Source organism: Myzus persicae, unplaced genomic scaffold (assembly GCF_001856785.1).
Source record: "Myzus persicae strain clone G006 unplaced genomic scaffold, MPER_G0061.0, whole genome shotgun sequence".
Taxonomy (NCBI): Eukaryota; Metazoa; Arthropoda; class Insecta; order Hemiptera; family Aphididae; genus Myzus; species Myzus persicae.
The window spans coordinates 1,675,879-1,820,057 of NW_019102619.1; the positions used below are offsets into that span (position 1 = coordinate 1,675,879).

The 144,179-nt window shown below is 30.8% G+C and overlaps 1 protein-coding gene across 1 annotated transcript; it reads right to left on the reverse strand.

Moving 5' to 3' along the window:
- Positions 1 to 6,794: 6,794 nt before the first annotated feature.
- LOC111032662 (zwei Ig domain protein zig-8-like) lies at positions 6,795 to 116,369 on the reverse strand (the record flags this gene model as incomplete). Its single annotated transcript, XM_022313064.1, has 6 exons — positions 6,795 to 8,943; positions 10,512 to 10,680; positions 26,229 to 26,356; positions 39,821 to 39,895; positions 41,651 to 41,864; positions 116,173 to 116,369. Coding segments are annotated over 6 exons (902 nt in total), but the record flags the coding sequence as incomplete, so codon positions are not given.
- Positions 116,370 to 144,179: the final 27,810 nt, after the last annotated feature.

Sequence of the window (144,179 nt, forward strand, 5' to 3'; positions counted from 1 at the left end):
AAAGCTAAAATGTTCAAGTCTTCTAGCTTCCAAACCCAATATCATATTATCCTCATTACACAAATTTAATTAACTCGAAAACTACTCAAATGAATTTGGATTTAGATAAAAAATGTCCACTTATAGTGAAAAAAGGGTGTTGTCATATGAAAAATAAATGTTATTATCTTCGTAGGATACTTTTTAAACAGTATAGAAATCTTAACAATTCGAAAATGTAGTCTATATGATATTTATTTATTTATATCATTAAAAATAATAAAATCAGATTTAGAAAAACTAGATTAATGAAGAAGAAATTGTGGGTGAGCATGCTGGGTGAATTACCTTGTATGTAATACTAATACGTTATATTGTTCTTGTTCGAATCAGCATAAAAATATAAATAAAAACTTGATTGAGAATAAAAATATATTATACATTTTGTGTAGGTAGTTAGTTGCTGTATACAGTGCAACGGAGAGGTAAGTTTCGGTCACTCGTCCCTAAATAATTGATCGGAATAGATGGGGTAACGATTTGGCCGCGATTCGAAAGTAGCAGTTGCGGGTAAATATGTGTGTGTGTGTGTGTGTGTGTGTGTGTGTGTGTAAATATATATATGGGCGAACAATGCGCTGGAACGAATTCTTCAACGTTTAATTTTTAATAGCACTCAATCGTATACGATGTACCCATATATATATATATATATATATATATAAGCTATACGACTTTGCAGGACGATGGAGTAAAATCATGTCCGCTTAAGTCGTCCAACGCGGTGGCAGGTCTGAGAGTTTACCGATCGATCGCCGATATATTGTGAGCCAAAACCCATTGCTGCAAGGTTAACACGGAATCGCTTAATAAAGTACGTATGCGTTACGGAAAAACAAACCCCGTACTCGCGTCTGTCCGAGACAATGAAACACAATGATAATATTGTAGGTAAAATAAAAATAAAAAATGGTAAAATACGAAAATGACTTTCCGATGATAATATAATCATATTATTATAATATATTATCATATAACTACCTAATGTCCACTTTTCTCGACATTTCATTTGGGGAATTTGATTATAGTCTAAAATCAAGATTTTGTGTTTTTAAGCAAAAAACTGAATTTTGAAAAATATAATAGTTAGGAGACATTTACAGCAATATTACCTGTGCGTTTTAAAATAAATCTAAGTTTTCGCCATTTTGTTTAAGTTAGTATCCTTTAGGATTTTTAAATAATTTCAATTTTATCTTCGGAAGCAGAACACTTCTGAAAATTTTGATTGGATGTTGAATAAAAAAAATAGTATTTTTTCATATTAATTAATATTTTAAGTTTTGAAGATTCGGGTGGAATACCACGACTTTGATGTAGTTCCCTTACCATTTTACTCCACTTATATGACTTTAAATGCTTATTAATAAAAAATAAAATAATTATTTATACTATTAATTTCGACAGTACATTTTTTATTCATAAACATTGTATTATAAATAATTGTAAATTTTTGAATGAATTTGGGGATGTGTTAAAAATAAACAAATATATAATGATAATAGTAATAATAATTAATAACAATATGTATAATGTATATAATATGTACATGTCTTTATTCACAATATGTTTACACAGATAATAACCGTATTATATTATATATAATTTATTATATTATGTTGTTGTTTATAATATTATAATATAAAATACACACGGAAAAATGTAATAGTTATCCAAAATAATACGTGTGTATTATAAATCTAAGCATTTTACATAATTTTTTTTTTTAAATATCATATTGTAATTAGTGTATTAGGTATGAATAATAGTATATTGAACATAATTATTTAATAACATTTCATTCATACGAGTTTGCTAAATAGTACATAAAATCAATTTATATCATATGTTTTAATTTATGTATAGTAATAATAATAATAATAATAATAATAATAATAATAATAATAAATATTATATTATACACAAATCGTATAATATATTAATATAATATATAGTGTAAATTTAATATATATTACAAAACAGTATAATAATAATAATAATAATAATAATAAACCATTGAATTCGAAAACGATAAAATTTTGATTTTCTAAACGAGGAAACAAACACTATAATAATATTCTACTAGAGCTGCTGCTGGTACACAACAAACATTCAGACTTATACGTCGTAAATAAAATATAGGAAACGAATTTCGAAATAAAATTTGAAATTTAAAAAGAAAAAACAGTAAACAATATTTACATACCTGCCTAATAACATTGGTAGAATATTATGGACCGACATTTAGTGCCCGAGCGGGGGAGAGCGGTAAAGTTTTAAAATATGTTGACTATAATAGGAGATATTTGTTGATGAATTTTTTAACTATTGGAGTTTGAGGACTACATTTCAAGTATAATATCAGAAATGTTAACAATACATGCCACCGTTATGCGTGGGCGAAACGGAATAACGACGATGGGAGTTCCGTGGTCATTCGGACCGTAATACTACGCATGTGGTACGTGTGTTTTGTATAATTTTTACACAAACTAGTTAAGTTCAGACGTTATGAATTGTAAGACTGCATTTTGAATTTTTTTTCTCGTCGGGTCTCGAGCCTCGCGAGCAACACAATACATAATTACAGCGGATAAGAGATAATCAGGGATAGTTTCTTTGGTGCTAAGGGGGTGAGGTGCAGGCTATCTCATTTCACGTCACAACCTGTTTTTTAAACCATTCTCCAGTAGCCGGGCGAATTCACTCAAATGTAATTTTCGCTTTTTATCTGGACTTGCCATCCCGGCGGAAAGCGGGATCAAAAAAAAAAAAAGTAATTGCCAGTGACAAAAAAAAAAAATTATTTTAATATACCCTTAGAAAGATGGACGAAGATGACGACGTTATTTTGTGATGCTGTTTTTTTACTGTTGTCCCCGAGTCTGCAGATTAATATTATGTTAAGACATTAATAAAATATCAACTCATACTCGTACATGCACGCTATATAAAATTACACAAACTTTGCTGCAGAGATATCACAGTTATACAGGGTGATTCTCCATCAAATTTTAGCCTGAGCCAATTATTTTTATTTTTCGATTTCATATTTTTATCCAGTTTAGGAAAATTATTATCGTTAAAGATCTTCGATGTTATTAAAACGTATACAATTGTTTAGTTTGCCTGGTTGACTTGAAATCAAAAGTAGGTAGCTGACATTGTTGTTTGTTAGCATATTTAGAAAAGCAGGTAACTTTATGTAATGCCGTTTTTTTTACCGCTCCCGAGTCTGCAGAGATTAATATTATGTGAATATAAACATTGTTAACGCGTACATGTATGCTATATACGAGAAATATCATAGCTGCAAAATGTTTAGATTCAGGGCGTTTCACGGAATCCACTTTCCGGTCAATTATTTTTATTTATCAATTTCATAATAATGAGTTTGAATGGTTAGAAAAATGATTATATTCTAATTCAGATCCGCTTGGTCATTAAAACGCATACAACTGTTTGGTGGGAACTGGATATAAATGTATTTATACGTACACCGAGTTCTTTGTTAGAGGTGGCCTATATTAATATTAATTCATTGATTTTATTCATAAATATTTCAAAATTATAACTATAGTGAAAAATCAATAATATTGCGTTTTCGTGAGGTTCGGAAATACATTGCGAGCTTGTAAACGTCGATGGACCGAAGTTATCTCCTTTCGGTGGGTTCGTCTCGGAGACGCGATGCGACGGTTCTCGGCGCGGTCGACTGGAATAAATACGGAAACGGGTTTGTCGCGGCGAAAACGATAGAAGAGTGCTGCTGTAAAAGCGTGCCTAGAATCGAGGAAAAAAGAAAATCCGTTGTACAGCATGTAGTAATAGTATGACAGTTTTTCTTTAAGACGTATTATACGACTAAACGCGTTCCGGACAAGCCGCCACATAACGTTATATTTAATTGCACGGCTGCTCGCCTCGTCGTCTTCATCCGTCACCGTTCGTTTTCCGACTACGAAGGGGCTACATTTTTTCAACATAAACGAATCTTCGAAACACTATAAAATAGGATAGCAACGTTTATCTATCGGCGACAACACTGAACACTTATTTTTTTTTAATACCCGGACGTTTGAAATATTGTATAAATATCGATAAAAAATCGGTAGCCTTTATAAGCTACGTTCTCCGCAGACGCTTCACAGTTTTTAATAGCCACATGATAAATACATGTCTTGTCGTATATTATCACCTTTCGACTCTTCAGAACTAATCTAATCTTGGAAATGTGATTAGAGATGTTTACTCGTATTTTGTACCATCCAACAAATTCACAACGAATCATACAAGAACAATTTATGAGAAAAAAACCAAATTTTTTTTCAACGATTACTCAGTGGTTTCTCAAGTAACATCAGTTGGAGTGTTTTTACGCACCATTCATGATGTGTCGGCTACAAAAAACTTTTGACAATATACCATGAGATTTTCTTGAAACCATGTTCTGAATACAAAATTATAAAATAATATATGAATTGTAGATGAAAAAATATTCACTATAAGAAATAGTAAAAATGAGGTATATTATCTTTTGCTCGAAGAGTAACAATTAATATGCGCTTAGACATCAATATAAAAATATTATGTTTTACTTTCGAAATCACTGCAGACCGAGAAAACGAACCCATTTGACGGATCACGGATGACAAATAAAATATGATTTGTTTCCCAAACAAATGTACGAGTATTACTATAACCAAGGTAATATTATTATGGTGGATACATTTATTATTGTTTAGCAATTTATTACGATTTATGACGAAGCAATGCATATTGTTGCATAAGCAGCTATAAGATCTATTTATTGGTCGAATGAGAGAACAAAATAAATGTTTACCCATCGACGCGGTTACTGCGTTGGTAAAATTTACTGTTCGGGTCATAAGTAATCGCAAAAATGTGTACAATCAAATTGGTTGACTCAAACTTTTTTAACTCGAAATCGTTGATACCTGTAACTTTTTCCTATTATTGCATTATCGTTTGGTAACTTCAACGTTTTGGTGGGTCCCTTCAACTTCGAGTTGATCAAGTCTGAATGTATAATATAGGTAGGTTAGACTAACCTAACGTAACCTATTCATAACGGGATGGAGCCGTATATTAATATTGTAAAAAAATTAATTTATGACGTATGCACTTTATAATAAGAGGTAAATAAATGACAATAATTAATAATTACAATAGTATTGTATATTGTTATTATAACATAATATATATATATATATATTATGGTTAGAAGGTCGTTTTTTTTTTTTTAAATCTCACAACGTCTAATGATGGACACACTTTAGTTGCATTTAGTTGTTTCCAAGTTTATAACGATTTATGATAAAGCTCTGCACATAGTTGCATAGATGCACCATGGCTAAATAGTAACATAATAGCTGCTAAAAAATAAATTCATCTCAAATGGAATGGGAGAACAGAATGTATTGAATTTACACAATATTTTTAATCATCGATGCTATTAATTATCGAGTTGATAAATTGTTCGGATCTTTATAGTAGTAACCGCGAGTCGTTTTGTAAATCACCTCCGTATATTACATATATTTATATATAGGTACCTAACCATAAAGGAATTGAGTCGCATATTAATTGTAAACAAAATTACTGCATGTATGTACTTTATTCGTATATTGCTATTATAGTGTAATATATATGGCGTAAATGGACATTTTTATAAAGGTCATAACGTCTAATGGGGATTTAATCGATTATAAAATTATTTATCTACGCAGCGTTATGGTTGATTTAACTTATTCAATTTTCCGGTGTGTAGATTTTTTTTTAGTGTAATTTTGAGCATTAAATTTTCTCAAGCGTTATTATCACCGTGGTGTTTACTGCTGGTATATACAGATTCTCATAAAATAAAACAAAAATAAATATGATACGTCATATAAATAATATTTTCAGGGGTGTACTTTTTTTAAAACTCATAAAGTTATTAATATTGAAATGGTTTGTTTTAATGTTTAATCGTTGACGTTAAAGTCAAAATTAAAAGAGCGATTTTGGCATACAAATGTAATAAATTAAAATGTATTCATTAATAAAAGGCTATACTTGGGAGTTTTCCCTTTGAAATATTTTTGTGATAGAATATAATTTTTTAATTATTTATTTATCTTATGTATAAACTTGAATATATTAATCGAGTTGCGAAAAAAAGTACGCTTTTATAGCCTAGAATGGTAAAAATCGATAAGAAAAAAAAATGGAGTTACAAATTCAAATTTATAAATATTTAAGACAGAGCTTTTTACGATTTTAAATCAAGGTATAATAATATGAGTTGTAGGTAAGAGGTGTATACTCAGACACCATCATATTATTATAATATTATACATTGTGTAAAAATCGTGCCACGAAAGTTTTTAGACATTTTAAAACCATAATGATTAGAGATAAAAGCGAATCGATCTAACTATGCATAATGTTTAATAAACACGTAAACGCGATTTGAGGAAAAAAAAGTCCTATAAATACCAGCTGTTCGCAATACACATATAATACATTATAATATTATATTATGTACCTATAGAACAATGACGTAGACTAAACGTGCCTGTTTCAAAATGATTTTTTTTTTACTAAAGTTTAGACGGCGGTGGTTCACATCGGGTTTGGGAGGTAAGTCTAAAAAAACTGGTGTGCTGCGATAGTAAATAAACGGTATCGTTTGTGTTTTTTAGCTATCACGCATAACGTAATCAATGTCGTTCTTTATCGTCGTATTAATTTTACTGTCGACAACTAAACGAAAACGTATTACGATGATAGTATTATTACTATAACTATTTTCGTATATACATCGCGTGAAGTATGTACACATGACGTTATAATAATAATAATAATAATATTCGTTACACACTTTTCGAATCCCATCCGACACGGTGCGCGTATAGTATTATAATATTAATATATGTATTACGCAGTATCGTTAATTTATCGGTTTCGAACCGTCACGAATGGTTAATTTTTTACCCTCCCCACCGACCGTGTTTCACCCAACCTTTACGTGTATACATCATTATACATTGTGTAAAATGTCCCGAGCGTAACGTAATCTGTATACGCTCGCAAACAAGCGTCGATAATAATTATAATAACATCACCATTGTCCGGTGTGTAATTCGGTGCGGGCACGCGCATCGCGGAAAATGTGTTGAAAATAAATGTAGAGGGAAAAAATTACGGGCAAGTTTGACTGGCGTACAATTTACGCCGTCGCTGCAGTGTTCCATAATAATATGTCGATAAAGTTTTAATAACTAATATAACATTTGTGTGTGCAAGCGAGTCGTATTGTACACAAAATCACGAGATTATCATATTATTGTTATTATCATAATGTTGCGATTATTTTCTCTTAATATCTCTATCTCTCTCTCTTTTTTTCCCTCTCACCCTCTCTCTTGTTCGAGGTTTCTTTCGCCTGCACCTGTTGTATAATATGTTTTGCTTTAAACATTTTCACTATACTCGGTCGAGTGTCCCGAGATTACCTAAAACGATTTTTCCGTTTTCAAATATTGCCATATGATATAATGCAAAAATTGTCAGTTATGAAATATCACAGACTATCCGGGCGACTGTGTCCAGGATCGGTATTAGACTTCACGGGAATACGCTCCCGGTGTGTAGAGAAATCTATACTCGGTACCTATGATATCGTATAGCATTTCAAACACGAACACGGAAGTCTGCCCCTTCAACCTCCCCCCTGCCCGAAGTGCACTCGCTATTGGCAGTGTTTGACGACCGCCCACAATTATTTATAACAACATTACACTTTGTGCAGCGTAATACATCTGTATGGGTAAACTGAAGCCGGTGAGATTACCACTTTTCGATTTTCGTTCGTTTTTGTGTGGTGTAGGTATGACATAGTGTTTCCGCCCGGGCATGTTTATCCGGCAATACGACGCGTACGAAAAATAAAACATTTAATTTTTTTTTATGTACAACAAACGACCGGACATTATATAATTACTATTAAACTATTTACGGGGACCCGATAACAAAACGAGTACTCGACGAACATGGGGGTGTGCATATTATCGTACGAGAACTTGGGGATGGTTATATATTATATATATATATATACTATGTACAGACCAACAATTCGTAAAAAATAAACGAAACAAAAACACGAGTTTTCCACTGCTAAGGTTGACAACGATGTCGTTTTCGAGGGAAACAGACCCCAGCTTGTCGCACGCGTGAGCAACATTTATTGTATAATAATATAACAATAATAATATAATTATCATTATAATTATATCCATGTGCCGAACGTGCGATTGACGACGATGGAGTGTGGGTATATAGACAAATTCTGTACAACGTATGTAATAATATTTACACATTAATTTCTAGAAAAAAAAGAGAAAATAACACGAGCATGTCTCTTACGACATATAACGGTCGGTTACCGAAGTCATAATATTGAATATTGTTAAAATAATATCTTAATTGAATAAATCCGATGTTATAACTATGTGATTCAATATCGCATAATATATCGTAGTATACTCTTGGTTACTCAAAACTAGAGTATACACATCATTTCAGGCCCTTTATTTTTTTTCTCGCACTCGCGTTGTTTCCATTTTTGTATTTTTTTGTAATTTTTTTTTTTAAGTTTCTTATCATTATGGCGTGTAATTAAATGTAAATTGTATATTATAATAATATAATATATATTATAAAAGTATAATGGTAGCTGGAGAGGAGCGAAAACGGGCGGCTGGCGGCGGGAGCGCATCTATTATCTCAGCTGATCGTCAGTCCTGGTGAACGTCCAGCTCAGGATCATCACGCACAATATCGTGATGGAACTGTTGGATAAGCCAGCCGAACCTGTCTGCATGGCCGCAGGACTCTCACCTGTAAGAGAAAATGAAAAGAAAAAAATTTTCATCCGTTGAATTAATATGATAACTAATTAACAATGATATATAATAATGTTATTTAATTGAAAAACGATTTTAAATGCTTCATAATATTATTATTATTATTATTATTATGTAGAGTTCAGACGTTGTAGCTTTATAACAATATTGTGCAGAGCAATTAAAATAAGATAGCAGAAAATATTAAAAACCCTAAAAAATTCATTGAAAAAGTTTTTGAAAAATGTAACAAGTAAACAAATTTATTGTTAGCTTAATTTATAGTTTGAAATTATTTATGTAAAAAAATAAAAAATGAGGGTATATACAAAAGTTAATTAAAAAAAAATGTATGTAGTATTTATAATATTTTGAATATTTTGATCTAGAACATACTGATGTGAAATCAATTTTTTAAAAAATACATTACTTACTGTTGAGACAGATATTGTAATATAAAAATGAATATTACCTTTAAAACAAAAAGTACTACATATTTTATTGGTGATATTATTGAGGTATTCAAAAAGCTTGGGATTAAAAAAGTAGCTAAAACTCAAAATTCAATTTCGTGAATTTATATTAATGTATAACAATAATATTTTATACTTGAAAACGGTTATACATAATTTATTAAACTAAAATTATTAGAAAAAAAATACCCTCAAAATCCAAACTCCATGGTCATATTATAAGATATATTAATATTCAGAGTCAACATCAATGCGAAAAACGTCTAGGCTGACATAGGGGATGATGTTTAGCGAACGATTTTACTATTATACCGATTATACCATACAACGCAAGTACCTAACTTATATAAATAATATCTTTGACGTGTCTGGAAAAATCTAAATGGAGGGTAACAAAAAAATGGTTGGTATGTACCTATATAATTTGTATGAGTCAACTGCAATATTATTAAAGTTAAACCAAAACTTAAATCTAAATCCATAAGTACTTAACAACACTATGTCACAATAATTGTCTATTATAGCATGACGATGAAACAATAATTGCACAAATAATAGATGTCAAGAAAGTTGGAAACGTACAGCTAATTTATCGTTACCTATTTGAAATCACTCGTGCTAATGCGAATATGTCTTAGTAATAATGACACAAAATTTTATGGAAACAAAACTGAAGGAAAACAACCAACTTAAATACAATAATTCTATCCTTGACATAAAAAGGTCACGTTTGTTCGATTAAAATTAATGGAATTGTTTATTAAAACTGCAAGTTGACATAGTCATAAGAAGTATAATTCAGCACGAATTTAAGTTTAATATAGTTTCGCGGGTATAACGTAACAATATTAAAATATTAAAACACACTTTCTGTAGTTGTTCAGTTACAACACTATGTACGTCGGTTCTTGCAGTAGACTTTAAATTTTACTAATTAAAACCACCGATTAAATTATTTTTTGTGATCGAGATCCAAGGTGGAAAATGCTGGTTATTCGGTCATCTCGTTAAAAACCACACATTTTGTCTAGCTTGTAAATTAAAATCGCACATATTATTATTTACTATCCTAACCGCGTCTTACACTTACCGTTTAAGACGTGTACGACCACGCTGGATAAGTCCGCGTTTGACGGGTTGCAAGTGTACTTGCCAGAATCCGCTTGCACCGCATCTTGTATGAGCAGGTAACTGACCGTCACGTCTCCCTTTTCTGTGACCACGCTCACACCACCGCGAACCGAATCGTAGCTGATCACCTGAAACATACAAATAATCAAATATTATAGATCAAATAAGGGTCAAGTGTTCGAATGGTGTATCTGAAGTTAAATGTTATTCAAGGTGGTTTGCACGTAAACATTTTCATATAGTAAACTCACGTTATCTATGTCAAAACTCAGAAAGGAACAGAAAATAGTTCGAGATAGGTACCTAGTTCTTTTGTAATTGTTTTGATAATTGCAAGGGGATTTCAATTGTGTTCGAGATACGAAAAATTCGAGATATTGAAATTCGGGAGCATACTACTTGCGTCCGAAATTATTATCAGTAGGTGAGTTGCGTCCCGCAAAAAAAAGATCATAGCATATTTGCGTCCCGGTATACCTTTTGCTATGACCTAATTGCGTCCCGAAAATATCGATATAAATATGTACATTGATGATACAAATTTAATTTATAATGATAACAATGTAAAAATTCATTTTATACATTTCGTCATAATAAATATACCTAGTATAATAGTATAATAAAAAAAAATAAAAAAAATGCATGTTAAACATTTTGTCATAATAAATCATTACCGAATCATACTGAATTTACAATTTATGAACTATCGGTTTTAGTGACACGATACTGTCGATACTATTGATTTTAATGATTTTTGAAGATAATATCGATAATAATAATATGGCTGACTTGCGTCCCCCAAAACGGGACGCAACTTACCGGTCAAATTTACCACCTGAAAAATATATTTTTTTTTGGGACGCAAGTAACATGCAGCCTGAAATTCGTCATAATAAGAATCAACTGTTTATTATGATATCATATCTGTAGCAGAGCTGAGAATTTAATGCATCAACCCCCCCCCCCCACAAAAAAAAATCCTCGAAACCTAGCAATTCAATAAATTAGGCAACATAGTTTTTGAAACAGCTTGTATAATGTTATATAAATGGGTATAATTGAAAAACATAGACTTAACTAAAATAACTAAATATTAAACTATAACTCAATAACGTCATGTTCGTTTTCAATCTTACCGAAATAAGCTAACTGCACATTAAAATATTTAAAAAGCCATAAAGTAGGTACCGCTTTGATTAACAGTACAGGTGTCGACTATTCCTCGTCATTGAGTGTGCACTGTAGTGGAGGATTTGTTAAATGTGAATTCGTTGATTTGATCAAAAAAACAATTTTAAGCGAAGATGGTCTAGCTTTTTGGTGATTATCTATGGTTACCGAGTAATTATTTTAATAAGTAAATCACAATTTTAACAAATATTCGTATTTTTTCTTTCTCAATTATTTTAGAAAACATTGAGGATTTTCAATTTCGACTTTTTAAAAGTACCAGGATCTACTACATCCAATTTCCTAAAAGAAATTTCCTTTGAAGTTGATGATCAGCGCAGACAAAAAAATAAAAATTGTTTGTCATTGTAAAATCAACCCAAACCATATTTAATTTATTCTCCATTATATCGCACGTAAAACAAATGTTTATCAAATTGAATACTTTCAGTACAAAGTTTACCAAAACAAAAAAAAAAAAAAAATTACAAACGAGAATTAAATTCACTTCAGCTCTGCGGGATTATTAAAATATTCTGGTAGTATATCGTGGGCGAGTTTGGTTGTTTTATCACCGGAGTATCCTACGGTCACACTTTCGAAACTTCCAACACTTGTACCGTTTTGCATCGATCCCTCGAAAATCAGTCACTCTGGAAAACCACCACCGAATATAATATCATAATAAACTAGGAATATTCGGTTGCCCGCAAGACGCGATGATGAGTTAAATGTTTGATTTCGAATTTTGCAGCTCAGCTGTTCGGAAATTCGGAGAAAAATTACCTGGTGACTATAAATAGACATCATAAAAAATATCATCCCCGAGTTGATACATATACCGTATTTGAGATGTTATATTTATTTAACAGACTAGTACGATTTTAATATTTTACATGAAACACGTTAAACAAAATATTTTACAGCAGATCTTTCGCTTCAGCATAGTTATTAATATTGCCGGCCTATGTTTTCAATTGTTTTTTTTTTATTGTATGAAAATTCTCAGTAAAAGTAAATGGATTGTCCATATACAAAATAGTTATGTTTTATTGTGGTATGTATTATTTTCCAAAAGATAATAGTAAAATTAAACAAAATTCGTATGTGATCTAGGGCAGGAGATGAGCTGAAGCAGAACAAATATAAAATATATTTAATTAAACATCGATATTTGTCACAATGTTTAATAACAATATTATTGTATTTTTGAGTTAAAATTATGACAAATATTTTTGTAGATATAGAAAATTTACCATAGACGAAAAAATTAAATATATTATGCAAAAATAATAAATATGAATTGTACCAGCAAATGGCCATCGCTTCCCAGGTTTTTTTTCTAATACAAAAAAAAGGATTTTTGTACATAATATCATTTATTTTTTGTGTTAGTAGCCACTAGCCACACTACTTAACTGCATACATTGAATCCATTCTGTGGCCATCTAACTCATGGATTCTGTTGCTTTATTCATTTTACTGAACAAACAATTTTTATTGTAATGGACAGCATATTTATCGCAATTGCGTAGCCGACAACTCGACGACAGTGACTGCACAGCATGATCACATTATGTATTACGAATGATTAGATACCTACAGGTGTATTAATAACAATATAAGGTACGTGGTAACAGATTCGTTGAAGATTAAAGGCCTAAAAAGTGAAGGTAGTCTTATCGACTTTTGAGGGACTATACAACTGTGTACCCGGTTAATTTATTGTATCTTAGCCACTCAAGTGTTGCAGATAAAGAAGTCGAATATTACCGAAAGGAACTTTATAGAAATATCATAAATAATACATATTCTATGCCTTTACACAGAGATTTCAGTACTCTTAACACACAGTTAGAACAAAAACCTATCACATTACACAGATATTGAATTTAAAATGGCACAATAATATGATAGCACACGGTGGTGGATCTAGGGGAAGCTGGCAGAGGGTGCTCCTTGATATTATTTATATTAACTCTAAAAATAAAATATTAAACTTAAACCATTTTCAAGCAATGACACGCGGTACAGTTGGCACGCCGTAAAACATATTTGGAAAAATGCTTTTAATTTTAATATGAATAAAATTGTATCTTAAATTGAAAGTTTGTCAAAAGACCAATAAACCTACCCTTGGAGAATTTCTGGATCTGCTCCTGATAGCCGAAAATCAAACTTAATAAGTAGTTCCTAGGTAATAATCATAATAGACAGTTATTAAAAAGATGTTCTCAAATTATTAAATACCTAGTTGTTGAAACATAATAATGTTATAAAAATTTATTTGAGTACCTAGTTTAAACAGTGTTCTCAAAAAACCCAAATAATACTCAAAAACCTGCAATGTACAATAATATATCAAAGAAAACGATTTAATAACTTTAATAACTACGATTTTGGTATTAATAATTATTATGATATTTCAAAGGAACTTATAGACGTCATGTCGTTTGAATAACGCGTATAGGTACGCTAAGGCACAGTCGTGCTCAAAACAATACGACAAACACGTAAGTATGATTTCCCTTGTATAAGTTATAGTTAATGTTTTGGTTTATTATAGGTCCTAAAATAATATATATTATTTAGTCATAGTGTCGATTGTCCTAACACAAAGAATACCAAACAGAATATGTTATATACCGTCGTTAAATCATAAACTGTTATATTTATATAATATATAACAACGTCGTTTTGACGCCTCGAAATAGAACAGTAAATAATTTAGTTTTAGCATTAATTTTTAGTAAAAATCACTGCCTATACTGGTTCTAATTCCAAAATTAAATCACAACTCCTGTGATTTTAATTTTGAAAAAATATTCAACCTCTCCGTAACGTCGTGCAGCGGAAATGGAAGAGCCCTTTAAATGAATATTAATGTGGCTTAAAAATATAACAGAAACGAAGTATTTTTTATTTTTGAGAGAAACAAGAAGTATATCGGTTTTAGAAGTTTTACAGTGATTTTTTTTCTCAATTTTTTGCAGGAACAATTTTTGTCTTCATAAAATACTTTAAGTACTACATTTATAAAATGGTCTGTATTATTCCTAGTATGAGTAAAGCATAATAATTTAAACGTTTCGACTACCAGGTAAAATATGAACTTACATGTATATTTTATATTAAATCGTTTTTTTTTTTTTTAATTTAAGGCTGTTGATAGTTTTTGAATGGCCGATTTATAGGAATATAATATCCGTAATAAAGATAAGATCACACGAACAGAAGATATCATATCATATTATATAATATGCATGGTGATTTTGTTTGACGTAAGACGATCATTATTTTGAAAACTAAACTCAAAATTAATATTTTAAAATATTTATTTTCCCAATTTAAAATAAATAAAAAATAAATACATTTTTTCTATCAATATAATTGTTGTAAGTTATTTAGTTTTTTGAATAAAGCTTTTTACGTTTTAATTTTATATTTCAAAAATAATATATTATTTGGAGCACTTCATAATATATTTAATTTCAATCCAGAAGTTAATTTAATATTAAAATATGGGCAATTTCTAATTGAAACATAAAAATAGGCTAATCTATATACATAAAAATGGAGCCAAAAATGTATAACAATTCATCAATTGAGAACGGCTGGACCGATTTGGCTCAATTTTTTTTAATTGTTCGTAATTACCAGGATAATTTTTTTGATGATTTATGTTTTGAGTTCCGGAATGTTTTTTCGAATTGAAAAAGCTACAGCAAGCTTTAGCTTATAAAAAATTGTTCTGAGTTGCGCTTACAGCCGCTCATCGGCGCATCCGCAATCAAAATAAATATGAAACATATTATTTCAATAAAACACAGCAGGTAAGCATAATATATTGCTCAAGTCATCACCATCGAGTCTCATATAGAGTTGGCATTTTTAACGGGCAACAAAATGCTCGAGATCAGCTAGTCGATCCTAATTATTTTCAAATAGGACTATTAGAAGTATGTATATTTCTCTCCGGCTTATCGCAATGCTTAAGGGCATGAAAAATCCAGAACTCCCTTGAGATGTATTGCTTTGTAAACGTTTTTCAAATGTTGGTACGTCTCCGCTGATCACACTGTCGTAGAGACTATAGCGGTATATAATATAGTTATCTACAATCATAGAAGTGTTGCGGGAAAACTCGAAATCAAACAAAAGTGCGTGTCTACAATATATTATTTTATTGAAAATTCAACGACTATGATATTATAAATCCCATCATATTTACATATTTTATATTATATTATTTTGTATTATACAAAAGCTTTGCATCAGTTCGGTTGCGTTCGTTTCGATTATATTCTTTTACCTCCCCCTCCCCGCGAAACGCAAAGTCAGTAAACAATATTATAATTTATATCGAATTTGCATAAAACGTGAGTCGATACACGCGGGTCGTTATATATGTATGAGACAACTTTTGTATTAGCCGTACATACATACATACATGCATAATATGTGCACCGTAGCCATGAATTCCGTTTGAAAATAGTTGCCGGAGAAAAGTTTACGGCTCGGTGTACAATAATATCGACAATAACTTCGGTGAATCTTGAATATACGCGCCATAAGCGGCTTATTGGGTTGTCCGCGTAGCGTGGAGCGTAGTTCACAGCATAAAATATATATTTCAATGTTTTTTACCCCTCCCATCGACGTTATATTTTCGTAAGTAAGTATATTCATTCTTAACTCCCATTCTACTATTTCTACATATTATTGTTATTATACGGCCAACCTGACCGGCAACGGCTTACACAATAATAATAATAATAATAATAATTCATGTCAGACTTTTTTATATTATCATGATGTATATATATTTATATTATTTAGTGTATTTATACTTCTCTTTTTTTAAAAAAAAAAGAATACATCTCGCAGAATCGAGTCCGGAGAACGTCGATACACCGTCCGTTGAAAATGAATAATTAAAAATGTATAATATCACAATAAAATATACAATATATACTGCAGTTGTATTGAAATAGTATACGCGCAGAACACATACAAGTATTAATTATATGTAATATTATGCCAAGTGATATATGCAACTTAAGACTACATTTTTATTTCAAAAACTAAGCTTAAAATTTTGAAAATACTTAAGTTTTTTTCACAGTAAAAAACAACAGTTTTCTACGAAATTCACATTGTAAACTGTTTTTTTTAAGCTTGTTAAATATTAACATGCATTTTTAAATTCTTATTCAAAGGCGAAATATTTTTTGCAGTACTTTAATACCTACATAAATATAAAATTTTTATGAGTACTTACTTAGTTTGTCAGTTATACTTAACTTATAAGAATTGAAAGCTTAGTGGAGTGCAGGGGTACCCCAGAAAATGTCGGATATTTGAGCCTAACCTAACCTGATCCACTTCTTCCGATCATCTAAACTTTTAGGTACTTGAAAGTTATAATTGCTACTTGTAAACATTTCTTATAATCGAAATTCATCTAACAATATTGTGATTAGAAAAATAAAATTTTAAATAAACGTTTCCAAAATATAATTTTAAGAAATAATGTTGTTAAATACCTAAATAAATAGCATCATTTTTGAGAAAAGTATTTTTTTTAACGACTTACCGCAATAAATAATTTTGTAAAAGAAATATTTTAGAAAATGTTAGTGTTTTCTGAACTAATTAAAGTCATAATAGTTTAATGGATCAAACCGTAATGTGTACATCATATTATAAAATAATGTATTTTTTCTTTGGAAATGTATGATCTTCATTATGTATAAAATATAACTATATAAGTATCTCCCAACGAGCTCTCTTGAACGTACCTACGCCACACTAGCCTCCGACCCATTTAATATTTTGGATTCTATTTTAAGAAATATTAAAAGTTTATTTTCAGCCATTTTATTATTTCACTGTGAAATATCCACACAAAACGATTTTAGTTTATTTATTTCATAAGTGATTTCTCGAAAACGTTATTTTCAGAAAAAATACTCAAAATTTTTTTATTCCTACCAAGTATTACACGTGTTATATCGCAAATTCTAGGTACGCACATGTAGACTACTTAAATATTGTTGTATCCTCATAAATATAGTGGGAAAAAATGGGAGCCTTATATCATTTTCTCTTATAAATGGAAGAAAAACCCTTAAAACGACAAGTTTTCGTTTGGTAACCCTACCTAACTGGATTCGATGAAAGTGGGTAAGTTGAACTCCGACTTACCCACATGCGTGAAAACTGGCCACTAGGTAGTAGGTAGGTATTTTCTTCAACGGTCAGTAGAGTATAGTTATTTAATTCCATACTATATTATATTCAAAGTTATGAATTAAATTAACTACAAATCAATGAAAATACTTGAAATAATATGCGTTCGACAATTTAGGAAGAAAATTATAATATGAAGGTATTAAAAATTCTAATATATGTGTAATTATTGGCAAAGTAATGAATTAATGTAGTAAAACAATTTACAATAATATAAAGGAATATATTATATGACAAGTAGTGTTCAAAGACAATAAACAGTTTGATTAAAATATTCAAAGAATTGTCAATAAATCAATAAAGGTATTATTATGAAAATAAACAAATAAATAAATACATTTTTTGAAGAATTTATGCCAAGCAAATTTTATTTATTTTAATTTTGATATTCAAATACCTATTAATGGGCAGAATTTTTCAAATTCCAACATTTTACTAACGTTTTTTGTGCAATAAAAATATGAAAAAAATAGTTATAATATTCATTTATATAAAATGACATCAAACAATTAATATGCAAAATAACTTTTTTCACTAAGTTATATACTAAAAAAAAAAATTGTATTTCAATAATCTAGTTGGTACTTATTAAAAGGTCAAAATTAAAATTTCTCAGTAATTTTCTTAATGGTTGAGAAAAACGAAAAATAAAATAAAAATGTTAATTTTTACGCAATACTAGTTTTGAATAAAAACGATTTTCTTATTTCGTTGTGATTCAAAAACGAAAACCGTAGATACATTAAATTTTCACCATAATAATATTATGTTTACATAATTATTTTATACACATATTATAATATATTTATAAAATATTATTTTGATAATTTTTTTGTTACCTACCTATTTATGTACATATACAATGTTCTCTTTTTATTTTTAGTTATTTTTTCTATAAATGTGGATAATACATGTTTTTCTGGTTGAAAAGCTTGAAAATATAATGAGTTCAATGTTCCACATAAGCTGTTATTTAAGCTTTTTAAAAAATGTATTGATACATTATATTTCTTTTTAAAAATTGCTATCTCAATACTGAACGAAATTTTATATTTTAAACAAAGAATAGAAATTTAAATGTATTTTCTTGTACTTACCTAATGGTTAATTCAAAATTTTTATTCGTGGGGATACCAGAAAAATGTAAGTGCCTTATGATATTTTTATACACAGTGGCATTTTCAAAACAATAAAACTAATTTTAACATATTGCCAATTTGTACTGCTAACCTATTCACATATTTCTACGTTAAAGATGTATTAATAATTAACTCAATAGTTAATAACAGTAATTAATTAAATAAAAAATAAATACATATACGGGAACTATAAGAATAATCAAACATTATCTAATACAACAATAAATAAAATATGTTCGTAAAAGTATAAATCAACCTACTTTCGAAATATGTACTAATAGTAAAACGAATTATTACTCTAAAAATATCAAAAAAACATATTATCATGAAATATATTTAGTAATATTACTATAGGGCAGATCATCTTCGAGCAGAATGGTTACTTGCATGCAATGATTTATTATTGAATTTAAATGTCATGTTATAGTGACTTATTCAAATGAGGTACACTCAACACCTACTGTAGAGTAGAATATTGTTACCTGTTTACTCACTTTTTTCTTTCTTGCATTATTACTACTCATAAGGCATCAAGTCTTTTATGACAATTATATGTCTTTAAATTTTAAAATATTTTAAAAGAAGTCACATAAGGAAGCGAGAGAATTTAATTTGAAAAATGATAACAGTGATACTGGCAGTGGAACGAGCACTTAAAAGAAATTTAATATTAGGGAAGCGATAATCTAAGAAGTCAAACGAGGGAAGAGGACAATTTCAACGAAATTATAGTGTTGGGCAATGAAAAAGAATATATTATATTATGTACAAATCACAAATAGCTTTCTTTTGAAAGAATTTCTCAAGAAATTGAAATGGAAGAATTGAGTGAAAAAATTAAGGATAATGGATGAATACGCGGGGATGAATGTTTAAGACTTGTGGTGACAGTAGTTAGTGTTTGGTTGAAAAAATATATTTAAAATGGAAGGTAATATGCCTCAAGTCAAATTTGTATCTCACTTCTTCTCAGAGATTAGGATGAAATTCATCGATACTATGTAAAATCATTAAATCCACAGACTTATAGCCCAAGTGCAATACACACGCAGTGGAAAAATCGCGAGATAAAAACATCGCGATGTCCTAAATCTTATATCGGCGATTTCTGTTAATATCACGACCGTGAGATTTGTCAAATAAACGTACCTCGGGGTTGTATTACCGTTAATATTGTTTACAGTTATTATAAAAAAAGTGAACTGCTGTTTTTTACTCTCAGTTTTTTAGCCTTTTCGTACAGCGAAACCACCGACCACCAATCTTCGGTCACGGTTAGGTTAGGTTATCACTATCCCCTCATAGCCATCGTTTATCCATCGGTTTTTCGGACGGCCCGCGTGTCCCGTCGCGTCTCGTTTTGATATAGTACTGCTCGCACACCGAAACTAACTGGGTCATCCGAAGATTAAACTCTTGTTATTGCTAAGTTTCGCATGAAATACTACGCAGTCGTTTTTATGTGTCCGGAGGATCTAACCGTCAAATAGTTTACGTACATACACACAATGTTATATGCGTGGATTAACTGTCAGCTTTCACACCCCACCATATAATATAATACCCTATATTATATTATAACATCATACATCGAAGAACGGCCGACTAGAATCCGAATATCCGAAGCGAAATAATTATAATATATTCTAAGAGTTGATGATTAACATCATTCCCGCGGGTCTTAGTATTCACAGGTACTTAGCTTCAATGCGCATTGGCGTCATCGAAAATTTGAATTTGTGGTGGGCGGGACGAGTTTTTTTTTTTATAGGTAATAATACAATGAGGACTTTTTGATGTTTATAACAAAATATTAATAGGAAAAAAAATATATAAAACAAATTTTTGTTAGTAATGCCGATGGAGGACGAGTGACTCCAATGTGACTTAATTTATAAACAGAATACCGATTAATCCTACTCTTGTTCATTAATCGATCAAGAAATGTGTAAAAACCGCAAACAAAACTCGTATTTTATTTTATATAGAACAATTTTTAATTTTTTGTCGAGAAAACTTCACATTGGAGAACTATTTTACAGATCGTGTAGGCATTTCATCGTACGAAGGGTAGGGGTTATACCCTATAATCCCACCACTCCTCACAGTGGCGAACGGTGGTGTCACTGTCGGCTGTCATGGCAAGTCATGAATATATTATATATAACAGAACAAAAGTCATTTTATATGAAATGTTTTTTTTAATCGGTTCCGACGGGAAAAGAATAAAACGATTCAAGCATAGAATATTAAGTACAACTAGTATTAAGTACTTAATTAGTCACTCAATTTTTTTTAACAAAAATACCCTTTCCCTTCCCCCCTCAAAAAAAAAAAATATAATCTTATATTACTATCACAATCATTGGTTATATAATACACAGACAAGCAATGCCAATGGAATATATTTAGTTGTTGATCGCTGATTGATAAATGTACCGCATTTGATTGTGTAAGGTTCTGTGGAGGTGACACTTGTTGAGTTGCCCAACACCAGCACGAGTATAACGGTATTTAGTTGGGTTTTCCGGCTATACTCCGGGGAGCACCACTTAACTTGTTAGCAGGATATGTGGTGAAACTTGCACGACGCCTATCGACCACGGATAGGTCAACTCCTACTGCTCCAGCCTGTCAAAGATAGCTACGAGAGATTTCAATAGAAACGGATCCTGGATTGCGTTGATTGAAAAATCAATACTACTCCAATGGCCTAGTGGACCCTGCAGTAGCGCAGGGACCGACCAACGTCCCCAGCCCACAGTCGAAGATTCCACAGGATCGACTCGAAGGACTTTCGGAAAACAACCAGGTGCTTTGTATTAGCAAGGCCACGGAGCACATAGACGTTCGCATTATATATATAATTTTTGAAATTACAGACAATAAAAAACTTTCTAATAACACAATTAAGTTTATTTTCTGACAGATAGTCTGCCTCGGATGGTACCGTTTTAACAGATATTTGACAATCTGTAGTGATTACTGACAACAGAATAAAGTGGAGTCGTTGAAGATTTTCATTGATCTATCAGAAATCAAAAAATTGAAAAAAAACTCGTACTTATTTTATTTTATATAAAACATATAAAATTTTTTTATCGAGGAATAACTCTGCACACAAGGGAACTATTTTACAGATAGTGCAAGAATTTCATCGATCGAAGGGGAGGGGTCGAACCCCATCATATTTTTACCACTCTCCACCGTAACGCCGGTGTCGCGGTTGGCTGTCATAGCAAGTCATGTACCTACATAGAAATAAAAGAACAAAAGCCATTTATGAAATGTTTTTTTCATCGGTTTCGACAGAAGGAGAATAAAAGGATTCGAGTATAAAATATTATAATATACTAGTTGTAAGTATACAATTATTCATTCATTTTTTAAACTCGAGCGCGAAACGCTAAACAATCAAAACGAGACCATTGGGTTGTTTTTAATGTCTGTGAAACTAGTATATAACTACTTTATATATACAACGTTATGGCGTTGCTGCACAATAGGGCTGAAGATCCCGTAAACGATATTACCTATATAATTATAATATATTGGAGTAGTGCTAGAAAGCGGCCTGCTTTTAAATGCGATAATAATATAATTTAACTCGAAAACACTTCACATTTTATTAATTGTTATTAGGGCTGTTCGGAAGTTGTAGGAGTTGCATATTTTTCTATATTATTATACTATACTCTTGATTTATAGCAGACCTAGCTAGAAAATATTCATTAAATACAATGAAAAATTAAAAACGAAAAGCAATTAAAATGCATATTTTTGCATATTTTTTAATTTTTAATTTTTTGAGAATATTCAATTTTTTAAAAAATATTTCTCTTTTTTTATCATCTTCAATATATTTTGAACTCAATTTATTGTTCAACGTAAATATTTAATTATTTTAAAAATCAGTGCAAAATAGCTAAAAGCCAACTTTTGAGCTACAGGTATTTTGTCTATAACAAAACTTTTAGATAATACCTAGCTTGTTATGGCCTTGACGATGATACACGCCACGAAAACTACAACGTATCATTTTTTATATCCAACCAGTTTCGGCTTTCCACCATATTTCGCACTTATATTGTATGGGTATGTATTCTAATAATTAAATATATTTAATATACTACAAGTATTTTTATTTTTAATGATAACGTTCTAACTATAAACTATTATATAATATCTTTATACCATTATGTATAACTATACTTCATTAAAAATATGCATTTTTTTTGCACCAACTATGAGTGCTTATTTTAGATTTTCATGACGAGCACATGTTATCAATTTTAAATTGTATACACATAGTAACTTTCGAGAGCACACTAATAATAATTATTTAACAACTTTGGTCGCTTTCGGACATCGTGCCTCGTATTTTATTATCATTAAGGTCTTAAAGAAATGTTATACTCTGCAATTAAAAATTAACTACACGCTGCTATTATTTATTACCGTTCAGGTAAGCGTGCGCATCCATATAACTATATAGGTATATACCCAAAAACATGGCGAGTAACGCCAATCTATATCTATATACAGCTATTATAGAGGTGGGTATATTTTTCACGTGTTCATTAATTACGAAAATTAAAGCATAATCCTAATATGATATTGTTGCACCGTACGTATTACGCTTACTTATTTGAATATTATAATAATATATGGGATGCGATACCCCACCGAGGAGAATAATTAAAATCCTAAAACTTTTATTTTTTGTTCCCATTCCAACAATAATCCAGAGCTTAAGCTCGAGGAACCACCCCACACTCACACACAACGAGCAGACTTTCGAAATGGCTCTTGTGTACGTAGAATATTGTGCAATATAAACGTATTATAATAATTACCAGCAATCGCATTTTTCCCTCTCGCTAACGCCCTTAGCGTTATCATACGTTTTTATTTAACCACAGTCTACACCGCACAATTTTTATACGTCGAACGACCTTGCGGTTACTATAATATGTCTGTGTACACACATATTTATAAGTGCAACGGACGATTATTGGATTAAAAGGATCGTAAAAACCATATTATTATATTGTTATTAAATCGAAGGAGACACAATAAAGGTACAACGCCTGCACAGTCATTACTTATTATACGCCTTACTCGCGAGATCGTGACGATAATGCGAATGAATTTAATGGCGCTTAATATTACGAGTGTTCGAAAACTCAAGAACGGTTCATACCAATCGTATGTTGGCATATTGTTATTTTAATATTATTTATTTATGATAAACACGCATATCGGCAGCAAGATGGCCATTAGTATCTCGGAAGTGCAAAGCTTATATCATGAGACATTATATTCAATTATATGATTAAGATTATTTTAGAAATTAAATTAAGTTTTTAATGTCTTAATGATGGGTTCGTAATACTTGACTAATCTGCTCGAAGACGTTGAATCGATTTCATTAAATTTTAAATTTCTGACGTTCTGTAAATATGTGCTTTATTATAAGAATTACAAAGCATTCGTCATCACGTCATGTTGGAGATTCGTTTTTGGTAATGAAATAACCAGGTGAATTAGGACTTTTAGGAGATTGTGACCTGTTCGAAGTCGGTTAATCGCCGTTCCTTCTTTTCCGCTGAGCCTGAGGTTTTGTCATGCATAGGTTTATATTGTTCTTTTATCCTGACGAGTTCAGTACTAATAGATTATTTTACCAGTACCCATTAGTGCCATATTTTGTTTATTGTATTTGAATTTATTTCGCCATTTATACCTGAGACCTGCAGAGTAGAGATGATTAGAAAATGTGGTGATGTTTGAAGTACGATGAGCAACGAAGGTCGCTTTAAGTGCTTCTTTGTACGACTATTATAATATTCCAGTTAATCCATATGCAATGAATCTGTTTCTCTTTATTAATAGCTCTATTATTTGGAGTATACTGTTATTGTTATAAACTTATAAATGAAACGGGTGATTTAAGGATTAAAAAAAAAAAAAATCGTAGAACCATACCAACGTTTTGTTAAATCACGGTAAACGTGTAATGATATAGGTACGCCTGCACAGTTATTATTATACTTGCACGACCGAGACAAGAATTATGTATAGATGATAATATCGTTTAATATGAATTCGAAAACTCAAGTACCCTTTACTCATACTTAACCAAACCAACCTTATTGTTGTTTTGCTTACATATATCATACCGTATGATAATAAAGTGTTTGTATTTCAGGGCAGGGGGTGGGTGGGCGTGGGAGCGAGATGGTCGAAATATATTTGCATTTTGAGCTAGACTTAACCTCGAAATTAGAAGCAGTTCACAGGGAGAGTATACGTGCACACTTGCGTGTGTTTGTAGTGGGGGTGAAGGTGAGGTGAAAACTCAGTAAGGAGGCAATTCAGTTTGTCTTTTGGCCAAAGTTGGCCTCGACGTTTGCATATATATATATATATATATATATATTATATATATATATATAATATTACCAATACACGAGTTTAATGCGTATACTATTACATGAAATCTACTCTCTGGGAATAGGTAGTGTAGGGACGTCTTATTCCCGAGTTCTTTGATAATATATAATTATTACTATTGTTTACTTGTCTATTATATTATTGTGTGGTAGTTACGCGTTCTCGAATAATGATTGTTATTACAATATTATCAGAATACATTATATTCTAAACAGAAAAATTCTTTGAGTTATTCGTTCTGCTGCATCGAGTATACCTCATCATTGAAAGTGTATAAAAAGTGTTGTATTTGAGTCCAAAGAACATTAAAATTTTAACAAATGTTCTCAAAAAATTTATAAATTTGGACTATTTTCAAAATTACTATATTTTTTTTATTACCCCTAAAAAACCAACAAAATCCAATTTACCACTAGAAAGCTCCTATTTTTGCATACAAGTGGATGATCTGAGCATTTTTTTTACTAAAAATATGTCTCAGCAGACACTAAAGAAATACAAATAAAACATACATCATCGTGATAGCAATAATACATTCTTCGCTCATCTCATCAATAATGTCAGAACTATTTTGACGGTTATATAGTCATTTTATATTACATTATGTCAGCTGATTCTAGCGTTTAAGAACTATATATGTAATCTCATAATTTACATACCTCGTCGTAATGGTACCAGAAGATGTAAGACGGAGGCTCAGGGCTGAACTTCACGATGCACGTCAGATTAATAGTGCTCCCTTCGTTCACGTGAATGTCCGGACCACCGGAAATCGAAGCAGACGGCACTGTGGAAATTCATACAACGAGATTATTATTCAGTTACGATTGATATATATTGTTATAATAAGGTTAGAGGGTATAGCAATAAATAAATTAGTATTTAATAATGATCCTGATGTGTACTTAAATTGCGTTAAAATGCAGTTTCAGCCTAAACTTCATATAGTTGGATCAGCAAAACACACACAAGCTTATAGCTTTATTAATACGACACCCGTGGTATTTTATTATCATAATAATATTAGACCATCATAACAAAAAAGTGTCTGGAAAACAAATGTTTTTGTATTCAGTGGAAACCCATAAGTTTGAGTTTTTTTTTAATACAAACACATACACACAATATTCGATACAAGCAGGGCGCCCGCGCCCACATGTTCACAAACTGTTTGACGTTTCACTCGGGTGAGGACCATCCAGTTATTACTCCTAGTCCATAAAATCTAAATTTTAACCGTAAAAGTAGAACTATGACCATGGATTATGTTTTATATTTTTTCGATATCACTTTTACAAAGAAAGTTATTATTATTTTAAAACCAGTTATTTTTATATTTTTTAGACTTGATTCAATCGAAAGAATAAAAGTTATACTTCACTGGAAAAGTTTTCTCCATCTTATGAAAAACATTTTGTTACTTATCAGTTATCTAATAATTGTAGGCTTCTCGATTTTTTCCTACGTTAAACGGTTGTATAATATAAATTCATAAATTAGACAACAACTATAAACGGTAATGACATACGGGACCACTTATAAGTTACTATATACGAATACAACTTATAAGTATTTAAATATATTTCAAGTTTAGATTTTTCTTGAGAGGACGCCACACCCGCATGTGATATCTCAGTCTTACAAAAGTGCAGCACAGCAAAACTGTTTTGATCGGAATAGAATCACTCAAGTGATAGTTCAAGCTAAGCAACCTAATTTTCACACTGTAAATAAGAGAACATTTACTGTGCAACATCGTTTTTATTTTTTCGATGTCACGAATATGTACAAGAAAAGTTCTTATTGTTTAAAAATTCACTATTTCAAACTTGAATAACTTTTTTTGTATTTGTGATATCGAAAAAAAAACGAATTTGCACAGTGAATGTTCTCTTCTTAATAGGATGAAAATTTGGTTGCTTAGCTTGAACTACAACTTGAGTAGTTCTGTTTTGCGCAAAACAGTTTTTGCTATGTTGTGCGTTTATAAGACGGAGACAACACATGCGGGTGTGGCGTCCTCTTAACATTTTATCTAAAATAACACATTTATTATACTAAATCTCGCAATCATGAAAACTAAAATATATTTATTCTCTGAATGTATTAGATAACACAGCATAATAGGGAGGAAGTGTTTTCTACAAATATCATGGTACAATTCTAATATTAATGTACTATCATTATACAATGAACAATACAGATTATAATAATTTACACAAAAAAAAAAATGAGTTTTTCTTTTGGATATTGAGCATTAAATATTTATGGGCAGTAGTAAATGCGTTCACAATTAATAAAATATACATTTATATGTATAAAAAGCAATCAAAATCTTTCATATTTAACTAACTATTGTTTTAGTATTTCGAGCGCGTTTCAATATATATATATGCATGTATATTATAATAATAAGTATACAATATACATATACTACACACACACGCACACACATACACACCCAGAGATACACACACACACACTGACTCACAAGCAGCTGAATGGATAATTGAAAAACGTGACTAAAATGCATTAAATTCGCTGTAGGACATTTTGTTGTTAAACGTAAGTCTTGTTCATACATTTGTGAACAACTAAAGTACAAGAAGGTTAAGTAAACACTTTAAACCATTATGTGTATATTGGTATATAATATTGTGCTTGTGTGGTAAAAATGTTTGTTCGTTGTTTATATTTGTAACAAACGTATACGCCTGCTTTCAATAACTCAATACATTAAATCCAAATATTGAATAATAATGTACAAAGTGCATACTTATGCAGAAGGTCTGAAAAAGTTTACTGGGAATTTATTGAAAAAGACGGATTTGAGTTTGCTAGACTTTTGCGCCAACTGAAACACCATATAATAAAGTGGCGAATCTCTGATTCCATTAAATTCTTATAGATGTTCATAACAATATGTGTCTATAAATACCGGTGCGGAAATAAATAAAGGAATAATCAAGATTATGTTTTCTTGCGGTTTGAAATCAAACAAGAAAACGTAACCATTGTATACCACGTTTATTGACATACGACACCATGTCCCACCCAGGTTCTGACGTATAGAATACGACACTGAGGCACAACGATGTTGCTCCATCTACGTTTTCTTCGAACATACGAGTATATTCCCGTTTTCACTTTCGAATTCCCTGCACCGTTCTTATCAAGTTTGGTTTTTCCAACAGGTTTTCATGCGTATTATATTTTAATAAGGGATGGGTCGAACCTATGATTTCGTGAACTCGAATCCGAACTCAAACAGAATTTTTTTTTCAAACTTGATGCTTCTTCGAACTATACGGACTATTCTAGATGATCAAGTTTGAATTCGAACTTACATATTTCTCAAACTTCAAACTGTTCAAATTTCTTAAAGTTCGAGGTGTTCTAGAACCCATCCTTAATTATACAGTAATATATGTTCTAGCAGATCCTGCACAGATTTAATGCCCATGAACTTACCCCGTATCAGTTGTCACTCCTTCTACTCGCAATCATAAGTCGTGTGATTGTTACTCAGAATGTTTAGTATCAAAGCTATGCCATAGTTTTGGTTTTACTTTGATTGCCAGTCTTTAATCTGCACAGATACTTTAATAATATGAGATCTACATTTTTGATACCAAGTTTTCGGTTTCAAAAAAGTTGAACACGACCAAACCAAACAGCCCTCTGCACAAGTGTACATTTTTTCCGCACTCGTATCTACTTGTGACTGTTGCTCAGAATATATAGGTACGTCATTACAACAGTATTATATGTACTGGAAATGGTTGCAACCGCAGAGTTCCGAACTCCTGAATACACCTTGGAAAAGCGCCATGGTGCCAATATTAGTTTTCTCGATTCCAACGAAACGTTGTGGGAGCATAAAATAACGTCTTATTTTTATAATGGCGTGTACATTTATATAGATTTAGAAAAACTTGGTTGTGTCATCCCTTGCGCACACACACATTTTGTCTTCGATTTACTAATAGGTATAGTAGTGCATAGATACATCGATTTATAGACATGTGTATACGCTTGTTTATTGTAATATTTGTATACTTTGTGCCCTTATCAACCAAAACGTGTAGTTGTATGTAACTACGATACTACAATCACACGTCATCTTATTATAGATGTAAGTCTGCAGCCAAGAAGAAAATAAAAGTAGAACGACGTCAGGTGCGCGTTTATGAGCTGGATATTATGCTCTTGAATAATTGACTAGGTCTCGCGGTGTTGGCAGGGAAGAGATGCGAAACATTTATATCAATATGTTTATATCTTTCTCGGGACATATATTTATTTTTTTTAAATATTTATAGCGCATCACGCGCCACTCTAGGTTTTTTTTCTCTTTCGTTCTCGGTCTGCAGCTAACCGTGACTTAAGCCCGTGTTTTATACTCGTGACTCTGGAGTTTTAAAACTCATCGGCGGAACGTAACGTACCTACCCCTACGACTGTATAAGTTGGCGGACGCTTTTATTTTATTACTTTTCAAGGTCACGCTCGTCGTCGCCGCCGCATACGTGTACATATATTTACTATACACATGTACATACATATATATATATATATACATACGATACGTCTTCTTGACAAAAGCAGAAAATACTAACGAGCGGCGTACACGTCGGAGTGCGCACACGTTACACACACTGACACACGCGAAGAGTTTACGCCCGTCTGGAAGATTAAACGCGTCGTGAAAATAGTTGTTCGTGAAATATTTGAGAAGAACATTTAGATAATTTCGGCGATTGTACGTCAAAAAACTTAACGTCTCCGGCAAAGTTTGGTTGTATATAAAACTCCAAGCAGTATATGTATACAACGTACGGAGAAAACTACTGCAAAGTTTGGCACATTGTCGTCGTGATTCGTCTAATACGTCGTCATATATTATTATAATATGCATTATATTTTGTTAGACGCGCACGCCAGTCATCCAGCTAGCCGTGACAGACGCGGATTCTATCGTCGTACATAAATATTATGTGTTATAATAATATATTTTGTGCACACACGTATACAGGGTGATTCGCTCCAAGCATGCTCACCCCTATTTTTTTCTTTTCCTCTTAATAATGAATTTATTAGAATATTCTGATTTTTGGAACCCTTTTTATAATTATAATAAGAGATCATTATATTGCCAAATTCTTAAAAACTACTTTGCAGACAATTTGAAAATGTTAGTAATTAGGTAATATTATTAACAGGTATATCAACGCATATATTGTGATTTGTAAAAATGGTCCAATATTGGCACTTATTAAGATATCAAAGAAATAAAAACGTTTTTAGGGTTTATTATTCTTTGAATAATTTTTTTAGGGACAGGGAAACTAGGTAGGTACTCGTTCAAATTTCGAATTTGGTATAACAACACTTTCAAAAAAATGATCAATTACGTAATTTACAGTAGAACGGGGTTACTATTTGAAAAAAAGAAGATTTCATTTACACAGGGCACTCATTAAATAGCACAAAAATCTCAACGATTCGAAAATATTACGGTCATTGTGTATATTTAAAATATCAAAAATCTGATTTGGAACTACTGTATTTTACTGGAGAAAAAAAAGTGAGGCGAGAGTCTTCGACAAATCACCCTGTATAATGTATATATTATTTTATGGTTATTATTTTATGGCATTGCCATGTCATGAATTAATTATTATTATTATAAATATTATTGTTACGCGTTTGGACGAGTTTTCGGAAAACATGTCGCCGAAATGGCAGAGGTAACATACGTCGGATTCGTCAGACGACGCACGACAGACGTAATAACAGAGACGACGACGGTGATAAAATAATAATAATAATAATAAACGAAACTTCGGCGACGAAGGTGTGTCCGTAAATCACGACGTATATATTATATATCTATATATCCGTGACTGCGGTTGTGGTGATGACGGTAAGGGTGGCAAAGAGCTACTAATTAGTCGACGCGACCCTTCTCTTCGGGACGCACAGGACGCGCATGCGTCGTCAAAAAAGGGCCAAAGGTCCGAAAAATAAACAACTCCTTTTCTGGGAGCACTTTTAGCCGCGACGTTATCGTTGTCGTCATCGACCTAACACTTGCGCGCCCGAAGCGATACATTTTTTTTTTCGCAAAAGCGCAAAACGTTTTATTCCGCGTGAACGGAAATAATGCTGAAGCGATTTCTCCGTAGAATAAAAATAAAATTATGATATTCTATACGAATGACACGGTTGGTCTGCACGGTAAGTCATTTTATCATGGCGCACAAAATAATATAATATAATAATATTATAACTCAATTCGTGTCTCGTTCTATTATATTCCGTCGTTTATACGAACGCGATGTCTCTCCGTAGATGTATAAAATATTATATTGTTAAACAGAGCAGCGTGCAATTTACAAGGCCATACTAATTTTACGTACAAACCAATTTTCGAGTATTTGAAGAAAAAAATTATTCTTATACAGTTTGGTGTATTTCTATTAATTATTAGCACAATCCGTCGAGCGTCCTTTCATTTTTTTCTTACAAAAAATATATTAAATTGTTAGGTAATTTCTTATGACCAAATATATTTTTTTATGTCATACTCAGTAGCAGGATACCTATTTTTAAAATAAAACATTAAATATATAAATATTATTTACATGCATACCGATTCTGAAAGAAAAGTTTTTTTTAAGTTAATAACTAATTGAAAATTAGTTTTTAGATAAGCGGAATATTATAAAAAGAGGTATACAAATAATACATACATTCAGTGAAAGTTTCGTGTATCTACGATCATTAGTGTTAGAGATACACCAAAAATCAAAATCGATTTTGTCAAATACCGATTTCGCGTAAAATTCCCATCGCTTATTAATGGTTTGTTTGTTTTTCCCGGCTTTTGTGAAAACAACTGGGAAATTTAAAATTTGACCTCTTGAATGCGCCAACCAGATTCACTAACCCACCGAAAAAGATACTGAAGTTGAAAATCAAAACATTATTTTGACTACTTATAGTTTACAAAGACATAAAAAAAATAAACGCGCGTTATTGTAAAATTTATACTTTCAACGTTCCACTCAGAATCTAAAATCACCTGTTTAAATAAACAATAGGTTCTTATTTGAAAAAAAAATAGTTTGTATAGTCACAAAATACTTCCAAATTGGTATACAATTTCGAGAATTTGAAAATATATTCTTCTGTTATATACTTAAGAACTCCTGTAACTATTCGAATTCGAATAAATGCACTAGGTAGTGTTAAAAGAAAAATATGGGTTTGCTTGCTTGGCGAACCGCTGTGCTTATAATATTATGGATATGATAATATAGTTGTATATAAAAGTTTATTTTAAAAACAAAAAAAAAACTATATTTTAATAATATATTTTACAAAATGGATATTATACCAATAATATAATGTGAAGTTTGAAATTCAATTATTGTTGCAGAAAACAAATACGCTTGCAATTAGCGACACGCGCTCCGAACGCATAATACTTGTTTTTGTATAATATTAAATTATAAACTTATAAACATCGGACTAGAACGTGCTGAGAAATTACTCAGCTCTTAAAATTCGAAAATTGAATTGCTTTCGACCTATATTTTCGGGGTTTCCCTTCCCTCCATCCTAAGAACGATCCTCCGGTATATCCGCTCGATTTGATTGGTGATGGCCACGTGGGTACTCCCTTACGAAATAATTCTGTAACGCGTTGTTATTACGTATTCACTAGTCGTCTCTCGTTATTTGGGTCGTACTACGCAAAAAAAAAATAATATCAAATACGAATTATTGCCACACACACGTCCGAAAAGTCGATTTGTCGCATGTGGATGAGACGATATGTTATTATAATATTATTATTATTGGTACCAATATTAATAATAATAATAATAACCCTATTTATGCTAATCACGCCATCGTCGTTCAGCCTCTGAAATCCGAGATTTTCATTTTTTAGTATTTTTTTGTCCATTCCACGCGTGGATAATAATAATTTAGACTTTGCTCGGGATGAATTTTAATAATTTCTATACTTGTCCCCTCAAGCTTGCGACGCCGAAAAAACTTAACCGACCCAATGTCATTATAATAATAATTATACTGAAACGTGCTACATTATAACTTGGTTCATATTATTCTGTGTACATTTGTATGTAACTCCTAGTATTATAACAATAGGTACCTATAGGTTTAAAATATTATTATTGTACAATAAAAACGACACTATTAAATATAGTATTTTTTTTTGGGAGACGAGTGTAAGATTATGTGTACATTTTATTGAAGCGAGATTATTCAGTTTTAGGTACTGTCGAAACACTTTAAAATAAACTTCAATATATTATATAAAATTATACAAATTATACCTTATAGGTATCTCATATAGTATATTATTGAATATTTTACAAACATAAGTTTAGAACATTTAATATCCCCGCTGTGTTCGTCCATAGTTACCAGTACTTACCCACATAGTTACAACATTTATGAGCCTCCCAAAGACGGCCTTCTTAGATTCCTTCATAACGATTTTTTTTTTATTCATAATAAGCTAATATAAGCTATTCGAATTCAAATGAGTAATTTTCATTTTTATATTAAAATTCTTAGTTAAAAATAAAAAAAAACTAGAAATACATTAAACCACAGTCTCATTGGTATAAATATTTTAATTCTACGTTTGATAAAATGTATCATTTTTATAGCGGTCCTGTTCAAAGTGAATTCATACTAGCATACCTATACTAACCAGTATTAAATTTTGATATCAAAATATTAGTACCATAACCTAAACATTCTCGCGAAAAGTATTAACAAATGATAATAACGAGGATACCGATTACCGCAGTAAACGTTCAAACGAAAATAGTTTATCACAATGTGCTGTAGCGAGAAGTCGCTTGTTGTCATAACGATCCCAAAGCGCACACCAGGCGATTGCATAATTATCCGAAGTTAGCGGAACTGATTTTACAATGTTTAAGGCCGAACCTGATAAGCAAGACACCAAATAATGAAAGCGCTCTATATCCGTTATTGACCGATTTTCATGCACTAGTGACGTAAACATATCGCGAAACGCGCACCAATTGATAAGGCTACCGTCGAATTTTGGAAGCTCAATCTTCGGCAATGACAGCGACGCACGAGAATTATGCGTATTTTTGGGTTCTTCGAATGCACTTTGTTGTGTATTCGAAGGATATCCACGTATTTTCGAAAACACTACCTGAATCTCTCCACACATTTCTTCCATAATCTCGGTAATTTCCAAGTCTAAGCTTGTAAATTCTTCAGACCTGTTTAACTCAACCAGTGACGAAAGAACATTTCCTTGCTCCGCTTCAAACGACTTTACCACACGTTCTAATGTCCCGTGACGTGCGATAAATATCGGTCGTTTGTGCTCGTCCATGTTCGCTTCCAATGCCAATGCATGTATTTTCCGTATTGAATTTAACGCCGCGTCCCTTGCGACGCGAGCTCGCGTTAATTCTTGTTTCGAAAATTTTGATGGGGCCATATTGATAACAAAAGATCCGGCCCGAAGGACCAAACAATGTAAGCGAGGTCTCGAGCAATTCGTTGTTCGGGGTAACCACGCTTTAAGTGTATATTTTGACTAAGATAAGTGGACTGTATTATGTGTATAATGAAATAATATGATGTATTGAAAAATTATAAGAAAGTCAATGTAACTTATAATACATCAAAGAATATAATTGTACGAAATTACAATACAATATTTGGATATTTTAACAAAACTATAGCAAATAATAATACAAAATTATAACAGACAATTGCTAAATTATTATTACAATAAAACAAATTCTTACCGCGTACTGCGCCACTGCAACAGCCGATAGTAAGCTTTACGCGGCAACCACCAACGTAAAATATATGTCACGATCACGAAATAATTACGCGGAAATTACCAACGCAATAAAAACCGTGACTAGCCACTGCCCACTAGACAGACGCGGTAGCCTGTATATATAGGGACCGTCGTGGATAGATCACCAGAGGGGAGGGGGGTGCCGCGTCTAGAATATTCGTGCGCTGTCGCGGTGACACAGGCGCAACTATAGAATGATCGAGAACAGTTTCGATCATTCCAGAGCTGTACCCAACAACGGTTGTAGGTCGAATTCACATAAGTAATTGAATCTTAAGATCAGTATTCATAATTCAAAACAAAAAACTAGAATTACATTTTAATAGAATCTCATTAGTATAAATATTTTAATACTATACGGTTGAATAAATCGATAATTGTATGACAGTTGTATTCAAAGTAAATTCATACAGCTAGTATTAAAAAAAATATCAAAATATGATGTACATAATATTTAATATAGATGTATTAGTACTAGCCGATATCAAAAAATAGGTACCAAAATACTAAATCTAGTTGCCAAATTATTTTTAAATTGTGTACCTGGAACTATAATTTATTGTGTTATAATATTATTGTACATCATTCAGCAATAATTGCAATAAATAATTTAACTTATTACAATAATGAATAATCAACCGAAAATGGCGACATCACCACTAGCACACATAAGTAGTGTGACAAGATTATGAAGACAAATATATGAGCATAATTGCGAAATCGATACACTAATTATAGGCATGCTAAAAACACACAGGATACTTATTTCTTAGACCTCAGTGCGGGAGTAGTAAATGAATTCCAGGAGAATACCGTCTTTTGTGGAGTGGTGTTCCTGTATACGTAAGCATAGTATCTTTTTTTACGTATTATTATTACCTATTAAAATAATTTGGTTTAATTGTTATTTTAAATTTATAAAAAAGTGTAGACGCCCAATAAAACCCGATATTTTTTCTATCGAAAATTTTTTTAAGATTTATTTATTAGGAAATGTTTACACGAATAATCCCACAATAGAATCGGGTTTTATAGAAATTAATAAAGTAACAGAATTATTTGTTCATTAAAGAAATATAATTCGTTAGAGTAATATGAGAAGAAAGGAAATTGAAAACTTAAGAAAAAGTATCCGAGTTAAGAGCTAGATTAGTATAAGATTGAAAATTTTAAAATTGAAAATGCCCGTAAACAGCTCAAAACGAGTCATAATATTTTGTCAAATTTAACATGTGGTGTAAATTTCAATTATCTACAGTTATTCATTTTTGAATTTCAAAAAAATAAGAAAATACATGCATGGTACTACTACATGAGAATTAGAGTGAATATCCAATGTAGTAAAAATATCAACTTCAAACACTTCAAACACTCATATAAATTTGATTTGACTTTCTGATAGTATTTTTTTTTTTTGATTAAGGTAGAAAAACTTATAAGGAATCTTGTACTCAATGTTAAAATTTTAGATATGAGATATTATTATCAAAATAATTTGAAATTTTTATTGATTTTAATGTGACAGAAAATGACATGTACATCATATGCTTATAAAAGATTGCATCTGGAAGTAACTAGAAATTATAAGCTATTGCAACTTTTAAATTATAAAATTGCGTTTATAGAAAACTCGAATTTAGCGCGCTCGTAGAATGTACTTTTCTAACTTATTTTTACATTAAAAAACTATGGCATACTATATATATATATTCTGGAGTTTTCGTTATACACAGCAAAACACGAGTCAATTGCAAAAAAAAAAACAGCAAAGTTTCCTGTCGGACCATATATATATATACACAGTATAATTACACGGTTGACTTTCTTCGAATCACCGGAGCGGAAAGAACCTACGTATTTAGGATTTCAAGTACAGAGGATGTCGACTTATTGAATTTGAAACATCAAGGAACTTGGTCATTTTCGAATAATATACTTAACGTCACGTTGTTTGTAGTATATGCAGTCGGTGGAATGACCATATACGTAGTATGCATTTTGGATTATTCTCATGATATAATATATGTAGGTATAGTTTAATAACAGCTATTTCAAAACTTTGCGTATAGCTAGTTATTATTTATAATTTTGAAAAAATATATTTTTTTATTATTATTTATTTATCCGCCTGAACTGCTAAGGTTATTACAGTTATGTAATGTGTTAATTTAATTACATGCGATTAATCTATACGTAAGTACATCGTACATGTTATATTTTCTGGAGCAGGTTCAACTAAAAATATTTTATTTTACCACTACACTGTTTGTATATTTTCAAATATTTTCAAATATTTATAATTATATTTAATTTTGTTTACTCTGACTTGCCATCAATATATAATATATAATATATAAGCTCGTACACATTTTTTTGTGATTAGTCTCAATAGCCACCTGTATTGGCTCGACAGTCGACAATTATCTTCGGTATTTTCTATCTACAACTTACTGACAAGTTATATCAAAGTCCGACTGACCTGCATATTGCTGCAAAATAAGTAGCAAACGCCAAAACGTAATGATTAGGATTTGTTGGTCGTTCAAATAGTTTCAACTGTCTGCAGAGTTCGATATTGGTCTACACGTTATGGGATTTCTGTGAAATCTTTACCGTATTTTCCTTTAGTTTTGAAAGGATTTTCACTGAACATTATTTCTGGATTCTTCGAATCACTAAAAGGTCATGATTATACGAGCTTTAAACGTTTTGAAATCAGCTCCTTCTTAAACGGTCCTTGCGAAATCAGAACTGTTTTCCAACATTTACGTTTTAGTTAGAATAATAAAATAATAATATAACTTTCACGAAAAGCAAATACTATATAATGTGAACGCTTGCCAAGTGTATATTATTGTTTATTACAAATTGTTTATAAGCGTTTAGGATTTATCGATGCGTAAGACGTGTAATAATATCATGAAGTATTTGGCCAACGAAGCTATGGAAATTTATAGTGTTTTGGTTACACATAGACGCAATAATTGTTATTCAAAATTATGCAAACAAATTTCAAGAAAATATTCATACGAATTTATGTTGTTATTAATATAATAATTATAACGAAACGTTATTGTACACAAAGTTGTAGTTCATGCGTGCAAAACGGCAAAATACAAATATTTGATGCGTATAATGCAACGTTCATTTCAATGAACTGTGCACATTGTGTATTTGATATAACAACGCGTTTAATTGCAGTGGCATATATTAATATTATTTTAGATTTCTGGCCGAGCGGTCTGATAATTGAATTGTACCTTATATATATTTCTAACGCCTTTTGGTTACAAAATACAATTATACGTAATGTTGTTACGCAATATTAATATATTACACATATTTTGAATTTGGCTAAAATACATGAGCGATTTTTAAAAACCATAGGCCCGGAGACCATGTGTCTGGTGTCTGCAAAATCATGTGTGTGATGACGTGTCAAAATATTAAATAGTGATTTCGTGTGAAGTTTATGATTTGCGTGTTGTCTAATGGTATACGGTTTAAGTAACTATTTTAAAACGATTTAAAATCAAATGTGTTCATCGTAAATCAAAAAAAAAAAAACTTTAAAATCCTGAGTTTGCAAAACAAAAATTAATAGAGTTTCATTTCCACGCTAGCTGACATGAGTTCATTTTAAAAGTTAAACGGTAAACGCAAATAAACTTAATTTATATTGTATGGCACACTACGACGTATCGTACGTGGACTTAAGAGTTTTAATTGTACAGCTAATGTTGTTGTTTTTGTAGCGTTTTTGTTTTTTTTAGAAAATTTTGATTATTTTTCTCCAAAATCTCGCCATCTGCTAGAAATCGTTTGGTGAATAATGTAAACCGAAATGTTTATACGAATCGCGTGGTGCGTTCAAATTCCAAATAATAATACATTAGGTACTCTGAGGGGGTTCGGTGATCGGTTCCTTTATAAAATAATAATAGATATTCGAAATCGATTTGTTTTTAATGCGCGTCGTCTGTATGCTAATTTTTGGTATAAATAAGTGCCGCGGTCGACAGTGACCCCCGAGTAGGTTTTGTCTTTTGCATTGGTTTGATAATAAGAATAATAATCATGATAATGTAGTTTTTAATCTTTTTACGCGCTGCGCATAACGTTGGTAGGTTGTATTTAGGTAGGAACATAGTTTTTTTTTCAGCATTCAACAATGCATATTATTATACCTAATTATAGTGCGGTAAAATCACTGAAAACAAATTACTTTCAAACGGCCGTTCCGAGCAGGTTTACACGAAACGTTTTGTATAATAATAATAATAGTGTTATTAGCGTTAATTCGGCAAACGTTTGTTAACATCAAACCACACGCAAACACGTTTGTATAAAAACCTTTTGTAAAGTCTCCATCTCTTATCATCATGTCTAGTAAACTATCGTCGCTGTCCGAGGGCGGCGGTTTATCGTCTGAAATGTAGGTATAGGTAGATAATATATATTATGCATATATCGACATCGCCAAAGTGTTGAAACAACAAAGATAATAATAATAATAATAATAATAATAATAATAATAGTAATAATAATCATAATATAACAACAGCCGTGTTTCACACGCCATGTAATGCGGCGAGGAAGTGGACGTCTATCGATTATTATCATCGAAACGACTATGCAAAAGAGAAATAGGTACCTAGCTATACTATAATATACTATGTACGTTACGTATATGTTACGGTCAGTGGGGAATGTTACAAATTTACACATCAGGTGTATTATAATTACCAATAGTTTTAAATACGATCCGAAATATTATAATACATAGGTAGGTAGCTAGTAGGTAATACAATTATAATAAATGCTAAACTAATTAATTTTGTTTGTTCTCCCATTAATATTATATAATATAATAAATTGAATAGAAAATGTTGCACAAAAAATAATGTTTGTATTTGAAGTTCAAATTGCATAGGAATTACTAAATTGGCCGAACGGTGTGGACATTTCCCATAACATATTACTCACAACTAAACAATAAAAATAAATAATGAATTTGTTATGCATATTATGATGCCTATGTTTATGTATAAATATGTATACCCGAGGTCATTTGTTTATCACCAACAGTCAATATCTCGGTAAGCTATTTATAAAATGCATTAATCAAAACATTTTTTTTTATATTCACACAATCAAGAGATGATTACATTTTTTTTATTTTTTTACCCGTTCTTTTCTCTGAAATCGAACATTTGCTGTTCGACGAGGCAACTAAAAAGGAATAATCTTCCTACTACCCTGCCTTCTCTGTTAGTGTTCTCCGAAAAAGTGACTTTTAACCTGATTTATTCAATATACAATATACGTAGGTGATAAGATATTCCTAAGACAGCAAACACGACTATGGTAAAGTATGCTGAAGATAGCTTTACCGTTCTCCACAACTCAGACCCTTTTCAAGCTTCAGTCGATCCCCTAAAATCATCTCGAATTAATAACCTAACCTGGGCAACTAAGCGGACAATTATAATTAACCCTGAAATTCTTTACATTTATACTTCGACAAAAATATAATCTTCCTTAAATTCAATTTCGAGGAGTTGAGATACCTACTATAGATTCAGCTCAGATATCTGAAGTGAATTATACAGGACACACGATTAATTTGGAGTTCTGTGTTCAAAAGAAAGTGTCATAATAACCCATGCATCACTTCGTACTATATTAATTAAATCCAAACCATCAATTCACACAAAATTTACACCTCGAACCATGCTACTACAGTAGGAAATTGTTTTATAATTTAGTGTTTAAAGTTTAGATGTGCGTGGAGTAGCATACCTGCAACATATTTTTATGAGGACAGTATTGGCCACTATACTCGGCTCTTCAGCCTTAAGTTAAATGTTACCATAAATTAGTAACAATAAATGAATGGAGTGCAGTTCGATATTCAATTTAAGTCGTTGATTAAGTAAACACACAGAATAGCGATAAAACAAAATAGTAAAAATACTTTTTTTCTTTAAAAACATATCGTAGCTATAAAAGACTTGAATTTACATGCGTAAATAACCTACATTGAGAAAATGACTGTTGAAATGATAAATGTGATACGAACTCTGCAATATCCCAGAGTGCAGTATATACACTTCGTATATTACGTATATAACGAAGTCAAACTTTAAAAAATATGCAAATAAAAATGATGGGGATACTTACCGACGACGTTTAGCGTGACGAATATGCTCCTCACCGGTTGCGTGCTCACCTGGCACTCATAAATTCCAGCGTCTCTCTTCTGAGCCCATTTGATGTGCAACGTCCATTGGTCCGAGTGTGACCTATGGTGAATGGCCTGGAACCGCTGGTCACTGGTGTATGTGTAAGCGCCCACCGTCAGTATGTGTATATCCCTATGCCTTATCCATGACACCTGCAACGTAACAACGATTAATAACATTATTATTTTTAATATTTATTTTGAATTTATCGTCATATGTGCATAATTAACCACTTTATATAATCAAAGCTGCACAGTTCGACAGTCGTCAGATAATAACAATACAGTAATATATTATGATAATTTTGTTCGGACCATAGGCAATTATTTCGCGGCGGACGTTATTGTTTAAAACGGTCATATAATATTATTTAAGTCCAACATTTTAGAGCAGAGCCCCAAAAGAGTTATTAGTTATGAAATTCTGTTATTTTTTTTTTCATTTCAACCAAAAAATATTTAATCTGAAGAAAACGTCGAATCGAGTTTAAAAACTAATTTAAAGTTTTCAACAAAATTAGGTTTTTGACTAGGTGTTGGTGAAGTTTTACGAGCAAAACAATTAAGACGTGCAAATCGTTTTGTTATTTCAGCCTGCTTTGTATAATAAATTTATATATATACTGGTAGGTACTTCAGTTTAATATTATAATGACGTGCCGTAAGGCCATGGAGTGCGAAGATGGACTGAATGTTATTATTATAAATTGAAAACATCTAAACTTAAAAAGACGTTCGTTAAACATGGGAGGTGGATGTCGTCGTTTTGACTATATAATTATATTATTAAGACTAATTTACCCATTTTTTAGTTTTTATAATATGATCATCATAATATGTGTATTAATATGTTTTTAGCACATACAATTCCAAAGTTATGAGCTGCAGGTATCGAAAACAATTTTGGCATAGGTTCCATTTTAACTGTATAATATTATTAGCAATAACTACGACTGGTTTAAAAAAAAAATTATAATTAATACTTGATAATTGTATTGGAACTCTATATAATTCATGCTGAGAAAAAATATTGTTTAAACACAAAATGATAAGTTGTATGCAGAACTATCATATTTGAAACAAAAACATTTTATTCTCAAATCAAATTTGCCAATCGCAATAATAATTATTGTTGTTAACATTGTAAATAGTACCGTGTTGTTAATTTTTATCATATTGACAAAAAATCTATAATAACGTTGGCTAATAACCCTAGATGTTGAAGTCGTAAAAAAAAAATAAACCAAAAAAAAATTTAAAAAGGTATTATTATTACTATTGAAATAATGTTAATTATTGATATTACTGATATTATTAAGAGTACCGTTCGATGTATCTGATCATACCCAGACCGCAAAATTATAACATAACGTCGTTATATCATCATAATGAAGTTATTTACAAAACACCTTCTACCTAAATGACGAGCGACGATTCTGCGTTGTTACTGCAGAGTGGAGTGGACCGCGAAATAATTGGCGGAGACTACGGCGCAAAACGCGACCCTATTAGGTACATTATATACGCTGCACCAGAGGTGTAGGTAAGTACAAGGACACTTTGATAGCCGTTATATACGTATATGTAACATATACTGTACTATGTATGTTTATGTATATGTGTGTACGTATGTTTTTATGTGTGCGTGTATATATATATATGTATATATGTATGTATTATGATGCGCGCGTATATTATAGGTATGCGTTTTCGAGCAATTAAAATCGTTTTCCGACCCCTTTATTTTTTTTTAATTATTTTTTTTCCGGAATCCTTATAGAACAGTTTAAAACGAGTGGCGACGACGATAATAACAACAGCGGAGAGAAAAAAAAATACAAACGCGTAGTGTCAAAGGACAAGCATTATTTTTCTCGTCTTTATATACATACTATGAAGCGTCCTGCGTGTATGACCTCTATATCTATACATAACGATAAATATATAGTTACATATTTATAAAATATATACATAGTGATTCAACAAACATGTTCAACTGCTCCTTTTCCCTATTTTGCTTGAATAGTGAATTTATAGGAATGCTGGTTTTTTAATTTTTTGAATATATTATACTTAAAAATCACATTTTAAAATTCTTGACATTTTTCGTACTACTTTAAAAATGTACTGTGGTGATGTAAACTTCTGTTTTCAAATGGTAACTCCTCTTTTTTATTTTAAATTATATATTGGATTATTTTGTTGAACATTGTTATGTGCTTTGTTTAAAATTTGAGCGAGAATTTTCTGACTTTGGTATTAAAATTGTTTGTAATAAAGATAATATGCTTCAAAATGGTTTTACATGTAAATATAATAGGTCATATTGGATATAATATTTATTATACCTATTTATACCTACTTGGCCCAATATAAAAAATATGTTATTATTATAATTATTATATTCAAATCACAATTGCTCCTAATCTTTCAAATCAATTGGCATGGACCTATTTTAGTCGGAACACAACTTTGAATTATTCAAAAACTAGTTTTTCGAATTTAGATTTGGATACATCGTGGTTTTTAGAAAAATTTTCCACTAATAACTTACAATAGACTAGTGGGGGCAGGGTGTAATGATCGTTTTAAAAACAGAAGATTTGACACTCATTTTAGTCCCAAGAAAATGTCTTAAGCATTTGAATATAATATGGGTTTCAGATAGGTAGGTGGTATATTATATTTCAAAATTCCAATAATTCGATTTTAAACAAATGCATCATTTTTCGAAAAAGGGGGGATGACAGTGCTTGGCGAAACACTCGGTATAAACGACATTTTGAGATGTAATTATAAACACACGTCCAAGCGCACTACGAACGTTCATCGCTGCCTAAGACATGACATTTTCATATGTTTTACTCGAATATAACTTAAATAATTTGAACTAAATTAGTCACTATGTACAGTGATTATAACTGTCGGGTTGAGGTTCATAGTAATACAATATTATTATTAAACGACCGAAAATAAATACAATTACACTGCAGGTATTTGATACCAATGTAAGGGAAAATTATAATCGCTGTTTAAAATGTACATTGGAATCCACTTCAATAATAAACTTATCGTTGTCCATTGTACAGCGTGATCAAACCATGAAAATATTATCTATCATTATTATTATTATTATAAGGAAACTATTATTCATCGAAACCCGTCAACGTAAAAAGACCAAGAGCCCGGGCGTTGGCGTTAACCCCCCATACCGACCCTGCTGCGGTTTCGCACCGAAATTGTATTATTAATTTAATAGTAGTGAACGTGTATGATTAAAAACATTATAACGTTATATATTGTACATAATAGTAATACATAGTGAGCGTACAATATTGAGTACTTCCTTATTTCAATTATAATGTTTGATCAAATAATAATGATATACTACTAATAAACATTTTGTTTCTAATGTAGAACGGCGGTTGGTCACAGTCACTAACGTGTTCTGAGATCAAGCATTGGCCAGCATCTCCAGCTCTCAGATGGGTGACCACCCCAGATTTTAATGACGACTCGTCCCATATACAGGTGTTCCAAATCTACCTTACCCTTCTCCACAATAAAAACCTTCTTCAGACTAATGATCTAAGATGTTGAAGCCTTATCTCTCTCTCTCTCTCTCTCTCTCTCTCTTAAAAAAAAAATATAATCATGTTATATTATATAGTATTAAGTAACATTAACCCCGACAAGTAAACACATTATTAAATTATAGTTTGTTTATACGATTTTATCGTATTATATAGGTATTATTATTATTATCAACTAACGTAATATGATCAACGTTAATGTAACAAATAATAATAGTATGAATTGATTCTCGGTAATAATATATGATATACATTGACTAGACAGTAGAATATAATACATTATTGTGTTTGAAGTATTTTCACGATTTTCACGTCAAGTTTCAATTCGATGAATTTTGTCTCACGAGTTATAAATAATATAAAATTAATTATTGACATTCAAAGAAACAATGTTGTCAGTTTCCGATTAAATTAATTTATTACACATATCTACCTAGTACCTATACTACATGCCTTGTAGTGTAATGCAAGTCTATGTTGTCGTAAAAAATGCAATACATGTTTGTATGCAAAAGCCATGAGTATCTATAGGTATATTGAAGTAATACAAATAACGATAAAACAATGTATCTACCTACCAATAAAATATTTTAATGAGATTATGCGATTAGCAACATTCATCCCCATTCCGTTCTACATATCGTGATTTTAGTCATTGGATTTAATTCATAGCATTTATTACACATTATACTATCGACTATAACGATTAAAAATAAAATTGTTCACTGATTATTACATTCTCAACTATTTAAAACTAGATGAAGCTGTTATGGACCGCTGATTTTAATGCTCAATAACACCAAATTCATCGTGCACAGATCTTATCCTACTTTAATGAAGTTGCGATGAAAACCCGGGGAACAGATGCACGAGCACGCAATAGGCGGTACTTTGTTACGTAGGTAAATACATCAATTTGAAAACCTCAATGTGAGAAATTCTAGTACGATCATAGAAGATCAAAATTTGTGTGACAATGTGCACCGTTAAAAATGCCATACATCGGTGTAATATTTATAATATACTTTTGAGATAACTTTGTAAGACTGATAATAACAATATAATACTTACAGCAGGTACCTACTCCATAGTCTATAGACATTTTTCTCTACGAACAACGTTTTTCGTAGAATTTGCTTACACGTTGGCGCATATTAAAGATACTGCTCGTATATTATTATAATAAGTATTATAACTTTTATCATTAAATGTTGGATAGGTATGGGCGTACGGCACAACAACGGTCATTATCCACGTCGACAGTATAATAATAACAAAAAAATCGTAGTTTTCACTGCGGGGAAGGATTTTCATATTATTTCCACAGCAATCCAACGTTTGAGTTATATTATTCCTTCTTAAATGTGTTGTAAATCCCGAGGCAGTACCTGCCTACCTGCCTATTCACTAAGTGTTGGAAACTATTTTTTTCCACATAGAAGAGCATCGGTTGTGAAGTGTATATGGATTTATGATGTGAGCTCTAGGTAAAAAATTCACGTACACATACACTCGTGTATATGTACGCGTGAAAGTCGAGTGCTACTATGATTAATGTGTTTTAGCTTTTAGTTGTAAACTTGTATATAAAGTGTAAATTTTATAAAATAATAAAAATCACTCAACAGAGTTTTGAAAAAAAAATCTGTACTATAATAGACTTGAACATAAAATACTATATAATAATAATAATAATTATAACTAAAAATAATGTAGTACAATATATTAGCCTGATATATTATGAAGTTATGACTAGATTAAAGCTCATATCGTATATATAGTAAATACCTATTTAGGTATACTGTACATATTTAATTAACGGGACGATCGTATCAACAGTAAACGCTCATACTATTACTACCTTAAAAAAAAATAATTTTTAGAAAAAATATATATTTCCTATCGTGTAATAGGAATTAGGAATAATAACAAGACAACCGTTAATGAAATATGCACATTTTTTTATCTCTTTAATGTTTTTTTGTGAGAAATTTAATGTATTGCTTTGTAAGTATTTCAAGTTACGACGAGTGGGTGAAATGGCATTTTGACACTGAAAAATGTTTGTCCACCCATCTATAAGCCTTAAAATCTTTGTACGTATATGCGTTTTTTACTTTATTTTGAGTTCAATCTATGTACAAAAAATATTTTAAAAATCGTTAGTTATTTTCACGATACTAACTAATAATTTTTAACAGCTGAATTAATCACTCTGCCACAAGAGTAAACAATTCTATCAAATTAATGCATTAAAATTGTTTCCTTTCTGCAATTGATTTTTATAAATGTTTAAAATGATTAACAATATATGAAAATACTTTGAAAACTATGATATGAGTGTGACTTATATGAAGATATATGTAATATAGATATATATTGGAGTATGAAAAATTAAGAGGTGTTTTTAAATGTTTATATTAATATTTATACATGGAATGAAAAAAAATATAGGTTATTCATTATCAAATTGATATCACTACATGACGAAATGACGTGCAAGTGTATCTTAACTCTTAAGTCATACAACAGATTGAAAATTTGAATGCTCAAATAGTCACTTATAGAATAGTTTATTAAACTTAAATTCAATAAAAAGACCACCAAAATGAATAACATAATAAAAAATAAAACTTGTAGCACTTTATTGTGAGGAATTTTACGAAGAAAACTTTTCTCTACCTATAGGTACATACAATCCGCTTACACTTGCGAATTCAAGGAAAACCATAAATAATAATTAATCAAATATGAATAATTCTAAAAAGTTAGAACCAAGGTTATCATTCGACAAGCGTTCGTTCACAAAATGCTGATAGCACAATAATTAATAAATATAAAATGCCGATTTAGACAGAATTGTTTTCTGATGTCGATTTCGTAAGATATCGCATAGTGTTATTTCACTTCTACAGTATAATAATAATATTATGTAATCCCGCATCACCATTAACATTTAATATATTTTGGGGAAAATGCATCCGACTTTTTTTTTAAGCCTGTGCTTTCAATAAGTTATAATATAGAGTGTTAGATTTTATTCAATATCTTATATATTAGCAACTTAACTGCTTACTTTAGGATATTCTATGAGCTAGTCTGCTCATAATACTATGTTGAGTTGGTACGAATTATACTCGTATTTCTCTTGCTTCACACTTATAATTATTTTAACAATTTAAATAAACAATAATATTAGCTAAAATTGTAAATGGCTTTCATTTAGTTTGAACGGTGTAATATTCACGAAAATTATAAAATGATAATATATTTTGAATCATATTTCTATATCATAATAATATGTTATTTATTTATGTCATTCACGCGTCCAGAGAATTTAAAACGCCTTTATTTTTATGTTTATCTATTTTTTTCAAGTATATAATATAATATATTATCTTTTATATAAGTATTATATAATATATACTGCTCGCGTACACAACAATTTATTTCATGACGCGTATTTGGTACACTTATCCAAAACGGTATTTTTTCTTCCAAAATCTCACAGCAGCAGCTAGTTGCAATATCGCATTCATAATCGCATTTATCATCGTCTCTCTCTCGCGTCCACGACACTCATTCACGAAACATATATAAAATAGAAAAACAGTCACCGTCACAATTGGTGAGTTACTTCCTAGAAGAACTCCCCTTCACCTACCCTCCATCAAACTTGTCGCTGATCGACTATTTTAGCAAACAAGACGATCGTCGACGAAGAAATATCTAATAATACTGGGGGATTCATTATTTCAAAAACTTTAACATTTTTGAACATTTTTTTATCATGATTCGATACCTTCACAAAACAACATTTAAAAAATATATTTTTTACTATTTCATATGGCTATACATTTTAAAATATTAATAATTTTTTTTAGAGTACTTTGATACATAACAATCGAATTGTGGACGAGCAGCTTATGAACTGTATAAGTTATTTTTTTATAAAGTAGAGTGGAGCGATGAATATTGGTCTACTATTTCACTAACGAACATTTTAAATAGGCACTATAACTAGTAAACAATAAGTCTGAAATTTAATTTTTATAGATCGAAATAAATCTAAACATTATTCGGCTTCGCTATATGAATTTAAAAACGTGTGCTGTCATTCAGAAGAATAAACAACTTAAAAAGAAAAAATTATCATTTTTTCTCCAAATAATGTTTTATAACGACTTAAAATTATTTAAAATAATAAACGTTAGTATTTTATGTAATTGTGTTAAAATGATCACTTTTTATTGTAATATGTTACCCCGTCACTAGCTCGGCCGTTCGAAGCCATTTCTTCGATCTTATGCTTATAAGTCTCTTATAAGACTCTCTCGTTAGGCGTCTAGACGATTTAAAAATCTCAACGTTTCATTTATTATTTTATTGTATATTATTAAGCGATATAATATTATATTTTCGAGACGTGAACAAGATTTCTATATCGTTGAAGACCGGTCGCCGTTCTCGTCACAGGTAAGGTTTCCATAATAAGTGATTTGATTTTTCACATTCTAATCATGTCTCATGTGTAATGCGGATATATCATCACGCCTATCGAGTGGAGTGAGTGACATAATATTATAACGATGGTACTATTATTACGTTGAGCTTTTTTATTTTCAGTCATCTTGAGTAAGAAACGGAGAAACGATAACTGTAAAATATTATTAAAATATAAAACGTGATTTGTGGTTGATGGAACAATTTATAATATTTTTTTTTATTTTACTCATATATTTTATGGCCGGAAATAATTTGTCTTGTAAACTTAATGTTCTTTAGAATCGTTAACCGTACACTGGATGCTGTACAGAAAATATACGCAATAATACGAATTGAATACATTTTCGACGTATACGGGTTTTTTCTAAAATCAACACCCCAGTTACTGTTGAAATTATTTTCTAAAGGTTATGCCTGCATATTATATAACCTAAAAGCAAAACGGAAAACATGCTTACATATATAATACAATGGCAATGGTCGAAATAATTTTGAAAACTATATGAAATTAGTTTTTATGAAATGGGTCAGTGGTCTAATTCGATTTCTAATAGGTGACATTTTGTCGTTTATACTACTATAGGAGCTGATGGATGGCGTTAAGGTTTCTTCACGACAGACATAACATTTTGTCTCTCCTCATTCCATCATATTACTATATTTTGAGACAACCGAAACGAATTATATGTTTTTCCCCACTTCACTAAGCGTCGTGTTGTCTGGTTCTTCGATTATAATGCGTGGTGCTGTCCAACAAATTCAAAATTTAACAAACAAGTAAATTGGGACATTTTACGATAATATTATTGTTGTATGTTAATTATGGAGCACATTGTGTGATAAGCATAGGATATTCAAATACATTTTCCATATCAATATATTTTTACAACTCATGGTGTCCAAATCTCAGAATCATCTGCCGAGTGGCCGCTGTATTGTATACGTATTTACTAACCATACTATTATTATAATACTGGTATAATATCTACCAACTATATGCGCGTTACCTATACAATAACATTGCTCTTTTAAAAATGCACACAAAATAGGTCGGTGATAACCATGTTATATTATTATTATGTTGTGTAGTTGAATTGAAAACCGTATTACGTAGAAAAGAGATTCTTGGTTTTCCGTTATGGGACTCCAATATTTACGGAGGTTTCCGTCGAAATTTAATAAATAAATGCAAGAAAAAAATCCAAATTACTTTTCCTTCGTCAATATTCTGAATACTAATATTACATTATAACATCGACGATGACATTCCTCCCCTGGCCCTAAAATATAATATTGTCGGTACCGTAATGGGGTCCGATTCGGCAGTTACACGGGACCGACGAACGTTAAATGCATTATATACGACGAGAATATTATATATATGCGGGTGGGTAATAATAATAACGATAACTCTAATAGGAACTGTGGTTCGGTTCCAAAGCGGGAGGTTAACAATAAGACGGAAGTACGGAAATACGTTTCGATCAAAAGTTTGCTTTATTTGCATTAATAATAATAACCACACGATTTTAATATTTTAACATAATATAATAGGTATTAGGTACCTTCTATCTGTAGCTATGGCTATCTCCACCGTTCGGTGCTCAAAGCCAAACATGAATTTATTGAAACAATAATCTGTGTAATATAATAATAATATACATCCGGTTAATACTGAGATGAATATCATATTATATACGTTTTGAAATAATAATTATTATATGAAACGCTATTATATTAATACTGTGAATCCGCGGACCGCTACTACCAAGTAGTACCTATTACCGCAAAGCTGGTAGGTACCTACGGGGAAAATGGAAATTTCTGAAATCAAAAATTGTTTGCGACATTTCATGTATAATATATCGAGTGGTATCGTGTTACAGTCTGCCAGATACAAAAACGACGTGTACATAATATAATATTTCATATTTTCATGTATCATGTTTTTGTAGTTATATTATCGTAAGCAGACGTATAGATCCTGATTAACTCGACACGTCGTTTTTGGATTCCATTAATATAGTATTACGGTTATATATACTTATATTATATGTGTTTAATTAATAGTTGTATCATGTCAAACAGCACAAAACGACGTAATTATTTCAATCGGATAATTAAGCGGGTGCGGTGGACTGAACTACTTATATATATATATATTATAATAATAATGAATTATTCTATTCCTAATAAATTGTTCAAAATAAATAATTTATGATCTCGTTATTTTTATTTTAGTTGATATGGAAAAAACTATTAAACTCAACAGTTATACAACATTGTCTTAATATATTTTTGGTTGGCGTGTTCTTGCCGTATCTGTTCTGTTGATGACAGTGCATTTTAAAACGCTAACAGGAACTTCGTGTATCAACTATATCAAAAGGCCATAAAACAAGTAAGTATCAAATGTTTGATAATGTCGTGTGCAAAAAATTGAGTTTAAGAGATGCATGTTTGGCGTGAAAGACTGCGTCAAATGTTTAATTTAAATGTTCTTGTGGCTATTCGGGTTAATGTTATTTATACTAAAAAAGTTGGTAAGGCACTGGTTGAAATATCTAAATTGGTAAGTTTAATAATAATTATTAGTATACCTATCGGATTTGTGTTTAAAGTGTTTGAGATGTCGAACGCAACTTATGTTTTGTTGGGTTAATATCATGTGGGATGGATACGAAAGGTGTTTTTTATAACGTTCATTAGGTTTTTTATGATTGCTAATTACGTTATTATTATCAAAGATGCTATTGTACGAGTATTGCTGTGTACCGTTCGAGTTGGTAATCATACCGTTATAGTACGTGAAATGATTTTCGAAATTCATATTAAGTCGAGTAGAATGATTATCAATATTTTATTATGGTAAGATTGGATTTCTGGGTTTGTTGGATGTATTTGAAGTTGAATACTTACGCGGTTCCCCCCATCTTTAACTAATTGAAACTCAGGATCTGTGCTGTGAGTTGAAGAGAGCGTATACATATATTTGATTTTACAGGTCTCGCGTTTTTGCACGAGAAGGCTAACCTCCAAAGGCATATTTAGATAACTTTTAATTAAATAATAAAACGTAACAACTTTGGTGCGATTAATTGGCGGTAAGATGACCGTTACCGACGAGAGGAAGGTGCGACTGAATGGTCACAGTTAACTGATCGACAGATTTTAAATCATTAATTCAATAAGCCAATAATAATTTTTTTTATATAAAATTACTCCTTATAGTTGACGATGGAAAATATCTGAAATCAAAGGTAAAACTCGTGTTATCAGTCGATTACAAAATGTTATTTTATTCGACAATCTGTTTCTTATTTTTCATAATAATATAATGTTATAGTGATGCACAATCACAGTATTATACGTTTATTATTTCGTGTCATTGAGACAGAATATCATTGTAATTTGTAACTAAATACTTAATATGATTTGTATGTACAAATACCCTGCAACTTCACTCTACTTATATCTGTATAATATATTAATTATATTATTTTATTAAAATATTTGATTCTCAAGTATCACGACCGAAATAGTAACAATAATGAAAATATAATATTATTTGTGTCAGCGTTCAAACCAACCGACGTAATATGACTTACCCTTGTATATTATGTAACGATTAAAACGACAGCATTGCTATGACGTTAAAATAAAATTGTATGGAATATTTGAAAGATAATAATAAGGAATGTACGGATGGCGTTAAACATCAGATTTCCAGGATAATATCACACCAAATCCTTTATATGTTTAATTTTGTAAAATAATAATATGGTCTGCAGTTAAGTGGCATAATTATAAGCACCTAGGAAAAAATCGTATTCTAAATTCCAACCATGAGTTGATGCAGAGTGTCTGTACTCTGTATAAATATATATAGTACAATACATTCTTAAAAAATTATAATTAAATAACGGAACATCCTAAATTATATTATATAATCTAGAAACTCATGTTGGCCCGATTACACTATTTTAAAATTACTATTTCTTAATAATTATACAACATTTTTTTTTTTAACTTATATTATTTTGACTCATTCGAAGAACGTACCGAATAAGTAGGTATGCGAGTAAAAAAAATAAAATACTTGTGATAAAAATATATTAGTTATTTACAAAATACGCTGCAGTGTTCTTCGTTCCCCAAGTTGAAATTGGCCCTTGTTTTATAAATATTTTAATTGCTAGACATATTATATAATTAGTATGCTCAAGGATTGAGATCGTTTATTATTCAAATAATTTGAAAGAGCTGTTATCATTCAACAAAGCTCGACAATAAGTTATAACAAAGTAGTAACAATTCAAATACAATATAATTGTAAACACAATACATTTACACATTACACGCTGCAGATAACATTAAATTATAAATTTTTCATTGTGTTTTAATTTTTTTTTTATTCAGATCGTTAAGATAACTAAATGGCTTTTGGATCGGATTATAAGTTTGAATAATATTTACTATTTTGCTATATTTTGCAGCCACGACGGACTACATTCAAAATGAATTTCCAGGATATATTTTGATGCGATTGTATTGGCGATTGCGACCTATATCATAATATTAATGCTATTATACCGCATATACCTAGTGTAAACTCATTTTTTTTTTAGACCTTCACAGCATGCAATTGGACTAAAAAACTATTTATGACGCGTACCTATAAATGGATAGATACTTATATAATATAATATCGTGGATCGAGCAAATTTATAAACATCAAATATTTTCCACCGTCGATTTTTTTATAATATGATGTAAGCTAGAATTTCTTTTATAATATTAAACGACGATATGCACAACGACAAACAAAATGACGATACGCACTTATCTATATATAATATTATATGAATAAATTATTCTTACATATATATATTATTATATACACCCCTGGAGCGCCGAGTGATCGACGTGGAAGGGTCGTGGATGGAGTTAGGTTATTGAAAACCATCCACGTTATTGATTTTGGAAATTTGACGGAAAAAAACCTATCGCAGTTCCTGGCCATGAACTGTGAAGATTTGGTGGAGATTTTTGATAGCACGAGCGGATTTGTAACCGATTAAGTGGAACAAAGACAGTGGTAAAACGCTATGAAACATCTATATATACAATATATATCGTTTTATATTTCCCCCGAATCATGCCACATGCAATTGCTCGCCAATCACTGCTGTCACATACAGGGTGATTCATTAATCGTAAACCACTATTAATATAATAGAAAACATAGTTTTATTTCAAGTAGGTACTATTATAGTTTGTATAGAAGTTATTTAAAATGTAATTTTACTCAACGCATTAAAAAATTCGAAATCACTTATATTTACCGATATTTAATTCAAAAAAATAATACCACACTGTGTTCTGCGTACAACGTTTACGTAGGTATAATGTACACACCATATATATCATGTACACGGGGCACACGCAAGCACTACTAAATGTCTCGACTTTACAGGGTGATTCGTGTAAAAGTATGTTTTACATATAATACTGATATACTGTAAGACCATATTTTCAATATTTTAGATTTTTTTGTACTCATCGAAGAGTTTTGAGCACACAAACAACAGTTTATACCCCGTTTTGTGTAAATTATTTAGCGGATAAATTGGCTTCAATTTGCATACATATCGAAATCAAATTTTAAAAGAATATGTCTTGAGTTATTTAATTTTGTGTACTAAGAATAATATATACGTCTACGGTTTAATGGCGTCAGAAAATTTTAGTGATTATAATATATTTATCTATCGACATTTATAAATTTTTAAAAACGGTACAATAGTGTTATGATATTGTACACTAAATTATCCAATATTTATTTTATAATCTTGTAAAACCATTTTTAAGGACTATTATGCTTGTGGGAGAGGGTTCTAACTTTGACGTTTGTATTGCCACAGGACATTATACTTAAGCAGTACAAAAATATCTAGAATATGAAAAATGGTGGTGAGCATGCTCGATGAATCGCCCTGTATATATTATATTACGTATATGTACGTAGTACGCCTTTGGCACAAAGGTACCAGCTAGCTACATAACGGTGTATGTACCTATATATAAAATTCACATAATATATATTATCCTTTATGTATATATATACACACACATGTATAAACGAGCGGATATATATAATATACGTTCGCCTATAATGCCGCCGCCGTTTCGAGACCGTCCGGGCGCACTCCATCAATCGTGACGGCAAACGCTTTTTCAAATCAACATCAAATCGGCGGAGCGAACAACAAATGGCCTCCTATATGTACCTATACTCGTCGTCGTCGGCGGAGGTCCTGGACCGAATTACGCTCCGGAAACATTTATCACGCCCTGCGGGACCCACGGGGACGACTACCGAGGCCGACCTGCTCACTCTTGACTCTCTCTCTCTCTCTCTCTCTCTCTCTCTCTCTCTCTCTCACTCTCGTCTTCCTCTGTCACAGCGGCGTCCTCTGGAAGCACCTGAGACACGCCGTATTATACCTGCAGATCACATACTTCGCGAGCGCCACTTACGTTTACGCGACCATAAAGGGAATTGCGAGCACACTATTTTCTTAATTGAACGACCCCCCCCTCCTCTCATATACACACACACACACACACGCTCATCACACTGACTGTGAGTGACTGTACATCGTACATCGGATAGTATAGTCGTTTCGACGACGAATAGGCTTACGCCTGACCCTACCTATATTATATACGAAGAGTAAAAATATTATCAAGTGAGTATTTTATAAATATATAATGATACGATGACGACATACACCGAGGGTAATATTGATACTGCGTGCTGAACCGCAGATTTTTTAAGGGTCGTTTAATAGACGATATGTAATACGTTTTTAATAACGGAAAAATAATAGTTGAAAGGTCAAGAAAGATTAACGAGGTTTGTACGAATATAGGCGTTAATTCATAAATTCCGGAGAATGTTATTGGATACAAAAATGATAATTAGGTATCATACCTTCCCCTAGAATCTAGATATTTGGATGGCTCTTAAGGTTTCATGTATTCAAGAATTATTCAATGAATAGGTACATAGTAGTACAATTGTATGTTATGTAAAAACATAATATGCGTTTTACCTGGCTCGTAGCTACCAAATATTAGACTTCGGTTTAGTAGGATTACAGGTGATACAAAATACTTACTCGATGTGGTACGAGAGTGAAATAAAAAAGGCCCTGACCAATGGTGGGTTCTAAAAAAGAACAAAAACCATACGTCGCCTCGTAGTACTCTGTATACTTTGAGACGCAGGTTGTTATTGAGATCGTAGGTGAGCTCGGACGGATGATAAAAACGACACAGTGAGTACGCACAGAAATTGGCAGACATTGCTTTATCGGCTATATTATAGTATATTGAAATTATAAGTACATACCTAAAATATCAGACATTTATTGACATTTATCAAAAACTAAATTTCCGAAGTTGATCAAACCTATTCTCCATATTAAGGGTGTAGAAAGTCTGATATGCGTGTACTGGTTGACTCTGACAACTAACTAACAGTGCACTAACAGCAATATTTATTCGTTTTCAAGTAGTTCAGCTGTGACGGTTGTATTTACAAAATCTTCAGACGGCTAAAGCGATTTAGAAACAAGTATAAGAGTTAACAAAAAATATCGTCAAGCCCAAAAGTTTAAATTGCAACCGATTGATCGTCTACAAAAACATGGTCCGGCTCGATAAAAACTTATATTTTCGTTATGCGATGCAAGTGATTCAACTCCTGTATCAAAAAATTGTCATGAAATTTGTAAGTAAACTATTTGACCGTTATTAAAAAATGTATGCTCTCGAATGTTACGTTGTTTGGCTAACACAATATCATGACTCAAACTTTATTGTACTTGTCATGGTTTTTTGGCATTTTAGATTTTTTTTCTAGGTAAGCTATAAATTCATTTCATGACTTTGTTGTAATAATATGCGATTGAAGTACTCAACGTTTTTAGTGCATAATTTTGCATATTTCGAGATGTTTTACATTTTAAGAGCATATTTATTCCTTGGCTTTACGACTTTTTAGCGCATTCAATGATTTTTATCTCGTACTTGATGATTATTAATAGATATGAACTATAGTAAGTGCGCTGCAGTGGCTTAGACTTTGCGTCTGATTGCAGGCCACGCCATAGTGTTCAAGTGAAATAATGTTATGATTAAAAAGTGTGTTGATTAAAAATGAAGACATTAATTTAAGATCTTAATCTTGTGGTCGTGTCTAGAGTTTTATGATCAACAAAAATATTTATGCACCGAAATCCGTATTTATTTTATAATACTCGACTACTACATCACCTATAATTATATTATAATACATTATTGGGTATAAAATTTATGATTGCAGTAGATATGTGAAAAGTATATATGGATAGACTCATAATATTATATTAATAGTTCGTATAATTTAAAATAAACTTAATATAATTTTAAAATTATTAAACACGCTCAAATCCAACCATAAACAAAATCTGGAAGTTAATTTTATTATAATAATTTTTAAACTCCGGCAACGCCACTGGGTGTGCTCGAGGTTTGTGACGGATCTCCAACAGCAAAATTACAATGTTTACACTGTATATTATATTTTATACACACCGACGCTCAGCATACACACCAAGGTATATAGTATATAATTATACGCGTGTATATAGTTTGAAAGTTTAATTTTGCCAGTTTCGAAATAATATACTCTACCCCCTAAAAACTTAGGTCTATATGTATAAAGCGTGTGCCCGGTGTATACCATATGTATAATAATAATATCATATAGTACAACATGCCATTGTACCTATACACCGTATAGAGGCGGGTGCAAGGGAGCTCAACTCAAAAACTTTGGCGGGCTTAAAATACGTATGAGCGTTGTAGTACAATGAAAGTTAGCGGGGGTATTACACAGCTATTTTTACAGGGGAGCGCGGCAAGAATTGTTATAATATATACGTAGTACGCACTCAATAATAACCAGGAACTTATTGTAAAAAAAAAAATAAAATATTATGATAAAATCCTAAATTCGCTACAACCGTCACAGCTGAGACTCTGTGGATCATTAATTACATTATATTATTATTACTATTATATTACCGTCGTGGGTAGCTCGAGAGGTATTTTTACCTTTCGCAAATACAACCGCATACGGGCATATAATGTTATTATTATTTCAATTTCAATATTACGAATCGTGCGGAGTGTACATCGATCACACACACTTTTCTATCGGGAACCAGGTGATCGGTGCGGTTTTAATTCGAAGCGACCGCGGTATCGCTGAAAAGACGTGGAGCCATAAATAAACGATAAATCGGATTGAGCGACTGCAGAGTCGGCGGCGGCGGCGGCGGCGGTGGTGGCGGAAACGATTTATACATGCATATAAATATGTATAAAATAATAACAATAATACGAACCGGAACAACAATGCTGGAAACGTCGACGGGCGAAAACCGCGAGCGCGCTGTGCATAACAATAATAATATTTTAGCCACCCTTTCCGGCGGCGCGCGTGCGATAACTGATGTATTGCCAGGATGAATATATATATATATACACTATTATTACAGTTCATGCATACGCACACAAACCCACACACACCCATACACACCTACACTCACCCACACCCTAGACCCACACACACATCGAGCTGAACCTCTCTGCAAGCTGATGTACGAGAACTCGTTTTTTATTTCCGCTTCTCTTATCAATGTTATAATCATATTATATGATAATATTGTAATATTATATATTATATACGATAAACACGCGGATATATAGGTCCACAGCATCCTTGGATGGAGCTAGGGGTGCAGGGGTGTCGACGGACAGAAAAACCCTTCGTCACTGTTTTTTTTCACGTTTTTCGGTTTTTTTTTTCTATAGAAATAATAACCCCTAACCGACCCGTTGAAATATGTACTGCCATTTCGACTCGGACCGAAACCGCCGCCACGTATGTCTATATAATAATAATATGTACCAGTGCTCCACGCTATAATAAAGTACGTTAGTCCGGTGAGAGTGTGGGGGAGGGGGGGAGGTGGCGAAACAACAATATAAAACCAACTGCAGCACAGCTGCGCACGCCACTATATAGTGTGTTGGTGGTGGTGATGGTGACTTGGACGACTTGGACGACTATATACCTCGATGACAATAATGATAATCGTTACGGGGGGTGAAAAAAATCGAACCCAAACAACAAAGCGTAATAACAGATGAAAAAAAAAAGTTAAATAAAAAACCGTCTGATCCAATCTACGACCAAGTATAATAGCGTCGTATGATAATATTTCATTAATATACTAAACACTTTAATACCACGTGATTAATGTCGCATATTGAGACGATTTGCATTTATTTTTGTCAAAGGCCTGTTATTGACTCTACCCTCTGAAATCGACTCAAATACTGATTATTAAATTATAAGTACAATAATATAATTATATGATATATATTAGGTACATACAGTGAATTTCACTTAGTTATGTGATCATCACTTTGGTGCACCATATATTGTAGATCTCATGAAATAATCAATATTATATTTTAATATATTACAGTGTTTCACTACCTATCAAATTGAATATAATAAATATAAAACAAATAAAAATATCATCATCAAAACAAACTAAATACCTATAGGTAGTTGATTGCACGCTTGGACAATGCAAAATTTATTTTACATGTGACCCATAATTGTACACTATTTAAAAGCCGTAAAAGTGTTTCAATTTTCCGGCATTATTTAGGACAGAGGTTCTAATATAAAAGGTCAATTAAACATTAACAGCGTAAGCGACTGTGATTTTGTTTAATTTTTGATAACAATAAACGGTTGGTTCTACAAACAACAAATGTAACCAGTGATCAAATTAAGCAAAATTTTTAATCGTTCATTTGTAAGTACTTATGAGATGGCTGCAGCTGCAGTACCTGAATTGAGTTTCCGAAAACGTTTCTATAGTGATTTTTTTCTTTCGACGATTTCGTTTCTTTAGAACTTGGGCCGTCGTACTATGTTTATATATTAATATAGGTATATACATAAAATTAGTACAGAACTTTTTAAACTATATAAATACATAGTGAGCTAGTATAGGAGAGAGAGAGAGAGAGAGCCAGAGAATGAGAGGAAGAGGCAAGCAGAGACAGACAGTGATTGGATGGCAGGTAAAATTAATTTGCAAATAGACTCCCCCCACCAATTGTCCTACTTCGCCAACTGACTGACTCTTAATGAAATTATAACTACTTACTGTTTTTCTTGTTATTTTGTTTACCCGAACCTAAAGTTTTATACACGGAATTGATTTTATTTACAGTAAAAATCGTCTTCCGCGTGTTCCGTAAAGTAAATTCAAAACAAACGTCCGTCGAATTACAAGTTACAACAGGAGCGCACGCTATACTGAAGTTATTGTACCTACATAAATGCATGGTTGGTATATGTGAGATAAGTAGGTTTTGCGGTATATTGATATGTCAATACTAGTACTGCGATATTAACCTTAATACTGCGGGTATCAAACAGTGTATGGCCGGTATTTCAATATTTTAAAACATTTAGGTGTTAGGTTTTTCGTTATAATATCGATTTCTGGTTTTTTTTTTTGGTGTTTCATATACATTTTTATATCGAAGGTCAACCATGATTTTCATTTTAGACTCCTAGCTGGAACAAATACATTTTTTTTCAACCCAAATATGTTCAATCGTTTGGTATTTCCATTTTCAATTTTCCTATATTATACATTATTATGATATTTTGAATTTTCTAAACGATACATTTTTTTTAGGATACCACCAAGGTTTTAAGATAACTTGGCCTCTTGCTCACCAAAATACATCTACCACCCCCACTAATAAGTGATCTCATATCTTATAGTCTTATAGCGATCAGTCCTTTATTATTGCTAATATATTATGAATCATGTGTTTATGTTTATTATAAATTATAGAAAACCACCATAATATAAGCAATATAATTTTATAATAATTATTGAATTTCGCAATTTTATGAATTCGCTTTTAGCATTAAAATGAAAATATTGGAACAGGAAAATCAAGTTCATTACCAATATTAGTAGGTATCATGCGGAAACGACTAATGAAAAAATAAGGTATCCAAATAACAGCTGATAGTCTTAGGCCAGTTATTGAAAACTTTCAACTTGAGTTTGTTAATATCTGTATGCCCTATTTGATTTTTGTTATCATATGTTCATTATTTCGTAAAACAAAAACAACTATAAATATGCAATATTATGTAAGAATGTGAGCCAAGTAACGTTGAAAACGTCAAGAAAATTGACGAAACGTATGAAAACTATATTAGTCGGTTACGACGTTATGCAATACAATATACATACCTAGTGCCACAGGATGCGGCGTACGCTATACATAATGGCAGCAAAGTAATTGTTCGGAATTTGCAGTAATTATGGTACAGTGTGTGGTTATTAACATACCAGTGAGTGGTTGTTAGTGATCCGGGGTTGGATGGATTAAAATACTTAAATTGTCCTAAATTAAGAGGATTTTACCGCACACTAGAGTTGAATACCCAAGTTCAAAATGGAATCAGGAGTAGCTTATACCACGTTGTATATTATATGCATATATTCCATTGTTTCGACTAATTTTGATTTAAACAAAGGTCGCGGCAGACGGTGTAAGCTCGAGTGCTTTATACATTTTGTTTCTTCGCAGTGTATATACACATGAAAGTCCACGATATAATCTTTGAAAGTTCAAAGAGTAATATTGAAGATATTCAGTAAGTTCTCAATGCTCTGAAATACTTTTGCATTTTTACGAAAGAAATAATATTATACTTACTAGTTTTCAATAATAATAATAATATCTATTTATTATTATTTACTTTTGTACTACCGTTACGATTATTATTTTGAAATCAAATCAATATTAGTACCAATATATCAGTAAATTGAGGTCCGCGCACATTTTAATAAAATAATAATAATTCTGATATAAATGTCAAAACGCACAAAACGCACTCTATCATATTTTTTATGTACACTCTATGCATGGTAAACTACGATAACTGATTATTATGATATTATTATTCGAATCGATTTTCAATTTGCTTAAAGAGTATCGTGTAAATCAAATAAATAACTATAAATAATTATTAGGCATACAAGGCGATTATTTTAAAGGAAAAAACTATGTTTTCATAAAGTATGAACGTTATTGGAAATAATATACGTATTATATATTATGTTTATAAAAAAAATATTTGTTTATTAATTATTACTGTTATTTGATCGTAATTATTTTTTATGACTTGAGTTTTTAATATTTTGAACACCCTTTTAAAATATGCTTTACATCATATACTGTTATTATTATAGATATTGATGTACAGTAATATATTATATTTGATATCATTGTGTAAGTGCGGATAAGTGCCGATTTTGTGTCACGACATTATAACGAAACCCAGTACTCAGCTTATGTAGAGGAACAAAAAAAATTCTTTTATTACGCAGTACCTATGATTGGATATAAATAACAAATATTTGTACTCAGTACAACGGTCCAAATAAATTATTCGCACACGGCACAGCACGCGTTTGTTTGTCTTGTTCGGGACGACTAATTCATTCCGCGTAAACGAGATGGATACAAAATCAATTATCGTAGCTGTAGTATTTACGGGATTGGTTACACGAAGATCGGTTTGAGTAAATAATAATATATAAAATAGTAGATGTAATGTGAATTTCGTTTTCGTTCCGAGAAGTCGTGCTGTGATTGGTCATGTCGACTTGTCGTGCACATGCTAGTATTCATTTCAAACGCATATTTCGATATAATAATAACAATATTATATTATATTGTAAACATCGATGCTAGAACGCTAGATCAAAGTAAATAATAGCTTCAATATTATGTTAGAAGCATACATTTTCTAGTTGACATTATTTTTCGATTTATACTTATTATTTTTATTAAATGAAATCACTTCCGCATTTTTTTTTAATGAAAAAATCAATACATCGTTATATTAATAGGATTGAAAAATTAACAAATCCCTTGAAACCGCTTTGCGTCACACGTAGTAAAGCATAATGGTATAATGGCTAATGAGTAATGATGTATAATAATTAATAATATTATATCAGCTGACTGGCGCATTGTATAGGCAATTTTGGTACATTGGTGGCTACGAACGGTATCCCTCGCGCTGTAATCGGCACAAACGAATTGGAATAATGTAATGTAATATTATTATTAATTCGCTACGACGACTGTAGTAATGACATGTCAATTATCCATGTGAGCTCACCAACGATAGCAGTTTCATGGAATTCAAATTGTGTGACAACGTTGGGTGAATATTAAAGCAATACCTCAGTTGTAGCTGTAACCTATAAGTTTGCATACGTAATGAACCAATTGTCAAGTTGTTATAGACCCACTTATTGTAAACTATTTGACACCTACATTTACGTTGAAGGGAAATAAAAACTAAACGGGACACAATAAAGCATAATTTAATAGTGACATTTTTTTTTTTAACGGAATGAGATAATGATAAATCAGTCATTTTATAATCGTTTAACGATAGGTCCAGTTGTTGATAATAAAAGTTTTGATTGTGGGCGGTGTGAGGAATATCAAGTGCATAGATAAAAATATTCTTTTCATGGTTATTGTTTTGTTTAATTATTTTATACGACAAGCAGTGATTCAAAAATAGTTACAATAGAAACTCAGTGTTACCATTTGGATATCCAGTTTTACTGGTTTCTCGAGGAGAATATTGTTCAAAATTTCACAGCATTTTTTCGTTAGTCAAATAAGTTGTACAAAAAAACTACAGAAAAGTGTTGAACAAATTAAGATATATAATAATTATAAGAAAAAGGTTTTAACCGAGTACCGCTAGTCGCTAAGCATCGTTTTTCGAATGCTAAGATTTATCATTGCACTCAAATTTAATATAACATGTAATATATACCCGTTGCAGCTCTATTATTTTTATTTTTAAGAAGGAATATTTTTAAAATATTTAAGCCACTATTTTAGGATAAAAAATAAATAAAGAATTATACATAAACAAATAACGTTGAAAAATGTGTTTAAGTCCACCACAAGTGTTTCAAACGAAGATTAAATACATAGGTACCTAGTACGAATAAATTACTAACGTTTAAAATATATAATGTTAATTTGTTATTGTTATTACTATTTTTATTCACAAGCTTGAATAAATTGCAAGTTATAACGAACTAAATATATATACTATAGGTATATAAATAGGTACTTTTTTTTTTAAAATAGGCACTTTTATTAATATTGCATAATATTTTAGTATTTAATTTAATGAAAACTGAAAAATAATATTAAATTCATGGTTCAGTAAGAAATTCGGAACAGACCCACCTACTCAAATGTACTTTACTGTATTTTGAATTAAAATAATATTAATAATAACGATAATGCACAAAAGAACGTTTATATTAAATACGAATAAAACATGAAGAAACAAGGAATTATTTAAACAACGCGTTATAGAAAAAAATAAAAATACTACATCAAAGAGTAATATTAATATATTATAGTATTATATGTATAAATATATACAGGAAAGGAATAATCCAGATATGACAAACTATATATATATAAAGAATATACACTGAACAGTCTTTATAAACATAAATTGCGAAACGAAATGTTATCATAACATAATAATCGTAATAATAACGGCTGCAGTCTGGTATAGTGGTATGGAATGAAAATTAGCCTTCAGCGTGTACGAAACAGAAAAATATGTATACATATATATAGGTACTCAAAAACGAAGAAAAAACCACAAAACAAATAGAACGAATAAAATAAAAGATTACGATTTATGATGTTTTTACAAGTTTTGTTCAGTCAATCTTTTGTGTATTATAATAAACGAGCGGCTGGAAGAAAAAAAATCGTGTAACTGTGTGAAGTACAATGTTTTCGACGCGGGAGGGGAGAAAAATGAATACGATTACAACGCGGTAGGGGTCGGGTGACAGTGGTAAGGACACAAGAAGAGGATAGGGTGGACAGCGCTGTGTTTCTCCTCTTTTAAATAAACAACTTGGCAGCGTTAAAAAAATACACGAATACACACACATAACGGTACATATACGATTTAAAAACAATGTTTAGTTACTAACAATGTTTACTTCACGCGATACGCGGCGTTAAGGTATTTCAGCAGTCCTCCACACCTGAGGGAGTCGAGCTCGATACATTAGGTATGAAGGACGAATGATGAAAAAATAGCCACCAGTTACCGAGGCACAGAGCGTTAATCGGGATGGAGCCCACCTGCAGCCTTCACACCGCGGTCGAAGAGGTTAGGTCAGATACTGTTACCTACTGTTACAAATTTACAATATTTGATATTCCAAATAATCATACATGATGTGTATGTGTGTGTGTGTGTGTGTGTGTGTGTGAGTGTGTGTGTGTTTGTGAGCGGACAGCAAATGTCGAGGAGCGGGCTCCGCAATCGCTTGTGTTAGGTCTCTTAGGCGTACCGTTCGCGACGGAGGACTTGCATTATGTAATAATAGTATATATTATTATTGTGCAAACAAACTCTGTCCTTTAACACAAACACGTATAATATATATATATATATATATATATATATATATATTATATATGAGTATATTTACACATTCAAACTGAAATATATCTATATCTATGTATATTTTTGGGAGTCGAATGACATTTTATGCGGCTGATACGGGTTTGGCAGCAGGGTTAATGTGTATGTCAACGGATCGTCGTCGCGTGTCTAGAGCACACTCTGCACTTTGGAGAAGAATCGCCGATAAGTGATCGGGGAACGATTGGCTCGAGTACGGGTGGGGTGGGGTAGTGGGTTTTTGGCCGCACGCTCCACTTGTGCTCATACGCGGAGGTTGTATATTGTATATACGCTGCAGGGACGGGTTTCCGATCCACTGATATAGTTTTCCACAAAGTCACACCCTCCCCCTAACCGCCCTGAACCTCGCTACCCCCTCGCCGTCACCGGAAAAACTATAACCTAAAACGTTCCACTCGCGGCTTTTACGACCACCCAACTCCACCGCCACCGCCGGAATTACCTTTTAAACCGTGGTCGCCGTCGTTCATGCATATTCATGTGTAATAATAATATTAGATCTGCGCCCACGATCGTTTTAGGATTACCGCGTGTTTTATCCGCCGCCGTTATTGCAAATATCACGGGCGTGCGACGTGGCCGTCCCGAGGGCGAGTGGTGGTTGTCGGGTTGGTAATGGTCATTGGCGTGGTAGGGGGGGGGGGTAACCGCGCCTTCATTTTATATATTATTATACACTCTGCAGCAAAGGTAGGGTTGCACAAAGCGATGTACGTATAATACAGAGTGATGGGGAATCAGGCGGTTTCATATTATATTATGTTTTGACAACGAGGACGACGCGGAAAAACACGATCACTCTGTGCGCCACTCTATAATAATTTATAGGTACCATGATGGTGTCGTGTCAAATGGATGCGGTCATTTCAACGCACAAAAATATTGGACGCACACGCAAATCAATTTAATACTCAAATTTTGATGTCTAATTCGTATTTAAAAAATGCTTTAAATGCATTTAAGTAAATTATAAATTTACTGACGGTAACAATGGGCGGGAGGAGGGGAGATATTGGGGTGACTAGGTTATATAATATACACACCATAATATTATCATATATCATTTATTTCATCAATTTTAATATTTTTTCATAAAAAAAGATGCACTTAGGTGATGAACGATTAATTTGTAGATTTAATGAGAATTAAAGCAGTCGAAGATGAGTGTGTGCATACAATGCAAGATAAACTAATTTAAAAAAAAAAAAAAAATAGTATAGGTATATATTATTATGTAATTTAAATAAAATATACCCAACATTCAAACCAATTTAAATACATAATAAAAGAGTACATTATCTTATTTATTATATTTTATTGTTTATAAGATGAAAACTACATACATACAAATGCATAGATAAACAATTTATAAATACAAATTGAAACTGTATTATATATTATATTATATTATTATATTGGGTAGTTTTTACTTAAATTACATAATGTATTATATTATAAATAATTCACTTTCTATTTTGTACTATCAGTACATGTATTTAGAATCAATCGTAATATTTTATATTGGATAAAAAGCGAAGTAACAAAGCGCACAGAACGCAACTATATACGCCAGATATAGGACAAAACTATATTAATTCTAAAATAACGACTAACAGAATTAAACAATTTATGCTACAGCAATAGTACCTCGAGCGCTGTATGTTGTACTTATTTATAGTATTAGATATTATGCAATATACCTACGAGCTTGTCAGTATTTAGATAACAATTGAATAACAATTTTTTTTTAAATATAAATAATATTTAATATATACGTGTTGTGTTATAACAATACTATTATGTTAATGCAGTAAAAAAATCTGTGTTGATAAAAAAAAAAAATATAGGATATACAGCGAAGTACGATGATACAGGAAACGGGCGAGACATCGTTGGGTAGAATATATTTTATTGTCATTATTATATTATTATTAATATTATTATTATCACTATGGTATTTCGTTGCACGTTTTTCTTCGCAAACGGTTTCTAACTCGACAGATAACGAAACCGTCCGAGATGCAGAATTATATAGTAATCGACTGTTATAATAATATAATGCGATTCTGCGCAAAGTATTGAAATGGTGAAATGTTATTGCGTGACAAGACAGCCAAATTCCGATTAGGTTTTGTGATTTTTATCTTCTCGAATGGAGAATCTAGAATATTATTATTATTCGTCTTCTACAGACATGCACGTCATCATATTATTATTGTATTACAAACATGAAACATTCATTTTATCAACTCGAAATGATAAAAATATTATATTGACAAAATCTATTTCAACTAAGCGTACAATATAAAGACCAACATGGCAGTATGTTCCTATTAATTAATGGTTGATTGGTTTTTTTTTTAATTAACGAATAAAAGACCATAATACAATAATATGACAGTAATATTTTTTGAAAATTTTATTAATTTTTAATTTTTTTGAATAACTACATTGGTACATTTTTATAGAAATATTTCAAAAACAGAAAATTATTCAAATTATTCAGGGTATTTCGATTTTAAAAATTTAATTTTTCGATGAATACTTCATTAGTTATAATATGTATTTACCATCTAAATTTTACCTAGCTCCACACTTTATGTTTTCAAAAAAAAAAAACTATGGGTTCCTATTTGATTTACAGAGGTAACCTTTTAATAGACAATAAAACAAATACTAACATTTTCAAATCATTTTACATTTTTTAAAATAAAAACCTTCGTACAATATTTGTATTTGTCTCTATCTTTAAATAGTTCTCTATATAGTGAAATTAATATTTTATAAACGCTGCATTATTGGGTACAATATATATAGATATTGCAGCAGACTAGTTAATCTTGCAAATGAATTGAAAATAGTTATTACAATTATGATAACAACACACTAATAATTGTAGTTTAATCGAAAATTTGTTATTCATTATATTGGCGTAAGCACGGATGATGATGAGTTACTGTTGAGTAAATGGAAGCGAAATCGATTGGATTTTTTTTTATTAAATACTGAACTTTACAGTGACATTTGATGAAAATAGAAAGGACTATATATAGTATTTGAGTATTTTGCAAACGTTATACTTTTCGGTTTAATACATAAAGTAGCAGTAGATATACGTAGTTGTATGGCTTTTAATTAAAGAGAAAACATCGAATTATAATAACACACTCCAAAGTATTGTAGAACAATATTTAAGTACCTATGTATAAAACAAAATAAAATAAAATACCTGATTATTATAATTAATGATTTTTTTTTTAACATTTATCTATATACTTAAAACATGATCGCGATTTCCCTTTTCACAAGTATTTCGTTTAAAATGTTAACGTAATTTAAAATTAGTTTTCCAGCGAACCTTTATAAGCACTTTTTTCATTTTTAAAGAAATAATGTATTATAATCTCCTCTCCGTTTTGTTCCCCTCAGAATCATAGTTGGTTGTATTATTATAGTCTTATATTTTAACGATATTGTAAACGGTTAATTTTAAAAGGCATTTTTAATAGCCTCGGGGTACACGGAGGTATGTGCGCCCACTACAATCCCATACACCTAATGTGAATAAACTGATATTTCCATGCACACTATAACCGTGTGCCGTGATTTTTTTTATTATATAAGATAATTTTTGAACCTCAAACTCATTATGATAATATAATATTAAGCAATTACGGTTTACAACGTCAATAATAATAATTATTAAGCTAATTTTCCAAAACACCTTTCACCTTAACGCGTATTTATCTTTATCATGTAAATTAGTTTCATTCCTATAGTGTCATTTTTCGCGGATATTGTGTGAACAATTAAATTAATAACACTCGAGCTGACAAACAAACCGTGGCTATCACTGTCCCTATATATAAGTGAGTCATAATATTATTGCAGAATATAAAATATATGATGATAGGTGACTTGTATTATAATAATACAGGACTAGAATTCTATTCGGTTCATATAAAATAATAACGATAATAATAACAGCTTACTATATATACTATTTGTATGTACGAGAACTACAACAACGATATAGTTGTAGTTCGCTGCAGGTCAAAAACACATTATGTAAAGCACATAATAATTTGTTTAGATTATTCCGTCGGTCCTCGTCTATACACGGTAAACGAAAACGACAACGTAAATCGGACGACAAAATGAGGATTTACATATTTAATATTATTATTCTGTATGTGTTGTGAACAGTGACACAAATTTACACCATGACTCGACGCGTATTATATTATAGTTACCTGTATGTGTGGACTGTGAATAAATGACACACGCAATGTTTATAGGTACGTCTTCGCGATCTGTGATTCGACAGTTGGGATCGTTTGTATGGTTAAAAAATATTTTTGCTGCACAATTTCAAGCCGACTACTCGGGCTTTTGCAATAAGACTAAAAACTCATTTCATTTTCAGCCACACCCTTTGCCACAATGATCTTTATGTTGTACGAATCCGTTCGAAACATTTCGATTCATATTCGTCTATAGGTAGGTAAAAACCTTGTTGTCACAATTCACGTTATAGTGTTTTCAAAGTTAATTTTTAAAGGTATAAGCTTAAAATAACCTGATTTTAGTGTTAAAGGCCCTAAGAACTATAAACTGCTCTAAAAAATTAAAAAATTACCTTAATATTCAAATGTATTGTACGGCGTTGAACCAATTAATATTTTCTTTCATCTCGTCTGCATCTGCAGAATAACGAGATACCGCTCGCTTGAGTTTGTTTGTTCTTTTCCTCGTTTTTTTTTTTTTAAATTCTGTTTAGTATTTCGCGTGGAAAAAAATGATAATCAACCCTATTTAAAGCGACAAACTTGCACGGTTTAAATATGCAAACCGCAGAGCTGATGTTATCTCTAAGAAATCTTTTTTCGTCCCCTCGTCACCACACTGTCATCGTCACGACGAGCGTCTTTTCGAGAGCTGCACTTGATCACAGAACTATATAATAATAATTATAATACAGTGTTCTGCACTGCAGCAGTCTGCAACGAGCCCATCGCAGAAACGTTTTTTTGAAATACAACCACCGCCACCACCGCCACCACCGCCACCACCGCACGTGTGAACGTGCGTATATTAATTAAATTTGGCTCTCGAGAAATTAGCTGGAATAAAAACCCTTTTCGTGGTTATGCATTCTTCTGTTAAGGTTTTTTTTTTTTTTAATGTCCTTGAATCTCAAACTCGGCTCTCCCCTCCTCACCTGTAGTGTTGTCCCCCGCGTCGTTCGCTTCCAATGCCATAAATAGGAAAATGACACTATATTATACTGTCCAGTTGTGTATATGGGGAGATTTTAGTAGTTCAATCCTTAACAGAAAAAATAACTGAATACTTACGGACACGGCTGTTCAGATTTTTTTAGGAAAAAATCAATTTATTTTCAAACAAATGGGTGTTACTATATGTATTTGGGTATATAAACACCAGAATATAAAAATAAAAATAATTTTGAATTTACCTACAGCTAACTACTATGATATAAATTTGATATGATTATAATTAGTTATTACATTCAGATAGTTAAGATAAAAATAATTAGATAAATAGTCTGTGCATGCCAATAATAATTATTAAAATACAAGTTAAATAATACATTACAAACATATACGTCACATAAAAATCATAATATAAAAAATTACATATTCGGATTAACTCAAATGTTTTATTTAGATTTCTGGTTGATTCATGTGTTTTTGGTAAATAATAATTTAGGTAATATGTACTCGTATAATGGATTCAGGTATTCAGATTTTTAAAGATTTACTTAACGGTATTACGAATGGCCGAATATTTTTGGTCAGGATTATAGTTATATTATTATTATTTTTTTTTTATATATATATACCCTCGGCAGCATGGGCCATTGGGCTTAAAATGAGATTGATTAATTAATACAAATTTGCGAAAGTACTAATTCTAAGACTAAGACTATGACTATGATTAAGGTTAATTAAATTTTGTTTTGGAGGTTCACGGCTGCAATGAACTGGATGATGTTGGCTATGGATTGAGGGTTATTGCTTAATATTTCTGCACGTGATTCGGGTAAGTTGAGGCTTGTTCGGAAGTTGCGGTACGTTCGGCATTCGGTGAGGATGTGGCAGATGGTGACTTGGACATTACAAGATGTGCATATTGGATGTTCATCTTTGGCCACTAGGAAGCTGTGAGAAATTTGAGTGTGGTCGATTCTGAGTCTTGTTATTATGACCTCAAATTGTCTATGGATTTCGATAGGGAATATCCAATTGTCTGTATTGTGTTTAATACGGTTTAATTTTGTAAGTTATATTATTATTATCACTAATAATGTAATATAATTGTTGTCTGGTAAAGAGGTAAATTTCTGTTAGAAAAGTTTAGAAACCGTTGTTGTAATGAACGCATGCACGCACCAAATGAATTAACTGTCTCAATGAATTTATGTGCATACCTTTCCATAGCCATCAAAACGATCTAAATATTTTGAACGTAAGGTCATTATATATGACCGAGATACCTATATTTTACCAAAAAAAAAAACTAACTTAACCAATAACCATTCTTTTCTTTTGTAGTGTTAGGCACTTATTGTTATAAGAAATGACACACTAGAACAGCATTGCATAATAAAATGATTTTGTGCGAAGGCCAATGTATATTATGGGGTTTTCCATCAAATTGCGACTACCGAATAGGAGCTAATGCATTTTAACTCATCTATATATTGCTACCGTAGGTCACGTCAAAACATGGAACAGAAATAACAGATATTTATGGGTTTAGGTGCACATGGAACTACTGCAACAGTATTAAATACACACGTAGGACCTTCTAGGTGGGGCTTATCGATGTTCGACCTCTCATACGCATACCTATAACATACAAATCCTATGGGAACGAATGACTGTTTAATTGATTTCGTTTTAAGAAGCTTATAAAATCAAAACGCTGCATAGCAAAGTACTGAAAATATTTCTGCTAAAAGAAATTCGTTGTACTTACTTACTCAACGATATTTATTTAATAATACCTAATGATATTATTATATAAGTACACGGGTTTCGTCGAAGAGCATGTTCATACTCGTATTGATGTATTGTTACGATGTCGGAGAAACATGTTCGTAAAAAAAAGAATAACAAATAGTACGCGACGTACTAACATAATGTTATTAAATAATAATTCCCCTGCGAGATACGATTTCTCGATAATATTAATGTATGAAAAGGTAATGTTATTTTCTTTTTGGATTATTTCCACATAAAATAAACAAAATGTTAAAACAATAATGAACAAACTCGGGATTTTCAATTATTACTGGCAACTACCACATTTATGTACCGAATATCCATAATATATCACCTGCAGATATGCATAATTATATACAGGGTGGTTCACTAAGCATGCTAACTCACATTTTTATATTTTTTCTTATGAATTTATTCAAATTGTGATTTTTGTAGATTTTAAATATAATGGAAGTTTCCCAGTAGTCAAAATGTTTAAACTAAGAATTAGTTTTAAGATGTATGAGATATTGCATTTATTATAGTATTTATTATACTTGGACCATTTTTTAAAATAATAATTACTAACTGATCGATTAATAAAATGTTCATATCGCCATAGCTACTGCATACTAAATCCAAACCCATTGTCATTCTATTATGCTTAAAACTCAATAACTACCTACTCGTTATTTGCATTTTGATTTCAAACCCACAACTTTTTCAGAAAAATATCAACTAAATAATTTACAGTAGACTCATTGCGGTTAACGATTGAAAAACGGAAGTATAGTTTGTATGTCCACCTAGCACTAATTATGTAGCATAGACAAATTATAAACAATCTGAGAGTATTATGATCTTTAAGTATAATATTAATTTCAAAAATCAGATTTTAAATAACTGTTATTGATGGAAAAAACTGGTTGAGCTTGCTTGCAGGTGAATCGTACTGTACATAAATTATTTACCTAAGACATAGATGAAATAATAAATGCACAGAATTTTTCACAATCAATACGCAAAATATGGGCTCATATTTGAATAAGAGATCCCCCGGGTCTTATCTATTACGTATGACTAGAAACCACACTGCACCGAATTGCTTTTTCCATAATATAAATAAAATAAATTCGATAAAACAGGTTAGGTAAACAATTGCCATATTAAATCAACAACACGCACACATTCACATGCACCTAACCTATACGGAGTTCAATATTCCCAAAACGTACAACATGGAACACGATATTATATTATTATCATGAAACATAATAATATTTTTGGTCAAGGAGAGTACAATTTCGTGGGTTATCATATTATGTAATTATTTATAATGTTTAATATTATTATTCTTAGAGATTCATAAAACGAACTGGGAATATTTTCAGGAAAAAATCCCAAAATATTATCTTTTCCTAAAAAATCAAAAATGTAAAGTAAACACGGGAAACCGTCTCCCATCAATAATAAAATTATGTTTTGTTCCGTATGTACTTATTTATAATATTTATCTACAACCAAGAATTTAAAAAAACCACTACTATATACGTTCAAATGGTGATTATTTAATGTTAGTGATTTATTTTCTGGAAAAGTTCAGGATCCCACATAAATATTATTAAATATATAATATATATATCACATAATATAATGTAGTAATGTACCTATCATACTGATAATAATACTGAGCGTTGAATATCAAACTTTTTTAAAAATTTTTTTCTAGCTTGGGTATTTTTATGATGAAAAGTGAAAACTACGTTGCAAATGTGCTATCAGAATATCAAGTTAAATCAATTTAAAGTTAAACCGTGCATCGTAATTAAAAATTACAATGTAATATTCTATTATATTTCTTAAATTATTATAAGTGCTAAAAAGTAAAAACTGTTTTCATTTAAAAAAAGTTTCTTTATACATTTTTAAATTGTGATTTTTTCATATACAGATTTTCAACTTATCATTGAAAAAATATTTTCATTTTCCAAAAACTAAACTATTTTTAGAAATACGTTATTTTAATATTCTCCAATTTTTTCATAATTTCTAGGGCTCTGAGAAAAAAAAGTATTTTTTTATATTTTTTTCTGGAAGGTTTCAGACATTTTGATTCCTATAACTAAATTTCTTTTTTTCTTATTAATTTTTTTTAAATACCTGTTTTTTGGTATTTTATGAGTCAGGGCGCTTTAACACCGAAAATAAATTATACGAATTAAATTACCACGTTTCATTTAAAACGTTTTGAAATTAAATTCATATTAATATTATGATCCATCAAGTATTTAAATAGTAATGTTAAGTCTGCATAGGTAGTATACGGGTACTGATGGTTAGAGGATTAAAATATAATATTATTATAATATATTATAATAGTTGGCGGGTGGGTGCATCGAGCATGGGAGTTCAAAGAAAATGGTTACCCGGTATAGAACACGAATTAATTATTATGTTGTCAACTATTTACTTCCGAATCACTACTACTTATTACTTAGAAGCTATAATATTATGTATGTGGACCAAAAGTCTGGCAGAATCTAAATAATAATATTATGTTTATATGCGTTATACATATTACGGTGGCTTAATAATATATTATATAGGAAGGTAAACTTTGATTTAGTAGAAAGCTAATATTATAATACGCACTTCCGAGAAAAGCGATGAACTGAAAAGGCACTACTAATAATAATATTATAATGGTAAGTTGTACTTAGATAATCAAAGATTAACTTGGTAATATCGTAACACGTTGTAAAAACATTGTGTTGGTAGGTAGCTTGATACAGTAACATTTTAAAGTATACTAAAAAAAAAAATAACTTATATACTGACTCGGCTGTGAACTCGATAACAATTTTTTGTATATTTTTGGATCTTCGTGGTTACCCAGCAAATAATTATTAGTTGGTACATTTATTATTTCGGCAACACGGTGTTTTGTAACTTGTCATTAGAAATGAAGTAGGTAGCCAGTTTACTATGTAGATTTAATCGATAAAAATTGTATTTCAATGTACGTACATCGGCAAAAAACAATCGATTTTATGTTTGTGTAAAGCTGTAACACCAAAAAAAATATTTTTCTAAAAAATTATAATATTACTATTTTATTGATATTATTTTACTTTATTTTAATGACGACTCATGCATTGCTAATTCCTTATTCAAAAGCATAATATTTTTCAGAGTACTTCTATTTATGATACATATCGAATTCTAGACGAGTATACTCCATAAACTATAATATTATAATTTATGAGTTATAAGTACCTATTTTCAGTCAAGGTGCGAGCGGACTAAAGCTATACCCCCGGTATACCCCAAAACGTTTGTCCACTACTCGGCCCATTTCAAGCTAAAATATTTTCAACTAATAATTAGTTAACTCCTTGTTCGAAATTTGATTTTTATAGATAAAAATAATTTGCTAATAATATTCTTCACCGGGACATGAAAGTAAAAATGAATGTCGCACTTAAAAAAGAAAAATCTTAAAAAATAGTACGAGGACAATTTTTTTAGAAAAATGTTGTTCTGTACTACTATATATGAAGGTACTTAAAATTATTTGGCAAAAGAAAAATATCTATAAAAAAGTTGGAGTCTTCTGAAATGACTAGTATTTTACATTAAATGTATATCATCTCGTGTACACCAGCTATTATTAAATGGAGCATAGTACACTAGCTGTTTAAACAATTCGGAAGGATGAGGGAAACATTAATACTTACATTTTTTTGTCCTAAATACGTTTATGCATAATATATAATATATCAGTCGACCCGCAGTCAATTTTTTCATCGTACCTTGTAAATAGTATACACAGATTCCGAGCAAAGCGGGCCAGTAATTTTTTTTTACGACTTACGATTTAGGAAATTGGACTCAAATTTTTCAGAAGTTTTTAGAGATAGCTGAAACTCATAAAAATTCATGTTTAATGTTTATGTTCAAAAGTATACCTATACATATAGTATACTATATGATTGCAATTAGTATTTGTTCACAGTCGCCTTCAATGCGATATATATACATATTATGTTATGTATACACATATACATGCACATAATATATATATATTTATAAAAGCATTCGTTAACCAATATAGAATTACGTCGGAAAATTAAATCTCTGAATGGCTATATAACAATAAACGAAACGACAAAATACAACGCTAACAACGCCCATAACGCAATACTATTGTGTACTTTCATTTCTCTAACAACAAAAACAATAATAATAATAATTAGATATGATATTATACCGAACAATTTATTATATTAAATGTTAACTCCACCCTGTCGTGACGGTTCTAATCCGTTACCAAATTAAATATTTCATGTTCAGCTCTAATTTAAAAGAAAAATGGTCGAGTTTTCGCTCTTAATTCCATTATAGCTCGTTCTTTCGACGTTTTACGCCCCGCTGCACTAAACACAAAATTCGCCCGACCAAAGACGGGATTTGCACACAATTGCATAATATTGAACGATTCGCTCATCAATAAGCTTACTATGCATTGTTGTTTTTGCATCAAATAATTACACATTATCTTACAATAAGTATACTATTATAACTTATTTTAATGTGGTGCGTTGTTAATTGTCAATTCAAGTAACAAATGTGTACTTTGGTTGAATTAATCGAACACGATTCCGTGGAAAAATGTTTGCCTCTTGTACCAACGAACAAGTGAACTCTACACAATAAAGTTTTTTAACAGTGAGCAGACTGCATATACACTGTAGTTAAATACCTTAAAACACGAAAAACAGTTGGCAAGTTTGGCTGAGTTTGGCTACTTCGAAAACGATGAACAAACTCTAACACACAGTGACAGTATAAATAAATACCTATACAATCTTCTAATGAAATGTTCTTTACAACATAATTGTTTTTCAAACGAATGGCAAACAAAGTTTTTGAGTCTTTTCACTTAGAAATGAGTTAGATAAAATATTGCACAGTTTACATTTTGCTCGTACACTCTATAGTTTATAATATAATTGCTTGTGAGCATAGTAGGTGTCTATTATACTAGGGCGATCAATGGGTAGGAAAAAAGTCATACCAAGTAGTTATTATTTTTACTGATATTTCTGCACCCTCTTGTGTGTTGCTTGCAATTTTAAAGATTGAGAAAAATCCATAAACGTAAATCGCTATAATAATAGTTGTATTAGAATGGTATTGAATTTTTGTCCACGTAGACTATTTTTATGGCCAGCAATTCTGAATTTGGCAAAATCAGCGTCTGCATGAAATTGATCCTATATCGATTTTACATTTTTACTCTTTAGTTTGGAACTTATTCCATAGCGGTAGAGACACATCATGTTTAATATGGAATTTTATGAATTTAAAATATTCATTGAGATTCTAAATAAATGAACATTGATTTTGTAAACAATTTTTTTTATAACAGCCCATCATTCAATAATCAACATGATTTGAACAAAATTTGCTTCGGAGAGAAATATATCGTTTTATCAAATGAACCATTTTATGATAAAAAAGTCTTGTAAATTTTTCCTAGGTGGAATTTTTTATTTTATTTCTTCATTGTTAATTCTATATTTGATTGTATAATTTTTTTTTCTTATGAAGGACAATAAAAGCTAACAAGACTGTATTATATTAAAACCAAATCTGAAATTGCGTTGGAGTCATTTAAATGACAATTCAAATAAATAACACTTTATTTTTTAATTACCATAATCCACTACGTAATAATAATAAATACACGAAAAAACCAACTATAAATAGCATAATATCTGACATCGAGATTCAACAAAGCCTGCAGTTGGGTTTTCTTTTATTAAAAAAAAATACACATAATAAACAAAAGAAAAATAAAAGGAAATGCTAGCGAAAAACAATAGCATAAGTCATATAGCTGGTATACAGTGTGAATACTCCACCTACAGTGATAGTATTGATATCATAATCGTGTACATAACATCGACGTTTTTATCGACAATCGGGGTAATAACATGCTATAGATATCGTTATGGTGGTAGTTTGTGTCGACATTTTTATAGAATATATATTGTGAAGCACACATCGATAGTGTATAATATTATTATATACAGCTTTGACACCACGTGGGACAGAGATTTAGTAAATGTATTTGCTGTATGCGTTTAATGTTCTAAATATTTAAGAAGCCTATATTGTTATTGCTTGGGATAACCGTATATTAAATTATTGCGAATTCAAGTTATAAACAGTTCTCTCTGTAACCCGTACCTAGTCATGTTTTGGACATTTTTATTTGAATTTGAGTACATAAAATATGATTATTAAAAAATATGTGAAACTAAAATAATATTAACTAAAAATCGACTAAAAATAATTTCAAAATATTATGTAGTGCTGTCGTTCCCTTGTATTTAAAACATTGTTTTGAATTCACCTATTATTTCGGGATCAAATAAGGAGTAATCATTTTGTATTTTTTTTTTTTAAATTAATTAAAAAACCCCACAGACATAGGCCATTGTGATACAAGTATTTTGTGTGGTGAGGATATACTACCATATTGGAACTTAAACCTCGTGTTCCGTTGAAAAAAACAACAATTTTTTCATGGTCACGGGATATACGTACTGTTGACATGTGCATGCAAGTGCGTAAAATACGTCACCCGTAAGTTTACTATGTACCCGTATTATACTCGCATGCTAATGATAATTTACGACTAACACAACGACATGACCGACGACCGAATGCATGTGAAGTTGCTTAGAATCTGGTCGTCGTGAGGCCCTTTAATAATTAGTTTGCGTTCTTTTGAGTAATTTATTAGTGTACACCAACAACAACGACTAGGTACAATATACAACGGTTTAACATTATTGCGCAGTGTTTAAGTATATACTCGACGACCCTGTGGTGCGGGTGCTTTGCAAATTATACACACTTACATATAGGTACGTGAAAAAAAATATAAATTATTTTTATAATAAAATGTATAATACTTTAACGATAACACAGTGGAACCAACTCAGTATCTTAGTGTTTCGAGGGACCAAAAAAAAAAAATTGACATATCGAAACGTCTATATAGTTACCGAAGTGGTTTTAAATATGCAGCAAGACGTTTGAAATTAAAAAATATGGGTTTTTTTGTTTAAGAAATACTTATTATTTCTTCAAACTATACAACGTTTTGTGTCTATACTTATTTGTATTTATTTGTTTTTTTTTAAAAATTATTATATGTTTATTACTAGAAGTGCTTTCAATATAACTTCCTAAAGTATTAAGTTCAGAAAATATCAATTTGTCAGAAATCCCTGACTGTTGCTAAGCGTTTCTGTGATGATCATGTACAAATAAAGTTCTCATACTTTAGCTAATAAGCTGTCAGACATTCGAGTTGGTGCATAAGTGAGGATGAGTACTGGATAACACGTATGGAAGTTAAAATTTATTCTGTGGTGTTTAAGTATATACTACACGAACGACACAATGATGTATGTGCTTTAAAAAATATGAACAGTTACACTCGAAAAAAAATGTTAAAGAACTAGGTATTATAATTATAATCTAACGGTAATAAAGTTAAGTACAAACCAGTTTGTTATCTCAAAGCCTCAATAAGAGAACGAACAAAGTATATTTATGATACCGAAACTTTGAGTTATCTGCAATGAAGTGATTCAAAATATGCGTATAGTTTGAAATAACAATTATGTAAATTTTTCGAGAGAAATGTTTTATTTATATAATAGTTTTACTCATTGTATAAGTATTTTTTATTTATAACAAAATAATTTCATACTTTTATAAGGACGTAAAAAATCCATTGTATTTTATTTTCTTTTGTTTATTACTATTAAGTGTTTTCAATAAAACTCACTAAAATATTAAGTATAGAAACATTCATTTGTCAGAAGCTCGTGACTGTTTCTGGAGTACATATTTGACGTCCATATGGATATGATTCTAATATTTCCCTAATCTGTAATATATTCGAGTTGGTGAATCATAATAAGCGATGGTAAGTACTGGATAATTACTTGGACGTGTAGAACAAATCAAAATAATATTATATGGAAATTCGACATAACGAAATAAATTGACATGCAAGTACTTTACATTCATTTTATTAATACTGTACTGTACTTGAGCCTTTGGGCGTCTACTCAATAAACAAATAAATTATTAAGTCATTGGGACACGACAATTTTATGTACAGAAACTTTAAGATACGAACGTTTGAGATAGCAAGTGGTTCTATTGTAAAATAGTTATTGTTTTTTTTTTATTATTATTATTATTATTATTGTTGTTGTTGTTGTTATACAACGAATATCAGTTAGCCAAGTATAAAGGTAAATAATATATATATATATATTATATTAAGTATTTGGTCTGTGTTTCTGACTAATAATGACGTTTACGGCGTCGGATGAATATGAAAATAAAAAATAAAAACAAGGAAAGAAAAATATAACCTCTAGGAAGAGGACGGAATTTCAGAAGCCCCGGGCCAAAAAGAGCAGCCAATAAAAACATTAATAGGTACTTACATATACTTACAACATATATGCGTGTATCTATAACGTGTACTTACATATTATATACGTAATACGCGGTCACGAGAGGACCCAGCAGCAAACCCTCAGGCTCACCGTATTACTCTATAGTGTACTACCACAACCGCTATTACCACTGCTACCACTGCGCTACCATTAAATTTATATTTATATATACATACACACTATCACCCACTTGAGCGCGTGCGTCGTCTTTGGGAGGTAATAAGAAACGAGAAACAAGAGAGAAAAAAATGTGCTCTCTCTATTGTCCTACACGCGACACACACACTCGTCGAGCCTCCACTTCGCGGCTTACGTCTCCTCCCCTCTTTATTCTTTTTGTTCCTTCCTCTGAGCACACGCGTAGTTATTCCGCTTTTGTCCTGCGCTTGCAAAGAACAACACGAGGAAACCCATTACACACGCGAGCTTATCCAGCTCAGAAGTCTATATGCAGGTAACTCGCTAACCGACAAACGCCTTGTTTTCGACATGTTCCTATATGGTATTGCATGTATGGGATCATATGCGATCCCCGACATGATGACACAAACTTTATAATAGTATATAATATTCTATATATACACACACACCGGCTTCCACTTTATTGCCATTATATTGTGTGTCGTCTTAAAAAAATGGCGAAATGGTAATTTCAACTCTCAAGTAGCCTTATTATGCTGATTAGACAACATAATACGGTGTGCGTTGTATTATAATCAGGACAGTACGAAATGCATGAAAATAATATGTTCAGAAAATCTCCATATATGTAAGAAGAAACACGAGGAGTTTAAAATGAAAAGGCATAATTATTTTTTCAAAATTTAATAGTGCATTTTAAACTTAAAAATATTTACGAATACTCAAACTATATTATTTTAAATCTCTGAAATATAACTATTTTTAAAGTTGATCTAAAGTAGAATACCTACATATTTATATCTAATAATATTTGTTAAAAATTCTGCAGACGATATATTATTGTCAAATTTTTTAAATTGAATATTTTCACATTAAATCGCAGAAAGCGTCGTATTTATATATATTCATATATTTGCCTTCATGAAAACGCAATCTATTTCTAAATTTTGAAACAAGTGGTGTTCAGATTACTTTAATAAAGGTGGTTTATAATAATGTAATATTGAAATACGTTGATTATTGAAGTACCTTTCACACAGTATACAATACATACTATATATCAGTAAAACACAGATCCGTTGATAGTAGTTCTATACTTCAATTCTGAAAATAAATTAGACACTTGTGATGATTTAGAAATTGTTGTTTCGAAATTTTGAACGAAACAAACTCATTATACTTTGTACAGAAACCGCGGACTATAACTTAAAAAATTCCAAACCAATTCATTATTATCAATTTAATTAACCTGAAATAATTGTTGTGCCAACTATCAAGCCAAGTAAGTTTTTTCTGTTTCGGTAAAATTATTAATCGTTACGGTAGCCGTTAGGTGCATGAATACAATATGAAAAATATTATCTGTACAACATTTTGTTGATTAGTAATCCAAATTGAAAACAAATAAACTCCACATCGTTCCAATTGATAAAAAAAAAATGACATTTAATCAAGCAAGTAAAAATCTGAACGAATATTAAAAAATTAAAAAAAAATTAAACTGATGGATATAAAAATGTTTTAAAATCTAAATGTCACGAAATAAACTTTTATCTTAATCCATATTTATTTTGGCCATATAAAACAATAAAAACGTAACCGCTCTCTGAAGAAGTTTTAAAAAATAAAATGTTTCATATTTACTCCATTATTTATACACGCAAATAAAATTATTGTAATAAATATTGTGTGCACATTACTAATAAACTGTAAGAGATATAATATTATGCTCAACGCGATTTAAAATTTGGAAAAAACCGCACATAGAAATTAACTAGAATTCATAAGTCTACGTATAATATACCAAATAAACATCATTTTCGAATATTGAACCGTACCTGAACGTTGTCTTCTTCAGTGTTCAAGCTCACAAGCTTATCACCGTGAGATGAGTAAAACGCTCTAGTGTACTCAATACAATTATTAATAATATAAATAAATTAAATATTATATTTCACGGTATTCGCAGTCGCGGCATGACAACAAAACATCCGTTTATATATTGTGGGCACGGTGTAAATCAAACGGAATTAAACCGTTGTCAGGCATCAGTCAGTTAGGATTTCTTCTTTTATATACATTATGTATGCAGATTTATGCCAGTAACTTAAACTGCGTAGGTTGACGAACGGTGGTGAGTGTGCGAACCTTTGAAGCAGCTCGTGTGAGGTTTAATTTAAAATGTTAGCACGCGTCGTCCCGCAGTGTAAAAATGTTAACATTTTTCTTCTTCAATAATGCAGTTATGCAAAATCGAATTCTTTAAATTTTTAAATATTTCTACAGATTATATTTTCAAATTCTTGACATTATTTTAGAGATATACTCAACCTGAGTATCATGAGGATATACAATTTATTTTTGTTTTTCAAATGACAACGTCCCTTTTCCACGACTGTAAATTATTCATCGGGTAATTCATCTGATCATACATATTTCTTATTTTTATAAAACTATTTTTAAGGACTATTATTCTTATTCTTTAACATTTTAAAAATAAATGAGAAAAGACCTAGGGGTAGCCCAAGAAAATGCTGGGCTGGCAGGGTCAATTATGATGATCTTAACAAGTGCTCTCGTGGAGTAATAATAGTGGACAGCGCCTATAGAGATAGGTAAATGTAGGAGAGTAGTTGAGGTGGAATAAGTCATTCAAGGACCGTAAAAGCTGAAGACGAAGAAGATCATTCTTATTCTTAGTATTTTAATAACTGAAAAACTAATAATGTTAAAAAAAAAATGGTCCAAAAAATAATTTACAATAAAAAGATGGAATTCTCATTTGAAAAACAGGAGTTTGTTTCACCATAGGAAACTTCTTTATATAGGTATTACAAACAATCTCATGAATTCGAAAATAATATGGCCTTTGTAAATATTTAAAAATTCCAAAAATCAGAATTACAATAAATGTATGACTAAACGAAAACACGGTGGGGGGGGGGAGTGAGGGGTGAGAATGTTTGCCGAAGTACCCAGTAAATATGTGACTTATTTAGAGCCGTATAAGTACAGAGATAGAGAGACAGGGAGTATAATAGTATTATTATTGTATAGTCATACACACGAAGTCGAATATTATTATATTATCCGATTTATTATGTTTTTATCCGATACGATGGTAATAACAATATAATATCTGCACGCGCCGTGACTGCTGCAGCAGCTTATTGTACGCAATATTTTACACGTCCGAGACCACGGTAACCATAATATATATATTATAACGTGACGTGTCGTTTCACCGTCGTGGCTTACACATAAATTACGTAATAATATATATTATAATATCGTACGCGATTTGCGTACAGCTGTAAGACGAGCCTGTACAACGGCGCACCGCACGATGGACGACATCTTATCGAAAAGAGGGGTGGCCCCCTTATATTGGGTCTTTGAACAACAATATTTTAGAATCTGCAGCCTCGCCGTGTCACGAAATAATCGATTAGTTTCTATTTTATTGGGCGATGTTCACAATTGTTCAGTTTATTTGTGTATTATTTTAGTTATGATCATAGTTTATTACTAATCTCAAGAACGATAGAATCAAATAAAGTTCATAAAAAATTATGGGTTTGATATTTAATATTAATTTCTACGAAAGTCACAGAGTTATGAGTTGCAAAGATTTGTAGTAGGCAGGCACTTTAAAGTCATTGTTTATTTCTATTTGGGTTGGACTGACGAAATAAAAATATTATTGAAATAACTGCAGATAAAGTCGTCAAAACCTAAGTTTGAAATAGAGCACGTCTTATTGTTTTTCGTCTTCATTAAACACCTCCATATAAGCCATATATAGCCATATATAGCCTTGTATTAAAATTCCAAAAAATAAAAACGTTTGTGTTTATTTTTTATAATATCTTAGTGTATATACTATACTATTAAAAACATAAAAATACTCTCCCACTCACTAATTATTATTGTAAGACAATCAAAGCTTCGAGACATCACTGGCCAGCCCATAAGGTATTCAACGAGTGGGCTAGGATATATGGGTTGGATATAATAAGGCCGACGTTCCCTAAAATGTCGTCATCCGCGGTCGCTTATTAGGACTTGGGTCATTACAACATGTAATATTATGCAAATTGATAGGCCACCACTACTATAGCTAATTAGCCACTTTAATATAATATAACATAATTTATATGACTAAGCTCGAATCGAACGAGGGCGAACTAAACTTTTACTTGCGTTATGTTTTTATGTTTATGTATATTATAGGCGCCTTGTGCCACATATAGCTACTGCTTCACGTTAAACACTTAAGTGTGTGTGTCCCTCTATATCCCTGAGTGGATATATGATATTATATTCTCTTCTCGACTCTCGTCTAACGATTATATGCACCAAGTTCGCGAATATAATATATATGTTCTTAAACGGATTACTTGGAGAAAACTTTGTTTCGACAATTAAATTATTTCGGGTTGCATAGCTGCGCATCATATAATATATAACCTAATAGCTGTCGAAAAGTGTATTTTAGACGGACACTACAATGTTGCTCAAGATAGTAATAATATTATGTGTATACATACATATATATAAAATATGTTCATCTCTCGTACATAGTGAAATATTTTCTAGTGGGTCGTAAGTAGGCGTCCTCTAAAATCGCCTACCATAGCTATAACGTACATTATTTTTTATTTAGGTACTCGGTGAGAAAAAAAAACGCCCCTCGCGTGTTTTAGTTTATACGACGGTTTTTGCTCGTGATTTACGGGTTGTATTACTTAGACGCTAAAAATACTCCGTTAAAAAGCGAAAGAATTTATCTTGCGCAACGACCCGACTACAAAGTCACTTGATCAATTCAATTTCGAAGACGATCGACATAACAGCTTTACAGGCTCTGTTGATTCCGCGAGTGTGTTTTAGTCGTCTAATGGGCCAGGAAAAGGTGTTTCGACGATTGCTGTCGGAGAGTTTTGATATTCAAACACGCCAACACGTCGTTTCTCCTGGTTCCTCGGCTAACAACTACTAATTTGTAGACATAGGCTGTTGTACAAAGGTAAAAACGTCTGCTTTGATTCCAAAGTGGGTAGACCACCTTCATTAAACCAATGGTTAAACATACATCACACGTCACTTATATATTTTACCATACGATATTGTTGTTATGTTAAATTTTATGTATGTATATGACATATCATATCCATATCATATCTATATCATATCTATTTAAAACTTAATAAACTTATTAAAAATTTTTTTACAATAACGGTTGTGTACTATTGAGGTTTGAATTTTGATGTATTTACCTAATTTAGTCTGTTAACTAGCTTTAATGAGTGATTTCCTATTCTGTTATTATCCAGTCATATACTTACATAATATTAAAGTACATAGTACTCTACATATATTATAGAAATAATTTTAAAAAGAAAAAATATTCAACTCTAATACTTACAGCATTTCACTCTGTTAAAAAGGTTATATTTTTTTCTGAAACTTTGAAATGTGTGGAAACGCATTCTGCTTTTCTTTGTTTGATTAAAAAAATAGGTTGTCAAAATATTATGAACAAAAATATAAAAAAATTAAATTTTTGTTGTATAAAAATAGTGTTCTAAATATTTATAAGTTTATTAAAACATCTTTTTTATTCCAAAAGTACAAGCATTGACATAGAAAATGTGTGCATACGCAGCTAGTCTATTGACTTTTTGAACTTGACATCGTACATCAAATGCCGACAGTGCATGACGAACAGTATATAATAAATAAGTATTATTTTACGCACATGTTATTATGTTTGACGTGTTATAATCCAATTTAAAAAACATTAAATTCGTGGCTATTTTAGTATATTCGATTACTTCAACGGGGTTTTGTTTTCAAACGGAAATAATAAAAAATAAAAATAAAAATGTTTTAACCACAGACATAGCAGGTGGAGTATAGGGGCAGTAATAATACCGTATTTTTACCACCGCTGTGACTGTCACATGCGTAATGTGGCTGGGGATATATATAGTATATACTCTAACTAATAAGCATATAAAAATATATACGTGTACGTATACACTACAAATATAAGCATATAAATATATTTATATTATTTGTATAAAGCCCGCGGGCGACTTGTTCTTCTGATGGCCATGCTCGTGGCATTTTGAATTCGAGTCGAGGCGAGTTTAGTCGTATCGGAGACGGGGAAAAAGCGGTCGTCGTGAACTTTAATAAACTCGAAAATGATAATTTTTTTAATTTTATTTTTCCATTTAATAAAATAAGAGTCTGGGTCACGTGGATGAAATCAGTCTGCAGTCCACCAGTGCTATCATTTTGCGTGTCGTTGGTGCGGGTCGAAGTATACGTAGGTGGGTGTATCTTTTAAATTGTTCGTGGTTGAACGATAAATTGGAGCGCTGTTTCAGTTATTACCTATAACATCAGCATAAGAACGTCATGAAACAATAAGTAGACGACTAATATACAGTCGAGTTGACATAAACTTTATTAAGACCTTCTGCAGAATCTGCTTTTGAAATGTTAAACGTTAATCACAATTTAATTTAAAACTAAATAAGGTTATGGACTGATTGATCGCGCATATATTAATAATTTAAAATTCTAAGAATAGGTATTATGTTGAAAATACTGATTTTACACTTAAAGTGTTCGGAAAAAATTAATTTACAGATCAAATGATTTGAATTTTTGTAAAAATAACATACATCTAGGTGATTACAGTTAATAAGTATGACTTAAATTAGGGTTAAAAAAAAAATATATTCGGACATGTTTTGAGGATTATACATTAGCTACGATTTGTTAACATTTAATTAAATATGATGAATACAATATTTAGAAAAGAGGCCAACATTGAACGCATTTTGCTGTATATGAAGCATCCCGTGTACTTAAAAGCTGTATAATATAATAAATTGTCGATCACTATATAATATTATTTATTCGGAATTGATTAAAATACTTCGAGGCGGTATAAAGCATACGTCGTTTGAATGGTCGGAATCTGATTAAGAAACGGAGACTGAAATTCTAGTACAGCATATTATTTATTATATGGTCGCCAATATTATAAACAGCAAGATCCTATACAGAACGATACATCAGGCACAACTGCCAAAATGCAAAAAAAAAAAATATTTTAAAATGCTCACCCGCCGGATTTGTGTGTGTGTGTGTATAGCATTAGATATATTTTGTTTTTATTTCTGATCTGAACGTTTTCGGCTTCTCGGTGAGTATTTTAAAGATCTATATATGTATGTATTATTTCATTTCCTGGTATTTTCGCTGAATAACACGCGAGAATCCGGCAAAAGGATATTTTATTTTTTATGCCATTGTGATGTTGATAATTTGGTTTTGCCATCAACTGTAGTTGTAGTTTGTTGTGAGGATTTTTTATTTTAAGTTTGTCAGAGCGCCGCCGACCTAGTCTCACTGTATTTTACAGCTGCTGCGCAAGTTGAGTGTCTATTGTTCTGTCGGTTTTCAATGTTTTATGCCACGACGAAATGTTTCACTGAATAAACGCTACAATTGGCCCAACTCAGCTGGTTTTAGAATTTTATTACGAGTTCGTATATATGGCTGCTTGAGTATACGAGAGTTGTATTTTTCCAGTACAAGAAAAACATATATTCTGCAGAATTCATGTTTTCAGTTTTCTATAGATCAATTTTGCGTTTATTTTTTCTTCTGTGCGCTGGAAGTTATTTTCAAACTTTGCTATCTCCTCCGGGATAGTAGTTAGTTACACATTATTATATTTTTTTTCTTTCATCACATTTTTTTCTCCAGAATTAAAACCATGTCGTTACATCTGTTTGTTGAAAGATTAAATTATTTCCATTATTGCTATCCAAAATATCGAGTTTCAGCAACAACTTACTGATGAATAAATCCTACAGCAGTTACAGTGTTTAAATAATTTTTTTTATTTGGTTTTACACGTTTCATTATTATTATATACTATATTATTTTACAGTTAAATGTTAAATATATATATTAAATGTTTTAGTCATAAACGATAATATTTAGTTTATCTCTTAGATTTATTTATTGTGAATTGTGATACAGTTCGGTTTAAAACCATGAACAATAATCAGGTACTTAATTTAGAGGATACGTCTTAAGATATATTTGAGCAGATAAAACAATGCTAAAATATATTAAGACGTTATCAATTAATAATGTAATTGTTACGGTATTTATATTTCTAATATCACAATCTACGGTTATACATTTAACAAGGCAATATACTTTAAAGACAATTTGTATTCGATCATTGATCAATCGCAACCCTATAGAAAAGATGTGGCAATTAAATTTTGATTTTTCCTTGGTTTCAAAGACTTAGTTATTTAGATTAAACAACACAGATAATCAAATAATTGTGCAAAGGTTTAATCTGAACAACAAATCGAATGAGATAACATAATAATTTTAAATTACATTGTAATATTTATTCAAATGGCGATTGGTACCACATATCGATTTTATTTGTATTACTATACATTAATTATATACTTTCTTTGTTTATATATTTAAATGAACAAAAATATTGAACTATAATAAAACTGATAACTTTAATTTACTTAAATTCAGATTAAGTATGTACACTTGAACTGAAATACTTTTCTTTAATCAAAGTAAGCAATCTCTCAGAAAATAAAAAGACGATTTTATTATCTCAAGTAAGTTACTCGTAAATTATAATTAAACATAATATCCACCAAAAAAAATTGCAAATTTATTCAACACTTTATATAGTTATTTTAGTTTTTATCGTCCATTGTTTTAGCTGTGTGTATGTGTATTTAATTTTGGAACAGATAAACAGGTATAAATGTTAGTTTATCATACAGTGATACAATTTTAGGCGGATAGTAAATGTTAACGGTATTCAGAAATGTAAAATATAATTAATTCGATTGGAAATCAAAGTTTACTCGGACGTAATAAGATTGTACACTGCAGAAATAAATATACCCGATAAAAAGAAACCATAATAATATATTGGTGTACATAAATTGTTATTAAAAAAAGATATTTTTTTTTTTGTTAAAAATAAAAACAGTTGAATAAAATACAATTATGAAAAACAAAACAAAAACTTGATCGAATAAAAATCTACATTGTGTTCTTAATTTATACTTTGAAAGTTTATAAACTTATCGAAAACTAATGAAAAGTTAAAAAGTGTATACTTTAATAAAAAGGTAATGCAATATTTCGTAGAAATATTATCGTAACTGTTAGGTATAATAAAGTAAAATTATGTACCGGTATTAATTTTCTAAATTTAATTTAAATAAATTATATTTCCAGTACTAAAATTGTTATTTTTTCACAATTTAATGTGCAGTTATTTTATATGACAATATAAAATAAAATAAATCTGATGCATACATGGTAATAATTCAAAGTAGTTAAATATTTAAATATTATTGTATGTGCTCACTATTATTTGGTAATGCACATTTTTGCTTTTTGTAGCTGTATGTATAACTACATTTCTCTGTTTTTATTTTAGGTGATATTATGTTGGTCACAATAAAGACACATACAAATTATTCCAGGGTAACTACCATCATTTTGTCGAATGTTCACTGAGCGCTTAAATCCAAATAAGGTGCAAAATCCAAATGCCAAGCACCTTCATTGTTGTTGTGGTTTGAATTAGGTCAGAAATTCTGACTCAGAATAAAAACAAATACAAATACAAATTTGTTTAAAATTTAAAAATATATTTTTACTATTTTAATATCACAATTTTAAATACATATTGAAGAAATATCGTTGTAATATCTTTGAAACGATAATGGATAAGAAGAAAAACCGTCTACAGCGGGGTACCTACTTATTATTCCCGGATATGCGGTGACCACAACAAATCGATATTATGGAGTTACGGTACAACTTTTAATGGAAATTCAGTTGAATAAGTTAATAATTTAAAACAATAAAATGTCACGATATGATCTTATATTGTAAACATTGAATCACAAACCAAAGTATATATTATTCTAAACCATATTATAATATAAAGTATTGTGCTAAAGCTATAACTCATGGTCGATGTCAATGGCATATATGCAAGGGACGAAAAAACGTATAAAAAACCTTAAATAGTATTTATATTCCACATACACACACACACACACACACACACACACACACACACATATTTATTGTATATAGTAAATTAAATTATATTCAGGGTCCCTTTTGTTGAACCTAAGCATATAATATTATATACCAGCTCTGTATACGAGTATATATATACATGTACCTATTTATCGTATTTAATACATATATTATGGGTATATATGTGAACAACAAATCGTATACGAACATCATTTAAATGAATGTGTGTCCATGTACTAACGAATATAGTGGGCTTCGAGATTGTACGTTTTAAGAAAACAAGAAATATACGCTAGTTTATCGAACGAATTTTAATCTGCATAATATACTTGATACGATTATGATGAAATACGGCGTTAATTTCGTTCATAGAATTTATAATTTAAAAAGTTATTAAACAAACTGGATCTAAATATATAATATTATTTTCTCGGTAGATCGTTGATAATATTATTAAATATAATAAGTATAAATACCATGAATATATGTACTTTGATGCAATTAATTATTATTTGTAAATAAAAAAAATTACAAAATATAATAAATTATATTCTACAATAATATAATATTATACATTATATTATTTAGTAATATGGTTTTGGAATTTTCCAAGCAATAATAATTTACACTCATTGAACATCAAAAAGTGAAGATTAAATGTTTTGAACCAATAATTTACTATATTGTAAAAATATTTGTTTGAAATTGACGAGCGAAATAATAAAGTAAAATAAGTAATTACTACTACTTTTTAATCAATATAAAGCAAAAGCTAAAATTTTTTACCGATAATTATTTTTGACTATATTTAAAAATTTATAAAATACCGTATTAAGTATTTAGTATCAGCCATGTTATTCATTCCAGGTTTAATATTTTAAATTCTTAGGAAAATCCATGTTTCCGGTATAATATTTTCATACAAGGTAAATAATGAATTATAGGTACCAAAATAAAAAATGTTTATGCATCAATTTTTTCAGATATTAATTAATAAATTACATGCGGCTCTTTAAAAATATCATGGATGTTTTGAAATTGCATAATTTATTATTAAGAAAATTAATTACGGAAATGCATTTTACTTTATTAGAATATAACACCATTTGTTGAATTTTCAGAGAAGAGGTAAAGGCAACTCCATATTATAAGCCCCAAGGTCTGACCAATGTGAAAGATAACGAATGACTGGACGTTAAGATATTGTTATTGCTATAACGATAAAAATATTTAAGAACAATATAATATAGTGGGAAGACGAGGTAATTTATAGAAACAATAAATTACCCAACTGTTAGCGTTAGCCACTATAGAATTACGGCCATCCATGTTAAAAATAAAATAACAATGTCTCGCATCTGAAATAAATATTATTACTTACCGTTTCTTTTATTTTGTGTAGTAGTCATACTGAAAGTAACAGTGTATAAAAATAGGTAAGTACCAATGAATTAGGTTATTTAATTAATATAGAGTATGAATAGATTATTATCTTTCACTATAAATATATTTTATAAAGAAATAAAAACAAAATCATAGGACTGCTGGAGACTCAAGTCATTTTTGGGTAGATTAAGTTTTCTAGCTTCTCCAAATGCCAAATCAATAGAACTATAACATCAACTGAGATCCATTAAATATATTATACTAGATGATAGATCTCATTTTACAAAATCCATAACATGAAAAATAATTTCAACAAAATAAGGCATTGAAAGCTGGTAAATAATTAAAAAATATTTAATCATATAGTTTTAACATTTTTTTTTTACAATTCGAAAAATGTTTGTTCAATTTTTTTTCTATGGTATATATTTTGCTTAACTTCTCCACACTCAATTTTCTCGACACCAGTTGGATATATATATTTTTCATTAACCGCTTGCCGCTAGGCGTTGAAACGTAAAATATTAACAACAGTTTGAATTTATAATTAGTATTACATTTTAGTAATTACCAGTTTAATTTTAAACAGTTTTTATCCATACAAACCTTAGTTAATTTAAAAATGAATAATTTGTGTCCGTCGAAATGGTGATGGTGCCCCATGCATAGTGTAGGTATATTATTACTAGCTGTACCTAGATAATTTGATTTGAAACTTTTATTTAAATAATTCCATAAATATTGTAGCATGATGATTCGTGATTAACTATCTTTCTTCCGGACAAATAAAATAAGTAGTTTAAAAAAATCACCAGCAGCACTGTTGCTGTACTTATCTTAAAATAAATACATTAATATGAAATTTTCAATAATGTCATATCATACCGGAAACGTACGCAATCACCTACACATTTTGTTAGTTTGAGAAATCGTAATAAAAACGTGCACACACATTATATAATATATTTACATGTGGTATAAGGGTTGAAAAAAATGACCGAATTCGCGTTTTAGCTGAGTTTTTTTTTTTGTTTAGTCGTTGTTGGTTTAAACGAGTTTTTAAAACCGTTTGTTTAGGTAAAAAGTACAATGCATACGGATTTAACCGGCATTAAACGACCCGAGTTTTATGATTACCCGTATTTTTTAAAATTATATCATGTATAATATTATAAACATATCATATGTATATATTTTATATTAACGTGGTTCTGATCCCACCTCGATTCCACGGACTACGAGAGGTATAAAATATGTAATAACGGCGGTTGAATGATTTTGGCCGGGAGAGGGGTACACGCTATAATGCTGTGGGGTCATGACACCATAATGTTTTAGCCTAAGTTCGTTGACTAATATCCGGTGGCGTGGAACGTCTACCACTACGGTATATGGAACACGACCGGATACCATTGTTCGCGGCGGGATCGGGTCAGCTCCGTTTTTGGTTCTATAATACAATATGCATCCATTATAAACATATGTAACACAACAACCACCATGTTGGTGAGCATATTATTATTATTATTTAATATTTATACACGATTCACCAGTAAAACAGATCGTCGTCCAGCGTTCAACATCGTCATAGTCACATGGTCTGTATGTCAGCTTTCGAATAATTACGTGTGTCGAAACTCGATCGTTTTCAAATTATTTCAAGTACACACGTGGTTATCCGAAATGAATTATCCGATGCTTCGCACTTGGCCAGGCTAGGTCACCTAATCTTATGCGTCATGTGACTGCTTTTTGAGGGGCTATGTTAGATATACTACGAAGTGTAAATGTACCATCGAATCATAATTCATCAACCACTGCAGATGAGGAGCTACACAATTAGCAGTCAATCACTACGGATGAGCATGCGAACTTAATTTGAGTTTCGACTTGATGCTGCCACATTTTACCAGAGGAAGGCACATAGAACATATTATTTTATAGGTAGATACCATATTAAATAAATTTGAAATATTATTCTTTTATTTAAGTATCATATATTATTACATTAACACTAAAAACAAAAAATAAATAAGCATTTTAAAACGGATGAATAATTTTGAACAACCCTGTATGTACTTACTGCAGCAAGCATACGTATATTTATTACACCACCCTCGCATCCCCTTAAAAAACACTGGCTTACTCTTCCAAACCGTTATAGGTGAGACGAGCCACTGTAGTAAGTTAGCCTACAAATCGTTAAAATAATATATATTGATAAGTAACAGTTCACAGTCTCGAATAGCCTAGGTAGTAGGTACCAAATTTATTAGGAAGGTATTATAGGCATTTTTTTTTACTCGAATCGTATTATGGTGTTTTCAGAGACAATACGATTAAATATGATGTTGTATGGATACCATTCGAACTGTCTTCCACAGCATGCTTACAATAATATTATAAAATGATAAACCGATAAATTGATGTATCTTATCGTATGGTCCGATATAATAGATTAAAATATTGATTTTCACAATTGTAGGCAATGCTGAAATGCTAAGGAAACCTGCAACATCATTTTTGGTCTATCAACTATTAAGTATTAATTTGTAAATATTTTTAACAATATTTTTCAATAGTATTTTTGATGGATATTGAAAGTAAAATCATGAAAAATCAACTTATATAATTCTAGGGAATTATAATGTAAATCCAAGGCCATTTAACTAACATATAAACAAAAATAATTCGTGGTGCAGTAAAATCTACCCCTGATCACGGTCCAACATAAACCAGGGTTATAGTATCGTTTATACTTGTATTTTACGTAGTTAAATTTAAGAACATTTTATGTAAACATTACCTTGTAAGGTAATAATGACGTAGGTATAGTATTATGTTAAATTTATATAATATTTAACAAAAGTCATATCCACCCCCATCTTTGGAAGTGCATTTTGCACTCCAAAAACGCTAATGAGATCGAAATTGCCGAATTCGATGGGTACAACGTACATCGATCGGTGGATTTTAAAGAAATAGAGACATTTTAAGACGACCTCTCAAACATCAACACCGAAAAATAATAAACCACGGTCAAGCGTTGTTTATACTCTTCAAGGTGCAGGTTTTGTTGGAAGGTTCCTTTGAGACATGACCAAACAGGACGGATTCTACCTAGGATTGTTGTTATTCTTATTATTCATTGTGGTTGTATACTGCACATTGTGTGTTTTTCAAAAATAAAAATATATAGGAACATATTATAGTAAAAACAATCATGATAATATAATATTATTTATTTATTATATTATTGTAACAATTGTTTATACCGAGTAGAAAATCGATTCCAAAACTCGTTATAGTATATAATAATAAAAGTGTATATATTGTAGGTATACATATTATATAGTTTATTGTCTGTAATTTGGCAGACATTTCACACAAATTTAATAAAGTGTATAGATATTTTGTTATTCTTTGTGGCGCAATTTATCGATTAATTTTCGATTGCCAAGATGCACGAGAATTTTATATCTCGTTTTCGTTTTGATTCTAATAATGAATAAAATCAGATTTTTTATCGAAACTTTAATCTTTACGGTTTAACTTTTCTCGCCACCCTATCAGTGCGTATACTGTATATATTTATAAGATATATACATTGTTTGACAGGTTTTTAATGAAATTATTTATTATTTATAATATTATAAACGTAAAAAACGAAACTGCTAACTTTTCGAACATTTTACTTTTTGTGTTATATGTATATTTTGTTCGAAAACAAAATGTGTAATGCTTGGGGGTATGTTAGATATATTTGGTTTTTTTTTCATTAAAACATAAATTTTAATTCGTCTCAATTATATAATTAAAATGTTTGATTGTATATTGTTCACAATGGGGTATTTATCAACACTTAATACAAATATTGATTATTATAACTTTACTAAAACACTTTATACTATAGTATATACTATAGTAAGCTCCTAAAATTTATAATTCATGGCACCAGTTTTAAAGTATAATTTGGAAAATTATAATTGACAAAATATTCTATTGAAAGCAATAATAAAACTTAGTTTATATTTTAGCATTTTAAAATATTGAATTAATTTTCCAACTGTGAATAGAAGTTTTTGCCAAACATTTTTGAGAAAATTAGGTACCTACAGATATTTGTTAATAACTTAATATGCTCGTTTTTATATAAAAAAGAATTGTAATTTTTCAAAATTATAAGCATTTTTTTTTATGTCTTGATACAGTGGAGGACGTACGATATAAATTACGAAACAGTGTTATTTATTTATTTTTTATTTTATTTACGGCCAAGTTGTCCAATTTCAAATACAATTATGATAGTCACAATTGACATTTATAGTAATTCATATATTATATTTGAGATTGAAATAACTTAAATTAGACTCAATTATAAATACTCAATGATAATTAAAATTACATCAATAAATATAAACTTGTGTAATGAAAACTTAAAAGGTAATGTTTTGGTAGAAAACACGACAGAGGTAACACCTAAGCAAATACAATTATTATATAATACAATGTATTCACTAGTACGAGGAAACTATTGGTTTTACAATTATGTAAAATTTCGAGAGAGAAAACCTTATTTTGGATTTTAAATGTGCTCCGAAATGCTATGTTATGAGTACTCATTAGCCCGCATGGTTGCCAATTAAGAACTGTGAGTTAAACATGTAAAAAGTGTTCCCTTAAAAAAAAAATCAAACTAAAATATTATTGAACTCTTTGACTATTAGGGAATCATTCATTTAAGCAATGTAACATTTTATGTAAACTTACATCTATACGCATTGTAATAAGCAAACTTATAATTTTGCTTTTAGTGGCTTACCATTAAAACAACCGTGGAGCTTTAGGTATAACAGTTGAAAACCGAATATCATAGTGAATACAGTATATTTATGTACAATTGAAATAAGTTAAAAAATGTAATTTCTTATGAATTTATGTATTTTAAAAATGTAATATAATATGCAGTTGTTAACTATTAACTATATAATAATAACTTATAGTTTGTTGTTAACACAGGTAATAATTTATATACGATTAAATTGGTACTAAATGAGAGGTAAAATAAAATGCCAAGACATTAATAGATGGTTTTAAAGAATGTCGATTGCCTAAACCTAAGTGTTAATATTATTTGATATTTAAATATTTTTAAAGCAATTTAAATATCAACAAAACCGTTTTCAAATATTCAGACTCAAAAGTAATCTTAATACAAAATTGAATCAACACTTGGACAATAATTAACGTGACAAATAGATTTTAAAGTAGGTTGTCGAAAAAATAAGTATTTTAAAAAACCATTTATGTAAATTTCTAAAAACTCAATTTCCAGTACTAAACGACGATTCATAACGACTCATAGCAGAATAATACAAAAGAAATATATCTTGTTATCTTGTCTTACAAAAAAACTAATTATGTCAAAATAAAAAATAAAATAAAATGTATGCATTGTTGTTACGAAAATGATTACGTCCATGCAATGTATTTTATGTACTTTAAATTTTACTTCACGGTATTTAGATAGCAAAAACTGAAAATAAATAATTAGTAAGTACTGGAAACTATTTGTCATCTAACATAAGTAACGCAATAAAATAAATGCAACAAAATTCGTGATATTTTCTAAACCTATAGTAATGGTTGCAGGAATCTATCGTTGGGTGGCGATGAAATAAAGTTCTCAGTTTTAGCTGACAAGCTAAGTCTTAAACGCGTAATAGAAATAAATAAAATGAATTCGAGGTGATTAAAAAAAGTCATAACCGATCATGAAAATGCGTGAGTTAAAAAGGTGTTACATAAATCGGAACCTACGTCATATCGTCATGTAACATAGAAATTGTTGTTTAAAGTTTATTAAACGATTTTCATGCTCATTTCAATGTTAAATTAATTTTTTGATATTTTCCATTTACATCATGTTCTTTGAATATGATATCGTTTCGCACAAAATATAATAGGTTCAGCGTGGCGTGGATATCTTTTAGTGTGTATTATCGATTGATTAAACAATGCACAATTTCAGGCGATGAAAGGTATTGGAAATTCGGGACTTCAGCTGTTGAACAGCAGATATTAATTCGTTTGAGCAGGGTTGTTTTTATTGATGCCAACATTGCCAACACTTTATGATATACCTACCGGCGTGCTACCGTATGTTGGATACAATATATATGTATACACGCAATGTATTAAACACTAGCATACACTGTGTTAATAAGTTAATCCAGTTTTAAGTAAAAATAAATAAAAGGTACAAGTAGAAGAAGTGAATTTTACATGTTGACGTTATTAATAAAATATTTTTTTTAAAAAAACAACACCGTAGACCCATTGATATTATATTATAGAGGGCTAATAGAATTAGTTGAGGACTTCGTATACACGCGAATATATTGCTGCTCGTGTGAAACAATTTTAGAAAAATAACAACGTTAAACACTATGGTTGATATCATATATTGTTAAACGAATTACTTTAAGTCCCGTGGGACCTGATGGAAACGAAATATAATATTGCCTGGAAATGCAATGATGCACAATTAAAAACATGCCTTAAAATATATCTATATATAACATTATACTGATACGTGGTCGTAAGACGATTAAATTTCAAGAGGAGACTTTCCACCAGCTTTTATTGGGTTTAGCGTTGAGGATCAATTTCAATGTTATTTGAAGAAAAAATAAAGTTTATATAATACTATTTCAAAATAACTTACAGTTAGTAGGTATCGTGATGTAGCATTTATTGTTGGTTGTTGAGTATTATCACAAAACGCATTAAAACAAGATGTGGGCGAAGTCGGTGATAAATTATTACCACTTATATTGTGCAATTTTAAGCTAAGTGGTATACAAATGAAAAATAACAATATTGTTGAGGGCATATCGAATTGGTTTTAGGATATGTAAGTTAATAAGTAACATTCGGTATTTTCAATTTTCAAAATGTATATGTATATTTTTTTTTATGTTACATATTTCAGAAATAAAACATAATATACCTAATAACTTATATCTAATAAGATAACTTCGAAAATGCCTTTAGTTTGTATACAATGTATTATTTGTGTAAATATTTTCAGGTGCCACAGTTGGCTAAAATAATATTTTATAGCATTATACTTTTTGCTTAAAAAAAACACAGGTATAAGAAAAAAATAATATTATTCGTGAAACATAAGAACTTAGTTAGGTACTAACAACATTTATACCTATATTTACTAACCATTTCATATAAATGCGTTACTATTAATTTTATAACTATAATTTTTACCGCATTTATATTGATTTAACTCGCGGGATTTTTCTATTTTTTAAAGTTTAAATATAAAATGGGGATTTAGCAGTTTTGACACGCTACTGGGATACAGAAGTGCCCACGTACATCCAATTCCTGATCGATTATGTTCAAGCTAAGGGAAAATCAAGTAATATATAAAACACCATAAAAAGTGTTAACCTGGAAAAATACACATTATCATATAATCACTATAGCTTCTTTGATCCACTCGGAATTTTAAAGGACGATTTGAACTTAAAGTACCTAACCTGCCGGGTAGACGACATAATAGTACCTAATACTAACATGTCGGGTCTACATAATTAATGGTTTTGAATAAAAAATAATAATTTAATTAAAAATTAATCCGAATTCGAACAGAGTGCATACATTTTAACCTTTATTTCAATATTGACAGAAAACTGTTGGACGAAACACAATAATATTTTACTGATCGAATTTAAAATGTACGCGAGACAATATTATTATTGTACTTCCATAATCCCAAAGCACTTCATTGCAATTAACGGAGTAAGTAAATTGTGTCCTCCCCCCTTCCCAAAAAAAAAGTTCCAATCATAATATTATACTATGTAAATTGCAGCTCGTGTATTTTTAAAACATAAGTAAATTGCGTCCCAGGATATTTTGTTTATTTTTGATTCGGTAACACGGTTTAATGATCTACAACGTTATATGATGGTGTTTATTTAAGTTCACTAATTGAGTTTATTAGGATAACCTAACCTTTCGATCACATCTCGAGTAAAATGGTGTACTCTCGTGTTTAACGAATAGTCAGTGTTGGATCAGGTGAAATATATGGACGAAACCTACGAAAGAGCGAAAGAATACCATTTTTATTGAAGTAGGTATGTAAACTAGGTTAAGATTTAAATTTCACATATTTTTATGAATCAATATTGCACAGTTCAAATTACACGCAGGTGTTGTTTTTTTTTAAATTTAATGATGACAATATATTATGTACGGACAGTTTTGACATTAATTAATTAACCATTGATCACAGATGACAATCAATAATCATAATGAACGTGCCTATTATTATCAGAGTAATATTTATATATACTCTAGCATCGATAATCATATCGTATATCGTATATACGTATATACCTAATAATAAATGTATATTATTATTATGATCGTGTGAGCTGTATCACGTGTTAATAATAAGTTAAGTTCATAATCGCCATGAGTGATTTTTGTTAAAAAATTGTAGTCAACATAATTATTTCTAGAAGCAAATTTATTTATTTACGAATAAAAATAATAATTGGCCTACAATTTACTTACCTATATATATTATATACTGGGTATTCCAAAATGATTCATCCGATTTTAGTAGACAATAAATATTTTCCTGTTACTTAGGTAAACGAAGCACCAACCATTCTGAAAGGTGGGGTTATCGAGTTATTATCGATTGCCGATTAGTCGCGATAATGTCAAGTGGCTACAGATCATTTTTCTTTGATGGAAACACAATAACAGAAACTTCATACCTACAAATGATTAAGGATTGGATATTCTCACTACAGCAAGCCGATGGAGATGATTTCATTTTACAACAAGATGGAGCACCACCACATTGGTCCTTAGAAGTACGCAAATTTCTTAACGATCAGCTGTCACAGCAACGGATCGGTCGCTGTAGTGCTAATGACGCTACATTTTGTCCATTGGCCGGATCTTACAATCTATGATTTTTTTCACTGGGGTTACATAAAAAGCATTGTTTATGTACCTCCCCTTCCAAAAGATCTTGACGAATTGAAAAGTCGCATTACAGACAGCATCAACTTAGATGTGTGTCGAGCAAGTAAGGGGGGTCACATTGAACATTTATAAGCATTGTACCTAAAACTTAAAATAATCCATTAAAATGTAAAATTTATTCTAACATGATTAATAAAATTTTAAAATGAATATGATTTTTTGAAATCGGATGAATCATTTTTGAACACTCTGTTTATAGCAGCTAACCGAGGTCAATTTATAAAATAGAAAATCGAAAATAAGACACAATCTAAATTATAACGATGCATATAATAATTATTAATAATAATACATATTAAAACAGTGTAGTTGAACAGTCTTGTGATATCTGAACTTTCACCATACCTATTGAACGTTAAATTCTAACAAGGTAAGTTGGTAACTATTCATAAATGTATTTGCAAGTGACGTTTATCGTGTTTAATGTATGAACATTTATTTTCTATTTGAATAATGTCATTCGTGTCTCAGCAGACGGTTTTTTTTTAAGTTCACATGCAAGGTCGTGTTTGGCGTATGCGAATGGCAGTCTAAGCTAGGTAGGTAGGTTTAGGCAATAAATTAGCGAGATACGCATATTTTATTTCACCGAACTCTGAACCCAATGTTTTTCCACCGATTTTTCTATAAATACGTATTACGCATACACAAAATTGCCCGAAATCCAATTGATTTCAATAGTTGATAATAAAGTACGACCAAAGAAGGTTGAACAAAAATATATTTTTCTCATCACGTCTTAAAAATAATAAATTTAAAAAGATATATAAGATATCATATTAACTGTATAGAAACTAGTAGAACAATAAAATTTTTCTCATTATATAATTGTTTATGTGGAACACTTATAGGTACGCCCTACTAAGTGGGTCATTCAAATAAGACTTGTAAATTAGTAACAAAACACATTTGGTAACAAAATATAAAATAAATATAAACGTGTGGCGAAATATTTATTTTATAGGGAGAAAAACATTCTGATTTGTCCAAAATATCCAAAACTATTAATTTTATTTAAGTATAATAAAGGGTAAAACACTGAGCAAATGATACTTATTAATATTTTTTTTTCATAACTAGCATAATTATTAAATATTTTGTCAGTAAAAGTAATGATTGATGAATTAAAATACTTAAAAATGCTCGAGTAGGTAGTTCTCAAGCTTTACAATTAATTTGAATGGTTAATGATCAATACTAGTAGATAATTTATGAGAAAAATTCCGTGGGAGTTTAATACTTTCTCGGCATAAAAACATGGCGCCTACCTAAATATAATATAATATTTTAATTTAATTGGGATTTTAGTGCGTTGTGATGGCCTTAGACTGAAGAAAATGCACATTTAAGTGCTGCATATAAAATACTCGCATAGTTATAAAACATAATACATTATTCTTTTGGACTGAAATAGAAGTAATTGTAGATAAAATGGATGTTCACGTTTATCGGAACAGGGGACGATTGAAAACGGTAGTTAACCATTATAATTTTTTATTGCAGTTTTTCTCGATATTCTAGGACATATCTAATTTTTTTATTATTGCGCATACGCTTATGTTAGAATACAGATACTCTGTAAATCAAATCAAATAACGACACTAAGCGCATTGTCTTGGATGTGGATATCCGAAGAGAGGGGAACGTTATTAAAAAACCCATTTAAGTATTAAAAAATGGTCGAAGAGCTTGTGTATAGGCTTGTATATTTTAAACTTAATAGAGACCTGAGCGTCGTCGATAAGGTTAAACGCTCGAGTGCGACAAATTTCTCGGACGAAAGGAATAGAAATAAAATTTAATCCTGCAGGGAAAAAAACAGCGAAATATCCAACGCCGCCGTCGACGACGGTGCTGAGTAGACGAAAATAATGTTGATAATAAATATATAATAATAATAGCAATAATAGTAATATATATATATATGAAACAAAACGTTAAACCGTTTGGACGTAACGAAAAAAAAAGGGGGTGGCGTTAGAGAAAACCCTCGGAAATAGCGACAAAGGGTAGAGAAAATGTCATAAAAATAACGAGGACTCGGCCACCGCTGCTCGGTAGTAAAACTGCTGTTGCTATGCGAATCCAGTGTATACATATAATACCCGACGAGGACGACACCGCTGCCTCTGGGGGGGAGCAGAGGAGTGATAGCGGGAGCGGCAATAACCGGCTCTTTAAAAACGACATTGTTCGGAATTTACTCTTTATATCCACACGCCGTACCCATCGCGTACACGTATATAATATACAGTACGTCGTCGTAAGCTCTCACAGCCCAACGACGCAGACGGACGGGGCGACCAATAAAATATCGAATTCATCACGATTATCGAGCTCTTCCTACGACATGCGTTATATTATACTGAAATTATATGTTATAAATACGATGGAAATCGGTCATAGCTTATCCTATATAGGTACGAGCATAGGCGATAATATCATTGATAACGATAACTCGCCTTAAAATTACTATAATATGCAAGAAATGAAATTAGTAAGTACCTCCCGGAGACCGAATTCCGAGGATGGTTTGAAGGTCGTCATCCGATCAGTTGGTATTTGCACGGATTCAATTGTTCAGTTAATCGGGCATATTTGTAAAGCTATCTTCATTGGTCATAAGTATATGTACTATGTAAACTGTAATATCGTGCATGACGATAATTATTGATAACATACTGCAATATATATATTACGCAACAGCAGACTATAATAATCATTAGTTATCAGTAGTGCAGTATGTCTAGTTATTTGTACCACTTGATAAAATGGTCAATAGGTATCATTATTGGCATATATAATGTATCTAAAATATCTTATTAAAATATACGTTTTTGATTTTTACACGTAATTTTAGTGAACTGGTACAAATAAATATATGATGAGTTTGAAATTGTTTGAAGCAAGTCAAATATTCCATCACCCACTCATCCAAAACCCGATAAATTGTCATATTATTTTAACTATCTGTTGTTGGATAAACTAAAATTCTAGTTAATGCTAAACACATGGGGTATCACCCATCCACCGCCGCATAAAACTCAGAGGCAGCCTCCCTCCTGATTACCCTTTTGGCCACTTTACTGCATATAATATAATAATAATATGTTATACGCTTACACATGGAAACTGTTACGTTGTGTACACAAACGGAAACCAGCCGGTCTGATAGTAATCAAACTTTAATTTTAGCGAGAATCATGCGGATATTTGGGAGGAGTGCAAAGCAAAATCGTTCATGAGGGGGGGGGGAGCGGGTGGCGTAAAAAAGAAGCCCCTAACATCGTCTCACTACGATTCGTCTACAAATATTACCACCACACAGAACCGAGTCCGGACGATAACAGATGGTATGGACAATGAGGATATTTGGTTACCGAGATATAAAAGTATACAACAGACTTACGGGGTATAGGAAGAATAAACATTGAAACCTAACCCTACCACTATCCAACTCGCGACTTTGTGCGCTTGTCGGATCTTACGCTACACATTTGTTTATACGACGTTTCACTGCCCCCACCCAAAGGTTATTTGGACGGCTGGCTTAAAGATGTGGGTGGGTGGGTGAGAGACAAGAGAAAAAAGCAACGCAAACATTTCTAATATTAACGGGTGATTATAAATAATTAATTACTCGGGTAGTTCGCGAGTCTATAGTTACACCGACATCGCTATTTGTGACTTAAATTTTTTTAAAAGCTGTATTTATAGGTAATAGGTATATTATATTTTGACGAATATTATATTTTTCTACTGTCGATTTCTTTGTTATGATGTTTAACAGATTTTGGAAATTTCCGGCATTTTTTGTGACTTTAACTACGTATTTTGAATAGTTTTAATGAATATTATTCGGTATAATTCCGCGGATATACATTTCCTGACTAATTTCCAAATATGTTTATAATATGGCAACCTGCTTCAGTGGTATTAATAGTATAAGCTACGGGCCAGTTAATCGACTGAATGTTTAGTATTTCAATCAATACATTTTGTATTCATACAGTATTTAACTCACCTGTCGAACATATATTTTACAATAAGCATTTTTTAGCACAGTGGTGACATCTGTCGTTAAGTCTCTCTGCGCTAACGCTTGCCTCGATGTGTTCCAAACGCCCACGGTTACACCATGCATACTATATAGGTATTTAGGTTTGTGCATATATTTTATTGTGATAATATATTAAAATACGTATTATGCGTACGTATATTGATTATTGATCACTGATGACATCTGGCTATGCATTACTACAGCAGGTTGCAGCCACTTGCAAGTTTCTGCGTCAACCAGCGACATTTCACACTATAACGATAATTATGTTATAAATTCGAAATAACGATTACGGGGTGGCAATGGAGGTCTACTACGAATAAGGTATTATCGCAATTAATTATTATTGCCAAGTACTCGTATATATAGGTAACTGATGTACGTCTTACTTTCATGCACCGCCCGCGGCTCTTAATCTTCGGTAAACGAACGACGCGTTTCGTTGGACTGAAAGTTATCAGGCCCTGGAACATACGTCTATAGGACTTGTTTCGCAGCAACGTCATTGCCATATTATTAAACAACAATTTAAGAAGAGTATCACGAAATCGGTTTGATAGTTAATCGTAGAAGATCAGACAGTGAATCAAAAAAAGCAGGAGGGAGCGGTCAGCGGCCAAAGCTTTCTAACGGAAATTTGATCACAGTTCCCTATTAGCGTGTTTCAGTAAAGTGTACTATTATTGGCATTGCTATATAGTTATTGCCTATTGGCACCAAGTGATTTCGTTTTTTCGTATAAATAATGTTTGACTATGAATTTTTAGAGACATTTTCTTTTAGTTATACGGTTACGCACTTACACTGCATGACCTACTGTTTTATTAATTATTTGTGATTTTATACTATTTATTTAATTACCTATTCATAATTCGATGTCATGATGGAGCAGGTAAGGTGCTAATAATTGGAAAAAACGAATTCTCAAGGTGCCGATATAATTGATACTTACATAAACTGTATTATTATTTATGAACTGCAAGACGCTCGTCTCATCCGTGGAACAAAATCTACCTTCTCGATACTGGTATAAATCCGGTGACCGCGTGGTGTACTTTGTTTATGGTACATGATCTCGGCCGAGTAACCACAATTTGTTTATTATCGTTGTAGGATTCTAAACGCCATTGACGTTGTTTATATAGTTTATTGTAACATAAATTATTATTATAATGTTTAATTAAACATTTAGTGTATTGCGAGTACAACTATTTATCTGCACTTGTAAAAAATATATGATTAAATGTTAATGAAATATGAGTAAGAGCTTAAAATACTTTAAACTAATGCTTCTGGCGATTCATAGAATAATATAACGTTGTGTTATAAATATAAAATATAATTGTGTTTAAATTAATCGTTTTTTGTCCTGTTGAAATTAAATAGGTATGATTGTTAAAACGTGCGTGCATATAGATTTGTAAAGGGAATATAATCGTGTTATTAGAATCTATCCGATTTTTATAAGTTATAACGTACAAATAGTAAATTGAGTAAGTTATACTTATAAAAATAATTGTATAGTAGGTATTTAAAATAAAAATAAAAAACATATCACTAAAAATCGGTACCTATAATAATAATAAAATTACAGTCGACAACTATGCGATGAACAATAACCAATTAACCATTAAATGAATATTGTTGTATTATCGCCACATGTTTTTAAAATGATTGTATATTATTAAATTTTACTATGTTGATTTCAGTGTACAATTAATAGGAATGTGTCACGTCGGCTTAAAAAATGTATAATTCATATTACCTATTGCTTATCCTGTTAAAGTACCCTATAGTAAGTATAAGCAGCTAGATAATATAATATTTGTTTATGACCAGGCTCTATTCTGAGTAGTTTTGTAAACTAAATACGTACAATATATATAATATATATATATGTATATATAATAAAGCATATTATGACTTTTTATCGAATAAATCCTGCTCTTCAAGTTTGGTAACAGGTACTTAGAATTTACCAAATTAATTAACCCACATACCATGGATTTGATTTCACTTAGCGAAATTTCTCCTTGAATGCTGTTGTCGGATAGAGACGGAGACGGTAGGTAATTAAACACCACTATGACGTCCTCTTAACCGTCATCATCAGTTAATTTTTCCGGTCGAGTTAACAAAACCTATGCCTGGTACCTACCGCACATAACATTCAAAGGTATAACTTGGTAACCTCACACGATTGTCATGCTGTTCACGAACGAATGTCGCTCGATGCGTTGCGCTCGCGGATTTTCCGGGGTTGACAATAATTCAAAATATTCGTCAATGTTCCTTGCGAGCGGCCCTTTATTATAATTTTGTATACAATATTATACGATAAAAGTTTGTGACGGCACACAATACTCTTGAGTGTTGATTCGGTGTCTGTTCGTCAAATTCCTATTATTATTATTACTGATGTCGCGCCGCGTATTATGTTTATTTCGATTTCATGAAACCGCATCGTTCGAAATCACCGGTTTAACAATAAATTCAGAAACCCAAGTGATCTATATAATAATACCATATTATAACCAGTACACACCACAATGGTGAGATAATATAATTGACACTAAAACGTGATGAGAAAAAGATCATTGAAAATCAACAATATTGTGCAGATTTGCTTATATAATAACTTATTAAATGTATCACTCAATAATGATGTAACAATCATTCAAAATGTTTGGTAGATAAAAATAAAACCAAGATAATATTATTATTAAATCAAGTCTTCCTGCAAGATCATGACAGAAATTAATATCTTTTCATATTCAATTTTCGAATAAATAACAATTGCATGTTTTGGTGTTTACATTTCTTATAAATGTGCCTCAAATACCATTTTAATCTTTAAAGCTATAGTAGTTTAATGTAGTAGCCGATGATTATAATACTCAGAGTAAGCGTATCCATTAAAATGCCAATGAATATTAAGTAAGTGTTGCATTACATTAGTTTATATTAGAATTTATTTTACCTAAAATGTGTTTTGTCAATTTACTACTTAGGATCCTCGATTCTTTCTTAATTCCTTGAGGTTCGAAGGTTTTTGAAACAACCAGTGTATAGTAATATTATTGAGCAGTTCAATTTTAGTAAAACAAATAAAGGAGATATAGGATTGAAGTCATTAATAATTAATGTGCACATTGAAATCCAAATATCGTACTTTGATTTATAGTTGCCCACATATAACTATGTAACCTTTAGATACTTAAAAAAAAACGCAATTTTTTTAATAGGCAATTTATTATTCAATCATCACATACACGTATACATTAATCAAAAAAAAATTATGAACTGTGATATACGTTTAAAAAAACGCAGCACAGTTGTAGTACTTTATACTCGAATATAATATGCTGTATCTGTAATACCTATAATATCTAATCAATAAGCAATAAAGCCAACCCAGCATCAGTTGTAGTACTTATATTTGATAATATAATATATTGTATATATGGACTAAAAGTCTATTTTTTATTTTTTTCATTTTTTATTACTTCTTTCGTAATTATTTTTAAAAATTAAATTAATTGTTAGTTTAAACATTTTACTCATTTCTATTGATTATTATTTCATTATCATCTCATGAAATTGTGTGAACAAATACTACAAATTAAAACCATAGTTTTTTCTTCCTAATATCTGTCAACGTTTTTTATGTTTTGATTTTTTAATGCACTTTCGGGATTTACAAACAATTCTGTACTACAGATCTTGAGATTATAATGTTCTTTCAAGGTTTTTAATGCATTTTATATTGCATTTTTAGATTCACAGGTCTAATTATTATTTTGTATTACCTGCATTCATATCAAAGTGTATGTGGTATTCTTTTTTTATTTAAGGGAACAATAGACAATTCTATTATAATATTACAAACACAAAAACAAAACCTGACATAATCAACGGATCGACCCTTGTGTAATTAATAATATTGTTTATTATTATATCATATATAATACATACCGTACTCATATTATGGATTTTATATGATCATCTAAAACACACTATTTTCATAATATTTTACTATGGTGATATAGCTCGGTACACCTATTGAGTTTACATAAAAATATGTTACACAATTTATTATTGTCTACCTACCCTACATAGGTGTTGTGTTTTATATTTTGTTCGAAAATACATAACTGTTTGTAGTTCAACGAAAAAAAAATATAACACGTTTAACATGAAAAATATAATATGACTTCAACTAATGGATAGGTACTCAGCCAGTGTTTTTTTAAATTATTATTATTAAATTTTCCATGTCAAAGGGGTGGAGCGTAATTAAAAATTAGATAAGTACATACTTGCAATTTAATATTGTTGTCAATTTACAAAATAAAATAAATTAATGTTTTTCCAACGTTTGTTTTATAGTAGAATATAAAATACAATTACGACGAAGTGGAAATAGTTCTGATACTGAGAACTGTTAGGTACGAACTGTTTCATCATTAGTTTTGTTTTTCCATTGTATTATAGTCTATAGTGGACTAACCAAACAATATGGAGTGTTCTCTATAATACAATATATTAAATATATACTTTCGTTCCTATACTTCTATAGAAGTATAAACACATATAAGAGCCTATAAGAGCCTATAATACATAGATAAAATGCAGTCTTAATAATTTATAAAATAAATGGAACTTGTACAAATAAAAAGAAAAGTCTTCTAAAAAATATTCTGGTGTGTTCTGTATTTACCTATTAACCTATAACAGGTACGTGGTTGATAGATATTCTAGTAAATAATAAATTAAATTAAAATATTAAGTACTTTTCATATTTACTTTAATAAAATATTATAACTGTCACGAATGCACCTTAATTCAATTGACGCGGATTAAACATCAACTACCTAAGGCATAAAAAAAATTTAAGGTAAAACATTAATATGTACTAACCTCGTCCTTTAAAATTCGTAAAAAAAAAATTCGCACAAATTAATAGGTAGGTAAAATATGTTTTAACCAAGGGTTTCTCGAACGCAGCTGACTATAATAATAATTGGTCACAGCAATTGTATTATCATAATGTCAGCCCCATTATAGGTACAGTATCGCTGTAAAATATTATGTACTTACAACACGTTATAAATTATTATAATTTCTAACGCACTTATCTTGAGTTTATTTCGTAGTATTGGTATATAGATGTGGCACCGTGGCCCGTGGGCTCAAACAACGAACTCCATTGTTGTTATAATAATATCATAATAGATTTAGAACTGAAAATTACACCGTATTAAATTACGGCGATACATCTCGTAATTATAAACCTATTAGCATCATAATATACGCACTGCAGAGCTTGTTTTGTATTCTTCGCGCGAGCTCGGCATTCATAATTTATATAATATTATTATTAATTTAATAGTTTTAAGCGTGAATACAATATCGTGTCACCAGGCGTTACCAACTACACGTGTAAGCTGCGACAGACCTCCGGGTCGACGTTTGTCTATTTCGCTCTACCCACTAATGCATTTTTAGAGCAGTAGAAAAACTCATTACGAATTATCGCGTTGACGGATAGGGTACTAATGGTTTTGTTACAAACGTTTTCACGTATTTTCTAGTCGAGAAGAGTCTGAGCGAAATGGCATTCCTCCCGTTACGCATTGTCACTCTCATCACCCCTCTCCTTATTCTCCCGTAAGCAAAACGTGCCCTTGTAGAAACGATATTATTTATTTTCTTTCACTCTCTCTCTCTCTCTCCTCTCTGCGGCCACGTCTGGCCCGATCCACCACTATAAGGATTTTCGTGCCTTCAGGCTTCAGGAATTTATACGCATGCAGTTTAAGTAGTGGGTGAATAAGAAATAATTAGATCCCGGAAAATTAGTCAATAAACATACATAGTACTTCTGTTACTATTACTAGTGTTACAACTTAGTTTTTAGCTAACACCCTGTCATAAAAAAAAAACAAAAAGCTGGAAAAATATAGGTAACCGCTCTGCTGTACCTACAGTTAATGATGTACAATGTACCTAGCCTCAGAGGAGTATATCATGGTAACGTAATATCTGTGAAATTTGTATTCAACCATTGAATAGTAATAGCTCTAGTAATAGTGTGTGGTAGGTCATGACACTCATGAGTAACTAATGATTTTAAAAATAAAAATACAATTTAAAGTTGATTAAAAATAATAATAATATACTCATTGCCTACCGTTTAGCGTATATTTATGTGACTAATATTTGTTTTCGCGTATCCCACTATTCACTCCAATAAACACGTTCATAGTTCATATTCTACCGAGTGAAGTCATCGAACTGATTTTATAGATTTCATTGTTAGTCGAATAACACATCATACACGTACAGTGTACATATATTTTGTAGGGTTATGCCATAATATTTCGTCTGAGTGCATACTGCTGCAAATATATTATACTTTGCATATTTTATGGATGCTTGGTAATTTTGATTTGATGTGTATTTTGGTATATTTGACTTGAAATAAATAAATTATTGAAAATCACAAAGGGTCGAGCAACGCTATTGGAGAATTATAAAGTAGAATAATATGACGTATAATGCGTATACACAGCAACAGCAGAGGAAAAGTCTCGAAAAGCGTTTAATTAATTGAGATTCGTTCCTCGTCAAAGTCAATTAATTTAATTTCGACGAGACTAGTTCTATTCCAGTCATATTTTTACTGACCCATTAGTAAGTACAAGTGTTTGGCAAAACAACTTACTATTAAACTATACCTTTTAATTATTTATGAAAATATTTTCCAGATACTTATATAAAAATCAAACACTCATAATTGTTTACCTCTTAGATCATTAGTTTTAATCATCTCTAGACGGCCATTCAGTTTTTAATTTCCTCAAGTTCATTGAATAAAAGCTCTTAATTAGCTCGTTTATTAATTTTCAAGTTCATCGGACGATAAAAATAATTATTTTCATACGTTTTAAATGCTGATTAATTTCCTCAAAATTAATTAATGATAATTTCAAAAAAATAATTAAAACCCTTTTAAACATATTACTTGATCTATCTATTTTATATAATTTGTTTTACTTAAACATAGTAGATAACTGAATGTTTCAAACGTTGTAAATAGTGTTAGTTATTTTCAGTATACATTTTTATGTTTCATATAATTTTCAATAAAACAGCGACATCGAATAAATATTTTGCAGTATCAAAAAATAAAGTATTAATTTTCAATTTTAAGAACAATTTGTTTTACCTAACTATAACCAACTTTTATTTTTCGAGTACTTTTGTGCGACAAAAAAAGTGTGTAAAACAATACAATTATTATTGGTAGCTTATACTTAAATCATGTATTGCTATAGGAAATCATCAAAACAATGAACCTCAATGAAATATCCACCTTAAAATTCCCCCGCCATATATATTAAATAGAACACTAGTAGTTCAAGCAAGTGTAATATTATATTATTTGTAATAATTTATTAGTCATGAATTACACAGGAGAATTGTTAATAAGACATAATTTATTTACAAAAGGAAATTGATATGTAATATTAGGCTATTTTTCAATTATATTTTGTTTCATCGGGGTTTTCCCTTTATTCAAGTTGATAAGTAACAACAAATTCACGAACTTGGATGTTTTACTTGGACTAAATAATATTTTCTGTTTCACGCTCGTTACCACTTACAGCAGTATACAATTTATTATTTTGCATACGATAAATACATAAACGAGCATAGATGGCAATATAGGAAACAAATTTTAGTCTAATCTTATATCTGCCAATGTAGTTATATTCAACCATAATTACGTATACTCTAGCAATATATTATTATTTTTTTTTTTTGCAATAAAGAGTTCAAACTGATCGCGTGAGGATTTAAGTAACAATTTCGTTCTAAATATTATATTATTATTGCAATAGATAATATTATAGCTTTATGATATGCGGTATAATGATGATCGATTACTTTTATATATTATACACCTAATTTCTTATAATATTGTAATAGATCGGTGGTATTTACAAAATAGGAGTGCGGTTAATAGTAATAATAATAATTTTCAAATACACGAGAGGTACCCACTTGATACTATCATAAACTGATTTTTATGCAATGATTAAAATTGTTAAAGATCAAATTTAATTAGTTTTATCCACTGCTAATTAGAACACGGCGGCAATATGCCAATTAGGGTAATTACTGTAATTGAGTAAGCTTTCTCAGCGTTTCATCAACTTATGAACTGATATACAACATTTTTTAGCTCAGATAAAAGAATATTTTGTGCAAACAACGTGTCTTAAGAATATATTGCCTTATCGGGATTTAATTTTGAATATTTTGTAAAAAAATGTAGTTGTTTATGAAAAAATGCGAAAATATTTTTTTCATTATAATATCATATTTATCTTGACCAAATGACCCAAAGCAATATTGATAAGAAAATAAATTATTATCACAGATATTTAAAATGTAAAATATTGTTCTATATATTTGTGATAATTCTAAAGATCTCTTATCTTAGAGTCATAGGCGATGGTGGTAGTTTCCACGTTCAACTTAGGTAGCACTGGTAGTGCCGCACACTTCAGATGAAATCCAGTAATTAATAATTATTGTTAGGTGTAACAACTACTAGTGGACTAGGTTTCAAGTTTTGATAAGTTAAAATGCTGGAAATCCCATCCATCCCTCTACTTATTATTTTTTGAATTCATAGGGTTGAATTATTTAAGTTTGAATTGTTTTAATACTTACTAATATTCGTTTATTCAACAATATACAATACGTTTTTTACTATTTTTATTTTTTATTGTTAAAAACATGTTTTTTTATGGTTTTTTGAATTCATAAATCTGAACTTTAGGTATGTAACTGTGTGTTACAATCACTCATCTAAAATAGAATTAAACAATATAGATACACCAGTGTATCACCATATTATAGATTAAATATGACTGTTTGAATAATTGTTGTAAAAATTAGGATTAATTTAACTACCTACCTCATACATTTTATAAGCTGCTATTATTTGTTTTTTTTTTTTGGTCATTATTTAATACATTTTTATGAAAAAGAATATTTTTGTATAAAAAAGATTATTTTGATGAAATTTTAGAGCATAGAAACGTCTTATTTTTAGGTTTTTTCAGCATATAAATTCGGTCTTTAGCAATAACCGTTGGAGTTTATGCTTGACGGATATCAACTGTGAGATTTACAATCGACTGCAGATGAGAAAAACAAATTGAAGCGCTTACCGTTTTGTTATCCAAATTCTTGACTTTGCATGTCAAATACGCAGATTTTCCCTCCAGCGCCGTCACGTTCCTGGGCGTTTCCGGGTCGAATTGCGGCCCAGAGTATTGGTTGGCGTCCGGTTTCACGGCGTTGACGTCACGCCCGCCCCCACCGGCGCCGTTCTTGTCGCTGCCCCCGTGACTCTGGTACGAACACCCTGTAAACACAAATAACGGTATATGAACGGTTATTATATTTTTGTCTGTCGGGTAAACGAAACCAATTTTATCCCATCGTCCGTCGTCCTGCGGCGGAGAGGCCGTTCGGTGCGCTGAGCGCTGCGGGGCGGCTCAGGTCTGGCAGGGGTCCTACATCAAATCCCCCCAGGATTGACTCGATCCTCCCCGAAAATATAATCAATCCCCACTACTACTGCATAAACATCGTATTTCGTTTTATTATTATTTACTTTGGTATTTTCTAGAGATTTGAAAATTCGTTATTTTTTCGTCGGTTTTTATTTTTATTTCATACGTATTATATCATGTAACATATACATTGCAAATTGTTGTTAGTGATAATATTATACTACATACACATTCTTAGTACTCTACGGTGTCATACTTCGAGCTAGTTGTGCTTCCCTCCCCTCCTATTCACCAGAATCATGTGAATTTCGATATCGTTTTAACCCTGAAAACAATTAAAGTATAATGAATGGCAGTAATACAGTGTAGGACGTAGATATATCATAAAAATATGCAGTATTGCAGCAGTAATATTTAGTCGCAATCCCTTAGTGGCATGGAACGAGGAGAAGACAACTGCAAACAAGTATGACTTTATTACGTCGAGCAAACAATACAAAGCTGGTCATTGAAAAAGTGAGTGTTGGGGGTCTAAGAATCTGCGCTAAGGAATGATGATCGGAAGAATTGTAAGCCTGGGCATTGGAAACGTGAGCTGGAAATATTTTATGAACTACCCTATATGTCTTGCTAATGACACGAAATAATATAATAAAATACCTGCCTTGTATAATTGAGTAAACCATGGTTTTTACAGATGGTTGTAATAGATGTGTCTAATAACGAAACTGTTCCGAAAGAAGCGATCGCAATGACGTTTTTGAATTATTCATTTCTTGTATGGTTAAATATTATTCATATATGGTATAATATATATTGATGAATCGTTATAACAATCGCATTGTAAGCAAAGACTACTCGTTCCCATTGTAGTGGTTACTGGTTAGTGAAAAAAAAAAAAAAATTAAAAAGAATAAATTGCAAAAACAGTTGAATCGTTTTTCGCCGAGCTTAATTTCCAAGAGCTCTAATTATCTTAGCACAAAAACAAACGTTGAAAACGAGAAATGTAAAATTACTTTTTTTTCTTCAGAGGCAATTCATCTTAATGTCGTTATATTATTTATATTTTATCAGGTGGATATTAACAATGCGATTTTATTTATAATTAAGTAATTATTCTATTTATTTTTTTTCCACTGTAATTTAATTAATTGATGTTTGATGTTTCCTATTTCTTTGACGCAACTTAAAGTTTCATTAATTACATAATAAACTTTTATATTTTTATGTAAATATTTGCACATGATTTTTAATATTGTTATATAAATATAGGATTGAAAAATTAGAAAAATATATTCATTATTTTCAGGTTTTAGATTATTTTAAGCAAAAATAAAATAAAAATAAAGTTAATATAGAAGTATATATATAAAGTACATCAGTTATCTCATTTCCTATAGTATATCTACATTATTATATGATGTATGAACACTTTAAATGAAAAAAAGTCGACTGTCTTCATTATTACATATAAGAATAGGTCAGCAAATACGATTATCCTTACAAAGACAATAACGAAATGTAGGAAAGAATAACTAAGTAAATCACAATAATAAGTATTATTTACAAATTTATTTTAAAATAAGTTAATTGTTAATTATAAATGAAAATTAAAATGATAATTCAATTATTAAAATTTTGAAGAAGTGTACAATTATATTGCTATGAATTTTGTCTAAGACCTATATACAGTTAATTATAACTTTTTGGAAATTAATAATGATTCTATTATGTAAGGTACTGTTTATGATTATGAGTAAAATTGCAATTACAATGTTTGGACCCTATGTACTATATATAGTCCAGGGATAGTGTGGTGCTACCCAATTATGGTTTAATGAGATTTCAATAGTAATTAATTGTCTCTCTAATTTACTTATATCATGGGTATTTAAGTGCATCTATATTACCTTAATTCTTAACACAAAACAATAAAATAAAATGTAATAAGTTATTTTTCAATTATTGATTCAAACAACGAACTAAAATAATAACTTAATTTCAACATAAATATTGGATTATTTATATTTAATTAATTATTTAGTTATTGGTTTTAGCATACAACAAAATGTAATTTGGGACAAGTTTATTGATTGTATATTTAGTTACCATAAGATTTTCCCAGTATTATTTAATAATATATAAGTGCATAGTATAAATCGCATAATTAATTAGATAAATTACATCATAGCTTATAGTCTTTGCCCTTTGATGAGTTTAGACTAAATTATTATTTAAATAATTTACAACTGCAACATTTAGTACTATACCAAATTAAAAATATATTAAGTTTTTATTTGATGTTACAAAACTTAAAGAAATCGTCCTAAAATTCTATAATAGTTTGCACTTAAAAGTATTAAACGATAATATTTATAATTTATACATTACTTTATATTATGCATATTATATAATTTTTGTATTATTATCACTGCGATTTTTTAAAAATATGTTCATTTGAAAATGTATGATATGTTAACAGTAACTGTTTAAACTTAAAGTACTGTTTTTATTGGAATCTTTCACCCCTCCACATATTTTATCCAAAAAAATTCATACTTCTCAAAAAAAAGTAGGTATTACAAAAATTTTTGTTGGCATCAGATTGGTGACTCTGGCCCACAAAAGAACGACCAGTATTTGTACTTGTAATATGGTCTCAAAATAAATTGTATACTTGACCTAACTCCCTTAGTCACAGACAAACAGTATAATTATATATAAATATATACTTATATTGTACCTGATTGATCTCATTTATTGCTATTAATAACGTTTTCCATTACATGTGTTTTTTGGGTGATTTACTAAAAAACACTAAAATAATTTATGCATTTGAAGGCAAATAACATTATATTCAGATATAATCTAATTTATCGTAATATATGGTGTGTTATTTTTGTTAAGTTAAATTATATTTTTAGCGTATCTATACTTGTTGTAACAATTTAAAAATGTGTTATTTCTTATTTGTTTATTAATATTTCGAGGTAGAAAATATCTGTTATTTGTTGTTATCATTATTATTTTTAAATTTTAAAGTTATATAATATTAGACCCTTAAAAATGCATAATATGTTATTAGTTGTATACAATTATCTAATTATTGTTGACGAATTGTTTTTTTGTTGACTGTTAATTTTAGAAACTTTTTTTTCCCTAGAACTATCTACAATTTTATTTTTTATTGAGCTTTCTTGAACTTAATTCACAACTTATGTTATTAGTATAATATTATAATAGATGTCAAATATTTTTTAAACTGTCGTTAAACAAACTCACATACATCTTATACATACATGGTATACTTATAACAAGACATTTTTTTTAAAAATATAACAGAACTACACCATTAATAGTTTTCTTATACTCTGAGAAAACCTTCTTCGAATGTAAAATAAACTCTATTGTAAGGCTAAAAAAATATATTTATATATGACATATTAGTGGTATTTTATGGTTTTAATGCAATTCGAAATTGTAGAATGGTATAGAAATACTTATGGTTGAAAAGTGTTATGCTGAAATAATATGGTAGTACATAACCGAAAAGCATGAGTAGAAAATCAAATATCGATGAAGTAACATATACAACGATATTTTCAATATCGCATTACACTTATCATACTATTACGATGGCATATTATTGGATATGTTTATATTACCTAATGAAATACGGGCATTTGTTTCACTTTTAAAACCATTGATTAGGTAAGAAAGAATTCGCGAAGGAAAAATACCATAAAAAATTATTCAGGTATAGTCAAACTTTTTTTGACCAAAAAAGCAATCACTTACAAACGCAACGATATTTCGACAAAAATTAAATTATAATCTGGGTTCTGTTTCATACATGGGAATAGTGGCACGCTGCACAGCAGTACGTGATTTATAGTGCATGTACTGAACCGTGTGTGCTTATCCAACAATTAGTTAATTGAATATTTTTAAATTATCAACGGAACACGGGCCGAGGCCAACTCGCAAATAATGTGTTAAGGGGTAGTTTTCAATTTACATTTATAGCGATATTTCAAGGTTTTTAGGTTGTTACTTATTGAATATTTTCCCTTGCTAGACGAGAAACGTGAATAACTATGCTTTCGGTAAGTTTATCGATTTTTAGCATACAAGCAGGGTAATATAATTCCTCGGGCATGTTCCGGTGATTATTAAAATAATAAAAATATATATTATTGTCTTACATTTGATCAGAAATCTCTAGTTCTTATGTTATAATATTCATAAAAAAAACCCAAGACGTGGACAATTTTAGCTGTACTTAACTAAACTGATATTAAACAAACATAATATGATACAAGTATTTACCAGTTACCTACTACATATTTTTCAAATATACACTCCAACAATTCATAGAAATTATTCATTTTATTTTATAATTTCATATCTTCAAATATACATTCTAATTATTTTTAGTAATTGTTATTTCAAATGCATAAATTCATAAGCACGTATTTTGCACAGCGGTAAAAAAAACTAAGCCTATTGTAATTGACGTGTACTGTGTACACATTAGTAAAATCTGATCACTGATTTATACGCTTTCTTCGTAAGTTTTATGAAAGGTACAGGATGCAAAGTAAATACAAATTTAAATTTAATATTTAAAATAAAAAAAACTAAGAGCTGTCTTTGTTTTTCACTTGCGTATTATTAAAATGTGATTGTTATCAAATAATAAATAAAGCCGACTTTTATCAATTTTAGATTTATGTACTCTCGAATTTTCAACGAAAATATGTTTTAAAATATTATATAACTAATATTACTATTAGTTAAATGTAAAGCAATAAATATTTGAACTCGCAAACTTGGAAATGTATAACATAAAAAGTTTATACTGAACTTTGATGAGTTCAGGAGTAGAATTTTTTTTTAAAAAAAAACGTTACAATACCAATTCTATACAATATTATGAATCTTAATGTAAGGGAAATTGATTACCATACTTACCAGAATAATAGTAAAAACAATCAAAGTTAAATGTTTCAAAAGCAATCACTTGATATTCGTTAATTGATCACCGTGTGGTTACACATGATTTATGTGGACTGTGTAATGATTATGTGTATCATAAAAAAACCATATGTGTACAATTGTACAATAATTACGTGATAATGATGTACGGACAAGATCGTGAGTTCAAATTAAATAATATATTAATATCGATTGTGATTGTGATATCGATATACATTCACACAGTGTACGTGTAGGCATACATTTACATATAAATTAAAATATACTTACTTAGTATAATAGGTACGGTACCTACTGCCGCTTAGTAGTCATTATGAACGCAGTTATTAAGGATAATTTAATTAAATGCGGTACAATTAGATGAAAATTATATAATTACGTGTGAACATTTATAATAATTACGTTTACCACGCAAGTAACTTGATATCGATGTGTCATAACTTACAATAATAGGTAATCAAGATAATAATAATTATGAATCAGTACAATATTGTTTGACATGATATAATTTACTCATCAACATAAAAACATTTAAAGCGGATTATCCAACACTGACACTAGGTTTTACGTAAAATTAAATAATTCGTCGGCGTATATATTTCACGTCGTACATAATGATATTATATTCGATTGATGGAGGGATGGAAACCGAAGTCGGCGTGGTGGAGGACGAAATATTTATCCTTGTGCTCAGCCAACATAATAGATTTAAATTTTATCGTAAGGTTGTAGTTTTATCGAACGCTGTAGTTCTATAAACGTCTTATGAGGCTATAATAATATATGGAACGAGCCTTAGACCTTTGTCGTCGAGTGTACTTCATAATATATATATATATATATGTACATTGTATATAGACGGATACTATTATACACACGCGGACGTTGTGTAAATTTCTAACCGGAGTGATTGACGAGATATCTCATTTGGAAGTGGCCCCCATCGTCGTCGTCACGATTTCGGTCTGCGTGGCGGCGCTGAGTTCCGAATAGTTTCGAAGGTTGCGAAAGCCCATTATTATCCCTTGTTAGCGTTGGCTATATAATATAATAATGTAATATTGAATTGAATTGCTTACCCAGCAAACGCGACGACGACGACGTGTCTTGGACCGTGTGAAATTCCTAACGTCCGGCTGCTACTATACAAAGAACGAAATCAGCAGGAACTAATAATAATTTGGCAGCGAGATGTGATTTAATACCCACCATGTATACCATAAACACCTTTTTTTAAACCACCTACAATGTTTATTGACAATTTGACCGTTTTTCAACTCTGATTTTTCAATTAGCTGCGCAGCTCGCTAACAATAACATAGCTTAACGCCACCGGCTTATTGTCGTGACATTAATATAGATTATATATCAAGACTAATAAAATTACGAGAGCAATGCTACATTTCATAAAATATATAACAATAATAATATGGTTTATTATTATATTATTATGATTATAACATCGCAGCCTACTCAAATATGTATGAAATTTATCCCGGTACATTTGTAGTGGCGTATAATTTTACGTCAATAAATGAAAATTTAATCGAATCTCGTCGAATTTCACTAGGTGTAAATTAATTTTCTTGTTATGTCGATACCCACGCGTATGAATTATATAGTATTGTTTTTTAGTAAATATTTACTAAACACTGCCAAACACGAGTATAATTAATTTATATTTGCATATTTTGTGTGTGTGTGTGTGTGTGTGTGTGTGTGTGTGTGTGTGTGTGTGTGTGTGTGTGTGTGTGATATAAATAGGAACAGTGATTTGAATAATTCAGAATTCAAATTAACATTAATAATTATTGATGCTTGAATAAAAACCGCACATTTGGACTTCTTCATTTGACCGGCTCTACTCAATTAAGTGTATACAATTATTATCAACAAAGTAATTGAGTTATAAGACGTTTTATATTATACTTCTGAAAAAAAACTAATAAACTTGATAAGATTTAGTGACAATGTTTTACGAGTATTTTTGATGATCTATAAAAAAAAAATACATAAATAGAATAAAATGGTAATGTTATAGACTTTAAGAGAAAAAACGTTTCTTAATTTAAAGATGATCAATAGTATACGCCGTGAAATAATACGATAGTATTATATTACGTATTATTATCCAATTTCTCTTAAATAAGTATACCGAATAGAAAGCTAGAATTAACTAGTTGGGTAGTAAAGTTACGATTTGAAAATAATTTAGTGGAAAACTACAGATTTTGATCACATTTTCTCCATAATCTCCGTTAAATAAATGTAATGTAAATCAAGCTTTTATAGATAATTCAAATAAAATTCTAGTTAATTAATTTCTTAAAAATAAAATTAGTTTTTCAATTTTCATGGATAAATAATGTGAAAATGCGGTATTTGTTGAGTATGAGTTATATATGAGGTGATTATTTTCAAGGTATAAAAACTCATTTCCTCAAAATTTATTTTAGATTATATTTTGAAGTTATTGCAAAATAACATTTTTGAAAATGTATATTATTTATATATCACATTTACTAGAAATAAAGCTATAGAAAATATCGACATAGTAATAATAAAAATGGTGTACTAGTTTCGGTAAAGTCGTAATTTCGGTTTTAAAACTAAAACTGTGTAGTAGGAAAAGAATTGAAAATTTGAAATTAATAGTTTTAACAAAAATCGATTAGTCCACATTGTTAATAACTTATCTGAAGATGATAGAAAGTATAGTGTTTCGAATAGAAAAATGAAGAAGACCTTATGATTTTCCGAGTAAAATTTGTTTTACTTTCTTCTTTACACGCGAATGGAACTGAAATGGAAATGTTATTTAAGCGCGATCCCAACAGTTATTAGGGAGCATATTTACGACACGAGTATTTAACGATGAAGCTGCAGCAACATGGTTAATAATCCTCGAGATGGGATTTTGGGAGCCGGTAAACTAGATTTTTATATCTACGCGTCAGTTCCGAAGGAGAAATAATATAACAATATGGTCTTTGCCAGGTCAATGTTTCTCGCTTTTGACTTGATCCGTTTTCGGATCATAAATAAATCTTTCGGACGATTTTATTCGACTGCTATACGCCAAAATGCAGTACAATAAATATTAAATATACGTGACGGCATAAATGCAAGAAGAAACTGGTGAAATATTCGTACTTGGCCAACCAATTATAACGGACGGGCTTTTAGAATATTCATATGATTTGGAGGGCTGACAGCGATCGGAGCAACTACGATCCAAATGTATCATTCGTCTCGCTCTTATCGTGTGAAACATTGGATTCACGTGAGGCTATATATATATACATACGTGTATGTATAAAATGGTTGGTGGGTGGTTTGCGGCGAGTATATAATGTATATAAAACTCGGGGGTGAATTATATGGGAATCAATTCCTCGGAACGCGATGAAAAATACGAGGTAAACCGATGGATTGAAGGGATGGGGGAGAGAAGAGAGAGATCGAGATAGATAGATGGACAGAGAAAGGCAGACACGGATAAATCTAGAGAGAGAGAGAGAGAGAGAGAGAGAGTTGGTGAACGAAAAGGACACACGCGAGTCTGTGTGTCTGCAGTTCGCATCATCAATCAGCTCGGCGAGAGATAGACGCGCACGCGGACCGCTACAGCAGCAGTAACAGCAGCAGCAGCAGCAGCAGCGGCAGTACCCTGCCCACTCACCCACCGGTCGCATCCGTATAGTATTTGGCGGACTCGGAGGTAGGAGTGTCACTCGCACACACTCTCACGAACACAAAAATACGAATTCGGTTTGAATTTAAAACCGTCGAGCGTGAGGCGTTTTGCGAGCTTTACACGTTGCCACGTATATCGTTGTATATAGTCGTAGCAGTCGTCATCGGGGCCCGCGTACATCCTCCTCGGGTGGACGGGTGAAAACGATCGGTGGTGGAAAGCGGTGGCGATGGGTCGGGTATTTGTCACGCGTTCCCGAAACCATTTGTATCAATTACCGCCAAACAGACACCGAGTCCGCGTGACCAAGTGCCCGGGCTGCACCGACGCAGCTGTTATATTATATATACACGTATTATATATTATGAAAAACGAACATTCGGATTGCACACGTGCGAAAACATCGCTTAGGTACGAGGCAGAGAATAGGTCGAGCTGCGGGTTGCTTAGCACCCTCTCCCACCTCACCACCGGTAGGCATGACTAGGTTAAAATCAAAATATATCCTAATCTACCGATGAATGCAGCTTATTTTGGTTACGTCCTGTGGTCATACAATATTGGAATATTATTGATTTATAGCAAATAAAAGTAGTGATCAATACATTTTTCTTATAAATTATAAATCGGTTGCTTGTAAAAATAATTTGTATTTTTGACGTTTCGAAATTCGTACGATAATGACGATAATGTATAACAAGAATACAAGAATATAAATTATACAATAGGTATACACAATTATGAGTTATTTATATATTATATAAAAACCTACCACCATAAAAAAATAATGTCCAGACCCTCAGTAATAAAATGTGACTTTCTATGCTTAGACTTATTATTATAAAATTATAATTTATAATAAAACCCTATGAAAGCGGTTTTTTTGTTAAAAATGTCACACTGAAAATCCAAGTGGATTGATTGGAGGACTATTATATATATATATATACACATTATATTATATTATATATACATAATACAGACATCTACACGGTCTCGTTTGTTTCATTCACGAGTCTTTATATATTGTACTTACTAATTGAATGGACATTTTACCAACATCAATTTACCAAATATAAAAACAAAATGTTAATATACCGTCCGAGCGTGACTGGCTGCAGCGATAGTGGGAAATATACTAAAACATTCTAAGAAACTGGGTTTGAAAACCTACCTAAAAGGTATATAAGTTTAATTTCGTGGTATTTCTTGTATGTCTATATAAAATAATAGTATAAAAATAGCTTATATACCCATCGGAACGTGCAGTGAATGCCACTAGTACTGTGGGTATTTTGAAAAATTGAATCTTAGATTAGCTGACAATCATCCCAATCAGAAAGGAAAGCCTAATCGTCGTTTAAACAGAAAATACATGATCAATATTATCGACTGCGTATTGGTTATATTGAAGGTACTCATAACAATATTTAAAAACAGTTTTGATGTTTATTTGCGGGTTTTTATTGGCATCAATCATAATGTTGATCGTGTATATGGGCCGCTAACAGGAATAAATAACAAACACCATAATAAGCACGTCCTAATCACTTTCACCGGAAAAAGGGAAGGCGTCACGTAACAGTCTCCTGGAAACATTCACGCCGTTACCATCGAATGGCTTTTTTGGAAGTCTACATGGCGTATATATAAGCTGGTGCTTACCACATAAATGGTGCGGCTATACCAATATAGGTGGCGTACACCACCGCAGGTCGTTATCAATTCGGCCGAGTAAACACGCTCACTCGAATTGGAGTGTGAGGGGAGGTGCGGTGGAGAGCAGTGCTCACTCGGCGACTCCTGTGGAACGAATGAACGTCTGTTGCTGCAGTAATTGATTTAGCGACCGTCGGGGCCCCCGAGGAGCCGAGCGAGAGAGCGGCTCGGTCCGAGTGTTGGCGGTCAGATCGTCGTCGGCGGACAACTACCATGGACAATGCGGACAGGGATTGTGCAAACATCGAACAGGTATATATACATCAAATATACCTATACAATAATAATAATATATATATTCTTGTTTAAGCTACCGACTGCTTATGCTCGAGATGTACTTTCGGTGAAATTTTTATGCCACAAAATCGATAAGCTCGCCTTGCACAGCAGCCCACGTCATAAGCACTGAACAACACTGTTTGGCAAACGTCGTCGTGAGTGTTAAAAACGCGGTACGACGACGACTGAACGGGGTGAGATGACAGGTGATAGTGGCGAGGGGGAGAGAATAAAATCATACACGCGTTGATTCTAAAAAAAAAAAACCACTCTGTAACTGCAGCGCGGCTATTCTGCGTATTATTATCGATACCGCAGCAATATATTATATTATGTTGTTATTATTTATTTTTCTCGTCTTAAAAATAAAAGTAGACGTTTCATATATTATTTATCGCATTTTAAAGCTTTCTGTGCGCTTTTACGACGCCCTCGTTTATATTATTGTCTGCAATAAGCTATATAATATTATATATCTTAACGGCGGCGGACAGTTTTCACCGTGTCACAAGTCCTATTACAATATACTGCTGTACACTGTTATATTATATTATAGTGTATGGTTATCGGTTGTGTCGTTTAGTTATTATAGGGGGGGGGGGCTAATAAAAATTGTACACTCGATATCGCGTATTAATTATTATTGTACTATTATTAGTATTATTATTATTATTATCACAGTATATTGTAAGCGCAGCTCGATACAAATAATAATTATAAGGCGAATATAATATCACACAGGTCTTATATTCGGTACATGGACGTACGTATTATTACATAGGTGCAGGATATATAGAAAAAATTCGTTTCTAAATAGGGTCGTAAAAACGCACTTTATAATAAATATTATATGACCCGACACTTAACTACTGTATACGCTGTGACGACGTCCACGCAGTATTATTATTACGACACGCTGACGTGATCAATCCGTTTATTAAAACATTTCATCTCGTATTTTTTACGATCTTACAATACGATATCGAATGAGGTGCTTAATTAATATAGTAAATTTCCAATGGTATGTCAGTGTATATTATTATATAGTGACGTCTTAGTCATGATAAAATTAAATTCGAATACGTCGTTTGAAAGCGTATAAAACCGGATTGTTGGACGTAATTATTTGCCTCGAAGATAGTAATAACGAATTCGTACATAGCTATAATATTAGGCAGTGGCATTCATCATACATAATTCATCATAATATTAATATTATCATGGACGATTTGTGGATGATGACAAATAAACGAGTAATAGCTTAATCTAAACATTAATCATATTTTTTTTTTTTTGTACATATACTATTATTCATATAAAAATATTATTTTGATATTATTCCCAAATTATTTTCCGTCGTCTGTATTAATTCAATATATCTATTCAAAGTGAATTCGTTTGAAGAAAGGTTATTTTTTAGAGTGAATAAAATATAAAATTAAGTCTTGAGCATGTCGCTAGAATAAAGTTAAAAATATGGATGCCCGCAGAGTAAGTATATTATAATGTAACGAAATTGTTCGACTTCGTGGTGGGTTAATATGACCAAAACTCGTCTGTAGTTTATAAAACAATGTACAGTGTAGATAGAACTATTTTGGCTAATTTTAACACATGGTAGGTTTTGTCAGACTATAATTGGCATTTGTTATAATAGTCAAATGTTTTAAGCATCATTATTATTTTCATCTCACCATATACCACAGTATTATAAATCATAATATCATCGGGTATTAATAAGTAGCGATCAGCAGCTTTTTTAGACACATAAAAATACATGAGACTGGAGTATAATATTTTGCTCTAAGCAGTTTTGGGAAAATTGATGTAAAAAAAAAGATAATTTTAGGGACCACTGCATGTATACCTATTACCTACGTCATATCCATTATATTACATCATATCATCATCCACGCACCACGAAGTAACTATGTAAACAGTATACTATTGTATGAATTATGAAATACACACTATATACAATGCGATCACAACTACAAACATTGAAGAGCCCAAATAAATTGATACATTTTATAAGTCATTTGTTGCATTATTGTATATTTGATACATTTATTAGAAAAAAAAAAAACATTTCAAATAGTAATAACAGGTACCTTATGGTACCTTATATTGCATGCGTTCCTTCAATCGAGTCACGAACTGAGTTCAAAACGGTTTTATAACAAACGGCTAGGTTGTTAACCCCCTGTGCTGTTAATTTCTTGAACAAATACTTTTGTCTGAACCATTATTCAATATTCTTAATAATTGATCACTCAACAAAATCGGACAATTTAGGACACCGACCCGAAGCTCCTTAAACAAACTCAGTCCCGAGGTCCCGATACATCGCCCCTCGCGCCCCCGCTAAATCTGGCACTGGGCCTATGTGAACATAAACTATATGTTTTATAGCAGTACATCGATGACGGAAACTGCTGTTCTAATTATAAAGCTCACACTTCGTATGATATTCCGACACGCCCGAGGCTGCTGGTGTGCTTAAATCGCAATATTTTACTTAATCGTTATCTGGAATTTTCGCAATCGTGGATCTCGGCCGACTCAAAGCTTGACGTGTAACTGCGTAATATGGGTCCATTAAATTGCGATCAATCCGGAGGGTTGCGTACACGTTTATTATTCGTGTGTGTGTGTGTGTGTGTGTGTGTGTGTGTGTGTGTGTGTGTGTGTGTGTGTGTGTGTGTGTGTGTGTGTGTGTGNCACGTTTATTATTCGTGTGTGTGTGTGTGTGTGTGTGTGTGTGTGTGTGTGTGTGTGTGTGTGTGTGTGTGTGTGTGTGTGTGTGTGTGTGTGTGTATTGCGGGCACTGCACGAACAGGTGTACGCCGACAGTGGTCCCTGCGCTCCGCCCGCACAGCGGTCTAGAAATCCAGAAATCGGCTTCGGGTCGGATAAATTTGACCGGTGCCGAGGATTTATATATACACACATGAGCGAGTGCGTGGGTGTGTATTTTTTTTTATTCCATCTGGACAAGGGTAACTTTGGGGTTGAAATATGACGGCCACCGCCGAACAAGGGAGATATTATATAGAATATATATATATATATATAAGAACGAATGAGGGTGCTGCCGCCGCCGCCTGTACGAAAACATACGGGCGCCAACCGAACAATGGCGGTATTTCCTAACAAAGACGAATGCTTTTGGCCCGAATACCGCCTAAAAGAAAGCCGCGACGATTCGCGACGATACAATATATAGTATATTATATGTACCGGTATAGTGAATCCGCGGTGAATTTCAAACGCGCACGCGCGTACGACACATCACGTGAGACGTATTGAAGAGTGCACGACTTACGCGGACTTATACCTAAGTCAAATGCGGGGTTGGCAGACCTGCAGAGTGAAGTGCAACGGTAGTGATTCCGAAAAATGAGACATTTCATTCAATTTTAATTTAGTCCGACATTAATAAATTACGATACAATTTTGTTCTGTTCTAAACATTTTGATGCAGCTGTCAACATAAATATTATGAAGTCGGCTTATGGCAATAACTTTTCCCGATTGAATGATTTATTTACTCGTTTATACTCAACTATGCATTTTTTCCAGAGTTGGTAAACCGGGTCTGTTGGAATATAATACAATATACATACAATATCATTTTATATTATTGTATATTGATGGTACTATGTATATTATACATTATCAACATATTCATGTGTAAAGCTACACTTCTTTGATAAATACTGATTTCATAATTGTATTTATAACTATGTTTATCATCGTTTCTGACTATTTTTTAACTTTTGTTCTTGATTAGTAATGCATTTTTATTTTAATGGTTGAGTGGAGGTCAAAAATGAGAATAGAAATAATGAGCCTAAATTTACCACATTGACATGCAATAATATTAGACTTGAATAATATGGCTGACATTATTATTGGAACTGATGAATGATATTTTGACAGTATTTCGGGGGATATTGGATTGTGTAATTGAACCTAGAATTCTGAAACCATACTTGGTCGCAGCAGTTGCATTGTTATCGTGTTTCGCTAAATTTAACAGCCATCTCATTGAGTAACGATGCTGCTATGATATTTCAATACATGAATTGAAGAACAATGAGCATAATATTCGCTTTACACGCATGCCTGCCGTCCGATATGTGCCGATGATTTTAATACTGAAATTAAAAAATTTCAAACGTTTCAAAACCTACGAGACAATATTTTCTGAAGTAGTGCTACAGGTTTCACGAGAATTGAGAAAAAATATCAACGGTATTATACGCTGTATCGTTAGTCCTTCGTTGATACACGATCTTCCTGAATTCAAACACAAATCAAAAATGTTCACAGTTCTAACTTGTAAAATGTTGTGTGTGTTTTTTTAATTACATAGTTTATTAATGTTTGGTTCATTCATAGATTCGATGCTAAAACCTAACACGTAAATCAATATCTGTGACATTGAACGAAATACAGTCACACCTGGACTTTGGTGTACAGACTATCAAAAAAATAACTCTTAAAATACATAACATGATATATAATTGTTAAAGTCACTTTTCTACTAGACTTTTATCGTGTAATTTTTACTATAATTTATACCCATTTTATTGTTATTGATTTTTTTTAACAAATTATATTAAACATACATTTTGTTTTGTGTGTAAGGTTGCGATGAATATATTAATATACTATTATTTGTGTCATAAAAAACTAAGAAAGGTGCAAAAAGTATTTTGGATAAGGTGCGATAATCATATCAAAATGAAAGGCCCTGGTACGATTATTTTGGTTACTGCGACGAAAGACTTATTACAACCGAATTCTATGTTGATTAAATGAAAATAGTGAACAATTATTATGTAAAATATAAAATAATTTGCTTAGGACTAGAATTTAATTGCGTTGAAAAAAAAATGAAAACATTTTTAACAATATGTAATTTATTCATACGGAAAACTGGGTAACTAAAGCCATAACTCTAAATTCTTTGTGATAATACTTATTCTGATAATGTTATTACTTTTTAATCATTCTCGATTAAAGTCCTAAAATTAAATTTGTTTCGAACTCCTTACTTATATAGGTATCATGTATTTTAAATGAACAAAATCTATAAATAATTAATGCATTTTGAATAGAAAATAAAATGATAACATTATTAAATATACAAATTACAAGTTAATGGAAGTTACCTATTCTTAATTATAAGTGTTTGTTCAATTACTAGCGCCCGCTGCGATTATGACTCAGCTCTAAAAAAAACCAATTTTGATAATATTGTTCCCTATATATCTTTCAAATCTATATTTCAATTTTAACTACAATATTAATGATATAATTGTATTGATGAATTATGATTGGCTTGGTAAATAGAAATTAATAACACTATTTGTTTTCAAAAACACAATAGTCATTGTTATAATGTATGTAATGTCTGCGAGTAACAACGCATAGTCTACTGATTTGTTTACCTCAAACAAAAAACCAAAAAACAATCATTTTTACAATACTCAAAACCACCAGAATGGTTTGCTTTTTTTTAGTATAGTTTTCCGAACAATTAAATCCAATAAAATAAAAAGTACACTTTAGATTTCAAGTCAACCAGAATAATCACTTACACAATGTGAATTAAAAAGTATATCTCAAAGAGTCGTATAATATTGTTTAATATAATGTAATATCATTGTTTGTCTCTCTATTATATTTCACCATAAATATTTATGGACATATAATACCACCGTGTCCTCTTATAATTATTATTGTTCCCCGGACTCTAGAGCCGACCCTACAATATAATCAGCGAGCTGTGTCGAAATCGAAAACATAATATTATAAATGTAGCAACTGGCGAGTTATATACAGGATTTTCAAAGAGCAACAAGAATGTTATTATTAACACGTTGGTAGGATCGTTTTGTTTTATTGTTGTTTTAAACCCGTACGCAGTGAATGATACTATTATAATATTATTATTATGAAAACCACACGGTGGTGTTTGTTTTATTGTTTTCAATATCTGGATGAAACAAACTTTCAGAGTGTTTATAATTTTTACGAAGGGCGAACCACCTCCATAATATTACCATAATATTAGGTACGTTTGTGGGTTAGCGTTTTTTGTTTAAATTAAAATACGAATTAATAATAATATTAACAATAATTATTATACACGTTTGACAATAATTATGTTATGGTCCTTAAAAACTGCCGACAGTGGGTTTAAAATTAACCCATTATTATAATATTATATACTTTAAATATTATTAAACCCACTATCGTTGACAAAATAATATAAACTGTCCGATCATAAAATAAATCGACGAATATTTGAGTTTCTTCGTGGACACCGAGTCGATGTGAAGACGTATCATTCTTAATAGAATTTCATATCACGAAGAAAACAGTATTGGTTGTCTATGATTTTTTTTAAATTTTGGACTAATTACTTCGTCAGAAGATAATATGAGATATGAAATAAATATAAAAGTCTATGATTATTATCAGCTGCAGATGTTAAGTATATGCAATTATAAATTATTTGTCATTCATATTTTGTTTACTGTCGTTGGTGTCTTTGTTAGATATGAAATAATTAATTTGTGCTATAAAAATTTAATATTGATTTTCGTCACAGTTATTTAAATGTACTGAATATTATTCTTCATGAACTAACGGAGTAATTATACAGTACAACAAACATGCATTTACGGAGACTTATACCTCATAATATCTACCGTTATCATTATAATATGACAATACTTTACCTACCAACTCTAATATTGGACTTACAGTATACATACCAGTTACTATGTAAAATATATTATACACAATTATTATTATTATTATTATTATTATTATTATTATTGTTAGAGTCACTATTTTATTAAATGCGTACATTTCGTACGATTTATATTTTGATTAAATTTCAGCACATAGAATAAAATTATGATCTAGAGATTTTGAGGTAGGTATATGCCAATCATAAATCCTGTGTACACATACGAGTGCATACACACATATATATGTAATATATAATTTTACGTTTGCAGGGTCTATAAAAAAAGTACAGAAAGTAACATAATATATAATATAATATAATATAATATACAATATACATGTATATATATACGTTTCACTTGAAAAAAAAGAAAAACAGTATTTCGGGATGTTTTTTTCTGCTTTGCAGTTTACGGGTTTTCCGACTTGATAAAGGGTAAAACTTTTACAATATATTATATTCCGAACGTATTAACTATAAAAGAGATTTTATAGATTCTAATCCAGAGATCAATTTCTCTTCGGATTTATTAAATTTACAACTCTCGTACGTGTTACAGTTTTCTTTTACATTCGTACTATACATTATTCGTCCTATATTTTAATTCAGGAGCTCGAAACATACAAATTTAACTGCCATAACACATAATACGTCGTAATAGTATATAATTTATTACACTAAATATTTTCTAATACAAATTTGCTATAAATATTGTCATAAACGAATTTTTATGTAAAACGATTCCTACCAGATATATTAATATTATAAATATTTAATTTTATTACTAACATGTTCTATTAATATCTGGATGTGTGGTGTATGGATTAAACTTAATTAAATTATCTATAATATATTGTTCACATCTTAATTTTTATGTATCATATTGAAACCAATTGAGGGGCTAAGAGTAAAAAAAAAAGTTCTACTCCTCTCATAAAAACTTTAAATACTTATAACAGTTATAATATAATATAACAAACCAACTACTGTTTCAAAATTATATTTTTTATTTGTTATAGATTGAATTTCTCAGAACAGTATTTTGCTTTAGGATATAACATTTAAAATGTATGTTGACATTCAAAAAAGTTATAAATTGATAACGATAACAACTGGAAAAATATAATTTTTTTCTAAAAATGTTGTTTTTTAACGATTTAAAATTTGCAACAGAAATAATTTCAACAACTTTTATGTATTCTTAAATGTTGAGTGCATTACGTTAAATTGATCATTCCGTATTCTTACAGCTGATTACAGCTCGTGCATTCGTCGGGTTTATAGGCGACGGCAGCGGGTGAGCATGCGAGTGAATCGGGATAATGCAGTTAAACGAAGCAAAAAAAATTGAATGAGATGTACCGAGAAAAATCCTCAACCACGAGGTCTGTTTAATTTATTTAACCGTTACGATTCGTTTTTTATCCTCTCCAGTTAGGGTACATATGAGCTTACGGCTTATACATGCATAATAGTATTATACATGCATTTACCTGTGCATTCCCGACGTCGTCACTGAGCGAACCTAACTTTAATTATATTTTTTCAAATTTAAATTCATCGTTTTTGTTGTTCGGTCAGATTTCTGCGGCGGTTAAACGTATAGTACGTAAATTGAGTATCGTACGTGCCCGTACATGGAAGTGCTGGGGACCATTTGGTTATGCGAAACGCAGCCCAAGAATGACGTCCAGCCTGTTATGTCGACGAAAGAGGATCGGCAAACAATATTAGCATAAAATACCTACGAGCTCGATCCCCGACGATCCGTCAAACGTGAGAACTCATACTGTGGGTATGTTATGTTTATAATATTAAGATTCAGTGCCGTAGACAGACATTATTTTTAAAGGGCACACTTGGTTTTTTTCTTCAGGTTTTCTAGAAACTAGAATACTTAACACCTGTTAAATTATGACACCGGTGTTTATCACAGCACCGATTGGACTTTAAAAATAACTATACAACTTACGGAAAGCCTCGGAAGAAATATCAACATCATTCACATAAAATCGACAAGACGATATTAATTATTTTATTTTTTGTACTGCGGGGAAAAAAATAATTCATATTAATTATAATATATAGTTTTCATATCCCAATATACTATTATTAGTTCAGTTTAATAATATTATATAAAAACTATTTTCAAAAATATTATACCTATTAATAGCATAATATATTAATAAATCGAGTGCTCTAGAATAAATCAAAAAGTCATGTCGACGGTAGCCTACCTACTCATAATCATACTCTTGACGATGTATACACTGTATATACATGTTATTATGACCTAATCTCGGCGGTGTTGTGTTTGTGTTTGTGATTGGATTTTTGGCGTGTTCACTAGTACGTGCGATAGGAAGCCTAAATTGAAAAACTGAATTGAAAACACAGCTGGTACCTGTCAGCTCAACTAAATTTGAATTTTAAAAAAATCGATTCTGAGTTATTACCATTGAAAGGTACAAATATCGGATTTTTCTTCAACAAAAAGTGTGGTCAAAAATATTTTGAATTCGGAAGCGCCGGATCAGTGGAAAACACTATTTTTTGGATCGACGACTACATAATAGAGCTTTGATACGAGACGCAGATGCTGTCCGTTTGGGATGTTTGTAAGACGTCACTAGCTATGCGTCAATCCGCCATCAATTATATGGCGGAGCGAAACAATATCTGGAAATTACATTTTTGGCTCCCCTCTTTTCTACCTGTCTACTGACGGCATACTTCGCCAACGAGATGAAAACGATAATAATCTATTCAGACATTGCTGTAGCCGCTTTAGATGGTCAAAAGTGGGTGGGTAGGAGGTGCGTAGGTATAAGTTGTGCGTCCGGAAAATCACGAATCACGATTGTTTTGTGCTTGGCGGGCACGGTCTTAGACAACTCGAAATTCGGACGGGACAGACATTTTGCGGTGTTATTGAGATTTTCCAAAGATAATCTGTTTAAAGACGGTATGATAATAATATGTCAATTATTTTTGACGTCCCGTGAGTGAAATCGAATTACGTGCGAGCGTGTCTATTTGTGTAAATCATAGTAATAATAATACGTCTTATATTATTATCGTGATGCGATAGCCGAACGTCACTCCACCGGGGTTTTCCTCCCGAGAAATTTTGCGTCGTACTGCTTCGGCGAATTAATAACATAATTTGTTACGTATACACACAATAATAATATAATATAATAATATTATGTTATTACATTATGCACATGGGTGAAAAAAAAGAATCGTTTCCATCGCTCCGTCGATTTAATAACTTGTTCGACGCTGATGTAATATACGAGGCAGCTGACTAAATAATATATTCCTACATAATACATTATTATAGATTTCCGTCTCGCCCGACACGTCTGGGATTAAGAGTTATGATGGTGCTTTGCACAATTATTAAGTGTACATATAATACATTATTCTAGTCTGAAGTGAACTTTTCTGTTTTCATGATTTTTAAAATATTTAAAAACGAATCCATTTTAGTGATATTCATTAGATAAAACACTACACGACCTGTGACTGCATCAATCGACGTAAGGCGTAAGACGGCCGAACATAACGTTAAATGCTTGTTATTAATTTAATAGTATGTTTAATAATATTGTGTGTCGTGATAAAAAAAAAACTATTTTTTGATGGACAACGTTACATGCATTTTCAAAAAAAACGATTCTATTTTAAATGAATATTATAATTAAACGTAACAGTCATAAATTATAATAATTTCCACGATTATATTATTTTCAGTCACTGAAAAATAGTGAAAACAATATCGGTTATATTCTCACAGCGTCACTATACTAATGATTGAATATCATAATCGAAACAATTATTGATCCCATCACAGATTTAAATCATGTTCATAACTCGTGTGGTACATAGCACTTACATGGTATATTTATGTTACATTATGTCATAATATTGTCAATCATATGGGCGTACATTTACAATTAAACCCTTGTACAGACGAGTGCGCCAAAGACCATACATAAAAGTAGCACCGAATGTTGTCTTTGCACCAAGGACCACACTGACAACTTCAAGGGGACACTAAGCATGTCAGAATTCAAGTCAGCTAACAAAAAACCCGCTTCAAAGGGTTTGAAAGCCCTCGCCAGTCGAGGTTCCCGATTCTCAACTCAAAACCAAATCATACGCAGAAGCTACCAACAACCAAAATTCATGTACAGAATATATTTTTGTTAATGCTTCTATGGCCATTGGACGTAACATAGCATCAGACAATTTAATCATTAAGACATACAGATTACAAAATAGTTATTAATGGTGAATAAATAACATATTATACAAGATTATAGAAAATATTACTGTCCAATACTCGTTCATATTTCATTTCAAATCTAAATGCATTGTCACTTGTCGCTAGATGGGTTATGTTTACTTAATTATTTTCTCTCAACACTTTCTCATCATATAGGCTTATCCACTATACTTCTATAAAGGTTAGGTTATCATTTAAATATTCAAATTTCTAATTATTAGATTATGGATTTATTTTCATCATTGACATATGCATCATGGTTGTAATTTATAATTTTTCTATTTTCTATTTATTTATTTTTTTTTTTTGTATTATGTAGTCGTTAAAGTTTTGGATTGTTGTGAGTTGAATTACAGTAGCTGTTTATGCTAGATGCAAATAGATAATAAAAAATAATCCTATTACGGATTTCGATTTAGTCGATCGTCGAGTTATAACCGTTGCTCTGTGCGCTCCAGTCTTTGACTGACGTTTTTGGTAACAAACGGCTGCCATATAATATATTATAATATTGTTATTATACACAACAATATAATAATACGTGTGTAACGTCCGTGATGCCGGCCGGAGACAATGCGTAATATTATACGCAGCACGGAACCAAACGGTTTTACGTATTAAGCACGTAAATGGTATACGGTAAATTATTATTATACCAGTGCAATGTAATAATAATATTCATACGCGTGTGCGATACAAATATTGATAGATTGATAACGGGCCACTCCGTCTCGACGACCACGTGGGAGGGGACGGTATTAATTACGCTAGTGCCGCTGATATGTAATTATGTATTATTATAATATTAATGCGGTGCGGTGGTGCGATAATTTCCCATCGATTACGCGTCGAACATCCGGAAACGGCATAATAATAATAATAATAACAATAATAATAATATCCTATCGTCACATTGTCTCACTGACTTATACATAGTATTTTGATCGCATACTTTGTGTTATCTCGGCAACCTATTTAACATTTATGATTAGCTGTCGTCAATTTTTTTTTCTATTTAAAAATCATTAAGTTTGTGCGACATTTACGGGAATATGCGTTTGTTTGTATAATATTCATTTAATTCCTTTTGCAGTATATAGTTCCCCATTGTATGGTAATTTAGGTACATCTGCGTGCAGGTGGCTTTGCTACTCAATTTTTCGATTCAACACGACGCAGTGTGAGTCAATAATATTAAATAATAAAAATAACTTAATTACTACCTGGGTGAACTACGACTTACTGTTTAATAACTAATAAGTTAATATTATAAGAAAATGTGTGGAAAAATCGAGTAACCTGACAAAACTAATCTGTGTGAATATTATTTCGATAGCGAGAGTGGCAATTATTTATCACACTGAAACCTTACCGACTTAAAATAAAATTATACATTATACTAATTTATTATTATTATGTTACTGCCAACGCGTAGCTGTAATCGTATTAAAACAGAAACACATTATACCGGGGTATAATTCATTATTAAAATCGATAGTTCAAAAAAATTAATTGTTTACTTTATATTTGTTACTGACCACGGAACACTGGATATTATTAATTATTATACCTACATAACTCAATAGTTACGGCCAGATTCGCGATGAGACAATCGCCCTGTACAGTAGGCATTGTTTAATGCCATTGGTTGTAGTGACATACCAGTGGCTTAATGACCTGAAATCAAAGGTCCAGGCAAAACTCGTATGCTTTATAAATCCTGATTTTTCCTGGTTGGTTATGTGTTGTTTTGATATTATAATTTTGTTGGCCGGCGAGTTGTATAGGCAATCTCGGTACATCGGTGTGTAGGTTTGCTAAGGAATTAAATCTAAATTTCCTAAATTTCAGTGTCTCAATATTTATAACAATAATTATTATTCGTGTGGAATAGGTACAACTGTTTAAACAGTGATAACGAAAGAAAAAAATCTGAACGGTTACTGATCATGAAACACTTGATGTTAATTATTATGCCAACATTATGGACCAACAGTTATGACGAAATTCGTAGTATAACAATCACTTCTTATATTGCAGATATTAATAGTAGAAATCGTTTAAAATGACGAGAATCACTATTTTTGATGAATTTAAACACAATATTAATATATAATATACATTCACCGAATTTCAGGTTCTATATCATCGACGGTTTATGACGAAAAAAATTTGATGCCAACGCGAATTGTTATAAAATATATCATGTCCAATTATATACTTAAAAATTATAAGAGTTCTAAAACAAACGTTGAAACATAAAAACAAAAATCTTAAATAATTTATTAAAAAAAAAAAAATAGAAGTGGTTTTTAATATGTAAATACTTATATATAAAATAATAAATTATAAATTATAAGAATATGTAATGAAAAAAAACAAGTTATTTTTAGAATACAATTATAATAATTCAACTTATTATTTTGTATTGCATAAAAATGTCCCTATAAAAATATGATAATTACTATTAAAAAGTTTTGTAACTTATTTTTTTTTTAATTTTAGTTTTTATAAACTATTTTTTTAATCAATATTATCGATTTATGGTGTATTATATCACGTACCTATTGGTCCCCTAACTTCGACACTCTAACTGTTGTTTATAGTATGCGTGTGTGCAAACATTCGGAGTACACGAGATAAATATAATAGATTCAAAACAGACAGAATCTTAAAAAAGGAGATAACCTGACATCATCGCCTTACCACACTGATGCAGTGCAGAACTCCATATACATCATAGGTGAAATAATTGCTGCGGGAAATATTCCATTAGCGTGCTTTGAATGAAAGCCGAAGAAAGAGAGAGAAGGGATATAGGAGAGCGAGTGAGACATAGTAGTGGGAAAACACTCGGGGTGAGAGGGAATTACAAGACTTATCTCGTCTGGAAAATATGACCAGAATATAGTGTACGCTGGTAAGCTATAGAAATTCCTGTCGCGTAATTCCAAGCGGCAAATCCTTACGTCACGACTAGGAAAGCGTGCGAATAAGAAACGATACGATATTATATTTTCCTCCGATGTGCAATACATATAAGTATGACTGTTGGACATTCTCCACCACCAGTGAACTCGTATTCGGTACAAGCTACTTGTACACGCACACCACACATACACACACACACACACACACACGCACACACTCAATCAATCCAAACTCCGTGTTTATACTGCTGCGAGTCACTCAGTCACAGTACAATAATTATTGCACTTTGAAAAACTAAACAGATTTGTATCATAGACATATAATACCTACATATTATATTAAAATATGTAATATCTGTGTAAGCTTTTTTCATCCAGACTCCGGGTTCATGACGATCGATTTTACGATACATTTGAAAACGATCGTAAGTGAAATATAATACAAACATACTGAATTCGTATCCAAATGAAATCAACTCCATAGACCTTATTGCGGTAAAAATAAAAACGAGGTACACAGTGCAGTGTGGAGACAAGTTATTTCAGAAAAAAAATCATGAAATGAATCACTTAAATATCAGTTTCAAAACAAATTGTGGGATTTTCTCCAACACAGCTTTTTACACACACCAGTACTCCATACAAATTTGAAACATTTTCACGCGTAACACTAATTGAAAGAAAATCTTCATTGATGCGATTACACACGAGCTCCTTGACGTCGTTATTTATAATATAATCGGACAAGTGAATGTCGTCCGTATGTGTATCAACTATAATTAATGCGTTCAGACATAATAGTTAATATTTTAATATTTTATTATAATTCTCGTTGTTATCTTCTTCAAAGTTTCGAAGGAGCAGTTAAAAAACTAGCTGATCCAACAAAACATTTTTTTTTTTTTTGTTCTTGGAATTAATTTTGAAAATGTTTTGTTTGTCTTTACATCATATTCTTAAAATAAAACAATTTGTTTTTAGCTGGGTAAACAAACCAGCCACATGCCAAACAGCGGGTACCGTCACCTCTGCCATAGTGCTATACTACAACTAGGTACTTACAAATTAAAGTTATTTTATAGAACTCAAGATATAATATAATATGCATATCATAATATGTACTGTGTGAGAGAAAAAGTATTATTTTGACCTATAACAAAACACATGACGTATAGTGTCGTAAGCTTCTTTTAGAACTCGGGTCAATAATCTGATGCACTTTTACTAATTAATATCAAATGACTAACATTTATAAATTAGATCTCAAATATATTATAAATACAGAAGATTCAGGTTTTTGTAATTTTATAATATCTTCCAGAATATCGAGTAAGTCCAATTGTTTTTAATAATATGACTTAACCTAGCCTATGAGTTAATTACTTATTTTTTAAATTAATAACTCGAGTTTATTTTTAAGATTAACAATGTGTATATTTTATATATAAAATATACATTTTATTTTATATTATTCTTAAATTAAACGAAATATAGTATTAACTAAGAGTGTTATTACATAAACATTTAAAAATATTGCTTTCATAACTACGTACTGTAATATTATTATACCGTAGTAATATCATATTATTATCTAAATAATTACATTATTTACCTACATGCAATATTGTAAATTACATTTGTCATAAAATTTATACATATTATTGTAATGATTTCTGTAAAACACACTGACACCCTTATATTTGTGAATATTCAGCCAAGATCACGAGTTTTATGATTTAAAATTATTATAAAGTGAAAAAAAACTGGAATATAGTACTCGATTAATTAGTATAATTGTTTTCTTGGCAGCCAGAGATTTGAAAGTTTTTAAAATATGAATTATAGATTACATGCAAAATGTTAATTAAAAACGCATAATAATATTACAATAGGAAGTTCTTTTAACTAATCAATAATAAAAAAGGAGATACCGTGATGAAATAATTATGAAGATTACCCATGCTCGAGGTTTATTATTATTACTTTTATTAATTTTGGTGAGAGATAAAATAATATGGTAAATATTTTTAAACTTTTTTTCGTTATAATTATTGTTTACTAATTATGTTAACTCTAAAATACAAGTATTCAATTATCTACACTATTAAGTATTAATTATTAAAGCTCGTGCAATTTGCATCATCGTACATAGATCAATCGTTGATTGGACACTCAATATTGCTATAATGGCAATCGGTAAACATTAATATCAAATGATAATTTTGTATGCTTGTTTATTTTTTTCATTCTAACCATTATTAGTTAGATAATAAGGAAATACAACTTACCCTTACTTTTAATCGTCGTTCTTGTGGGGTATTTTTCGATTGCGATAGTATTGATATTTAATTGATTAATTAAAAATACGTTTTGATTGAACGTTTATTTTTTACCTGTAACAAAAACAAAAAGTAAACATTAATATTCGAGTTCTTTAAAAATAGTTAAAAACATAAATCTATCTCAGTCTGGTCCAGTCAAAAAGCTCGAGAAATTTCAAATGGGCTTTAAACATTTTACTTTAGTATCTCTAACCAAATCAATATAGTATCATTATAGCTACAAGTTATTATTATAAAAATTGGTTTACTTAATCTGAGTCCCTCAGATTTATTCAAGAAATAAATCCAACTTTGTATTCCCCCTAATTCTTTAAATTATAAGTGCGTAAATTAAAGTCCATACTATGACCCTTGCCTAAGTCATGAGCTTATTAATTTTGATTTTAATTTTGACTTATTTACCAAATTGAGATTGTATATAATATTTAGTCAATCATACTAGTTAGTAGTTATATCAAATTGTATTCATGTGATAAGATATGTACTAGCTTGAGAATAATAGTTTCAGAAACCTCATTGTATTTTGACTCCTTGCAGGTGTTAATCATTAAAAATAAATATACAAACAATAGGGTATAAGGCACATATTATAATGTAAAGGTGTACTAATTATGTATAAGAGTCATTC